This window comes from Struthio camelus, chromosome Z (assembly GCF_040807025.1).
Source record: "Struthio camelus isolate bStrCam1 chromosome Z, bStrCam1.hap1, whole genome shotgun sequence".
NCBI lineage: Eukaryota > Metazoa > Chordata > Aves > Struthioniformes > Struthionidae > Struthio > Struthio camelus.
The window spans coordinates 73608563-73752741 of record NC_090982.1 but is presented as its reverse complement, the minus strand read 5'-3'; positions in this window follow the sequence as shown (position 1 = coordinate 73752741).

Below are 144179 nucleotides of genomic sequence, written 5' to 3'. Positions count from 1 at the left end.
TGTCCTTGCTGCTCCCTGAGAGGCAGTGAAGCTTCTTGGGAATTTGGCAGCTCTGAGTTCTTGGCAGGGCGCCTTGCTGGGTGTGCGCAGACGGGGCAGGTGAGCTGGAAGGAGTCAGGGCATGTTTGAGCCTCTGCCCCCTTAGAAGGAGCCTTTCAGGTTTCCATTTGGGTTCCCCTGGAACATAACTAGAATTAAACTGTTTTTGTGGCATGTTTCAATATCAGAAAAACAATCATGTTCCAATACCAAAAAAATTCATTAGGTTTTTTCAGACCATCTCTATATTTTTCCTTCGTTCGTGTCTCTTCAGATAAAAGTAGCAAGCGTAAGTGGCAAGTATATATAATGAAAAACAGCAACAAATAAGAAATTCCGGTGAATTTCTCAGTTCAACAGGGTTCTCCAAGAACAACCTCCAGAAAGTATTTTAAAATACTTCTGGAGAACTTTAAGCAATTTTTTAAAGCAGTGTTTCCCTAAAATAGTTTAGGCAGTAACGACACATGCTTACTCGACAGATCAGTTTCTGACTTTACTCAATATCTGCTCACTTTGACAACACATTTTACACTGTCAGCCTTTCACAGCCAGTAGGACTAGCATGGAGTGAGATGAGTGCTATTCCTTTGTAGTGCACCCTTAAAGAATCATTTCCTAGTTCCCCTTGGAATGGCAAGCTATTGTAAAGCCAGTGAAGGGAAATAAGTTCCCATAGGAAAAAAATATTCTGGTGATGATGGCTGGGATGTAAAGAATCAAGTGTCATTCTCAGATCTCAGGTTGAAATTAAAAATGCATATATATTCCTTTATGAATTCAGTACATTTGAATTTCACAAGGCACAGTCTGCTAGGAGTGGAACCGCACCTTGCAATATTTCCTAGAGGTGTAAAGGAGTATTTCGTAGAGCTTCCTTCTATGTTCTAGTAAAGGAGAATTGAATTTGGTTTACAAACACACGAGGTTGGGAGAGCATAAGTGTGATGCCATAACATATTGTACATTCCTGTTCAACAGTTTGGATACTGCTTACAGATTTGAAATATCCTTTACACTAACTGCAAAGTTTTATAAGTAGCTTTCCATTAAGCTGGTGCTAACTTAGCCCATTGCTGCCCCTTCAAGCCCATGCTCAAGCCCATGCTAGCCCATGCTCGAGCCCACCTTGAGCTACTGGTCTTATGATAGACTGGACTGAAGAACTGATACAGCTGGGAGAAAAATCACCCCAGGCATTAGAGGGGAACACCGAGGTAGGTTGGTTTTCAGCAGGATCCGCTGAAGTAGTTACACAGATGTTTGTGAGCGACAAAGTGTGAGGCAGCGGAGGTGGGAATTAGAAGCTTGTGGCAAAAGGCACAGAGGGTTAGTGACTGCTTACTTTAAGCAGCACTGCCACCAAATTAACCATGGCCCAAGATTTCTGGCAAATTAAACTCCATACAGACTGGCCGTGAAAATTGGCTTCTAATGTGTGTGTAAATTACTCCCTCAATAAGGCACAGTTTTTTTAAGGCAAAAGTAGAGGCCTTAGCTGGGATAACAATCTCATTTACACTTGTTAAATAGCATCTATATACTTCTAGAGTTAGATTCCTTCTCACCCCTGGAAGTGTCAGAGCGTTTGGTTGAGCAATGTGGTTCAGCGTTCTTCTTGCAGTCACAAGCCCCAGAAGTGCTGGGAGCGCACGTACGCTGGGCCCCTTGTCTTTGCTTGCAGCCCTGAAATGTATTCTTATGTAGGCTTCAAAAACAGGAAGTGACATTTCAAGTAATTACAGATTTACTGTGAGTACATGGCTGATCCCTCTTCATTGTCCCTGCTTTCCTGTTTGAGCCTGAAGGAAGTGGCCAGAGTGATGGGGGAAGGGAAACTTCACTGCATTACTTTTCTGACATTACTTTGGGGAAGAGTGATGAAAACATATCCAAACCCCTGCCAAGGGCTCACAAGAAATATTTGACATCTCACCTACATCAACAAGCAGAAGTTAAAGGTTAAATCACACACAACCGAAGCCTTTGGAAAAAGGATGTGTTTATGTCATCAGCTTCTGTTGGGTTCTGGTATAACAGTGTGTAACAGCAGAACAGGTTCTGAGTTATCAGGAAAATGCACTGTGGCTTAGTCCAACTATTTGTGAACATGAATAGCATCAATTTGTTCTATGTGTTTATATTTTCATATCCAAATGCCCTTTTCAACTCCACGGCCATTCAAATGTTTACACGGGGAGTGGATGGGGTGGACATCACTTGGTACTTTCTTTGCCTACCTGCATGTAAGATGTGAATTTTTATGCAAACGCTGTGATTTTCCATGTAGTATCACTTCTTATGGGACCTACTACTATGGAATTAAAGAATCAGCAATGTCCATTGCTCTCATGTAATTTATGGAAGTATCAGTTACTTTTAAGTATCCCAACTAGCAATGTGTTTTCCAAGATAATGTGTTGGTGTTCTGCAAACTGAATCAAAGAAATATAATCTTTGTTGCTGAGTGCTAAAACACTGCAGAGGCTAGTTCAGTCTATGTAATTCTATTACCTCAACGGTTATACTTCAGGAAAAGTGATTGTGCTGGCCTTTCCTTCTCTCATCTGTAGAAAATCAGCTGACTTTGAAAGGATCTGCCCCATGAACTCACATATTAAGGTTCTTTCTCATTTAATATCTAGTCAGGCTCAGTGGGAATTTATCTGGACAAACACTAGCCTTCAAAAGTGAAAATCAATCCTCTCCCAAGATAATGAATATAATGTTGTATGTTGTTACAGTATTCTTTTTGTATATATTATCCAGCCATCAGTTGGTTGGGGTCTATCATAGCAATCTAGAATAAGTACTCCAAACCATTTGTTTGTGTTTCCTTTACCAAAACTGCAGAGGCATAGGAGCTGCTAGAAGACAATTTACCTTACATGCCTTTTTAGATGGATAGATCATCATGCCTTGTAAAAGAAACCTATGTAAACAGTTTTTACTAGATTTCTAATTTTTATGTGGCTAATGCTTAGTGAGTTGAATCTCACTGTAAGAACTGGAATTCCTATGTTTTGCACATTTAAAATTAAAAAAAACTTTGGGACAAGAATTAAAGGCCAGCATTAATCTTCTGTGAATGTGTCCCATTCATTAAGAAAAAAATGCACCAGTACATAATCATTCATAGCACTCAGTATTATATGCCGACAAGTTGTAGCATGAATATAAACATTGTGCTGGCAGGGAAAGAGTGACTTTTGGAAATATTCCTCTAAGAATAGGCAAAGCTGCCAACAACACCTGCAAAAAACAAAATAAAGTAGAACAATACATCTAATTAATGTTGTAACATAGGCTTGTACTGTGATCTGCTAATCGTGTTTCTGTGTTCTGTGGGGCTAGAGGTTATCAACGTTTATTTAGTTGTGTGCGCTAAACAATATGCGTTGAGATATAGATATTCTGCCCGTAGTCCTCATTTGTAAAATGAAAGAGTCTGGAAGTTATTCTAGGATGCTTGATTATTTTATTTTTAGATAAGTCCTTCCTCATTGGCTGTGTTGGGTTCCTCCATTCAGTGTTAAAAATATTTTGCCTTAATGATTTTCTCTTTCCTGCACTTATTGTGATTCAAGTCACAAAGGTCAGAGGCAAAGACAGAGGTACTACTGAGCAAAAAGACTAGATCCAGATGCTGAAAAGCAGGAATGAAGATGGTTGATCAGAGGTCTATATATCATTCTCTCCTTACATTAATGTCTCCTACTTCTTTATGCCCAGTTACATGTGTTCACATATGTTTAAGTTGCTGCAATGGTGACAACAGAGCCTTCCAGCAGAGCTGAAGAATCTGTCCGAGTTTTTCAGGCTGGTGTTTCCATTTTCTTCTCTCACACCTTTTTTGGGTTTCTCCCTTGCTGCTCCAGTCTCTTATTTCACTGTCCTTCCAACAAGGTATGCTGGGGTAGGCCCTCCACTGCATACCTTACTGTTTAAAATGTAGGACACTCTTCTGACAGGTAAGAGATCAAAATCTTCCTCCAAACTGGATAGAGGAGATGGAAACCTATTGTTCTATGTCCTGGATGCTCCTTTGACCACTGGACTTACGCAATGTGGGAGAGGGAGAAAAAGACACAGGCAGCTGGCAGGAGATTCTGAAAAAAAAAGGATTAGCAATTACGCAAAACAAAACTGAAATTTTCTGGCTGTACCAGCAAATCAGTTGATTCCTTATCAGAAGAGCCCGCTTATGCAGTTTCTTGGTATTACAGTCAAGATCTCCACTTTATTCACTATTCTTTTGGCTAAAACCACAGACTGACCCTTCACCGTCCCTCATTCCAGATGTTAAACGTTGTAGTTGTGTTTTCTTTTTCTCATGTCATCTCTTCGTTAATTCCTTATGCCCACTCAAAGGAAATGGAAACAGGATCAGGGCATATAGCCGAGGACACTGGGGAATGCCCTCAGCAGATATGAGTCTGCAGAGACAGGTAGTTAATGACAATTCAAAAAAAAAAAAAAGCAGCTTAGCAGTGAAATTGTGTATAATGGTTTAAGGCTGAGAGGTGTTGGCAGGCCTTGAACTATTCCTACATGAACCACCTTGCTCCAGTTGTAACCCTAAGTTCCCTTGTGTACTCTGAGGGTCCTTGATGACCATTTTATAGGGTTGAGGAAGGAACTGGAATCAAATACATCAGTTTAGTCTCTAGATTAGGAGGAGTTGGCATCAGGATGGAGTACTAAGAGCAAGCATGAACTGAGCCTCAGTTTTCAAAGGGAGCAATGCTGTGAAAAAATCAGTGCTATGAGACTACAAAAAGAGGCCACACAGCTTCCCTGATGAACAATCTGACATGAAAATGTTGTTTTTCATATCCTTGTGGCCCAACCATTCAGTAACACCTTGTCATTCATTGTGTTATAATTTTAGAATGTCTTGCATGCTCAGTTCAATCATTCAGTTTTGGTGGGATAGTAACTGAATTCTACAGACATTGACTGCTCTTTCCCTTGAACTGTGACCTTAAACAACCAAGCTTTTTCCTTCCCCTTAGGAATCATGTGATTGCACTCTCAGCGGATAATTTTCCCTGGATTCTTTTAGCTGTTTCCTACACAGGAAAACCATCCTGTTATCTCACTTCAAAAGTTTACTAATGAGCATTTGCATGTTTTTTAAAAAATGTATGTGTCTTCTTCCCCTTTATTGCTTATCTGAAAACCCATGCTTTAGAAGAAGTAAGAAAGGAACACAGATGTACTCTTTTCACACAGGGCAGAAAATAAGCAATGATAAGTATGGCAGCACAGCTGGTAATCAAGAAAATCCACTGCAGTATAAAAAACAAAAATACTGAAACAGGAATACTGAAACAGGAATGTACCATTGACATTTTTCACCAAAAGAGAAATAAACTGCAATTAAAAGTCATCACAAAAAATGTTCTATAGTCTCAGATTGTGAATTCCAACAGGGAACAATTTTCAGGATGAAATGTTCTTTTGTTCACTTGGTCCCTCACAGTGGTATAGGTAATATGCTTTCACAGACTGTCATCTTTATCTGCTGCTCAGCTAAATTAATTATTTATAAGTTAAATATAAATGGACTTATGTAGTATGATTAAAAGTAATGAGAATTTTTGTAGACACAAGTGTGGCACAGAAAAGGCTATTGTATAAAGCATAACTTTTAGGAGACTAGTTTGTCTATCATCATCTAGATGGTTACATTTGAACAACTGATCAACACGTGGATTGATCAGTTAACCATTTATTAATATTTTTACCATTCTTTTACAAACTGTTTTAAAATGTGCCTTTATATATCTTGGTTATGTCAAGATTTCTAATAAAAATGGCTGGAGATCTATTATAATTGCATTGACTTTGCAGATGGCCATGTAACATCTCATTCTAAGTGAAATCAGGTATTCTTTAGATTTCTACTATGCCTTCCAGTTGAGAAACTTATTTTACAGTGATTAATGTACATTAGTCTTGATTAATTACAATGATTAATTTTATTTGTCCGGTACTTTAGCAAAATCCATCTTATACTACTTCTTATTCCTCTGCTTCTTGCAGACGGAAACACAAAATAAATACGTTTCTGCAGTTACATTTCCTTAATAAAACACTTCAAGCTGGCTTTCAAAGGTTCATGAGCTACATGAAGTCCTCAGAAGCAGACATATTACACTAAATACTGCCCTCAACTACTTCGATTTTTAACTAGATTAACCATGAATTTTTTTCCATTGTATCTGACACAGGAATTTGACTCTACATTGCTCGCATTTTACCTTCTGCTCCTGTGCTACAGAAAGCTAGCATCGTTATTGCTAAATAAAAATCAGTAGACAGATATTAGTGATATCCATTCAGATTTTGCCTGAAAAATATGGATTTTTTTGGATGCAGAGACTTGGCCTGTTCATCATAAATATTATTACATTAAGATAGCATTGCATTTGCTTATACAGAAGTGCATCTTCCCTGTTTTGAAAAAAATGATCTCTAAGAGTCATATGTTTCTGTATACTAATAACAAGGGGCTCCAATAAACCAAAATTCTAGTTTTAACTAATTTGTAGTTCTAAGAATACATATTTACCACACTTGCATTGATTGCGAAAGTGATTATCTTATGAGTAGCTGCTGACATATTATACACAAGCAAATTCAAACCCTTCAATTCAGATGTTACTTTCAGGTCCCAAGAGTAGGAGATTCATAAAATAAAGCATTTGTTACAAGGTTTTCCTTTGTTCACAAAAGACTGCTTTCTCCTGTTTCCCCCCCCCCCAGGGATTATGATTACTTACATTTCCAGGGATCTGACTGCAAGTCCAGGACACTAGGGCTCTTTTATAAGTTCTTAGCTGAGTGACTTCATATTCTTCTTGCCTGCCTATGCAATTCTTTTGCTGTAGTTACTCTCTAGCTCCAGGGAAAATGAAGTTCTTAAGAACTGTAGCAAATTTACTTCACCAAATCTCAGTGAAGTAATGATATAGGTGGCTTGAGATGGTTTTGCTGTTACCAGAAAGGTAACAAGATACACTTGGTAACATAACATTGTGTTTAAGCAAATGTGCTTTTTTCACCTCCTAATGACCTATCCTCATGATCAGAAGATGAGCACTAGTGACTACTTCTCCTTAAGCTCAGGTAATAAAAAGCTTTGTTTTTTAGGAGTGAAGGTTCTGAATGTGGCATTGATGCGTTATTCCAGCCCAGTATAAAATATATTTGTTAGACACCAACTGTCTACTAAAATGCTCCTCCATTTCTCAAGACATGTAGCAAGAAACTTTTCATATGATAAAAGATTGCTGAAATTTTCTGTGTTTTCAAAATTAGGGCAAAAGATAAAAAAAAATTCATTTTTTATCAAAGCGTACCCTTTTTCCCTGTGCTAAAGAGGCACTGTCTATCAGAAAGATCTTCATCTGCTTAATACTTATACAGAGTAGGAAAAATTTGCCTCCTGACTAGTTCTGGCCAAAATTCAAAAAACAATTCAAAAATTCTGTTGTCACAGCTCCAGAGTTCAAGTCATTTTTCTATGCACTGTAAGCCTGGACAGATTACTTCTTTCGTGATATGCCACTCTTTCTCACACAAAAGTCTCTGATCATATTGGGAAGTTTCTGCCCCACATATCTTGCAACATCTTTTGAACAAACAAAATAAATTGAACTTCTTCAATCTTTCACCGTAGTTCCTTGAATCAATCTTGCAGCTCTATCTGAACAATTTCCAGGTTGTCAGCTTTTTTGTTAAAAAGAAAATGTTGATATCAGATCTGGGAAGATTATTTCAATGGGAAGCTCTATAATTTCTGTAACGTAATTACTTCCCTCCTCCCACTTTCAGGTTTCCTGCTAATGCATCTGAAAAGTGCATTTAGCTTCTTGCACAGGCAGCATATGTTCAAATATGCTTTTCAGTGTTGCTGCTTTCCAGGATTCAACCTTCTACCTTAACAGTGTTCCTTTGCATAGCTAGATTAAATTCATGTTACTGAAATGAATATGTCCTAAGAAGTCATTCAGATGGGCCTACACATAGGCTGTATAAAGATAAATTGACGTCTCAATTACATCTCCAGTGAATTATAATGGTAATTGCAGATATTGCTAGGAGTTTATACATTTTCCTCGAATTTTTAATAAAGGTGTTGATTAACAAGCTGAACAGATCCCTTTAGAAACACCCATTTCCCCTTTACAGCTACTTTTTTGTGATATATCATCTACCGAGATCTTCCATAAGACAACATTGTTTGCATTCATTGTTTTAATACTTTTCTGATGGCATCCCAGTCTTTCCATGATTTTGCCTGTGGTGGATGTTAGCTTGACATTTTTTTAACTACTACTGAATGCAATTTACAAAGTGTTTAACATACTCTCTATCTTTTGAGGGAATAGAAATTATTTAATTTTCACTGGAGGATGAACATAGTCCAAATTCAAATTCTTTCCAAATTCAGTACAAAGATGTTATTATATAAATTATTTTGTCTGTGGCCATCACAAATTAACATGCTCAATAGTTTTACCATATTGATTAAATTGATCCCCAGATCTGGAGTTAAGAAGGGATTTCTCCCCATATAAGATTGGCAGAAGGTTTTTTATGTTTTTGAGGCCTTTCACATATAGTGTAGGCGGAGTAGACATGAAGCATGCTTAACTATTTCAAGACCATGGATGCTCTTGGTGACTTTGAAAGACCACACAATGGTAGAAGTAATTTCCGTCAGTTCTTTGTACTTAAATATCTCTTTCTAGTCTATTTTTGGCTTCAGCTTTGAGAAAGTGGATCTTTTAAAGTACCCAGTATGTACAGTAGTCAGAATTGTGTTCTATTTTCACATGGGGAACACGTCAGTTAAATTATATCTAGCTCCTAAACTGATGTTCTGCAGATTAACACATTTTTTCCTGAATGCTTCAGCAACTAAGAGACTGCTCTTTCTATTTCCTCATCCTATTCAATAGCCTATTACCATGTCTTAGCGCTATCCCATTTTGTGATTTATAATTTAATACATATATTAATATCCAATCAAGATCTTGTCCCTGAATTGTCTGTAACTCTAAACCATATAATCTCACCGCTGTCTTCTTAAAGAATCTGTAACTCCAGAATCTTACAGAATCTGTAACTCCGGTCATGTGAGTCATACCACTGCAGTTGAGTAATGCCAGCTACATCAAATTTCTTTCCCTAAATTTATATTTCTAAGTCTCCTGACTCCTAGAAAGTTTATAGGAACAAAGGTTGTTTTTCTGTCTCCAAGTCTTGATGTTTCAGTCCTTCTATGTTTATTCATGTGTATTTCCAAGTTCTTATGTACAGACTAGAAGTTACCTAGGAGGTACTTTCCATTTTACAAAGGTGGAAGTAGTCCAAAAGCCATCTATTCTACCCTCGTAGGAAAAGTGTCCCACGTATCTGTTTTTCTGGAGCAGTTTCACTGAAATGGACACAGTTCTTCTGGTTTATTTTACAGGTAGAATTGGCCCTGTTGCATGGGCATATCCATCAGAGGATTAAACATAGGTAGGGGGAGCTAAAAGGAGAGAGTAACAAAAATGAGCATCTATCCATATTTTAATTCATGATAGTATTCATCTGGTGCGAAGAACCAGATTCCTTCCTGGATATAGGCAAGTGGTAAGTAAGACTTACAACTTATATCTGGAATATATGAAGTAGTAGTTATAGTAACAAGGAGACAAACATATCTTAAAATAGCCAGACTGATGAGCTGCATTAATAATAGTCTTTTCCCGCCTGATTTGAAGAAAAATACAGTTCAAATGTGTCCAGCAGGCCTGCTCATCCATGTATCAGGCCTCATGGCTGTTTAACTGGTATTTTCAAATGTTGTTCTGAATAAGAACTCAGAAATCACTACTTCTGAATAAATCGGGGCAGAAGTTGACTTCGTCATTGGGAGCAGGTAGAGGTTATTGGTCACACGGCTTCTTTGAGTTTGAAAGACCAGCATTGTAAATTTCTAAAAAAGTAGTAACAAAGTCTAGCTGTGCTTTACAGATCTTACTGATTTAATAAAAATGCCATGTTTTACAGCGCTAAATTATTCCTGCACTGAACAAAGGGCATCGCATATGGGAGATGCTAGATACTGAGGAGGTTTAATGCTTTGCTGAAGGGAACTATCTCTCCTCCTACTTGGTGCACTCAGTGAAAGTTCTTTGACTTCTCAGTTTCCTTTGCAGGCTCATGCCATAGGTGCTAGTGTTGAATTTTGAACACATTCTAGAAGCATTATGAAAATAGCTGTGCTGTAACAGAACTTGTATATCTCATGCAAATCTACTGTGCTAATGAAGGAAATCATCTTTGATTTGATGAATGACAATTATGAATATGTTACAATTGAAGATATATGTGAAGGTGACCTTCAGACATCTACATAGCAGGGATTTTGAAGCTGGTGATCAATGGAGGAAAGAGGTGCTCTGATGATATTACTGCATTCACTCTCTGCAGCCCCAGGGAGGCCAAATGGGGTGTGTGTGAGAGGGAACATGTGCATTTTCTTTTATAGAGCACTGTGCAGGAGTTTTCTAAACACTGCAACTGAAGTAGCTAGCAGCAGCAAAACACAAATGCCTTTATGGTCAGCAACACAAACCACAAGTCGTATCGTTAGCTGCTCCTACATAAATGGAAAGGGGAAGGAACTGGGTGTGAAACACTCATTCTGTAGCAAAAAGGAAGAACACCTTGTGCACACGACACAGCATTTAAGGAAGATATTTATACAGTACAAAAGTACAACACCCTTCTCTGTGTTCACATCACCACTGTATAGAAAGATCTATTATCTTTAGGAAGAAGCTCTTTGGGGCAGATATTAGCTACGACAAGAACTGGAGCTCTAATAGGCCACATACCTAGGAAGATATATCATGATAAATGATAAATCATGATTGGAGCTAGTGCAGAGAGTCAAAACGTCATTGTATTTTGTTCCAGGTGGACCCCAGAGATCTACATAGTTGTCAGGAGAGCCAAAGCCTTCATAGATGTAATTTCTATTTTCTGCTGTCAATTATAAAACCTATTACTTGAAGGAAGAGTTCAAGTGAGAGGATTCTGTGGTATTTCCTTGATTTTTGTTGGCTATTCTTGTACAGAAATGTTTTGAAAGTCATTCCTTCTTTGTTCCCTGTGCACTCATGATGTGCCTTTAAAAGCAGGCTTTTCTGCTTTGCTTCCCAAGGTAATAATATCCCTGCTATATAGATGTAATCTCTGCATATGAACCCACTATTCTTCAACAAGGCCGCTTTCTTGCACTTGGAATGTATCATTTTTAGGAAAATGAATTTGGATCTACCCTTTAATTTAGTTGAGTAATAGCTACATTTGACCAGGGCTTAATTAAACTATGATAACTCTATACAACCGACTGCATTGAATAGTCCTTCCCATGTGAATATTATGAAGATCTTGCATGAAACTTCTCTTCCTTTATTTTATGCTTCATAAAAAATGAGCTAACAAGTTACAATAGGTAATGTTCTTCAATCAAGGATCAGGTTCTGCTTATCCTATTCTTGTTGAGTAATATCTTTACACTATACATTTTCTTGCTAATATTGACGAAACATGAGTAGAAGAAGTGGTCCCAGTAAGAAGGGAGATGCGTAGTATTTTATATGGAGAACTTCAGGAATGACAGAACCTAAGCATAGTAAAGAAGTTATTTCCAAGTATGGAGATTCCAAAACATCTCAGGGTAACCTATTCCAGTGTTTAATTACCCTCGTAATTAAATTTGTTCTCCTAATATTTAATCGGAACTTGTATTATCTTGTGTCCCTTGTCTCTCATCCTATCACTGAGAAGAGTTGGGCTTCATCTTCTCTACATCCTCTCATTAGGGAGCTGCAGGCAGTGATAAGAGCCACAATGAGCTCTCTATTGTTAAGGCTGGACAAAACCTGCTCTCAACTTCTCTTTTTATGTCATTGCTTCAGCCCCCAGGCCAGCTTGATGACTGTCTGCCAGACTTGCTCCAGTATGTCAATGGCTTTCTTGTATTGTCTCCAGTGTGGGTCTCTTCAGTACTGCAGGTGTGGCATGAAAGAGGAAGACAGCCACTTCCTCTGCCTACTGACTGCACTCTTGCTCATGCAGCCTAGTATGCAGTTTGCCTTCTTTTCTGCAAGGGCATACCACTGACTCATATTCAGCTCTTTGCCCACCACAACTCTCAAGTCCTGCTCTGAGAAGCTGCTTTCTATCCAGTCTGTCCCCAGACTGTACTATTGTTTGGGCTATTCCATCCCAGATGCAGGACTTCACATGTGCCTTTTCTGAGCTTCAGGAAGCTTCTGTCAGCTCATCTCTCCAACCTGTCAAGGTCCCTCTGAATAGTAACCCTGTCTTCCAGTATAGAAACTAGTCCTCCTACTATCATGTGGAAATTACTGAGAGGGCACTCTGTCCCACCTCCCACTCATTAATAAAAACGCTAAACAGTATGAACCCCGAGGAACTCGGCCCATAACTGGCCACTAGTTTGTACCACTATTCCCAGCCCTTCCAGCCCAGGCAACATAGCCAATTGCTGACTCACCTTATTGTCCACCTATCCAAGCCATACTTCACCAGTTTGTATAGCATTATACAAAGATATGCAACGACAACACATCTCAGATCTCCATGGCATTCTTTTCTTCTTTACATATAGGAGATGTATGGGTCTCATATAAGGATTTTTTCCAACTTGATCAGTCCCTTTGTGGAAGACTGTTTTAAGCCACAGGATTGTGTTAATGCTCTGGCTCTGCAAGATCATTAGGATAAGTATGAGCTAATTGCTTATGCCCAAATTTTCAGTCAATGCCTTTGATCACTGCCTAAGCTCTGGGGTGTCCAGCCTAAGACATAGCAAAAGCTGAGGTCAAATTTTTTTGGTGGTAGATTGAAACATAGTCTCTGTCAGATGACCCAAATAAAAAAGCCAAAATAGTTTAATTCTCACTGATGCTGAATCTATCCTGAAAAGATGGAGCATTGCCAAGGACTCGATTACACAAAGCAATGAACCCCCAGTCTTTGTTTAGGATTGCAAAAATCATCCTCAGGGTTGTCCTTGTGGGTGCTTTACAAGAGCCTTTAGCTACTTGTAGGAACAGTGGGTTTGCTTTAATTTTAAAGGAATTTATGCTTGAAAAGGATGAAGAATTTCTTTATTAGCTGAACTTTGTCCTGTTAGCTCTGGTGTTAAAACAGCAAAGGATTTAACAGTAAATTAATATACAGTGTTGTGTTTAGGTATAACCAATCCAGCTATTAGTTCTTCAGTATCTAATTAAGCTATTTAACTGATAAAATCATGTTTACAAAGACCTTATTCAAGCTGATAAAGATTGCATGGAATTGAGATATATTTTAGAGATAAATACTAAGAAGCACAAGAACTTGGTGAATATTGTATAGTTATACATGAGCTGAAGTAAGGCTACTATGTCCTGTGTGGATGTAGGAGCTGCTTGAGGCCTTTACCAAGAGCTGCATAATACAATAGCATTTACCTAGACAGAGGCAACTGCAGGAACTGGCATCTCCCCAAAATTTTTTAAAGACAGGTGATCTGGTTATATGATCCAAGTAATTGACTATTACATCAGAAATCAGTGCTGAAATTACAAGAGTTCCTTGCTTTGTTCTACTGTTTTATTTTCAGCCAAGTGTGTGGCTTGCTGAGCTTATCCACTTGAAGCTGACCTTTAAAGGCAAGCACATGTAGGTACACACCTTCCTGTCTACAAGCGACCGCTGGCTCCTCTGCGTGTTTAGTAAACACTTTGAAGCACTTCAGTGAATTACAGAAATCCCAGTTTCTTAGCAGCAGGCACTAGTCACCAGAAGGGCAGTTTCAGCTTCATCTCCATTGTGCTAACTATAGGGTAAACCTAAACTGTTTGGATGTTTGTGCTCAGGTTGAGAGTTTAGGCTTAAGCCTACATTACCCCTTGCCATATGCCAGGTATATCTTTCTTTTTGCAGTACGGAGGTGCTGGTCACAGACATGGTTATGGGGGGTAGCAACTGGGACTAGCAATGTTGTAACAATTGGTAGCTGAATAATCCTATAGCTAACTGTGGCAGACAAGTTGCCCTGAGTAGTGTAGGTATGGCCTCCATCTGCATGTTTACCTCTGTATTTCATTCTGTGAGCAGAGAAAAAAAATCTCATCCCAGTAAGCACCGTGTAGCAACCCAGCACTTCTCTTTCTTCCAGCCCAGGCTGAAGCAGCAGGTGGGAGAAGTCCCGCTGGTTACATCTATCAGTCCTTCTCAGCCCGCACAGGAGTGTTTGAAGGCCAGAGATACTTCACAATGCTCTTTCCCAGCTGTGCATTGGGGGAGGCTGAGTTATGCTACCTCCCTACTTACTCCCTCACTTCTGTAACCTTCAAAGTGCCTGTGAGAGTGGAGTGAGGGGGTGGTCAGATCTTTGAAGATTTTTGAAAAATCCAATAGATCTCTGTATGTCTATCTTTAGACAATTAAAATAGCTGTTACGATTTTAAACGGTGCTTCTCTCTCGGTGCCTAAATGCTCTTACAGGTCTGGCCCACTATGACAACTCTGGAATAATTAGTTTATAGATTCCACATGCCTCGGTTAAGGAATTTTTTTTGTTTTCTGTAGCAAAAATGCAAAAGCCATGCTAAGCTTACTGTTCTCCCGCATCTTGAGTCATTTCAAGAGCATGATCTATATGCAGATTGAGAATCTGATTTTTCAAGGATGCGAAACTTTGAGGTCAGTGCCATGGATATCTGACAAATAACTAGACTATGCTGTGCTCAGGGTAGGATGTTGCTATCTCAAGCAGCTGAATTTCTTTTGAATTATTCTGGAAATAGCTTATTTCCATTTCATGTCTGACATTCATTTATTCATACCAAAATGAGAGTCAAAAATGGGGTTGGAGAAGACAAGACTGAAACAAGGGTTTGTTCTAGGTAGATGAATAAATCAATACACACTATTGTATATAATATGCACAGAGACATTAGTATGTTATTAGCATGTTATTATTTTTGCTAAATATTTACAGTCCATATAAAATGCTGCAGTGAATCTGTATGAAAAGCTAAAGGTGGCAAAATTAACCTATGCACTTGGACGATAGACTGCTTTTACTCACTGTCTGCTGCGTAACAATGTGATGTGTTTCCTCCAACCCCGAGTCTTAGTAAATTGAGACCCTGACCAATCTTTCTCCTGTATGCCATGGTACTTCATAGAAACTGTTGCTCTCACAAGGTTAAAAAGGGGAATCCAGATGGTAATCAGCTACTTTCCTGATGAAGAAAGCAGATAACTCTCTTGTCTTCTTCATGATGGCCATAGCAGCTAAGGGCACTGGACACCACTGGGTATTAATGGCCCATAGCAGCCCCCAGAGGAAGTGTGAAGAAGAGGTAAGGCAAGCATAGAGTGATGCATTCTCAGCAGTCAGTAATTTGTGGTGCTTCCTGAACTGGAGCTGGCATCTTATTCAGGCTGAAAGAATACTCAAACTGGTATACAGATAAACACCTTCCCTCTGGAAGGAGTGCTTTTGTCTGCTGGGGTTTATCACACTGGTGCTGGAGTCCCAGCTGTGCAGGGGTGCCTGCCAGTGGGTGTGCTTATGGAACAGCAGTGTGGTAGGATGAACTGGAAAGTATGGTTGGCCCACTCTTTCCCCAAGCCTGTAAAGCTGTCTGCAGTTTGGAAGCTCAGCTTTTCTTCAGTGAATTCAGCAGGCATGGAGAGGACAGTGGTACTGTTTAAGCCATGTGCGGTTCTGCATAGCAGCCAGTGTGAAAGAATTTGCTGCTGTGATGGGGTTGAGGTCTTCAGCTCCTATGAACTTTGTAACACTTGCTGTGAATTAAATCAGTAAATTTTTGACGGAGGATGTGCCCTATACCACTTCATAGCTTCCTGGAGGAAGTAAGGATTATTCTGGCCAAACCACTGCCTCTTCTGGGCAGAGCTGTTGAGCTGAAAGAACTGGCTTTTTCAGGCTATCTGCATTAAGGCACTTTGGAGGAGCAGAAATTGTTTTGGGAGATGCTTGTAACAAGCTACAGAAAGCTTTCCTTCAGAAACTGAGAAAGAGAACTGACAGCCTGTGGTAGGGGCAGGAGGGGTGTGTGACCGAATAGAGTCTGGTATCCTGGAAGAATTTACTAAGAGCCAAAGGGTTGAGAGCAATGAGATTTTGGTAGGATTAGGATCCAATCTCAAAAGCTTTAGCACTTGGCTCATTTGGAAGAGGAGATGCAGAGTGCTCTACAGAAGGAGCTCCATACCTCCACAAAAGGAACGTGAGCAAGTCTGTGTTCATTCCGTTTTGTGTAGGTAACTTTCTTACACCAGCAACATTTCCAGTACAAATATTTGGGGAATAATGAAAAATTAAAAGTCTTCTGACTAGTACTGTTACGTCTGTTTGATCTATCTCAAAGCGAACTTGCAGAATACAAACCGCAGTTAACATTACTACCGCTACTACAGGTAGCTTGGAAGCAGCACTACAATGGGGGCATTGCTAACTTCTGGGTTATCCAAGAGTACCATCTATGGGTATCGTTAGGTACCTGCAAAAAGAGTAACTGAGCAAACACTACATGTGAAAATAAATTACAAAAGGGTACATCATTCCTGCTGTGACAGAACAAATTGTATACATCATATCCCATAGGTTCAAATGGTGTTCCCAAGGAAAGAGCAGGATGCCACATTTTGATCTGTTATGCCTTCAAGAGAATTTGTAGAACTGTGTATTGTAGAGTAGAGCTCTTCTGTTCACAGCTGGCAGTAGTCAGCATGCTACTGTAAAGAGAGCTCTCACTGCTCTGCTAAAAAACAAGTACATTTTGGGCCTGATTTTCTACAGCAGAAGCTGGAAAAAATGGAAGTACCAATCAGTTTAAATATTTATGTTAAAGAGTTGCTCAAGCTGGGTAAAAAAACAATTAACAGAAATTTCTGTAAGAACACACTTTTGATTTTTCTATCACTTCTGCTTTTAGTTCCTATTAGCAATACAATAATAACTCACCTGAACACTTTTTTTCACTGGGGGAGGTAGGGGTATTTTCATAATCAAGAGCAAAAGATATCTGTAAGGAATAGACTAGCCCTAATCTTGTTGCAACATATTTCTTCAACCTATCTCCTGGAATATGCATGAATGTGACGGTACATGCCACAAAAAACCCAGAAAAAGGGCTATCAAAGCACTCCAGAGCACACTACTTGCACAAAGGGAGGATGAAGAAGAAGGAATAGCACAAAAGAAGGAAGTTACATTTCTTGATTCATGAGTTAAAGATGCTAAGACACCATTTAGTTTTTTTCTCTGTATAGAAGATTAATTATATTTTGTAGAAATGAGTGTTCACCTTAATTCAATAAAATAAAAGGTGTTATAAAGAAAGCTAGTTAGTTCCATCTGATAAAGCTATTTTATAATCAAAAAAACTTGATATATATTCTTTAAAACTCCTAATAAATAAACATTCTTCCAAGAAATACCCATCTAATTATTAGAATAAATTTATGGGTAAATTTTCCAGCTTCAGATAAAAAAAATTAATTTCAATCCCTTTTACTTCAGTGAATTAATGTATACGAAAGAAGAATGTATTCAAACCTGTGTGCCTTTTTTCAAACACTCACTACAAAAACCTATTGTAATGAGAAACGCAAACAATTTGCTTCAATATCTGGGCTGCATAACTGATCTTTCTTTTAATGTTTTTCTTTTTTCTTTTGTGTGAGCCTGTCTTGTTAGAGCTACAGAGGTTGTTGAGTTGCTGTGCTTTTCTTTTTAAGCAGCCTTTCATGATAAAAACTGTATAGTATAAGATCACTTCCTTTACTTTCTGGTCACAACATAAAAGAAAAATCTTATTGCCAATATAGACAAGTAAATTGCATAGATTCATGGTGACCTGTAATTTTCATACAATTAATTTCTACTCTGTATGAGCGTAATATATAATGTTTCAAATGAGAATGATCAAGTTAGTTTATTAAAGCCCATTTCAGTAGGTAAGTGATTATTCATCTGGAAATTCAGCGCCTGAAGAGATATTACACCGCCTTACTGAAAAACAATTTTAGCAGAGGGGGAGTCAAATGCATTACAAAAATCAGTGGCTACCTGCAAGTCAATAAGCAGAAGCAGGGATTTATATCCTTGTTATAGAACCACTCCGCACATAGTCTCTACATGTGGAATTACCCTTCCAAGGCCTTGCTTAAAGATGAACTGCAAACTGAGAACGAAAATGAAGAATGTGGAAATATAACACAGAAAGAGAGGGGACCTCCTGGGTCAGCGTTGCCAATTTCAACCAGTCATAGGCAGTTACATTATACGAGCATTTACAGGTCCATTTTAGCGCTTGCTACGTTGTTTCTCCTTCCACTCATACAATAAGGCCGTCCTGAACCTCAGCCTCCTGAGGGTTTGAATCACTGTCTTTCACAGCTCATACTTCACACATGAGTGGTTTATACCCATTTGATTACTTGCCGTCATGGTCCTTAACTCTTAATAGCTTTTCTTCCTCTCAGATTTTTATGTGTCTGACATATTCATAAAGAGCTAGTGTACCCTATAATGCTATTGTAATTTATACTCTTATTTATTTCTACTCCTATCATTCTACTAGCATCTGTTCCAGATTAAATCAGTGTTTTCTTGAACGTAGGGGTCAGAATCGTACATAGCTTTTCAAATGAGGTTCTACCAGTGCCTTGCATTGTTATGAATATTGTCTCTTATTATCTCTGAAAGCAAATTTCTGCACTACAATGGTGGCTTAGTCATCCTTTGACTTAATGTATTTCCATTTACTTTCTCGCTTGGAAATTCTAGTTGATCATTCTCCTGCTTTTTGCAATTTCTTTTTTTGTTTTGGTAACTCTTAAATGCCACTCTTATTTGAATTCAGCACATTTATAAACTTTGATTTTGGAGATCATGCAAGGGTTCCTTTCTCATATTGCAGTCTTCTTCCACAGTAATGTCTGCAAGTCATCAATTCTGTGAAAACTTGACGTTCTGCATACAATGGTATTATTAGCAAGTTTCTTTAGCATACTCACTCTTTTTGTAAAAATGCTCAATGACTGAACCTAAAAATCATACTTCTCCTTTCAATAGAAATAACTATCTCTTGCTTCTAGATCTGAATCTATTTTATAATTCCTATGTCAATATCTATTTTCTTCAGCAGAAGTATTTTCCTATGTGGTATGTATCACATACTTTACTGAAGACCTGATAGATTAAATCTTTGCATTTGTTTTGTTTCGGAACCCAGTTACCAAATTAATCTGGCACAATCCTCTTCCAACCAAATATTGGGCTGTATTACATTTTCAGATTATCTACAAGTTTCCCTTTCAAAATTTGATATAAAGCTCATAAAACTACCTATGGTGGACTAGCAGAGCAGTTTATCATCTGCTAATATGTTAATATTGTCATTCACCAGCTGTATGTTTGTAGCAGTGTGTTTGAACATCTGAACAAATCTTTTTTTTTTCATCCCCTCTCCCACCCTCAAAACTCCACTGGTACTTAAAACTACTTTAGTGTAGAAATCATCCTTCTTTCAGGTGCCATCAACTGAGTGCTGCAACATGACTGCTGTCAGAAAACCCAGTGCAATGGAGCTTTACAATACGCCTCGGGCTGTGAACATTCCTTTACTGGATGGGTGAAAATAGCACAGCCCTAAATTAAAACTGTTCCTCCACCCTTTAACCTGTAGATTGCTGTCAGCAGATTGCATAGCTCTTGTTATTCCACTAGATGGTATCATAATCCTTTGATTACAGGAACAGCATTTTTGAGATCACTCATCTCACAATTTTGATGTTATTTTTCCTTTTAGTCCTACAAGGCAAGAGCTTTTGGGAAATAACTGAGGAATTTGTAGACTCAAATACTGTGGAGACTGACAGACATGCTAACATTTGTGTATTAGTAATAAAAACATCAGCCTATTGAACTATTTGAGAGTTTTTGCCTTTATATTCTTACTGCTTAGTTTCGTTCACTTCACTGGAATTTTTGTGAGGATGAAATCTTAAGCCAGTTAAGTCACTCAAACACACAAATCTCTGCAAATTCAGCATTTCTAACACATTTTATTTATAACTTAAATAGTTTTATTTAAGGCAACCCCCTGCTCTCCAACACAAAGCAAGCAAACAGTGAAGATCCAAGCTGTGCAAAATAAAAGCACATAGGCTTGCGCTTACAAGAGAAAGGTACATTTTGTTTCACCAGCCCTTGTTGTCAGGGATACTATTATATCTTGCATATTGGCTCTTAATTAGAATACTAGATTAGCTGGTTCTGAGTAATTTTATTTTAAAAAGCATGCAAGGAGAGAGATGCTTTGTTGTGCTGAACCACAAAAGGAAAAGTGAAGTGAATATCCCCTACCTGTCCCCACTCAGATTTTTAAAAATCCTTTTTTTCTTATTAAAGAATCATCACAAATTAGAAGCTCACAGTTACTTGAAAAGGTAAGAGGAATTTCAAGAGGAGAAGGAAGGATTCCTCTCAAGGGGAATCAAGGGTTGCATTTAGACTTACTCTAATGTAGGAGTGATGGGTCAACAGAGAATATAAGAAAGCTTTAAAGTATAAAAAATTTATTTGTAGTTGTTCTTTTTCATGATTAGTCTGAAATAGTACACTATTGTGTAGGCTTTAAACATTTCTGAATTTCTCTTTTCCAAACAAGGCTCCAAACAAGGAATACTTGTTTTTACCTTACTAGGAGCTTAAGTTGTTATGCTCTTATTGTAATTTTGAGAATGCTTTGACTCTGAGGTATAAGAATAGGAATAGAACAAACAGGTATAAAAAAATGTTTGCTCGCATGATTTAAAAATTGCTTATATGACTTTTCATAGCTAGATTAAAAAAAATCAAAAGAGTAAGCAAAAAATAAAAATGTAAGCTATTCCCCATTGTCACTGCACTTAAACAGTGGAAACTTGAGCCCAAAAGTATGTTTTCAGCAAAGTTATGAGAACAACTTAAGTCAGTAATGATCTATTTACATTTTTTCCTCATTTTGTACAATCTGTTCATTCCTCTTGCAGTGTAAATTTCACAGATGTGGCTTTTTAAAATAATGTTTATTGTGCCCTGAATTTTGTAGTACCAACCTGATGAGTAGAATAGTAGTTGTTGATTCCATCTGGACAAGGCAAGTTTTAGAACCTGCAAATTATTGCATGTAAATACTAAGTCCTCTACCCTAGGAATTCAAATATGCAAGTGATTTTATCATTAAGATTTCTCCATTGCCTTGACTGGAAACAGGATCAAGCACTTTTCTGCATAAAGAACTTTTATAAACAACCCCGTAGTCAATACTGGCATCAGCTTTAAGAGTGGTTTTCTTCTCTGGTTATATGTGGAGTGTCAACAATTTGTATTGACCGTAATAAGCAGATGGAAAAATAATACATGTTTCTATGATTATCTTCCCTCTGGGGTCTTGAAATAAAAAGCTGGATGAAGCTGTAGTCCATTATCTTTAGACAGTCCTTATGGCAACAGAGGTCTGATTAGGCTGGGACCTCTGATTATTAGTGGGGCTGGAAAGCTTCTTGAAACAGCAAGGCTATACACAGTTGCACAATAGACTTCCACAGCCGGGAGCCCTGCTGTTTATCCCTCCACAATATAAAAGACCTCATGAGCTAGTTGCTGAATTCAGGAATGGGAACAGCTTTGGGGGATTTAGAGATGTTTGGGTATGTCTGAGCTGCCAGGAACGGGGCGAGTGGGAGTGTGTGTGGGGGTGGTTCTTAGCTCAAACTGACCAGACTTTGCTTACAATAAGCAAGGAAGTTCAACTTCAGCCCAGGTCCCCTCTATTAGCTTGAACCTGGGCCACTAACTGAAATTAAACCTCAAGTTTTCATATCTTCTCTGTTTTTAATCCAGGGACAAAATTACCCCAGATCACTAAAGTGGATCTTAAAAAAAACAAACCAGAACAGAGAAGCTTTCTTCTTTGCAGTGTAGATATACTCTATATTCATGGGCTATGAATATTGATTTCATGATAACTTCGTTCAGAGTATGCATAGCAACAGCCTTTTTTCTTTTTTTTTTGTATGAATACAGTAATTCTGTTTCTGTACTATGTCATGTAACCACCTAGACATTCACTTAGTTCTTTAATTCACTTAAAAGAAATGATATCCTAGAGGAAATAAAATTAGAAGTATTAATAAATCTGGGTTTGTGCTTGACTTTTAGAAAAACATCTGTCATTCTTACCCAGAGATGACGTAGAACTTGTGGTGCATGAGAAATTACTGACAATAGCTTATATCGATATTTCCTTCAAAAACAGTCTGCTTTCTTTGCCCTGAAATTTTCAGGTTAGCCATATTCTTATCACTGGCAGTGATTATATATCCGTATCAAAATGGTCGTAGTTCTGGGATTACTGACCTCTTCAGATGGATCCTGAATCACTGCCAATGTATGATAAACTGCCTGAAAGTGCTCTCTTCATGTGTAACACTACTCTTCTCCGTGGTGCCCAGCGACAGGACAAGAGGCAACGGGCAGAAACTGAAACACAGGAAGTTCCGTCTAAACATGAGGAAAAAATTTCCTGTGAGGGTGACCGAGCACTGGAAGAGGTTGCCCAGAGAGGTTGTGGAGTCTCCTTCCCTGGAGATCTTCAAAACTCGTCTGGACACAATCCTGGGCAACGTGCTCTAGGTGACTCTGCTTGAGCAGGGAGGTTGGACTAGATGATCTCCAGAGCTCCCTTCCAACATTGACCATTCTGTGATTTTTTAATGCTAGCAAAAACATCACTTTTGAAAGCTAACTACACTAATAAATATCTTGTAAAATATGTTCTCTCAACCTGCTCCATTGACATGAACGCCAAATGGGCTCATGCCAAAACCAAGGTTTTGCTTAGATGATCTGGAAAGGCAATAGTGTGAGCAGAAATTTTTCACTACAGAATCTTCTACAAGATGCGATAGCTCTAATCATAGCTACCATAGGCTGTTGCCTAGGGCAGATGACTGCTAGCATTGATAAAACAGCCAAGGACATACTGCCTTCTTTGTCTATACCAGAGCCCTGCTTGGCTAGGCTTGTTGCTGCCACTTCTGATGAGAAGCTTGGAAGATGTGGGGTTTTAGCTGCTTCCAAGGAAGGAAGGAAGCCCCTTCCAGATGTAGTAGTCATTGCCTAAATATATTCTCTTTCCCTGAACAATGCCATGGAGACATCTTTATGCATTTTATCTCCACTTATTCAATTTTCTTACTCTTTTGTCCAACCCAGACAAAAAATGGTAGGGCCACCTGAAGAAGTCAAGGAACCCTGAAGGGCATTTTAAAATTTAGAGGTGGTCCCATGAATACTAGGGACAGCACTGGAAATTATTCTAAGAAGCAGTGGGCACAAGTGTGTTCATGGTGCAGTCCTTGGAATACCCTCACTCATGCTGCCTTCTGTGACAATAGGAAGAGCTTGGTGCACACATACACCAAATGTGCCGGGCTAACCTTGCACTGAGGTTCCTGCTAAGCTTTTTCTCTCACCTTTTTATTTAACCCACCCAGCTTGATGCCCTACCAAGCTATGGGACCTCTTCCTCACCTTGGTCAGCCTAGCCATTCATCCCAGCAGGAAATGGGAACATGATGTGGGGATGCGGGTTCTGACGCATCTGTGGGCAAAGCAGCAGTAGGTGACATTCAGTGGCTCCATGGATGCCTTCAGGAAGTAGTGCATGCTGCTAGAGGTGCTCTGTGCTATCCTTACTGACTCTGTCCACCCTTTCTTTCCCTCTCACTCTTGTGGCAAGGGTAGACCAAACTCTCGTTCTTGGGAGAGAAGAATTCAAATTCATTTTTACCTATAATACTACAAAGTTTTCTTTTGACTTTGAAAGTAAGTCAACAAATCAAACCTGACTGCTGTTCAGATGCTAGTAGGGTAGAGAATAGTCTTTCTCTATGTCATATTTTGGTAGAAAAAATTTATTGGCTCACATTTCCTGTGTATAATTTGTAACCCATAGGTTTTTTAAACCACGCAATTGCCAGGCCTATATCCTCAGACTTGTGCTATCTTCTGCAAGACACAGCTAAGCAGGAAGCCGTGAAGATGCAAATCCTCCAAAGTGGGTGAAAGTCTGGCAGCAGAAAACTGGTTTTCTTCTCAGCTGTGGTATCTACAGACTGTTAGTGCTCCCTAGAGTGAGTGATACTAAGCAGGAAGGAAACACAGTCAGTGCAAGTTAGTGCATTCAGATTCAACCCATCACTGGTAGTTGTCATCTGCAAAAGGAGAGCTGCCCTTTGCAGTGCACTCAGTTTCTTCTCTGAATAAATGTCTGTCCTAGCATACGTCTATGCTTTCCAGAAAAGGGTTCAAAATAAACTGGAACACCTGCAGAAGTGTAGTAGATGTTGTGATATACTAATCTGGCCTGGCAAATTTAGGCTGTCTCTTGGGCTTGCTAATACACTTATACTGATGCTGCCACAGTAGTATGGACAAGCTTTCTGTGTTCTTTGTAGTGGCTGGATTCTAGTCCCATTTTTCCCACCGCAAATCAATTCTTTCTCACAATTAGGTTGCTTAGCTGTCGATCTTTCAGAATTCAGTTTTGAAACTGCTTTGTCTGAAGTATCTGTCTTTGTTCATCAGAACTGGTGATCATTGTGCTTAGGGATCCTTGTGGTGTTAGAGTACTAATTCATTAAAAAAATAAAATTATTCTTCAGCTGTAGAAAAGGAGATAAAGAATAAAACTCTTATCTCAAAATTGCAAAGGAAATACAGAGGAACAGAATTTATTAGCTTATTTGGAACCTGGTCATAAAGTTGGGACAAAATCTCTTATCCTTACACACAAATGACGCTTTTTACTCTGCATCCGTAGCGTGTCTGTTTTATAGATAAAAAAGGGTTTTACATCAGCAGTTAGACATGGATGAAGAAATTCAGAATGTTTGTGAAGATCTAAAACTCAGCTTATTTTTTAGTCTGAAGTAGTTTTTATAGCAATTGTTGGGAGTGTCATTGAAATAAGAACACCAAACTCTCTGTGTCAAATGGCTAATAAGGAGAATCTTCTTTTTATAGGCTTTTTTGTTATGGCAGTTACCTCTTTATTATAAGCTCTTCAGAGAGGCTGACTGTATGTTCATGTAATTAGCAAGGAAAGAGGTGCTTAGCATCAACGGCTCATTCTAAATTTAATCAAAGATGAGGGATTACGGTTCAGAAATTTGGTTTGTTCTAATGTTAGCTAATTTGTCAAAGATAACGTTAACTATCCTCTGCTCACTTCCTTGATTGGTTTAAGTGATGGTGTTGTAATTTACTCTGGTACCTTATGTCAGTTTAACTCTTCTAAATATGTTTGATAATTATGGAGGTCTTCACTATCAGTTAGCTTAAGAATTTTTTCTCCAGTCGTCCCAAAAGATAAAGCTTGAGAGAAATTCTAATGAGTTCCAATGATTTATTTCTGTATAGTTAGTACTTCTGCTTTCTTAACCTTCAAACAGGCTCTGAGAATAAAATACTTTCCCTACTAGTTCATGTTTTTTCCACTATGAATAAGGAAAAATATTTAAATTTAGTTAATTTTCCTCTTCAAGGTCAAGTCTCTTTTGTCTCATCATTTCCCATCTAGAATTGACTTTATATGATTGTGACAAAGGGAAAATTGTATTAATTTATATGTACGTAATCATGAGATATTGTCAGGTTGCTTGCAGTATATGTTTGTGTATAATACAAACTCTATTACTAATTACTGTTATAGCTAGTAGGAAACCTTTATTTTAGGGCTAGTGCACTCCTTACCATTGCGTTGCCAAAATTTAACTATGTTGACAGAAACTTTCCATGTCCTTCTCTGCTCCAGCTTGGTTTTATTTTGAAAGCTAACGACAAACTCTCCGCTGGCTCATGCCCTGTCCTCTTGTTTTGCCTGAGTGAAATAAGGAGACCCTTTTATTTACCTTTCTTTTCTGTGTCAGTCCATTTCTCTATGAAATTTTTAGCAACAGAATTCTGTCATCTTAGAGATACCAAGAAAACTGGATAGTGCTCTTAATAGCTAGAAGATATCAGGAGGAAGACTTATCGGGCTAGCAGATGGTTACATATGTCTATTATTTTTTTCCAGCATTCTATCTACGGTTGTTCATACCTCAGACACTACTCAAATGAGCAACAGTTTGTCTTACGTGATAGCAGCTTGTTTTGAACCATTAATTCAACCTTAGTTAAGATGCATGTTGGAAAATATTAGTTGCTTATGAAAACATGTATCATTTTCATTACAAATAAAATACATCGAAACATACAAATGTAAAAGATGAGGAACTGGGGAAGCTCAAGCCACTTGGCTTCTGTCTCTTCAATTCTTTAATGACAGAATACATTTTTCATATGAATTGTCTCTTGTTTCATATTAGAAATGGGAGTTTATCAAGGTGCTGCAGTATGTTGAAGTTGAGGGGGTTTGGATACCAGTTGTGGTGCTATTAGATTTGGTTAACAGTGAGGAAAGCAGAAATCAAGAATCCTAGTGCAATGTTGAAGCCACAGGCTGTGAAAATGGACAACTGGATCCTTTCTCCTGTGGATTTTTCAAGAGTTCTCTTCAATGCAGCCTGTTAATTAATCACCTACCTGTTGCACCTTAATTGCACGAAGAAGCGTCTGTCATACGTGGCCTGTTCCTGCTGTTATCCTCTGGGGAGAAGGTTTTATTATTAATTTTTATTACACAATTTTGTTTTGGAACATTGCAATATACATATTGCTTTATCTTAGGGAAGGCAGGTCAAAAATGCTTGTCCTCTACTCTGTGTTGAAGTTGAGCTTTACAGTAATTTTAGTCCTGTGGGAACAACCCTAATTTTTGTTCTGTATCTACCAAGTATCTAACTTTACACTTCAGGCTCGATGCCATCTGCTCTTAATATAGTAAAGAAACAGGTGAAGTTACAAAGTAAAGCATGGTTCATTGAAGTAGAACTTAGGGTTGAGTTTAGCAGGCAAAATGGCCAAGATACTATGAGCCGCAGAAAAGTGCTATGCTGACCACACTAAATCCACTGGACATTCCCAGCAGTCCAGTGTACCCTGCTCTCCAACTTTTTATTTCAACTAATTCTTTTGCATAATTTGAACCTTCCCTGTTCTTCCTTTTTAAACAGATCTAAATAATGTAGTGAATATTGTCTTTCTGTGAAATCTGATCAAAAAATGAGTTTCAAATTCAATTCTGCCTGAGTGAATCTCAACAGAGAGTGAATTCTTTCCAGTGACCAATTTTAAGGCAAAAAATTTTGTAGGGGAGCAAATTCTGTAATTTAGCTCCTATGAAACTTACTAGCCCCTCTAGGAGGGGAAATAATAGATTGTGTCGTGGTCAACAAGGCAGAGAAACAGCCAGAGCTACTTCAATGGAGGCTTTAAAATACTGAGGCATATGTCCGAGTTTGGACATGGTGTGCAGTGGCAGTTAAAGCATGAAGAAGATGTGCTTACAGCAGCAGAATGAATGATTAAGACAGCATTTTCTTCTGTTCATATCAAAACAGTATTGTCATTTTAATGGTGCAATATTTAATCAGGGCTATATAATAATTGTCCCTGTTTTTTATGTGTATATATGTGTTTATGGTTTATATCTATAGGCATATAATGTTGGTCTTTATTCTCTGTATCTACTAATTTGCTTCTGGGCACAGTTCTATGCAATTTGTCAGGGCCCTGAACAAGCCAGCAGCTCCCTGGGGCCGAGGACTGGTGGCAGTGGGACATCCTGGTGGCAGCAGGGCCAGGCCTCACAGCCAGGGCTGGTCCCACCACCCTGCAAGGAAGCAGAGCAGCTGGGGACAGTAGTGGACAGCCCCAGCCCCAGGCATCAGGCAACTCCACAGGGATGAGGATGGGGCTGGACCAAGGCTGGGCCAGGAAGTTTGCCTGTGGGTTGAGGTTGGCACATCCCTTAGCTGGGCAGGGGTAGGACCATGGTGTGGCTGGAGCCCAGCACAGCTGCAGTTGCATGGCAGGGACTGATGGCTCCAGCCAGGGAGGAAATGGCAGCCCGGGCCAGGGCAGGGTGGGGGGAGTTTCCAGGCGGGCTGGGCAGGGACAGTGAGGGCTGGAGGTGCCTCAGGGCCCTGATACAATTCACAGAAATATCTGCCATTAAAGCTGAAGAGAGAAAGAGAGAGAGGAAGAGATCGGACTTTTCTGCTTTGAATGACTCTGTGACAGGAGAAACCCCAGGAAGCTGGAAGGGGTCTGGGCCCTGAGGTGAGCCCTGTCATTCATGCTTTCTGCTTGCATAATTCAGATCTTCAGCCTAATCAAAAGAGATTAAAATGGACAATGCTTGATTTTTAGTGGGGAGGAAAGGGAGCTTTAGCTGTATAGTCCACAGCTGTGGAGCAGGACAACAGACAGTCTGAGCTCTATACCATTTCTGTCAATCTAGGGTCTGAATCATGGAACAACTTAGGCTGGAAGGAACCTCTGGAGGTCATCTGCTCCAAACCTCTGCTCAGAGCAGGTCTAATAAGATCATATTGCTCAGGACTGTGTCCAGTTAAGTCTTGACCATCTCTGATGATGAAGGTTGCATTGCCTTTCTGGGCCATGTTCCAGTATTTGACCACCCCATGGCAGAAAACAAATGTCCTTGTATTTAACTGGAATTTCTCATGTTCCAGCTTGAGTCTGCTGTTTCTCCACCTATCACTGTGTACCTCTGAGAAGAGTCCGGCTCCATCTGCTCTGTATCTTCCAATCAGGTAGTTGTAGACAGCAATAAGGTCTCCCCTTAACCTTCACTTCTTCAGACTGATTAGACCCATTTCTATCAGCCTCTCTTCATTGCTTGATGTGCCCTAGCCCTTGACCGTTTTGGTGGTCTTCTGCTAGACTCAGTCCTTTATGCCAATATGTAGGTGAAAGTCCAGAGTAAAATCTCTTTCCTTCCCACTTTCTTCCAGAGCTACCAGATTTCTGTAGATACATGCCCTCATCAACATGCTATTGAATTAATCTTTCTTCAGTGGATACCTGTGAACTGTATTTGATATGGAGAAGCATGAATGGGAGAGGTTGACCTGCATCTGAACACTTTACAGCCCAGAGTCTAGATCACTCTTCCTCTGTGTGGCAAAACTATGTTCAAATGCCTGTTCTCTTTACAAAGAGGAGGAGAAATTTGAACGTGGGTCTTTCTTGCATAGATGATCCCTGGAGCAACTGTGCTTTTGAGTAAAAGATGGATTGAACCCATTTTCTCGTACTGCTAAATCAGTATGTGTAAGCAACATAGATCAGTATCTTGCTAGATACTCTATAGCTTGGTGACATGAGGATTTGATATCATTACCTGAACCCATATGTTTACATATGGATGTTTCTGTGATACGTGAATAGATGCCTAGGGAATATAGGTTCTTTCCAGACTGGATGTCAACTAAATGGTAACTCTGACGACTGAAATTTTATACATGGGGTCTAAAAATGAGGTTTAGGCCACCATTATGCACATGCCCTAATTTGATGTCTGTTTCACAGCACAAACATTCACTGTTTAGAACAACAGAGCCTGGAGGCCACAGATGAATTGACTGCTAGGGTATGTACCATTATGGCAAACCTCAATATATTTATAATGATATATGAGCTTTTTGCTGGCATGACTACTTGTTATGAAGGTGTCCAGGACACCAAGGTGTAATCGCCAACTGGATATGGTGTATTTTCCATGTCTCAGCCCTGAAAAACTGGACAAGAAATGACTAGTCCAGAACAGGTGCTGAGATTAACGCATAGTTAAGTGTTCTTATGCCAAAAAGCAGTTGGAGCCATAACATTTTTAATGTCAGGCAAGTTTAAGGAAAGAAAGACGGCAGCATCCACTTCCATAAACAAGCACAGAATTTACTTTGGATTTAGGCATACATGTTTAGAGCTCCGTACCTGGATTGATCAGAATCTTATTTCACTCTTAAGAAAATGCAGATTTCTAATCATTATGGTTTGGGGTTAAACAAAACAAGCCTCGTGTAAGCAAATGCTACCAGCCTGAGTCTGTAAATAGCTCTGCAGAAGTTCAATGGTCTCTCATCTCAATAGGGTATTAGTATCTAGACCCACAGTACAAAGCGAGTTCTGCCAATGCCCTCCTATAGATGACCCATGTATGCTGGAAACAGAGTGCAGTAGACTTTATATGTTGTAGTACCTTGTATATTATTCTCTTTAAAAGTGAAATAGATTTCTCCTGTCGTTCTCATTGGGAACCCATGCCATTGCTGCTTCATGTGAAGAACAGATAATTCTGCTTTGCGAAGCAGTGCTCTAGATCATGGACTGGCCTTGGCCAGTATTACTTGTACCAAGGCAGGATCAAGTGATAGGGTCTCTTTTTCAAGCTCAGAGCTGACTCGAGACTTTTCGGCCGACAAAATCAATCCTGTGCTGGTGGCACAAATGCCCCAGCAGATCTCTGGGGATTTGAGGATGCTGGGAGAGAAAACAGAACAAGTTTGGGGGTAGAAAAGATCAATAGGAATCACAGAGATTCCATGATGGAGCTTGCCTGGGAGAAGGGACTGTAAATGCAGAGAACTGGAACTTACTGGATTGTTTCAGAGACCCTTGAAAGGATGGATGTGTTATTCTCTCTCTCTCTCTCTCTCTCTTCCTCTCTTCTATGCGAATCTATTTATTCTGCAAGTGCTCCATCCACCTTCTTATTCACCTTGTTTTTGGTGATATTTTCAAGTTAGCTTTTGACTAATTTTAATCAGAGAAACTGCTGGGGTTGTATAGGAGGATTTGTAAAAAAACACTCCATGATATAGTTGAAAAGTTAAAAAGCAGAATTCCAGAGGACTTGGAAAAATTCTTCTTAAATAAGAAGAGGGAACTGAGATGAATAATATTTGTATAAAAGGAGGAAATGCTGTGTGAAGCTAATAGGAACCAGATTAAACATAAATTAATACCTTTGCCAAAATATTAAAGGGATCTAGTTTTTATTGCTAGTACAGAGTAACCTCATTTCTGTAATGCTAACTTTATTTGGAAAGAGAAACCTTCCTTTCTCTCAATATCTTCATGCTTCATGTACTGATTTTGTACCATCTCCATTCTGTGAAAAACAGACCTCCCAATGAGGAAAGCCACACATTCTTTAAGGATTTATCTCTTAATTCCAACCAAAATGGGGATGATTTAGGCAAGAAAGATACTGAAATGCAGAATGTGGTTTATCTGGCTGGATGGCATGTTGAAGGGGACTACAGAGACATTTGCTGGGACAGGCAGGATTTTTGCGAGAATTGTTTATTTATAGAAAAACACAGTTTTACTTCACCAAAAGTATTCACATGCTCGGATTGACCTTGGGTAGTAATTTTGCCCAAATGCCTCCCCCTGCCCAAGCTTCAACATTCCTGAAATATTTTTCTTTTGTGTTTTTAAATTATTGAGACTGGGTTAATAAAGTGGATTTATTGTTGTTGACAAAATTGGCAAAGAGGAGATGGTTCTTCTACCATCCTTGTGAGTTAGAACGCTGTGGTTAAGCAGTGTCCTGAGAGGTCTTTTGCAGACGAGTCATTCAAATCCTCTGAATCAGAGAGGGCTTGAAAATGATATATCCCATTTCTCAGAAAGTGTGGTAACCTCTAGGTTATATGGCATGAACAGGGTACAGCCAGTATGTCCTCCAGGGACCCGCTGGGAAACTGAGCTTTCACATAGAAAGATCCTGAAGTGAGACTACTCATTTCAAATATTTGATTCCATCCAAAATAAACTTTTTCACTTTTTTTTCTCTCACAGTTTTTGGCAATAACTCATTTTAGGCTGAATAAGATCATTTTAATAATTAATTTAATTTCCACCACCAAATGAAAAGCAATAAATTGTTCAAAAGGCTCCAGACACTTATTAATGGAAGTGAGAGATGTAATCAAGTTTGAAGCAGCTTCAGTTCCAACTCTGTCTCTGCTTTTGTTAATCACAAAACATTCCCTTATAGGTGCTTGATATTATACATACACGGAGAATAAATAATATTTTCCATATAAATACAATTTTACAGCAATACATTCACTAAACAAATTGAAAAGTAAACATATGAGAAAGCACTACCTGACCCTAACTATCCTTTGGTTACCACTAATAGATGTGATTTTAGACTTGGTTGCAGAAAATTAATGACGTAAAATAGGAGACAGGTATTGTTCAATCTCTTCAGCAGAAAGCATGTCATTCTCCTGGATAATTTCAAGACCAAGGAAACAGATCATTTAACCGAGTCAGACAGATAAATCATCAGGTCAGTTATCTTATTGGACTATGTCTTGTAAGACCAGAAAGAAAATATACAGTTTATGTCAAACGTAGCTAACGAGCTCAATAAATACGTGTGAAATCTGCTAGAAAATTTAAATTGAGTAAACCAAATTGGTAGGTGAGAAAAAGGTTAATAAGATGGAGGAAACGTAGAATGGTCAGGTAAAAACAATCCATTTGGAAATACCAGCACATGTGAACATGATTACAGGCTAGTAAGCATTCAGAGAATCTTTTAAAATAGTTATTATTTTTTGAGTCTTATCAGAAGTCAAATTCTGCTTCCTTTTGTAGTATTTGTTGGGTTTAATTAGCAAGAGGAAGAAAAGAATTTAGCCATAGGTTGAGTATTATAAATATAATCCTTCAAGCTTTGAATGTCAGTTTGTAATCCAGGTTACTAAGAGAGATTTGATCAACTCGATATTCTCACATTTATTGTGTCCCACTGAAAGAACAGTGAGTTAAAAGCACCTTTACTTCCTCTAAAAATAGAAGATCTCAGTTATCAAAAATGAACTTCTCGGCCAGATTTTCAGAGATCCTTGTGACCAACTTAGCCTTGTTATATATATTCAGCTGAGGTGTTCTCAGATAACTTAATCACATTCACTGCTTCAATATACAGACTTTGTCCCTTTGAAATAGGTCCTGATCATTTCCTAAATACAATAGTAAATATGTAAAAGGTTACTTCCCTATCTATCAAGAACGGTGGAAAGATGCTTGGCTGAGGAAGGAAGCTTAGACTGATGTTTCACTCTGTTGTCTGAATTACAGTAAAGGAAGTGGGCACATCTGGGTGGGGTTTATTTGGATCAGGGTGGCATTCTGCCTGGTCACAAGATCTGTTTCTATGAAAGATGCTGGGTTCATCTAATTCATTTCAGAGGAGTCTTTCATAATTGTCTGACTCATACACTAACACTATCCAATCCAGATGAGGGTAGGGGAAATGGTGAAATAGCTTGCAGGGCTACAGCTTCCCTCTCTGATTTCTTTATTAACTCTTTAAAGTACTTTATTCATGATGTCTCTAAGAATGAATGAAGAAGCTAATCCTGTTTATCTTTAAATTTCTAGTGCTGTAGTTTGGGAAGGATTATAACTAGTTGCTATTAGTTCATTGGTCTTACAAGAAATGTTTTGCAGCCAAGTAATGAGATGACATCACAGCAGTAGCTATTGGGAGTGTGATTACTTTAGTTTACTAAAAAGTTGTTATGTAAAGTTGTGGGATAAAACATGTTGTGTCCCTGCATTTTATCTTCATTTTTTTACTTTAATCAAACTTCACTGAAACTGAAATTGCACCCTTCAATACGAAATATCTCTTAAAACTCATCCAATTTATCAGAATGACCAGTGAGATGTCAGATGAACAACCCGTCTCACTGGATATCCCCTTCTTCTGCTTCATCTTCCATATGGCGTGGTCCCATTAGTACAAAGACGATCTAGATGCCTCTCACCTGGCATTTCTACCTTCAAAGGCATGGCTCAAACAGAGCGAAATTTGCAAAAATGTCGTGTAAGTTTTGATGGGTTCACTCTGTTCAGTATTAGTAGAAAGAGAAGGTAAGGTCAGGTAGGTCTGTGGACCACAGCTCATTCCCACTCACTGACAGATCTCCGGGCTGGTTTAGAAAGTCTTGTTCTTCAAAGACAGGAGCAGTGCCTCAATGGAAAATATCTGCATAATCTCTTGTATGAGCAGAGGTAATCTCTTTGAATCACCTGCATTTATCCAGTAGTCCAGGAGTAAGAGTCTCCTGGAAGAAAGAAGAAATGTTTCACACAAAGAGAAATGAGAAACTGTGGTAACTGCTGGGTCTAATAGTTGCAGTCCAAATGACACCTGAATAGAAAAAATATTTTCAGAAGATTCCTGAGATGACAGCCCTGATATCTGCCCTTGAGCATCATTTAGTCCATGTTACCTACTGTACGCATGATACTGCCAGCTGAGAAAAGACTATGCTGCATCTGCTGGTTTAATAGGACATCTGGCTATCCAGAAAGGAAATAGGAGATGAAGAAATCTAAGCAGCTGGAATATAGCTGAGAGAGGAATTGTAGGAAGCAGCAGTGTTTAGGGAAAAAAGAATGAGATAAGTTCTCTAATGTTAGTAATGACATATTTGTAAATAAAACAGTTTGCAGCCTTTAGCAGAAAAGATACTAGCCTGTACTGGACTGAATGGCTACTCCATACTTTCTTGTTGCTGGTTAAAAAAGAGGCTGCGGACTTGAAAAGGTGGAACAAATTGGAATGTTGCCCACTACGGTCTTATTTTCAGCCTTGCAGAATTTTATAAAGGTTTTGTTCCTTGGGCAGTCCAGACCCAGTGGCTTAGGGCGAAGAAAGGGTATGAGTAACATAGTCATTTCACTTAAAAACAAAAAACAAAAGCTACATCCCACCCATTCCTCTCCCCCCCCCCCCCAATCTCAAGGCCTGTGGAAGAAAACTAAAAAATATAGTTCCTAAACGCTCAAATCCAGAAGACAGATACTCAGTCTGGGATCTGATCAACCAGATTAAAAGAAATTATATACATATATATACTCAGTTGAAAGGAAGTAAGGAAAAGGGCAGCTTTAGAGCCTGAAGGTTTGCATTAACTGCTTTTAGTAAGTAATCCTTAATTTTTCCCACGCACAAATTTATCTACCGTTCTATCCAGTTCTACAGCCTATCCTTATCTTCCCCATGTACCCCACGTTCTCTTCTACAAGCTATTTCTAAGGTGAACTATTCTGCTCATTGTGAAGAATTGCAAAGCACCATGTCAGAATTGAGTCAGTTTGATATTTGTCTAGAATAGTCTTCTTTAGGCAACAGCCTGTGAATGACTGTCAAATGTACATACTTTTCAAGTAAACAGAAGAGCAGGACAGCTGTCAAACAGATGTGGAACTGCCATCTTAAAATAACATTCAAGTGTTTCCATTCTGTGTGTCCTAATCATTTGTATGTTTGGTCCTTTGTCGTCTTAACAGCTAATATTAAAAAAGGCTAATGTTTACAGAATGTCCAAGAACAGAGAACTGCCTAAAATAAGGGACAGTAAATCTCATATAATCAGGCATTGTTTAAAACATTTGCTTCCATTTAGGCTTTGGAGTATCCTACATCTGTTTTACACACAATATTTCTGTAATTGTTTTCCCCACCTAATCTTCAAGTAAAAGTTCTGGTTTGTGCCTAACTGTGCTGCTTAATGGGAAATTCACCTCAGTACTAATGGGAATCTTAAAGTTGCAGAAATCTTGAGCCAGAAGCCTTGTGGTCTTGAAACTTAGCAAATAATATGGTCATAAAATTTACCAAAATTTTATTTTGTATTTGTTTTGCTTCTTCCAAGGTTCTTGAGTCAGGAAAGTGAATTTTAATCACTTTCTCAACCTGCTCTGTCTGATTATCAGCATTAGAACAGGACTGAAAATGAAAGCAGAGTTTTGTACAACCACATGATCCCAGCTCCTGGGTTTTTAAGAAAACCATCAGTTAAAACAATATTTTCACAAAATCTCAGAACCATTTTGGTTGGAAGGGACCTCTGGAGATCACCTAGTCCAACCCCCGTACTCAAAGCAAGGTCAACAAGAGCAGGTTGCTTAGGATTGCTTCTAGTCGAATTTTGAATGACTCCAAGGATGGAGACTCCAAAACCTCACTGCCATGCTCTTCCAGTGTTTGATCACTGTTACCATAAAAAAGTTTTTTCGTTTATGTTCAGATGGAATTCCCTGTATTTCAATTTCTGCCTGTTGTCTCTTGTCCTTTCACTGGGTACCACTGAGAAAAGTCTGGCTTTGTCTTCTTTACTCTCTCTCTCCAGGTATTTATACACCAAGATCCCCACCAAGCCTTCTCTTCTCCAGACTGAACAGTCCCAGCTCTCTCAGCCTTTCCTCATGTGTTGGATGCTCCAATTCCTTAATCATTTTTGTGGCACTTTACTGGACTCATTTCAGTATGTCCATGTCTTTCTTGCATGCTGGAGCCCAGACTGGACACAGCACTCCAAATTTTAACACACATGTTCTATTCAGGATTCCCTGTTACCCTCAAACCTTGCTTTTATTCTTTACATAGGCTATATTTCTTGACGACTATGTTACCTAGTGTAAGTAAAGTAATAAAGTTTCAGTGTGGGAGCCAATGCTTAGCTCTGTGGCTCTTGCACCAGGTAGTCTTTATTTGGTAGCTAGGCCTGATTCAAGAAAAGCAAGCCAGGACCCAGTATTTTAGCACTGCTAAATTTGTTCAGTTACACCTTTCTGCTAACGTATTTGGGTGATGAGTTCTGTTTCCTCTGATCTGAGCTTTACAGTTCTGGCAGCTTCTTTTGGTTTCTTCATAGCTCTTCACAATCCTGCTGTCCCCGCAATAATACAGAGAACACAACAGGATCACAAAACAAATGTCCTCAAAGAATCAAAGAGCGGGCTAAACGGAATAGACTGAACTCACAAGATACTGTCTAGAATAATGGGGCGTAGTATTTCTGGAGATAGTTGAGTATAGGTCATTAAGATTAGTTTAGGTGTAGCATCATGCATAAATAAATTAGTAAGTTAGTTATGAAAAGGAACCAAGACCATCTGTAGAAGGTTGGGGTTTTTTTCCCCTCAATAAGGACTGAGAAGTTACTCTTTAAAAATCTCAGCATCACTTGCTGTTTTTGAAGACATGGTCAGAGAACTACCTTTCTTTCTGTGTTTGCTGGAAATATACCCCAAAAGTATCAAAAAACTCTCAGCTTTCTGAGGAAAGTTGCAGAAATCAGTAGTCCTATGTCAAGGAATCCTTTCATGGAGCATTTCCTAGAACACTGCAGCACACTCCGTGGCACATGCATGGGGAGGAGTGCTGGTGCCAAATTCAGCTTTTTCTTTTTAGTTTGCAAAAACCCAGTTAGGCTCTGTGCATAGTTTTGCAAATTGAACAGAACACTGAAACACTCCTCAAATTGCTATGAAAATATCCACAATTAGAATACAAAGAGCAGATATCCTAAGAAACTTTTCAACGTTTTACAAGTTTGAGTTGCTTGTAAAAAATAGAACAACAAAAACCTTATGGAGTCTGCCAGGGTTTGGAATTTTGCTAGGCTGTTCCTATTGCACCTACATGATGTTTCGGGGAGCATGTGTGACATTGCAGGATCTGGGAGCATGTGTGACACTGTAGGGTTTTCAAGCATGGGTTGGGTGGGAGTGGTCATTGCCTATGAATTATTTGTGCTTTTTAAGAAGAAATTAGAAAAAGTATTGTTAAAAAGTTTGTTAGAAAGAGAAAGAAGTCAGCATTTACTTTATTATATCTTTCAAATTAGAGGTCTAGTACTCATTTTGCATTCCTAAATGCCCCTCAAACACAGCTGCGTACACTGCAAACACAGTGGAGCAGAAATGGACATATCTGGGCTAATGTTAATCTAGCAGTACTGTGAAACTATGAAGCCTCAATGAGAAAATCTTTACCCGCTTCTGAGCAGGCTTGAAACCCAAGCTCAGTGACTAGTGTTGCTGAAGTTTAGCTGATACTTATTTTCTCTAGCTAGGAAAGGTGCTGTTTCAGTGTGTCTGCATGTATTGCAAAGGTGCCTCCTAGCAGCAGTCTGGAAGTAGCCAAATGCTCTCGTGGCAGGGAACGACTGTACAACTTGCTTCTGTTGTTTAAAATATCCTTTTTTGTAGATGGCGAATATTGTGGATATACTGAGTGCTTGGATACACTCTGCTCACTGGTTTTCGTGTCTAACAGTATTGTGCTTACAGGTTTTGAGTTCCTGATAGGATACATTTGAAATGGCTTCCCAGAGTGACATGTGAAACTTCTGTCTGCTCTCAACTGTCTATAAGCTGAAAACACATTAAAACGAGAGCTAACAAGTGTAATACATTTCAGGGATGTAGTTAATGTCAAAGGAGCTCTATGGCACAGAGAAAATTTTTTGGCAGGGAAGACATCTTCTGGAGGCTGGTGCAGGCATCCTTTCTAACCTGGCACTGGCTAGAGCAATGCCACTGTGATTAGTAAGTCACTGAATGCAGTACTGTTCTGCTATTGATTCAAACTGTTCCCCTGAAGAAGTATTTTCAAGATTTGACCCATAATTATTGTGTCTAATCTTAGTTTATGCTTTCAGTTTTACAGCTAGTTTCCAATATCACATCGAATGCCTTTCAGATATCGTGGAAGAAAGTGTTGTAGAAAGGCTGAGAAACAGCTTGTGGAAATATTGCTTCAGAACGGATGTGCTGTAAAATTCTACTTGTCACAGCCCCTCTTGTGGCAGCAGCAGCAGCAGCAGCCACCAAGCTGCCTCCCCAAGGCATAAGTGCAGTTGTGCAGTAAGGCACTGGTGTGGTGCTGCTGTCAGGAGCTGGCACCTGTAACTGTGTCTTGAGCTGGCACTGCTTTTTGGCTGTGCAGTGTGGGGAGATGGGCAAAAATCGTTTTGCAACCCCACCTCCAAACTACCTTATGTCGAGTTTGTCCATGCAAAGAGCCTGAGAGAATATAAAGAGAAACTGTAACTTGCTGCTATCCTGGTAAATGATGGGTGCAGATGAGATATATACAGAACCTGGGGTCCATTTCATCACAGCACTCAGCAAAGGCAGCTGGCTACACTGTTTCTGGAGTATGCTATATCAAACTAAGGAAATGCACGTTCCCAAGCTGATCTGCTGTGGAGTCACATGTTCTTAGTGGAGCTACTCAAGGAGAAGTGCAGCTGTGCAATAAATATGTGGAAAAATGCATTAGGCACTTTACCTTTATATCACACAGCTTTTAGCTTGCAGATATAAGATGCTTTGGAAAATAGATCTGGAGAAGCACTTATCTCCAAATACTGGCCCAAAACCCACTCATTTTTTGAGCAAATATTGCAAGTATACTCCAATTAGATTGTTGTCCCACTCTGTCAAGTCTGTCCTTGATGGGATTTGAATATTCACATGGTTCTATGAGGCTCTTCAGATCTGATTTCTTTATGTGGAAAATGCTACCTGGCATTCTTTCCCTCTCATATAGCAAGATGTGAGATATTCATGGTAAAGTGTATAATCTGTCATACATCCCTCCTTCGAGCCTTATCTGTTTAAAACAGTAACAGACAATACTTACACATCAGCATTACGTATTGCTGAATAAATATCTTGAAGTATATATGAATTACACCTGCCTGCTATATGAATTAGCCTAATGCACACCATTCTATTTCGTAGCTTTTCCTTGCAATTAAAGTAGCCAGAAACATGTGTTTTAAATGATAGCTGAGTTTCTGAGAGGAGGAGGTAACTGGCTGAGTGAGATGCTGGTATGGGATATTGTCAGTGCTAGCCCTGTCTGAACACATTGTGTGGGATGTGGCGTGTTTTATAAGTGTCCACAGTGATGTGGTCTTAGAGAGTTATTGTGGATGCAGAGAGAAGCCTAACAGCTCTCAGGATTTAGTTTTTTGATTAGTTTGCAAATTATTCTGGCAGGTCATTTTTCCTAGTATAAAGTATTTAAAAAGGTGCCCTGCAGTGAGACAGTGTCCAAAATCATATATCATATAATTTCTCTGTGTTTTGAGGAATTGTATTACACTATATAAAGTTTATTAAATTAAATTTATTAATTAAAAAGGTTAGATGTAATGGCCATGACTCCAGTCCAAATATACCAGTAGCGTGGGTGGATAGAATTCTATTGCAGTTAATGAAATTGTATTTGCTTCCAGATTTTGCTTAGTTTCTATGTCAATAATAAATAAGAATACTTAGCTACTAGACAGAAAAAACACAATATGTTTATTACAGAACAGAAAAGCAGTAGCTCATATTGCTCACATTTATCGTGCTGTGCCCCTAATATGAATGTTTTCTAAGAGACGAAAACTGTATTTCTCTAATGATCAAATTTCAGGTTGTTATGGGGCAATTTGTGCTTCAAGATACTGCATGCTCTGTAAGGATATTTATGACTCTGACATGGAACAGTTTGTGTCCGTGTTTTTTATCTATGCTACAAGTGGACTATAGCCAAACTGCATGTTTTGGCATGGTCTCTTACCCCTGCTATCTGCTGAACAGTACCTAGAAATTATACGGAGAAGAGCTAACTGGCACAGGCCAAAACCATGCCACATGTTCAGGAGGTCCAGCTATCCAAGCAGACACACAGTATGGGAACCTCTCCCTCTGGAGCTTCCAGAAGGCAGAGAAGGAGCAGGCATCTAAGTGCAGGCAGCAGTGAGATTTCACATACAGGGCCTGAAATACAGAAGTGGAGCCCATAAATCTTCAGAGAAGCTTGGCACTTGTTGAGAGGGGATCAGGAATGAGTATCTGTCCTGCACAGCAGTGATGGCATATGCTTGAGTGTGCATGACAACTGGGGTAACAATATGGCAGCGTGGGCTTCTGTACAAAGCAATCTCCCTTCTAATTGCCATGTACCCTCAGATGCACACTCACAAAAGGACCTCAGTTTGCTTGGTAAATCAGCTCTGCTTTATTTGCCATTCAAAGAAATCTCATCCAAAGATGATTTACCCATTCATATGGGTAAATTCAGCTAGAATAAAAGGGGATAAGGGTACATCTATATCCTAACAGATAAAGGTGCTCTTTGGTCACCTCTCATATGTGGTGCCAGAGCGTTAAGATAGCTCTGCGAGAACAACGGAACATATAGATCTGTTAACGCAGATAAAGAACTAGCATTTCTAAACTCATTAACAGAGGCAGAAGGATTGAATCAGACTTCTGTTATGTTAAAAGAAAACAAACATGCCAGTTGGTACACATGTGAATAAATATTGTTTTCATTATTCCTATGACTTACAAAAGTAAAAACTGCTGAAAGAGAGAGATTTGAATGAGCTTCAATTTTACTGAAACTCATATTTCAGTAACATTTTAAGTCCCTTGTTGTTCACATCCTCTTTTATAAGCTTCAGAGGTAAATTGCTTTTCCTCAATTGTTTACTTAAATGCTCATTCACAGTTTGGCACTAGTCAATTTGTGTTTGCATTTTTCCAAGTCAGACTTCAAAAAGTCTTTTCATGAAACCAGTCTATAAATTTTAAAGCACTTGAGCAAAACCCTATGAGAGGAGGCCAGGAAACAGTTTGATGATGGCAGTCCTAAACAGCTGGACTATGTTAGTTGTCCTATTGAGTATGTGCTAACGATGCCTGGTTATTGCATATTTTTCATCCTTCTTGTTGTCGGCAAGAGAAAATGAAATTACATCTGTTCAGTATTGCTGTCTGCCCTGCTAGATAGAAAGCACCCCTTGTATATTATTATATATTATTATATTATTACGATTGATGCACAGCACCAACAGTATTGGTTTTCTTTTGCTTGTGTTGCAGAAGAATATACTAAACAGTTACATGGGTGCTATCCCTTAAGAGAGGGAGACAGGTTTTCTCTGCTGCTTGCACATGCCACCTCCCCACCTTAGGTCTGTGTGTTTGGCTGTCCACTGAGCTACACAGAGACTTCAAGCTCTTTGTCTGGCATTCAAGGCTTTATCTCATACAAGCTGTCTTACATCCTGGGTGAGTACATTAGAAAATAAGAACTGTTGTACTTGCATTGACCTTAATGAGATTATACAAATTTTCACTAGCTAAAGAGCTGGTCCTTTATCTTTTTTTGTCTCCCATGCCATCCTATATCACCTATGAACTCAACCACGGACCATGGTGTGCTCACTGACCCTGGCTTTTACTTCCATGCCTTCTTTCATGTGTTTCCTATTGTCTCCTTCAGGATGATGCTGTGGTGAAATGCTATTTGACTGTCTCTCCTATCATGCATTGCTATCCATAACACATCATGCCTCTTCTGTATTTTTCATCCTTGAAAAGAAAGTTTCTGTTCCAAAATGCTGCTGTGGTACTCATGGAAATTGTAGTAGTTACAGTTTTCAATATCTAATTGACACAAAATGCTTGATGCACCACTGTTCTTTGTGCATAAATACTTCAGTAGCTTTGCTCAGTGGGGCAGAAATCACATTCAGCAGAAATACTGGGTGAAACCATTTCCAGTTCTTTTTTATGCCATTCCCTCATTATCGCTTTTCTCATTTTCCCCTTAATAGGACATAAAAATGCCACTGACACCTTAGTTTTTTGAAGTCATTTCAACAGTAAACATATGTGTGTGGCAAATATCAGAAGTATACTATTCAACACCTACGGATGCAGACTGATCTGGTTTTTTTTACATCCCAAAACCAGGCAGAAGGGATGGGAAATATTTTGGTTCCACTAAGAACAATTTGTCTTTCCCCAAGGGTAAGAAGGAAAGCATTCTTTTCCCTTTAAAATTTTTATTCTAACCGCCAAGCCTTTCAGATGCTACAGTTGTTTTCACAGCACTGGACATCCAGAAAAAAAGTGGTTTACTCAAGACAGTGTTTTTTACCCATCCTGCCAATCCCTGCCTTGAGATTATTGCTGCACAAAGGAAGCACATTTGGCAAAAGAGTAGCCAGTGCTGAAGATATGATATCCCCTCTTCAATAATTCTTGAAAGGATGCAGTATATTAAAGAATAATTGCACAGGAATGAGTAGCATGTGGTGGTATGAAAAGACTGCAGATGTTTGTCCAGAGAGTGGTGCTCTGATCTCAGCTAAAGCAGCAAACCCCTGTTTCACCAACACCGCTGCCTTGGGGCTCTGGCAAATTCCTGTCTTAATCTTCAGCCTCACCTGGAGACACACCTCAGTTTGTGGAGATTTGCAGGCAGGGAGCGGAATTTACTCGTGTGGAAACAACTTGAAATGTCCCTTCTTACGGTGAATGCAGAAAGAGTCCAAAGAGGATGGGATCTGCCTTGTTATCAAAACCAAAAATCAGATGACTGATATTAAGTTGCAGAGATAAGCTTACTGGCTCTATAAGAGCGGGAGTATAGTTATGAATGAGCCTTGAGTCGCTCCTGCTTTTGCTGAATAGTGTAATGAGAGGTTTGGCAAGTGTAAGCTAATATGTATGAAATTGCCTTAATTTAGCCATCTTTCTTGGGAAAACTTTGGGGATAATTTTGAGGTTTGTGTAGTCCACCTCAAAAAATGCAGTGTTTTAAAGGTAAAAATTAAATCAGCAAGTTATTTCACTTTGTCAAGAGTAATATGTGTCTTATTTGAGATTCATAGCCTTTTAATTTTTTCCTTTATGTTGTCCCCTTGTGTGCAGTCCTTTCTCCCCTGCTTATTACTTGTGGTTGTTGTTGCCTCAGATTTTCACTGCAAGCTCTTTACAAAAGGCCTATTTCTTTGTCCTGCTTTTCAAACAGAGTGTGCTGGTAAATTTATGGATATACTAAAATATCCTAAAATATTAGAAATAGCTGTATTAAACTTGATGTGTAACTTGATGGTACAGCAAGAACTGTGATCAGAATCCCATGCAAGCTCTTAAACACAAAGGTCACATTTTCAAAGATGCTGAGCTCTAAAGCTCTTTTCCTGACTTGGAGCACTCCTGTAAATTAGGCCTTGTTCAGGCCTTGCAATACCTGAAAAGAGTCTAATCTGTACTTCAAAATTAGCTGTTGTTAACCCTCAATTATTTTACCTGTTGCAGTCTGCTGGGCACAGGCTACATGTCAGTGATATGGTGTTTTGTACCAGTTTTGCGCTCGGAATCCTCTTATTTCCTCTTTTCCCATTTTTCCAGAGGATTTGTCTGAGTCAACTAATGGAAGCACTCCCTTTGATTTTGGTAGGAACTGCCCTTTTCTTTTTGACCCAATGTCCTGTTTCTGCCTCATAGCTCTGAAACAGGTGTTTTTTCACATGAGAGAGAAGAGTTTAACCAAACTGTGATACTTAGGTGTGTCACAAAGCTGGGTATCACATAGCTCTGGCATTTTTCCTTTTTTGGAACAAATATCCTTGGGAGTTACGTTAGTCTCCTTGTCTAACCATCCTGCCCTATTCCCCAGCTACATCAGTCTGCTGCATTACATGACAATGCTGGAACATGACTTTAGATCTGAAACAATTGGTGATCTGACTCATAACACTAATCATTTTAGGTCTGAAGTCATGTTCCGTTGTGCTATAATGAAGATGAGTCAACACAGTTTCTCCATGGAGAACATTTAAGAGGATAAACTTTTACCCTTAAGAAAGTTTTCTGTACTTCATTCTTATTTCTTAGTGTAAGTTCCATGAAACAAAAGACAAGGAATTTCACTGAGTGTTGCTGTTTGTGGTTTTTTCTTTCTACCCAACTATTTATAAGGCAGAAGGAAAGAAAAGAAAACAAAAAGGCCAAGCAAGACACTAGAAATGCTGGTCCTAAGTCCTAGGAGTAACTTGCATTTTCATAGTGGGAAATCATATTAAGCCACTCAGATTGCCAGCGTCCTTAGAGTTCTAATCAGATCTGCAGCAAAATGTTATTATCTCATATAAATACGTAGCCATATCCAACCCTCATCCTGTTACCCCCTCAGTGAATCAGAGATCCTTCTCAACTGCAGGCCTTTCTTTCTCATCTATAAAGGAGGAGATAAGGAAAGCAACTTTAAGTTACAGAGAGGTTTTGTGTGTAATATTTCTTGTATTCACTTTGATTTTTATTGCTGGGAGGTTTTGTCTGTGTCAGTTGATACGTAGTACTCAATTTCCAAGAAGCGCACCAGCTCTCGCAAGTCTTGGCTTGCAGAATCCTCTCCAAGGCACAGACTTGCTAACTACGACTTGTGTAAGGTGAGGGGGACCTGGGCAGCTAGCACTGCTCTTCCTAGGACAATAGATTCAGGTTCAGAATACGGGTTGTGCCTAGCCCCTTTGAAATTCGTAGGAGCTGTGCCATTAGCCTCACTGAAATCAACTCTTTGGCCTCCCTTCTGCCTCTTGCTCATTCTGTGCACTGTACTCCCTCCTGGGGGGTTCGAGTTCTCTTACACAGATTGGGACCACTTGTGAATCTTTACATGATAATACAATGATCCTTTAAACCAAACTCTTTATCTAGATGAGAGAAATATTAAAAAAGAATAGACAAAACCAGGTGATAGACCCTAGAGGCTCTGGTTTTCAGAAGTTTCCTTCCACAACTTTTACTGGAAATATTCTTTAATAAAATAATACAGCAAAAGATAGTGTGCTGAGCCCTTGTACCGTTCTCTCCAGGTGCCTCCTAAAAGCGCTTGCAGACACAGAATTTTGTAGGCAGCCATCACTGTAACAAATAAACACGTCAAAAAAAAAGTTTGTAGCAAAAAAACAAGGCTGTGATGGTATAGCCCTGATGCTATGAGATGGAGGAGACTGAAAAGCACAAAAAGTCTGTGGTAATTGCAAACTTAGGTGAGTAAAAAGGAGAAGAGATGGGAGGATACAGACAGCTGTTAGAGCTGCATTCCTAGGGAGCTCCCATGGTTAGTATGGTGTCTGATGTAGACACATCCATGTGACATGGGGTAGCTAGATATTATTGACTGAAGATTGCTGAAGAGCCTTGCAGTGGAAAAGCTATTTCTTAATATCAAATCATTTCCTAGTATTGTGATTTATTTTTCCTAGTTGTCTTGTCTCCCACTGAGGTAAATTCTATGCTTTAAGCACAACATTGCCCACATTATTTCTCAGACAGAGATAGCAGCAGGGATTTGTTATAACACAAAGTATATGTTTTACTTGAACACAATGATTAATATGGGATTGTGGGCAATCCTATTCTGTTTATTTTTCTCTAATGTCAAAACCTCCAGCTCATGCGTCAGCTCTTTTATTCATTTGCTTAGTTTTTATAGCATCGACGCTACACTTCTGGTGTTGCATAACATTTAAAACATGTTCACTACAAAAGTGCAGAACAAGTTTTATTTTGGTTTAGCCTGGTTTCATTTTAAGTGATGCAGTTCCCCACATGGCTCACTTGACGTAGGGTGCCTGCTGCTACATTATAGGCCCATTTCTTTTCACTCTTAATACCTGAACCACAACCCTGGTGAAGTGCAGTTTCTTGCCAATTTTAGAGCATTTTCCTACAAGAAGTAGAATAGTAATAGAGTTATTTCATGGTTACCGAGGAACCCCAAGGCAGCAGCCTGGCTGGCTCGGTTCTCCACAGCAGCAGTGGTGTAATGGCTTACCTGCCTCTAATCTCCATTTTCTGGTGTACACTTCCCTACATCTACATCTTCTAGATCCCAAGAAGCAGATGATTGTGAGCCACATGTGCCCTTTCTTTTCTTCTGGTCCCTTTGCAATAAAATTGTAGTTACTTTCCTAAAGCGGACCCGGAAAAATCCAGGAAGAAGGAACAAACATTGATTTCAGTTCACTGTGGCGGAATCTCCTATCTGTTTTTGACCATGCAAATACTTTTCTTATTATGTCCTTGAGTTTATAGAGTGCTTTGTGCTTTATAAATAGAACAGGTTCCTGCTTCAAGGAACTTATTATCTTAAGTCAGATAGATGTGATATGAGCAATAAAAAAAAAAAAAAGCAGCACAATATGGAGCCAAAAGGAAGAGCCTTGCAGAGACATGCTTAGCGCAATCTCCCCAGTATTGCTCCACATGCTGAATTTCTGATTGTTTGATGTTCAGACCTGTTCTTCTCTGACAAAAACAACATGAACTGGTGCCAGCTGTGGCTCTGTGATGTGTAGAACTTGCTTTGCACAGGCCATGAAAGAGCCCACAGATGATGAAAAATTTGGGTCACTACCAATCCATTTTTGACATTCATAATATTGCTAATCTCTTGGCCTATCCAGTTCTTCTTTGTTATGTTTTAAAAGTATTTACCACTTGCCCTAGGTAGATTAAAATGCAGATGTAAGAAAGTGTGAAAACACCAAATAGCTGCTCTACCAGAACCATTTGCTTAAAGATAATAGCACTAAATTAACAAAAATGAACGCTATCCACATTCAGCCTTCAAACAGTCTGACTCAGCTGCTTAATTCGATGTCCTCTGCCCTTTGCAGCTTGGAGGAGAGAAACTTTGCAACATACCCACAAGGTTTATGAATTCCATTTCTGGTGGATTGAGGTAAGGAGTGAATTTCAGAAACCAAGATACCGTAAGAGTGATGACACTTGCATCTTTACAAAGTAACATGTCATGTCCAGCAAAAGCTACACTACTCAACTCTGAGACTACAACTATAGAATTTAGAATTTCTGTAAATAATAATAATAATAATAATAATAATAATAATAATAATGATGATGATGATGATGATGATGATGATGATGTGCTTAATGATGCATTTAATAATTTAAAACATTTAATATTTGAAAATATTGCAAAGCCTGAATGTGTCAGTAGCATTCTAAATTTAATCCCACCAAAGCAGGTGTTTCAAGACTGCAACATCTAAAATTAGGGGTAAATGTGATGAGTTTCTGCAGCGAATCTAGGACACACCATCCAGCAACTGTGCACCTTTATTTTTGAAGCTATTTATCAAGCTGGTAAGTAATACGTTTAGACTGATGAGATCTGCTCCCCAAAGATGAATAAAAAGATTGTCATAAAGTGCTCTTTAACATTTTGTTGGAGTGCAGAGGGAAAAAATAATAATTATTCCAGCTCTTTCTAATGCTTCATATTTAACGCCAAAGAGGCATAAGCTTATCTGGAACTTTTAGGCGCATTCAATGTTGACCTTTTCCTATAAACCAATAGTCCAGTTCTGCTGCCCTGAAAATATCAGAGCAAAACATGAGAGTTTCTGGCTGCAAGTACTCCAAAAAGTCAAGATAATTCAATTGGCTAAATATATATTTCAATATAGTAAGTCCTACTCTGAAATTATGGGGCAATAACTTTTAAAGCTCAAGAGGGAAGAGGCTCTGAGAATGCTATTGGTATTGTCTGAGTACCAAATGGCAAAGAAACATGATGCAAAATATAATTCTGTGGCAGAAGAGAAAACTGCTGCCTCATTTAAACAGTAAGGCCACAATGACCTAATAAATACTTTATTTCGAGCAAGTTTCTTCTGAAGGATGAGTAGAACTTGACTCAGACTTTTCTAGTTATGGTATTTGTTAATCATCTAAAAGAGTACATTTTTACAGCTGGGATTCACCAGGCACTGCATCCTTATCAAGTGGAAACACTAATCATATAACAGACAGCAAAGAGTCTGCATAATTGCTATCCTAAGGTATAGAGGACCAAGCCTATCAGTGAGATTTATTTTATATAATATCTCACACCTTTTCATGTGACAGCACTGCTGTTTTCTCAGATAAAGTAGAAGAGCAGCCAACTTAGCAGAGGTTTATAATCTGCGGAAAGTAATTGATTTTCTATCTAAACAGACTCAGCAATAGAAATGCCTTGTGAATGTTTTAGTATCTCATTCAAAAAGCCAGTCTGCTAAAGAAAAGATTGATTGAAGACCACACAAAAGAAGAGGAAATAGGACAGTAACTTAGATGTTGCAATATATTTTCACACTATCTTCAGCACTTTATTAAAGAGTTTCCAGAGCACAAGACACCCTGTTGACACAACAATTTAGTTCGGCAGAGAATAGCCGTTTCTTGAAGAACAAATGCACAATATTACCATATGGGCCCTCTACTACATTGGCAAATGGAGTACTAACCCTCTGCTAAATTCATCTTGTTCGTTAAGCTTTTCATAGAGAAAGTCAGGTGTGCTGGTAGATTACAGATTCCTAGCAGTACTGCATCTGAAAAAGTATACTGTAAAATATACTTGTTTCCATATGCCAGAAAGTGCATGATTTTAGTTCTCCATAATGTGTAATTCCAGGCACTTGTAAATTATTTTGTTAGGTTTCACCTGCAAAGATGGAAGATTTCAAAAGTGAGTGAATGTAGCTAATAAATGATCCGGGAATGTGGGAAAGAGGTAACCTCAAGCACCAAGACTGTTAAAAAAGATGATGTATCTTTTCCCTTTGCGATTTCTTAATGGCCAGATCAATTTCTTAGGAATAGGATGACTATTTTACAAAATCAGAGATATAATCGTGATTTAGCTTGCTATTTATGTGTATCCATAGAGTTCTTCAGTAAAACGAAAAAGGGCAATAGCATATCTTTAGTTAACTTTTGCCAACGGACAAATGGAAAGACTTTTATTTAATGGGCAAGACAGAGAACTGAGGTGAAACTTCAAAGATATTCTCACTTAAAATGGCAAAAAATGTTCACCAAGGTAAATCAAGGTCATTTTCATTCACCGAGTCACGCAGAAGCTGTTCTGTGTGCAATAACCTAAACAGCTATTCAATAATCGAACAGTCTTCAATAATTTCTTTATAGATAGTGTTCTAACTGTAAGTGTGGAGTATGTAGGTTGCATAATATCAGATTTTCCATGGTTATATCTATGTTAAATACTTCCTTAATAGTGTTCTGAAGTAAGAAATTGCTGCTTTGAGGTACCATTTGGAAATAACTGATATATGATCAAAGACAGGGAAGGCTGGGAACCAGAGCAGGCCTTGTCTTCACTGAGAGGTATACTCTTATGATAGACCTATCACAGAGTTATGCTGGAAGGCACTAATAGGTTATCTGTTCTTCTACATACCAGATGCTAATATATTCCAGCCAGTTCTAATAATGTGTGTTCACCAAAGCTGATCCACTGGAAGTGTATGCAGTCCTGATTAGGACTCTACCGAAAACGCAGAACAAATGCACCAACAACTGATTGCTTGCAATGGTAAAAAGCTTTGTGGGTTACAATTTCAATATGCCTGGCTACAGCTGCGTTAGCTTTCTCTACCTTTCTCTGTTTGGTTTATATTATTACTACCCAGTAATTGTCACTACTGAAGCTGTTTCTATGCTGTAATCAGGACACTTTTCAGTATTTATTTTGTTAGGTGGAACAGATAATTTTTTTCAATTTCTCATTTTAAGGAAATGTTTTCACTTCAAATAGTTTTTTCTGGCTCTCTTCCAGAGTTTTTTCATAGCTTCAACATTGTTCCTGAAATATGGACCTGAGGCTGTGTCATATTCCAGCATGAGCCTTTTGGTAGAAACAGAGACATGATTTTCTCTTTACTCTTGTACATTACCTCCTGACATATGTATCTGAGTGTACATATGTGGACTTATTACATGCTAATGAAGTTGTGTGAATATTTGTATACATAGCAGATACATTGAAAATCTCCAACAGTAAGTACTTTTTAGAATTACTATAATAGCCCTATGCTAAAAATATAGCTTCTACAGCTGTTTATCTAACTTTTTATAAGCCTTCTTTTCTGATTTCTGTAAAGATCTGAACTTTTAAAGAGTTTTGAGAAGATAGTATGGGAAAATTTAATTATTTTCAAATGTTTTTTACACTGCCTTTCCATGCCAATCTGCAAAATACATATGTGTGTTTGTCTATATCTGCAGATGTGTATTCTGGGAGACTGATTGTTCCACTGAAGTCTTTCTTTTGCTTTCGATTTTATGATGAACAACCACTGACAATTGTGAAACTGAAGTTACTTGATTTTGGACTGAGAATTCCAATACAGTGGAATCCATAAACTTCCCTGGTAAATTCTTCCACTGTTTAATTACTCTGACAATTAGCAGACTGCATTTCATTTCACAGTCAAACTTATCTAACCCCACTGCTGGTCTTTAGGTTTTTATATGTTTTCGTTAGCAAGTCTCCATGTCTAACTAGCCATATAGGTTAATGAATTGTTCATTACCGTTGTTTATTCTGTAACAGTATATGTTTATTAACATATGTATGAATTCAGAAAAGGAACTGTAATATCAAATATCAGTTCCATTTTCTTCTCCCTAGTGTGTTTTGCCTCATCTGCACTACACTAATCACTGTGAGATTTGAGCACAGAGCAAATATTTTAAAAAATCATTTGAAATCAGTCTTTTTTAAGCTCATTTGATCTTTTTCCTCACACATGCATAGAGTAATGTGATTCTTTCCATCAGTGCCTTTCTCCCTCCCTTCTGTAACTTAGTGATCGTTATGAGCACCAGTGTTACATTTTTAGCATCAAGTAATTGTGAGGGAAGGAGCCAGAGAACAGCGGAAGAGGGAAGAAATTACTCTCTTCAGCCTGGAGGCCATTTTCTTGCCAGCAGCAGCGTGGTTTAGTGCTCCATGGTGCAAACCCGTACAATTCATAAAAGAATGTCCTTTATCCTTGGGAGGATGAACTCTTTCATTCTGCATGGGTTTTTTACTGGAGTATGTTGACTGTAAACTCCTTGCTCTATCTAGAAGATCTTGTCCAAAATACAACACTGACTTTCCTGCTGACTAGCCCACACACAGTCAGTGACCACAAAACCGCACAGATCCTGTTGTAATGAGCAGTTTGAATCTTACGTTCCAGAACCCATTACTCACACTCTCTAGCATCTTTGCCTATCTTCTTCATGAGGGTTAGAAAAATCTAATACATCGTGAAAAAAACCGGCAAGCAGGAGGTGCAAGCTTGATTCTATAGCTAAGCCTTTGTGATCGAAATGTCACTGGCTATTTATTTCAATGAACTTATATGTTATCATAAGGCAGTGTGATTATGATAAAAGCAGGATGTAACATTGGGAGTTGCATCATGGATATGAGTAATACTAGCATCAGTAGCTGCTTCCTTGCAGAATAAGGCAGAAATATCATATTTATATCTTGCATGAAGACTGATAGCAACAAGGTGCCTAGTGAATTTCTTCCCCATGGTGATCAGAACTTACTCTGCAGCGTGATAGGAATATATATCCTCCCATAATACCGTATGTAGAAATATTCTTGGAAAGTTTGAAAGCTTAATAAAAATGGTACAGGTATAGGAGGAGGGAAAATTGTGTATTTCCTTTTCCTCCCCCTGATATGAATGCTGAATTTTTACTTCAAAATTTGTGATTGTCTCTAGTTAGCAAGTCTTACTATTATAGTGTGATAGGCAGGAGGGGTGAAGCACAGAAAGGGGCTTCCTAGAGCTGTTCTCTCACTTGCTAGAACTTTTCTCTCTCTTTTTAATATTATCCTGCTGTTGAAAGGCAGTTAAATGAATTTTTACACCCGAGTTTCTTCACAGAGAGGAGGCAGAATATACAAAATCTGTGATACTTGAAATTTCGTTGTTATGACTCATTTGAATATTTGCTGATTGAAACCAGCTGTGGTATTTACTTTCTAAAGTAGATTTAAAAGATCTGTAATTTAATGCTATGAGAATCTGCAGAAAAGTGTTGTTAAAGATTGTTGAAGGTTTAGGCCGTTGCATATAAAGGAAACCAATTAGCCACTGAAAAGTTCAGGTAGGCATTTCCTGTCGTGAGGGCATTGATTTACTTTGCCTCTATTTTTCAGTTTTATCCTTTGCTGCCTTTATGTCATTTAAAAGAAACAGACTCCTGAGGCAGCATTTTCACATACAGTTGTCCAGTCCTCCCATAATACCCGTTAGTGGTATTAGCGAAATGGATAAACACTCGGTACTGTAAAATACAATTAATCTAGCTTCAGACTGAGACAGGGAGATTAACTCAAAGGAAATATAAGTTTTTCACCTATTCAAATTACATTTCAGATTGTAAATAACAAGTAAGGTAATAAGACATCCACACACAGACCAAACTGTAGAACACAGAGGCAGGGATCATGGCTTTTTCTGAAATATGTTTGAAAGAACAAAGCTATCGTTCTCATTAGCTCATTTGAGCCTTTGCGTCTTTTAAAAGGGTCTGCAGTTAGAAAGGTTTGTTTTAAGGACAGCTGGCCAAGATGCACACCAAAATCTATTCATAAAACAAAGTCCAAAACCCTTGTTTGTGATGAGGACACATTGCCCCTGGGAGAGGATGTAAACTGGATTGTCACCATGTGGCCCCTGATCAGAAGAGGTGCCTAACAGCAAAGTCTGGAAAAGCATGTGTGCCTTTACTTGTACTGTTGTCTTGGAACATGAAATGTGTCTTGTTTTCTTCCCCCCACCATGTCTTTTCCCCTCTAGACATGAAAGGTACAGTTCCCCATCTCAGGGGGACATCTACCAGAAATGCTAGCAGGGGGCAAAATACTGGGCCCTCAAGGTCTAACACAGCGTAAGTAAGACCTTAAGATCTTCTCAATTCCACAGTAGTTACAGATGCAAATCTTGAAGTCCAGACTGTAGCTCTAAGCAGATGGATAGTTGATGTGTGGTAGCTTGTTACTCTTTGAGAGGATTTGTCTGTGTGTTCAACCTCCGGATTTTCAAAACAGTCTGGGAATTTCAATGGAAATGATACATGAAATTCCTGAGACTGATTTGAAATGGGATAATAGAATTTGGGGTATTTTTCCCAGATGTGAGAGTCTGAAAATGCAAACTTACTTACAGTTCCCCTGCTTCTCCTCTCGTAAAAAGTGAAGCTGCAGCAACCAGGACACGTGTCATGACACATCTCCCAGTGGCTGTGGGGAATAGTTGGCAGGGTGACATCCTGGTGTCAGGGCAAACTCTTGGAGCCACAAAATGCAGCCTTCTGACTGATACCCTGTTAATCTCATTTCCGAGACTCCTTATGCTTGTGGTCTCAGTGTGACATAGTGGTTTGCACTTTGGCAAGTAGAGTTAAAACATTACTGGGCTGTAGCTCAACATTATTATTAGTGTACCCATCTTTCAGAGAACATGTGCAGTTCTGCCAACAGCAAGTTTATAGGCAGAAACTTCTATATTTACACCCGGATTATTAATAAAAAGTCTGATTATGGTTGAAGAACCGCAGTTCTTATAGTCAACCCCATTCCATGTTTATTTCTCCATGGCATCTACTTTGATGTCTATCAGTCAGCTTTCTTAAACAGCTTATTTGGCAAGTTAATGATATTGCACAGTGTTATTTTTATCCAGAATGTCATGCAGTACCAAGTCAAACACCTTATCATTAGTCCAGTCATGCTGCCTCTACATTATACCTCAACCAAACCTGTACTCTAATTGGAGAAAGCAGTTTCGTTTGACAAGATCTGTTTTCTATAACACGATGTTAACAAGCAATAATTATATTCCCATCCTTTCATCTTTTATCATTTGAATTTCATATTAGCTCATCTCATGCTTCACGTGGATTAATCAGGTGATATGTATTTAGGTCATTTTGCTACTGTTGTGAATAATGGCAAATTATCCTTCAACCTGTCTTTAGGATGTCCCACGTTTTATAAGATATATTTAAAACTCACATTAGTGAGATATTCTTAGACAGGATTTTAGTATTACTGAGTACAAGTCCTCCTGATTTTAGCAAATTTATCTCCAAAGATGATGTTGAACATAGCATCCTCCTAAAAAATCTTCAGGGCTGGACAGGACTTTGCTATACTCTGCTGAACTTCTAATATGGGCCTCCTGGAGACCCATACAATCCCAGACCAGTTTGTCCATCATGACTCATGTTCCTTTCCCCAGCATAGAAGTGCTGCTGTTTTTGGAGCAGAGACTCTCTGAATGGAAAAGGAGACCTGGATTATTCCTTCTGTTTTGCTACTTAGATGTAGCCCTCTGGCTCTTGGTAAACTGCCAGTGGTAGATGTTTGGATTGTCTTGCCTTAGCAGGTACTGAGACTTTTTCATGTAGGTGGCGAGATCTTACAGTCCTTCTGTCTGAGTCAGGGCCATGCAGCCAGACATAAACTCAGCAGGAGCCACATGTTCAACAGTGAATATTGTCTCTCCAAGATTTCAGATTTATTCATGGAGACTTTTTAATTCAGCTTCAGCCGAAGCAAAAACAAACGAGCAGAGTCTACCAGTCCCACCTTCCCCTCCAGCAGCTTCCACAGTCCGTAAACAACAAAACAAATCTTTGGACCACAAGCTGTCTTCCTTTCTTTCGGTAGACCTCAAGATCTACTTTCTAGTTAACAAAGTCCTGCCTGTTCCCTGATTCCAAAGCTCTGGCCAGATGAGATAGGCCAAGATATATCACCTGAAGGAAAAAAGAGAGGAACAAAGTCTCCTAAATCTCCTCCAGTCATTACTTTCTCGGGGAGATGTTTCCAAATGTGGCGGTAAAAGCCAGTTCAGATCCCCAGCTGAAACCTGCCATGAAGGCCTGCTTCTGTGTCTGATTTTCCTGTTTCACCTAATCTCTTAGCTTATAGACAGTGCCTAGTAATGGTTTATCCCAAGCATTTGACTGCTGTGAGTTAAAGCCCTCCAGATCCTGAGACCAACCTCAATTCTCTGCAGTGCTTAAAAATAGTAATTTATGTACCTTAGTTTTTTTAACCTGAGGGTACTCTTGAATCATATTTTAAAGCTTTTTTCCTGAAATCAGACAAGCTGGAAATTTATCCTTAGGCAAACAGCAGCTGGGATCACCTAATCATCCACTTAAAAATCCTTCAAAATGCCAGTGACAGGGAATTTTGCTAACTGCTTCCTCCTTAGTCTTGAATGGGAATTAGAATGAGGCTCCTAGGCTTTACAAAAATGTTTTCAGGCAAAACTATGTTATTTCTTTAGAGATACACTAGAAAGTTTCAGTATCAACTATACTTTGACATGTTCACACGCTCCTGACTGACCTAAGAATCATGAAAAATTGCCAGGGATTTCTGCAGCCTTGATTTGTCTTTTCTCCGCTCCTATTTAGCTTCCTCTTGTCATTGTGAGCTCTGTCTACAGTATTAACATCTTGGCCCACGCCAGGGGCACCATCATATTAAAAAGAATTGCATAGACTGAAGATGTGTCTGTTTGTAGCCATAACTACTATTTTTCTGCATCAGCAATAGTAAGCATCAAGGGTCTGACATAGCTCTTAGTGTAGCATGAATTTCTTTATTAAAACCTCTTTCATGCTATCTTAACATTTACTCATAATTTCCATTGCTTTAGAAATTCCTGTGTGTCTTCTTGTGGCTTGTGTCAGAACTCTTACTCTTGCAATTAGACCCAGTCACCCCCTTGCAACAATGTGAACAGAAGTTATTTATCCCATTAACCATAAAGAGTTCTTTCTCCGGTGATGTGGATTAGCCTTTCTGTATCTGTCATACCTGGTAAGTGGTGACTTAACGAAATGACCAGAAAGTTCAATCTTGTTTAATTTCTTTGTAGTTTTATTGTATTTTAATTTTAGTGCTTCTATTTTAAGTGAAAATTTACTGTTCTTTTATCATGAGAAATTGGATGAATGAATTCATTTTTATATGTACTGTGTGCACATCCTCAGAATATGCATAAAAAGAACACTGAGAATGTCGCTAGCACCAGTAAATGGTTGTGCAGCTTTAACTGCTCTCACTTATGCATTATGATGGCCTTGAATTCCATGATTTCATATTATTTTTCCGGTGATCCTTGCTGGTTTTAGTGCAAATAAGGCATGTGTGCTATTAATCTGCTTTCTTCTCTTATGGATGAGTCCCCAGGTCTCATTTACTTCTCTTCTGGATTACACAAACTCTACTCTGAAGAAAAGTGTTCAGGTTTCTTTTTCTGTTTTCACAAGTATGACTCTCATCACTTTGGAAGTACTGATATTTAATAATAAATCTTTAGATAACCAGAGGCATAGAAAGGCTGCAAGTGGGAATTATTCGGAGAGAGAAAGCTGTTTATGAGAAAACAAAGTAGCAAAGTGCTAAAAGCTCAGAGGTAAACTTCCCCTTTTATCATCCACATGTGTAAAGCCAGCACTAAAGCTGAATTTCATGGCCATGGACAACTCTGGACTACAGGGCTACAATCTGGACAACCCATTTTGGCCAAGCCTGAAATATTGCATATAAATTGCAAATATAAAAACCTATGAAAGTGGTAGACTTACAGCAATTACTCCGTATCTAAGGGATACGTTAGGTTATGCTTTGATTTCTGCAATAAATTCAATTTCATGACATCCTAATCCCTTTAGAACTAACAGCCCTTCCTACTCTTCTGACATAGGCATAAGTGAAAGAAAAAATTATACTGGCTTCAAAATTAGTGGTTTAGATATTAAAGAAAACAGAATTTGCCTGCAGATTCTAAAATTAATTGGAGTAGGAATTCTTATGTTTCCTTTCTATTTTAAGGAATTAATTGCTAGTTATCTTTCAAAGTAAAAATTCAGGTTTCTGCTTCTCTGATACTCTAATCAAAAGACAATATCTTTAATGAATAGCTTCATAAGGAGCCCTCCTCTTCTGCAGACCCACTAGAATTGCTAGAAATGTACTTTCTACTGCTTCTTCTTCCAGAAGTCAATGAGACAGGCACTGCTGGGGCCGCTGAAGATCTGTGCTAAGAAGAAAGAGTAGAAAGGAAGCCTGGAGAACTGAAATCTGCCTACACAAATCCTGAAATCAGAACACTTTTGAGAGTAAATTCGGTGTGGCACCAAATCGTACACTGCACCTGGAATCACCTTTAGCATGGAAACATGCAGAACCGGTGCCTTCTGGTAAGTATTTTCAATATGGGTCATACAAGGAAGGGAAGAGGTTTACAAAGGCAGGAATATGGTCTTGCGCACAGCCTGTCTGAGATGGTCAGCTTTAATCCTGCACTTCTAAATGTCTCATGATTAAAAGAGGGCTTGAAATTCATCTTCTGGAAACACTGTATCCACGGAGACATCCTTGAAATAGTCACATGAACAGTGTGCTAAAACCATGTTGTATATTCTGTTTTAACAATGGCTAAAAATCCCAAGAAAATAAAGTCTCTTGAAAATGACATTCCACATTGGCAAAAATATTTACTATGGCGATATTAAAGAAACCCACAAGAAAATAAACAGAAAAGTATTCAACCAAATAGTTGAATATGGATTTATGTGAGTTTCTGTAGCTTTGCAATTTCCTTATGATCAAAGTGTGCCCATCCCTGTGGGAAATAACACTCCAGAAATGGGTTTAATTGGTAGTTCAAGGTAAAAAAGACTAAAGGGCATGGAAAATACAGTACGCTATTGTCCTAGCAGGTTGAGAGTTGTTTTTTAATCCTAGAACAAAATCTCCTTTCTGCCTTCCCAAGAATATATAATAGTCAAAGACATAAGTCAAATATTGGTGTGTTAAACAGTTTACACTTCTGATCACAAGTACATTTTTTGCAGAGCTGAACAAAACATTCAAATAAACCTTAACTTAGAGGGCTCTAGAAGTGCTGCTTTTCTAGGAAATGCATATGCTGTAAAAGCATTAAATATGTCTAGTATTTTGTTTTTCATCCCTGCTATTTTTCTTCATCTCTCTGTCATTTGGGTTTTTATTTTAGGATAAAAAATTTTCTCTAACAACTTAGTTTTGACTAATTTTGACTACATGAGGAAATAACTGAGAATAGGTATGCTATCCCTATTTGCTCAGAGGACAGGGTTGGAGTTTGAGCTTTTCAACACATGAAAAAGTCGGGGTCTGACTGAAAATGGGGCATCTTTTAGAATGGAATCTCCTCCCTTCTCATCTGCTCATCTTTAAAGCTATACCTTTAATTACTATGGTGTCTGGCTATGTTTGTGCTTCATGAGGGCTTTTATTTAGTCTAGTTTCAAAAGGCAGAAATTCTTAAAATAAATAAATTCTCCATTTAATACCTCCTTATCTTCCAGTTCAGCTTTTATTTAGTAGAAAATATGCTGATGAAGTAAATTTTTTCTGGCCTTCATGAAATCACTTGGATATGTGTACACCTTCCAGAAACCCAGCACCATGAACAAAATTAGACCATCCGGATCAAGAACTCATTATATTGTATACAAGCATATATAAAGCATTCTATACTGTCAGGGTGCACACACTCTTCTTCAGCAGGGTAATGTTTGCACCACCTTTCAGTTTGACTTTTCTTGATTACAGACAGCCATAATTATGCTAATGAAATGTACCTGAGGCAATGTGCTATTTCAAACAGAAGACCTAGTTAAGATATCTTTGTAATCTTGTTGTTGTTCTGGGTCAGTGGTTTTTAGAACTTGTCTTATAGCTAGATTATCTGCAGGTTTCAACACATTCCTTAGCTCAAGATCAAGAATGTTAATTGAACTAATAAAGTGCTTATTACATATTTCATACTTTTTTAATGTTTAAAATACAGGATGCTATTAACTCACTTTCAAAATAGACCTAAATCTATTTTTTTCTGCCTAGTAGGGCCTAATTCTGAGCTGCTTGCCACTATAGTCTCTTGCCAGTCTTTTTGTTGTTTTCAGCATGTGCATAATGAAACTACAGCCAGAATTCACAAATATGATCTTGATACGGGAACACTGGATTCAGACTGATTTGACTGGAAAAGATCTAAATCTGCATCCATCTCAAACTGTGCAAAGTGTCTAACCTCAAGGGTACTGTACAGGGGAGTTAATTATTCTCTTCGTCTTGGGAACTCAGCACGATGAATCCCAAGTGGATAGAGGTGCTTTGGTGCAGTCCTGAGTCCATGATACATTTCATATCTGGTATTTCCTAGTGCGGATCTCTAGGCTTCTCCTTGTAAGACAGTAGAATCACTCTACAGAATCACTCTACAAAGCTACCTAGCTCCTTATATAATCAAAGAAATAGTGCCTTTACCCTGCACGCCATAGCAATCTTCATTGTGCAAATGCAGAGCCTAGTATCCTAACTGAAATGCTTTCAATCAGGTCAACCTACATTAGACTTAAATTGTCCAAGATGGGAGCTTAAACCAGGCTCCACTATAATCATAACAGTAGTTTCATTCCATCACCGAATAAGGGCAAATGCCCTTTAAAAATCTTTTAAACTGATGTTCATTCATGGACTTCACATTCTGAATTAGAAGTCTATTTGCTACTAGCACATCAGGGTGCTCATTCACCCAGCAATGCCACTGCTAGGTACATGCAGTTATAGGCATCGCATCAGTACTACTGCAGCCATGTGTTGCTGTGAATGCAGTTTGTCATTTAATGATACAAGAAATGTTTGTATTACTCCAAGAAAAACTCTTAGCATGTTATTTTTCTTCATTACCCCAAAAAAAGGAAATTCAAATACCCTTACTACTGTATTTACACATGGCACATATTCCATACTAGTGCCATCGTTAGCTAGAAAACAGAAAAGTTAATCTCTGGCAGCAGCAATCACTGTAATGCTGTCTGTATCACATTCTCCTTCAGCTTTTAAAAAATGCATAATGAAATAAAAATGGACTGAATGCTGCTTGTTATAAAATAGATTGGTCATATTCTCAGCTGTCATAAATTCACACTAGCACCAATGCCAAAGATTCACTGCACGGGTAGGAAGCCCCTTAGACTGGCTTGGTCAAGACATATACAGCCACGTGCCCGTAACGTGGGCACGTGCCCGTAACGTGGGCATTTCTAATTGCCTGTAAAGGACTGGAATGCATCAGGTCACCTGTAACTCTAATATATAGGTAATAATAGTATATTAGCACTAAGTTTCCATGTAGTGTAAAAATACATTGTTATAAGGAAAGAGGATTTTGCTGTGAAAGTGTTTTCCTGTGCAGTTATTATATCGATCTGTACAGAGTAATCACTTCAGTGTGGATTGCACACCAATTATGCATTTGAATGTAAAGGTAAAATACTCCTTTTGGTATAATACAAATGATTGCCACTAAATCTGATATTTTGAGTCATGTTCTGGCAGTTTTCATAAGCTCTGCTTGTTTCATCTGATGAACACAAGAAAACATTTGAAAAAATTAGAGAAGATGATTTGAGAGAATGAAGGACTTTTGTCTGTAACATTTATATTAAGAGTAGATCTTGATCTCATTTTCAATATTTCAGATACCGAGTAAATTAATCAAAACTAATGGACTAAATGCAGCACCATCAGCTGAAGATCTCCTGGCAGCAAGTTCATTCCAACTTTATACCATTTCAGCTTCTATCTGAATTGGGCCATTTTCCCTTTGTTATGATATTCATGCTAATTTTTATAGCACGGCAAAAATCAGACAAAGAAATCACATACTTGATAGTTCTCCAGTGATATCAGAGCCCAAACCTGGTTAACACATTTTCTCTATTCTGCAGTCTTCCTGCAGCTTCTCCACACACAGGGGTGGGAGCACATAGGCATGGGGAGGAGGGACTGGCTGTGTGCGTAAACTGATGATGCACACATCATCAGTTTCCTTGCAACCCTCCAGTATCTTCTGGTTCCAATTTCTTTGCATTTTATCTGGTTTATATATAACGTACCCCTCCGTTTATTAAAAGAAAATTAGCTCAGCTCCAAGCCCTAAAGACACATTTTTCTATGAACACATTACAGGAATGGGGTATACTTTTTTATTTCATCTGAAATGTGTCCACTAATTTTCAAAATAACATGCCTATTAACGACAAGCTGCCAGTCCTACTGCACAGCCAGATGCAGTGCATCCAAAAGGGACTGGAGGTCAAAACAGTTTATACTTGATGAAAGAAAGGAGGAAGTGCTAAAAATGGTCAGATAGCAGCACTGTCTTGTTTTTGGAAAACCAAGCTCTTGCAGCCCCCAGGAATATTCACAGCATTTGTGGGAATTTGTTCTCAAACAAAATTTTCATCTGCCCTAGTCTTGAGGACTGCAGAAAAACATTTCTTTTTCAAACAGAATTTGAGACAATTTTGATTAGTTCAGGAGCCCATGCCAAGAGACTGGACCCGCTTTTTTGGTTGTTTGTATAAATGAGGACATTTATCTACTTTAAAGATTTGAAAGAGGATTTTTATGCTGACTGATTGATGGAATTACTCAAGCTTGCCTCTGATAAATGTAATATTTGCCTTTATTTCGTTGTGGGGCACCTTTATTCTGCTGCCACTGAGACCTATATGAGTTCTGTGACCATAATGCTGAGGATCTGCTGGTCACTGTTATCAACAACAAGATTTCTGTTGTCTTCCATGTGTTTTGGATCAGATCCAAAGCCATCCTGCTGGACTAAGTAGACACAGTGTAGCCTACTGGATAGATTGCAGGTTTCAAACTGAAGAGATTGAATTTAAGTTTTGATCACAACAGGACTGCTTGGATATCTGGGTCAAATAAATTCAGCATTGTGAGTGTTAACTTCCTCAGCCGCGGAATTATTAGAGGAGATAAAGTTAATTTAGAGTTATTAGAGGAGATAAAGTTAATTTAGAGTTACTAAGGGAGATAAAGTTAATGCAGAGTTTCCCTTCCCTTCCCTACTCTAGCACTGACAACGCTAGAGTTTAAGCATTTTTTCGGATGGTGGATCTTTGGATTTGAACTGTTTTGACGTCTCTTTGGATCACATGGACAGAAGGAGAATATGCTGTCTTTTTTTTTTTTGTTTGGTTGTTTAGCTACATTTTGTCCTGTTTTCTGAATTGCTTGTCCTAAGCTCAGTGATGTGTTTTGAGAATGTGCTGCTAATAACTAACTCCCATGATTGATTTTTATGCAGTGATTTACCTGGTGTTAAATATGGATTTGACCACTTGTTCTGCAGTGAGGATATGGACTTCTGTTCTTACACAGGGAACCTATTCTGTTATACACCAACAAACACACCATGGAAGGACAGTCAGTACATCATAAGAAGACGTACTGGGGGAATCAGACTGATAGATGGTGGGAAATAGGACAGGTCACCAAGACAGACCACAGTCACTTGTGCTAAATAGAAAAGGTGTGTTTCTAGGATGAGTTTGGAAAAGGAGTTCAGGGAATTCAACAGAAAACTAAAAGTAAGATGAAAAGAATGAAGTGTGTTTCTTCTTTGGGAAAAAAACCTGTTTTCTTCCTCGTTTTAGGTGACCATCCTGCCAGAATGTGATGATACTCAATAGTTTTACTTAATATTAGTTCTGTTGCATTCAATAGGATCACTGTAAGAGTGAGCATAGACTAAAAGTGGGTACATGATGTCTATTCAAGTTTGGGCAATACAGAGTATATACACTTTTCAAATGCAGCAACAGGATTGAGCTTATTTCTGACTGCCATTGCAGTGTGAATGTACATGATAACAATGATAATATTATCTTTATTTGACAGCACGTTTAAGACGCTGCTTAATAATAAATAGTAGTACCTATCTCCCATAAAATGTTCTTCCTCATGTGAGTGAAGTTGCTCATGTGTGCAAATAAATCAGGCTCTTAATTGATAGAGAATCGCTTACAAAAACAGAAAGTCCATGTGTACCCTAAAGATAACAGCTTGCAAGTTGTGAATAAACAAGTTCTGCTAATCTGAAGCTGACAACCACTTTCCCAGCTGTCAGTGCTCTTAATAGAGTGTTAAAATAAGGAACTGTCATCTTGTCAGTGGTGATAAAGGCAGAATTTAGAAATGGATGAGAAAATTTTCAAACTTCGTTCTTGGGAAAGTATTCAAGGGAAGTATTACTATGTGTTTATTCTGTTATTGTATGTCCTGTAATTATCTACTTTTGGCCACTGTCAGCATCTTTTGGTTTGACCCACTAGAGTTGTTTATTGCTTTTCATGTATGAAAATGGGAGTGACAATGCATCTGTTTCAGTTTGGAAATACATTGCCAGTTCTTCCAATCTGATGGTGCTAAATGAATGTGAAACATGACTTTCAGTGACTTCCTATAGTAGCTGTGTGTTTGAGAACTGGCCAGGGACTCTCCTATCCTCATTAAGGAGAATCATGGAAACACAAGGCCGTGAGAAAATGATCCTGTATCTGCAAACATTTGGGATAATTTACTGAGTCAAAACTCCCTCAAGTACCCCTTACAGCTGTATTAGCATGCCAGCTGAAGATAAAATATATGGTGCCCATGAGTTCAGTGAGATATTGCTGAAATGGGTCGTATTGGCAAAGCAGATGAGTCTGTACTTACCACTGTTTGATTTTTTATCATGTTCTCATGCTTGACTCCAAAGTTGCTCTTCATCTGCAATAACAGTCAACAAGATTGAGCCAGAAAAGGGGCGCGGCACAGAGGAGAAGCTGGGTTGTGCCTGAAATATTGGTATCTACAAAGTTCACTTTGGTTCAGACTGTGCTGCTAGTGACTAACCAATCCCTCTTCTCTTTCTCAGCCCCTTTATTTCTGTTGCACAACTATCAGATCTTGTCTCTTATCTTAGCTATTTCCTTTTTGTCTTCTTCCCACTTTCCTGTGATTTCTTTTGTCTTCTCTTTTTAATAGTCTTCCTTACTGGATAGTTTTCACCATTCCCAGAGGAGAATCAAGGGTAAATTATATAGAGCTAGCTAGGCATGTAGGTGAAGTAGGTGACAGCCGCTTAGGTCCTCATATGGTCTGGAATGGTATTGCATAATCAAGGAATTTGACAGTAACTTAAATGGAATGAAAACGTATTACTATTTGATATTAAATGAAACTGAGAATGAATTTACACAGTATCAAACCTACAGAACAACATTTTCTCAGTATTAGATTGGAATGAAATCTTAAAATTAAATTAGACGAAAGTAAAAATAGTCCATCCTTACTGACACATTCAAGGAGATCTCAGGCTTTTTGGGTCTAATACCCAGATAAAGAGTTGGGCCAAAGCTAGTTTAATCAATGACTTGTAATTGGTAAAGCCAGGATTAATTCTGAATCAGGAGGGTCCCAGAATGGCATACCTATGGATTGGAACATATGGATAGATTAGTATTTTGGCACATATTCTGTCATCTCTTTCACTATAAAATTAGCTGTTGATTTATAAAATCAAAATAATATATTATCCAAAATCTAAACCACAAGTTATAGCCTTCTTACAAACTTCCTTCTTACATTCTAATTATTCTGTTACGGTGACTTTTCGCCTTCTATTGTGCTGATGATCTAGTACAGACTTTTCTGATAAGAGGTCTTCTCCAAAGTACTGGAGATGGCTTCAAGTCTCAGTATTTGGAAGCCTAGAACATGAATGTGTTTACGAGATGATATTTTGGCATGATTTTCCTGGTATATTCCCCAGCTAGATTTCCAGACAGTATTAGCATCCCAAACACAATGAGCTTCATGTTCACATTCTTAATTAAAGAATGTAAACAAGCACAGACGTCTCACAGAAGTGGATCGGAGAAGGCTATGTAACGTTGTGAGAAGTTTAGTTATTCCCAGACTTCTACTCAGGCAATACAATGTAGCTCTGAAATGCAATTCCTATAATGCAATGTTTGCATTCTTTTTATTTCTTACAAACAACTCTACAACTTTTATGTTTCATTGTGGTGGACTCTGGATTATTACTTCAGCTCCAAAACTGATGGCTAGCGTCTGTTTTGCTGTCTTTCATTAGTATGAAATTTTGTTAATCATTAGTAAAATTTCGAGTAGTTTTCACATGTGTAGCAGTTACAAAGCTCATGCTCTCAGTGTACAGTCTCTCTCTCTCTCCTGTAGCTGAACTGCTTCGTGCTTTCATCTTTATCAGTATAAATAATTTTCATATGCCTTTAATGCTCTTAAAATGCATATAAAGATCCATAGGTGAACTATCTATCTATCTGTCCTATTTTTCTTATCTACCATTTTCCATCATGTGTATTAGTCAATAAAATCTGTCTTGAACAACGGATTTTGCTTGCAAAACATGAGTGCATCATTACACTCTTTTAATTCTACTGCAGGGGCATGAGTTCTCCTTGGCAAGCCAATTTTTATCCCCATTTTATCCCTGAAATGAAAAATAAAAATGGAAATATTTTTTATATATTATACATGAGAATGTGTGTGTATATATGGATGAACGAATTAGATTTAGAAATATTAGCACATGGAACACAGTGGTAACATAAAACACATATGAAAGAGTATTTGAAGATTACCAAAATTCTATTTCTGGGCAAAGAAAAAAACCCATTCCTTTCTAGATTTATGAGCTGTTGGCCTTCACCTGACGTAGCGCTCCTCTAAAATAATGAAAAGCAAACACTGTAATGGCCATTGAAGTTGAAACATACTTCCCCCCTGTGATTAACTGCCATCATTAAAAATCATGCCCTTTAGTAAATTCATGTTGCCAACAGAAACGTATGATCCAGTCATTTTGTGCTGGGATTTGGCATTGCCTGTTTGTGTCTGCTGATACCAGTGTCTCTAAGAATAGATTGAATCATGTCAAGTTAGGATAAAGAGAGACATCTGGGTAATATATGCACTGAAATAATGAATTTGAGCAATAGACTTATGGAAAGGAATAGCCACTTGTTTTGTTTAGACTCATGCATTCAGTGCAGATGGATTTTGTTTCTGAAACCAAAGAATTCTTGTGGCTTTCAGATTTAGCTTTGTTTTCCTTTCAGTCTAGAAAGACTAAGTAATATGTTTGAGTATAGTAGAGGGATTATATGACATGATTGCCTTCAGTTACAAGGAACTGGACTTGGTATCCCACGATGTCCCTTCTAGGCCTACGTTCCTCATTTAACCAGCCTACTCTCTTCCTAGCCTCTGTACTTCTGATGTGAAGCTGTGCCCTCCACAGCATCCACAACTGAAGTTGGGTAACGAATGGTTAGTACTGACCAACAAGATCCAGAGGAGGGAAGGAATGCAAGAAGAGCTAGAATTGCATTAGCATAGGTGTTAAGCTGTCAAGACTATTTGTGTCCAGTCTAAAAGTCTCACATCCCTTTCAACCAAAATGTTCCTCCATCCTTAACATTGCAGGGAAATCTTAAAGGGTTTAGTAGAAGCATATTACCTAGATTCTTCCTACAGCTTATATCTGGATACATATCTAAACAGCAGAATACTGGAGACCACGTGTGCTGGGATGCTATTCTGGAAGCATAGGAACTACTGGTGTGGGTGAGTAGTTTACCTTACTGGTGGTAGGAAGAGGATTCCACTCACATTTTCTTTACATGTCACCATGTGAACATTTTACTGGGAAAAGGAGGTGAAGATGAACAAGGAGGAACAATCAATCTATGGTAGCGGGAGAAGATATTACTCAGTGAAAACAATTCTGAATAGTGCAGACAAATAAAAGAGACTAACTTCTTTTCTGGAGATCTGGTTTTGTCTGAGAGAAATGGCTGTGCTCAGTGCAGGAATAACTGAATGAAAATCTGCAACCTATTCTAGACAGAAGAGGAAAAGAAACTATCTAGTACCTGTTAACATCTATCCTATTAAATGGGAGTGAGTGGAAAAGCAAAGTTCAAAAGGCTTACTGGAAAAATCATCTGATAATGTCAACATCCCCCACTGAATTAGTCACCTTAGGTTTCCTTTATACACAGTGGAGGGAACAACAGCACTTCTGGGGCTTAAGTCTTTTTACACTAAAGTGGATGTCTAGAAATAAGTCAGATGACCCACAAGGGAGCTAAGGACAACTATCTCAGATATCAAAATCTATGCTGTAGACTTCTCAGAGAAGTGAGACAAATCCCAGCCTTAAGGTCTTCATTCCAGGTCAGTGTCTTGCACAAACAGATATCTGCTCAGGCAGTTTCAGTTGTGCATCTGATTTGGCAGGACATGAAACAAGTAGCTTGAGACATAAAATGGCCTACAAAACAGTGCATTGGGAAGCTCTGCCATGTGAACAGACTGTAAATGAATGCACAGTAGCCTTACTTGGACTGCTGAAAGCAAGCTTCAGCATTACTGCTGTTCACAACATGGTAAATTTAGGCTGTCACTGCAAGGGCTAAATAAATTTTTAGAAGTTTATTATTGATGAGAGATGGATTCTTATCAATAAGTTCTGCTGGCCTTTCATTAGCTCCGTGACAGGTCCAGTTATGACTCTGGGACACCTGAGCAGGTTCTCCTATGCGTAGCTGGGTCTATCCAGGCAGGCAGTGGCAGCTTCAGGGCTGAGACTGGGTAAGCAACTGGACCAAGGGAGAGTATTGCCAAGTATCTCAGGTGAGCACAGACTTCTTAGAGAAGAAACTTCTGCTTCAACATACCCAAGTCCAAACCATGCAGGGACATGCGGTGACTATGCTTTGAAACATATGGAGAACTCTCTGAATATAGGTATAATGTACTTATGCCAACTCACTCTCCTAAAGAAGCTAGAATGGTCTATAGCTGTGCCTGCTTTGCTGAGACAACTCTCAAAGCAGTGTAAAGCAGAAAACCAAATTGATAGTGCTGGACACATTCAGCTATGATAGCAGATTCAGTCCCCGAATTGTTGCTGCCTATTGTGTGACGCACCACTGAAGTGAACTTTTCCATACTAGTATAGAAAGCATTATTATGAGGCAGAGGGCTAGAAGACATCAGACTGTTATGGCTTTTAAAGGCTGAAGTCAGCATAATCCACGTGGAATTAGTCATGTTAAATATGTGACAGTGGGAATGACAAATCTGTTTACCTAAACTAGGAAATAGAAATAGTATGTGGAAGCTCTTTTAGTGGAGTGGCTGAGCAAGCACTCTCTGCTTATGTAAGCACAGATGGTGGGAGTAAGTGAACTGCAGGAAGATGAATATTTGATGAGATGGAAAAGAGTATTTCAGCACACTGTGCTACTAATCCCCAGGCTTGAGCAATACGTGATGAATGTCATACCTGGGAAACTTCTTCCAATAACTTTAGGATTTTAATCAGCATATTCAGTGTGACATGACCAGTAACTGATTCAGCTCTGTTTATTCCCTGATGTGCCCACTCTTTTCTGCTTCACAGAAGTGTCGTAATTGCCCCAGAGGAAAGTGTTTCACATTTTCTGTTCCTTGTTCCTTTTTTAAAACTCATCTGAAGTGTAAGCTTCGGTTCAAGTGGATTATATGGCTTTTAGTTTCATTAAGTAATGTCTGAGTTATAGTGTTTTCCCTTTCTCTAGGTACTTCCTATTATTGTTAAACCCATTTACCATTTACTCATTTACCTAGTATCTTTGAGTTTATATTGTTCTGTCTAGGAGCTAAAGAACAATGCAAACAAAAAAAGACAGCGTCTAATAAGCCTGAGATAGATTGTATTTAATCTCTGTTTAAGGTTTATTTTGATAAATGTTAGTCTAAGTACAATCTGGATGGCTGTTTAATGTTTGCCTTGCAAGTGGAGTGCAAACTGAATGTATTTCCAGCCCATTAGGCACATAACATAATGTTACTTTGGTTAATTTAATCGTCAAACTACTGTTTTGTTGGTGTCAGATGGGATGATTTGTCACTAACTGACAATATAAATCCTCTTGGAATAGGGTTCAGGAAAGAGATTTCAGTTATTTGAGTGGAAACACTGAAACACCCACCAAGAACCATCTAGACCATAGTGCTCAGTGCTTGTATTTTTCCGTACAAGAAAAGCAGCTTGAGCCTGGCCCTGAGCGATTAGAAACAGGTGGCACTTCATTGGTTTAACTGACTGTAAATGGATGATCACCATCAAAGTGGGGTCCTTTATCCTTATTGGCTTAGGCCATAATGATGCTTTATTCAGGTGTATATACACCTATCCTGCCAGGGACTCAGGGTGGAGAGGATTCAGAGGAAATTCCTTCTGGTCACTATGCATAGCCACAACATGGTCTTCCCAACATCCCATTTCGATGGTTTTTTTTTTTTGCTTTTCTAAAGATTTCAAATTCAGAAGAGCCTCACCGAGAGCACGGTACATAGCAGCGAAAGAATTCCATCGTATGGATAGAGACAGTAACTCAGAAGGAGATGAAGTCTTGAAATCGCATGTTTTGGGACGGAAATTTTTGTCAAAAGTTTAATAGTTCTATGTAAATTTCCAGTGGAATCTAAATTATCACTTTAAGCTATCACCTTGTACAATTTTACTGCAAGTCTTACACTACACAGTGCATTTTAAAGCCAAAGCTCTTTTCCTTAATCTTTGCTTTAAGGAGGAGGTCATTTTTTAAAGAAAATTGATTTTGAGCTGTTATGCTTGCAAAATAAGAGTTGGAAAACGTGATCAATCAATTGACACCACAAACACTCTAAAAGGGATGAACCTCCATTTAAAAAAAAAAAAAAACAAAAACATATATCATGATTTTAGAATGTCTGACTTGAGATTTGGGGATAATTGCAATGGATGATATAGGTAGAAAGAAGTATTTTATCCAACACTCAGAAGTTTTCATATAACTAATGCTTAGAATAGAAATATTCTTTGGCTAATGTAATTGTATTACAGATTCTAGTAAAGTTACCAGCAAAGCAAAATAAATACTTTTAGCTGTAAGGAAAGGTCTGAGATCTCCTGTGTAAGGTGACGATTTGCCTTGATAACTTGCATCGTCACTTTATTTTTCTTTTCCACAAATTGCTCTGTTGTCTCATTTATTGTGGTATTCACTAGAATTCAAAGAAATTGTGATTTAGTCTGAGCAGTACTTTCCACTTATTTCTGCGTAATGTCACACTTAGGGGGAGGAAGGATTGTAGTGTTTGTGTGCATGCTCATTTTTCATTCTATAACACTTCCCACAGTCTTGCAATATTATGATAGTTAAAATGAAATTTCTGCTCTGGAGAGCAAATTTATTTTAGAGAGGGCTATTTTTCCTGTCAGATAGATACATAACTGGATGTCTATTTTGAAAGTAAGGATTACTATTTTAATGTATTTCAGTGTCTTTTGGTTCTACCCAGTATAAGAGGGCTGAGTGTTCTTCCTTTGCCTGAACAAATCTTTAGCTGCTCAGTACAAGAGACAGGCATTCTGACTGCAGCATAACTACTTTGAGATTTTTATGATAGGAGTGATGCACAATATACATGCTTATTTACTGCTTTGTTATCAATATTCCTTATCAGCTTTAATTACCGCAGGTCTTGCAGCACTAAGGTATAACTTTGTAATCAATGGGACTACTCCCATTCAGAAAAAAGCAGATTCAAGAGCAGATTATTTGAGTACAAGCCAAAAAACCCCCAATAATATTTTGTAGTGTTCATCACCAGATGTGTTTTAAAACTACCCTAACAATTGAAGACAGTAAATCAACGTGCAAGAGCTGCACAGACAAGAAGCATGGGTATAGGTGTGGATGTTTGTATAAAAGCATTTTATAATATGAGAAGAGGAGAGACAAACTGTCCAATGTATTTTTAGCATGTGCTTTCTAAACAGATGGTGAAACAAAGGCGATCTTAATGTTGCTTTTGAGTTAGAAGCAAAACATGACTATGGTAACATACTGCTGTCATTGTAATAATACTAAAATAATCCCTTGTCTTTGAGTACCACTAAGTATCGCTCTGAGTTCTGAACAAGAAAACCATAAATATTTTACAGGAATATTTGGACCAAAGGCCTAATTTCAGTTTTGCCTCTGTTAAGTAGTTACAGAACTAAAAATAAACTGTGACTGTTAAAAGTGTACCAAGAAATAATGCTGTTCTGTTTGTTAACTCTTTGTGTCTTTTCAGAAATGTGACCCACAGCTAAAACAAGATGGGGTATAGAACAACTGGATCACAGCATGGATACTGAAGTGAGTAGACTTGGCAACATTTCCCACAGAATCAAATTAAACAAAATTTGTTCTATCATGGCTATTCCCTCAGTATTTACTTTATTTGGTTTTTTCTGATGTGAGTATATGTAACCACAGTAAGACCACTGACTTCACTTTTATTCATCTTTCACCACTGTTTGACTTTTGTTCACAATATTAGAAAAGTTTTGTTTAAAATGGCTTTGCAAAGTGTGAAATTTGCTTAGAAATGCATAAACAGCTTGAAATACGTAGCTGACATTCACCTTTTATACCCATTTTTCTATTAGTCGGTCTAACACAATTTATAGCATCACGGCCAGCAACACAGTAATAGCAGTGCAGTGGAAAGTTTCCTATTGTCTTTACTGTTGTTCAAGGAAAGATTAAATCCTTATTGCCTTTTCCAGTTACACAAGTGATGTTTATGTATATTATTTCCAATCAAGTTAGTGACTCCTCATTGCTTTGAGAGCTGAAGTTTTGGATAATAAGAATACATTACGTGTTTTGCCCCAACTGTCTGGGAGATGTTTGTTACAAAGTAAAAAAATGCTTTATTCAATAACATTTGCTTAAAAGTGAGAAATATAAACACTCTATTAAAATCTTTTCTCATCGTGATTCCTTTGTAATAATAATGATTATAATGCCCTCTTGTCTAAACCTCTAGGGCCGGGGAAGGAAAATTTCTTATTTGCTTTTCTAAAGACTTGCACAAACCCCTTCCCATATTGTATGGGACAAATCTGAAATTAAGATGAATATCCCTTTGCTCTGTGTTGCATAGTTCTGTAAAATGATGTAATAAAAATAATATTCCAGAATTGCAAAGTGTGCAAAAAACACCCTCATTAATTGTTTTTATAAATTGAAATGTAAAACATTGATCTTCCTTTGGCTTCATTAAGAATAGGAATGCTTAAGGGTGGAAAGAACTCAAGGAACTTCCAGGAAAAATATCTTTTCATAGATACATGTGTGATTCTGATTGCCTGTGATATACCTTAGAGTGGACATACAGATGTTATGAAAATAAGCACTGGCAAGTCTGTGCTTCATTTTTTTATTGTATTTCACATTTTTGGATATTGCCTGCTGCAAAAGTTTATCACACAAATAAACAGAAGCAGATTATTTTACAAATATTCCTCACAATTGCTGTTCTGCAAATTACTCTAGAACAACGATGGAAGTCAAATGGGAAGTGGCCATTGAGAAAAAAACAATATGCCTAAACCACTCACCATCACTTTGATATGTATTGCTGATGCAAAGCTGAAATGAAAACTTTAACTAAAAGTAAAACATAACTGTGATCATCTCTTGGAGAGCAATTAAAGCATTTCAGTGCTAGCAAGGACCTTCCTAATCACGTCTGCTTGGGCATCATAAGCATTTGTCTTAGCCTGTCAATTTTTTTACCTCTGCTGAATTCACATTTTTAATCACTACCCTTATCTGTTGCTCTCATTCCTATATTGTAGTCTTACAGATGCTGTATTTGCTAAGTGCAAAGATTACAGAAACTCGAACCCAGGCCAGTCCAGCAGGCAGGATCCCATCAGTCCTGTTCTGAGTTCCTGGAGGTCTCTAAACTGAGCTTCAGGACTCAGCATTGGTTTTCTTCCATATCTCTCTCACCTCTTGGCAGTCTGCTCCTTGTTTTATACCTCTCCACTGGCTTCATTCATCATGGGTTCCAGCTACTCCTTCACTTCTGCTCTCCATTTTTCTGTAATTTGCTTGGCACTTTCTAAATCCCAAGACACATTTTCTTTTTAAATGACACTCAGCAGCTTCTTTGCTCTTCATCTCTTTTGTCTTTACAATGTTTTAATAGTGTTCTATTTGAAGACATTCTCTAGAGAAAGCAGAGAAAACTTCTTGGGTTACATACAAACTTGGAAACTCTTGTTTTTTCTCCCTTTTCCTAATCCAGTTGCTTCACAAGTTTGATTGGGGATGTTTAAGGGTTTTTGGGCCCATTCAATTCCCAGAACACTTTTCAGAAAATTTCAGATCAGCTTTTTATACGCATGGGAAAACAGGAAAATATTTCAACAGAGATTTGTAGCACTTAATTGGTCATACAGTTAACAACTGGCATAGTTTTTGTCAACAATAAATTAAACTTAACAAACATGCCATAACCTTTGTGCAGAGGTCAAGACTGGTAATACTATGTACTTCTGATAGTTATGTCTTAAAAGACTGCCAAAAGCCTGATGTGATTGTTTGTGTTCCCCTCTGCTTACTGAAAGACCAATAGAAGAAAATGGCAAAGACAGGATTTTAAAGGATTCTCTCTTTCTTTATTAAAAGGAAATGAGCCAAAGATAATAACTTTCCTATTGTTGTTTAACGAGGCATGGTGAATTGTAATAGTAATAATGAAAAATTATTGGGGAACGATGAAGAAATAATAGGAAATGCCGGAATTAAGGTTTCCCATGGAACTTTAATTTTTCCTCTTGTGCATGCATTAGGATACAGACTGTAATTGCACGTTGTTATATTGTTTTTTCCATAGCAGACCTCTCCATTCAATGTAAAAAATAGTGTTCACTTAACAGTTGTTAATTAGTTAACTAGTTATTAACTAGCTAGTATTAATTATTTCACTGAATAGTTAGTTATTCAGTGTTTTCTTTCCAGTGGGAGGGCCATACTTTACTGTTTGCATGCAAATCAGTAACCTAAAGATAAAATTACTCCTGTTATCTTATCTTATTTTCTATGGCCACGGCAATCCTGAAGTCGAAAAGTTGATATGAGACTCAACTGAAAAGCAATTAAATGATTGGAATATAGCTGAGATCTCTGAGCTGGTATCAGTGTGGATACCTAACCTAGTCAAAGCAGAGAGCGCTCTGTCTGGCTTGATGAAGATCCTGTCCAATTCAACATTTCAACCAATGAACTAGAAGTAAACATAAAACCACTATTCAAAACTTTTGCAGATAGCATGTAAGCTTAGCAGAATAATATGTAACAGCAAGGATAAAACTGTTACATGAAGCAATCTGGGTCAATTGATAATCAAGGTCTATTGAAAAAAACCAACCTTTTTTAATACTACCAAATACAAAATTAGTCATCCCCAATCAAGGATTACATGTCATGCCTTTCTGGGCTTTACCTAAACTGAGCATTTCTTATTCCCTCTGTGACCTGAGTCCATACCGTGATCTCTTTTAAAAAAGAGATCCTGGTAAAAGATCAAGACGATTTCTTTGAACAGTCTAGTTCTCTGGCGTTTCAGCACCCATTTTTCACTGATGCTTCTACCTTTGAATTAGCTTCTTCATCTGCCTTGCCAGAAAAGAGAACTTGGTGTGCACAGAAGAAATCTACTGTTTTCGATATTAGCAATCTGCCCAAAGAAACTGGGAGAAGCTTTATGGGCCTTTTGCCGTGTATTTCTGGCCTTTTGAAGATGGTGAATGCACAGTCTGGTGAGCCTAGAGACTACAAGAGAGCAGGGCACAAGGAGAAATCTTTTAATAACTACTCGATGTATGTGAATTGAGATTCTTCAGAGGGTTATAGTTTGTTCAAATACGGGTGTATTTTCACAGAAGCAACAAAAAGTTTGTCTTGGAAGAAGGCTGACCACTTCCTTAGCAGTCTTCATATGGTCTCTCTAAGTATAAGGGGTAGCAGGGCTTTTTCATAGAACAGTTGCCTATATTTTTAACAATAGCAAAACATTTTTTTCCTTGTCTCATTCAAAGATAAAGGAGCGAAATTCTGCCAAAATATTCATCATAGATATGGGAAATTTCAGCCTCCACCCCCCCCCCCCCCCCAGAAAATGTTTGGCAAGTATATAAGGAAGTGAAAACAAGATTTTATTAAGAATAGGAAGTTTCAGGCAGTCTTAATCCTAGAAAAGATTAGCACTATATGAAGAACAGCTGCCTGAAGCTTTATTTGAGCCAGTAAGATGAGGCTGGTAGATAGAAGAAGCTATTTTGAAGCGCTTGCAGCCAACGCGCAGGTTCTTTCCACTGAACATACACTATATATAATACTTCTGAATCACTTGTTCAGCTTAGTCCATCATTTGGGAAAGTTCAGCATGTAGTACCCTCGTATACTGCTTCTTTCTTTCTCCCTCTGAGTGGAAAAAAGTGCTTCAATTTGCCATATCCTGTTTTTGAGCCTTTTCCTTCTCTCATCCCATATGACCTTGACATGTGTAAAGTGTCTGTGTGTGAAACCATTAATTTTTAGGCATCTTCAGCAAACACAGAACATAGTAGCCCTCTCCCCAGCAACACATATTATCATGACCCCATTAGATGTAGCCTTTACTCTCTGAACTGACTCACTGTCAAATCCTGAATGAGGTTCAAGATCCTGGTGTTCACATTCAAGGCTTTCCTAAGCCTGAGCTAAAGAAATCTAGGAGGAATACCATGTCCAGCTGTGCTCTTGTGATATAAAGAAAGAAGCGCTCTCTTACCTGGGGGTCTGAGGAACTCCTGCTATTTCTGAGGACCATTACAATCGTTACACCTTCCACTCTGACTCCACGAAGCATTTCTCTGACATTGTGTTTTCTCTTGTGAACACATGGCAACATGCGCGCTAAACAAACAAACAAACAAATGGAAAACACTCTACCGATACCAGACTCTCCCTTACTTCTTCCCAGGGGAGAGGGAAGAAAACAAACAGTATGTGACAGATGTTAGTCATGTTGCTTAATGCGTGAGTAAAGACACTCGGATGCCATAGAAATGACCATGACAGAAAGACAGAGAACCGAGGAATAACCCAGGTTGCAAGAGATCTTAGGAGTTCTTTAGTCCAACCATCTGGTGAGCACAGTTGTGCTGGCAGCTATACCTATGCAAACAACCGTTCTTACTGTGCAATTTGTTCCTCTTGGGGAACTAATTCGGGTAACTCTTTCCCTGGTGGGGTGGGGGGGGGGGAGGGGGATGCCAACATCAATCTTCCACCAAAGCCAGGACAACAAACCACCTTCAGTGATGACTCCTGTGAAGGACTTGCTGTCGTTTCTTAAATACTTTATTTTTTTCTTAATTCTTCTAATTGGAAACATTCCATTTTGAGAGACTAGAAGCTTAACTGGTCACTTAATCCCCTCCTCCTCCCACCCTCCTGTCACTGCAGACACCAAAAATCTGGCTGTAGCCTGGAGAGGGGTGCATCTGTCTGTGCTACTTAAGTTCAGTTTGAATTGGTTTAATGCACTGCTGTTTGCATGTACTTGCAGCGATGAGTAAACATTTGCAGTTGACTCCTGCTGCTGCATGATCTGCGAAAGGCCTGGCAGCGAGGGGCGGGGGTGGCCGGCTCTGCAGGGGCCCAACCCCGCGGGTCTGCAGCAGGGCGGCAGCTGCCCTCGGCCGATCGGCCAAGCCCCCATCCCCACGAGGGCTGGCTGGGAAGGGGCCGGGGGGGGGGGCCAGGATTAGGAAGCGTAGCTGCCTCCCTCTGGCTTCTCCAAAGGAAAATACCTCGGGTGGGGGATACTCCAAGGGTTAGCGCCCCGCGGGAGCAGGGCAAGGGGCAGAAAGCTGAGCCTGGTGGGGCAGAAGCCCCTTTTCGTTTTAATTTTCTTCTGAGAAGCGCCTGTTTCTGTTTATTTCTTAGCGCCCGGATTTAGTGCTGAAGGACGCCGTCGCGCCTGAATGCCTCCCTGGAGGGAAGGTAGGCCGAGGCGGAGGAGCGCAGGGCTGTCCCCGCTCGCCTCGCGGCCAACAGCTGGCGCTGTCCAGGGTGGGGGCAGCCAGGCGGGGTGGGTGGAGAAGGAGGCTCGCAGATCCAAAAAAAGAACTCTTTGTCAGGAAGCGTTTGTTTTGTAACCCTTTTGATCAAGAGGGAGCGGAAGAGTAAATGCAGTGAAGCTTTGTGGCGTGCGGGAGGCCGGTGCAGAGCCTGTGCGGCCGGAGGAGCGGAGCCGGGCTGGGCGCCTGGGGGTCAGGCCGTGCAGCCCTGCTGGGGCAGCTCCTCCACATGGACAGGCCGCCCCAGCCGGCACAAGGAAAGCCAGGTCCCCGGCCATGTCGTGAGTGAGGTTTCACCACCCTCCCTCGGCGTGGTTGGATGGACAGCGCAGGAAAGGCGTGAGCGCTGAGTGTGACTGCAGTGCTTGCTCTGCCTGGGGTCTGTGGTGACGCTGGGTGCCAGCCTGCCTGTGGCACAGCGTTGAGGAAGGCCGGGGCTGGCCGGCCCTCAGCAGTTGTGTGTTTGCACTATAAGAAGGCAGGAGATGTCAGAAATCTCTTCCACACCTTGAGCTTGGGCTGCAAGAAAGAATACTGTGTCCCTTGGGAAGGATGGCAGCGCTGCAGGGCTGGGGACTCCGCCTGTAAGTAGTCTCATCTGCTCTGTAGATCTGGAAAAACAGGGGCCACTAGTTAATTACCTGTAGCCTGCACAAACATTATGGGTGGTGAAATATTAAAAAGGTGGTAAACCTGGTGATATATGGAAAGGGCAGCAACAAGGATGAGATTTTTATCTATTGTATTTCCTACATGGTTTCCATATTTGCATATACTTTCAATCTTAGAACTGCCCAACTTGCAAAGCTCAATTAATTGAATCTCCTGCTTTGACAAATCTAGGGTTTGTGTGGTTTTAAGGTCTCCAGTTTGAAAACTGACCTCTCTTTCTGAGCACCTTCACCTGTTCTATCCAAATAGATACTACACACCCATGCTACACACCTATGCTATCAGAGGCACTGAACCTTTCAGTCCAGTAAAGGCTTTTACCTTCTCTTAAGGAAACTTAAATTGGCTTCTGAAGCTTGGCTTGTCCTGGGCTAACCCGGAGTAACCCAGGCTGACATCCAAATGTTGCAAACAGCATTTATGTCTTCAATACTTTAGGCTCTTTCCCACTTTGCTCAATGGGAAGGACTATCAGCTGTTCTTCTACTTTTCTCCCAACACAGTTGCTGGGGCAATTTATAAAGATCTAATCACTCAAAAAATATCACTAACCAGTGTGAAGATCCATGCAAAGCATGAAGTCTTTGCCAACTCATGCTTTAACTACAGTAAATTAATCCAAAAAATTGTATCTAATTTTTTGTGAAGTTTTTCATTTTAGTGTTAGAGCACCTAGGCTAAAAAACAGTGTAATTCTTCTTAAAAATCAAAGTCCTAAAACTCTGTTAAATTCTATTTTAGAGCTACCAGTATGAACATACTGTGCAAGGCTGTCTATTTCCCTGTCAGTTCAGAGAATGCCTTGCCAAGTACTGAAGTGTTTAGTTAAGCCCTGATGTTCCAATAATTGTTCTTTACTTCTTGATGCTGAATCCTGTGGTTAGGAATTGCAACATCATAATAGAGAGTAATTTGCTTCCCTTAATTCTTTGTGAATAAATTTCCATGCTAGAAGAGGAAAATAATCTGTCAAGTAGTATGGGCATGAAGGAAAGAGAAAAATAGAAAGGCATGAAAGATATCTGAGATAATTGCTAGTAATAATATCTTTTGGCCTGAATCAATGCTCATTGAAATGACTTCTATTGATACACCTGTGATAGGAAAGAGGACTGTAAGCCTCCTGTCTCTTCTGCAGTGCCTGTGAGGTGAGCACAGCACTACACCATTATCATACGGGACTGTGGGAGTGAAAACTCATTACCTGGCTCTGCCCTCACTCCTGGTGCTGGGGAGGTCAACACTGGATTGTGGTGTCCTGTTTTGAGCCTTCATTTCCAGAGGAAAGGAAAGACTCTGGAAAGAGTCTGGCAGAGAGGTAGTAAGTCGGCCAGTGGTCTAGAGTACTTTCTTGTGAAGACAGTTTGAGGGAACTGGGTTTGCTTAATCTGGTGAGAAGACGAACAGGTGATCTAATAACAACCCTGTCAGGTAGTAGTACAGATAACAGAACTAAACCTGGTAGTGCCAGATGATACAGCAAGGGGCAAGCACTGCAAATTCCAGCTTGGCAGGCTCTGCCGGGACATTAGGAAAAATATTGTCACTAAGAAGGTAGTGCAGTTCTGGAGTAGGTCACTCACCCAGAGAGATTCTGGATCTCCATCCTTGCAGGTCTTCAGGCCATGGCTGATCTGATCCGTTGCTGGTAATGCTTTTTGAGCAGCAGGTTGGACTAGAGAACTCCAGAGGTCCCTCCCAACAACTGTTTCCGTGATTCTTTGTAAGTGTTTTCTAGCTCTCCGTGCAAGCATGTATGTCAGGTATTTGGAGAGACCAAACTGCTGTGCTAGAAGTCCATGGATTTTTAGGCTATTGTAGATAGGAACATGGATGGCTTAGTGAGGCACATCTGTAGTGGTATCTTTCCATTCAGCTCTATAAGCATTCTATCCAGTCTTCATGTTTCACTCCACTTTCCTTCTGTTCCTAATTGTAAGGGATGTACTGGTGAATTATGCTTCTTTACTATGACTTTGGTAAAGAACACTGAAATGAGGGATAGTGGCATAAAGGATTATGCTCAGAGAGTCAAGTGGTGTTGTCAATAGTGAGCAGAATTCAGGGTAATCAAATGAATTTTGGATGAGAAGTGGGTAATATCCTAGAAGAAATAATCCTTATGCTGAGGAAAAGTTTCTCTCTTTTGAAGGAGAACGCTTTCAAATACTATCAGAAATAGCAACTTTCTCTATTCATACTGAGAAAGAAGGGAAATTCTGGTCTGACAAACTTGCTTCTGTCACCTGCTTCAGGTTAGATTCTTCAGCATTTCTAGCTGAACTATACTGAGGGTAAAAAAGGCTGTCCTGCAGGAGTACGGAAGTGCTGCTAGCAGAAGACATCCTTACAGGCCAGTGTAGGCAAGGGTGTGCGTGTGTGACAAATTAACTCCTACTTCTGCTTGGAGAATGGGAAGAAAGCACGGAACATGTGTTGGCTTTCTAACTAACACTGTGAGGTCTGGGGCTATGAGGGTTTGGGAAATGTGGTTTTTGCTTCCTTCTCACTTCCAATCCTAACTTCCAACAAATGCACGTCCCCAGACTAACTCCACAGTTCAGCACATCTGGCAGGATCTACTTAAGCACTGCAAATGGAGAAATTTGGCAGAAATTTTGCCAAAGCCTAGGTAATGAGGGGTTTGCGTGGTTCCAACCTGCTTTGCTGGCTGAAGCTGTTGCTGCAGTAACTGTTCCTACAAAGATTTGACCTCGAAGTTTTTAGCAAAGTGAAGTGAGATCATGCAGTGTTTTCTCAATACAATTTGATGTTATGAGAACCTCAAGAGTTATAGTCCAGAGTGTTACATTGTAATGCTAATGACTACTTTTATTCCTGAGCAGATCAGAAGAAAGAGAGGGTGCCAAATTTGATGGGGTGGGGTAAAAAGGGGCTGATAGACATTTTTGTGGTAACAGGATTGACATGCAGAGCTTTTCATGCAGTAGAAATAATCTGTTTTTCTGGGGAAAAGGAATCGAGTGCAGACAGGTATGATTAACGTGCATCCTGTTCATGTTCATGTGCAGCAGTCTTTGGTTTCTTCATACAGAATGCTTGAGAAATTGGCTCAAAGGCAAACAAGTAGTACATAAAGATGAAAACCAGTTGGAGCCATTGGATATGATTCAGTATGTATCGGTGAGTCAGCTGGCTTGGGAACTGGGAATGATTTGTAGTGTAAAATAGCAGACTTCAAGTCACTGGAGCAAAATACTTTAATATGAATAAACTGTAAGAATTCCTGTAATTTGAAGTTTCTGTGGTTTGCTGTCCAGCAGTATGAAATAACCAAGGGAAAGAATTTCAGCATGGGGCACAGGGAGTACTATTGACAGCTAGAGCATAATCCATGCTTACTTGCATTGTTAGAAAATGACAGGGAAAACTATAGCCTCTTCCAGCAATCTAAGTTGGAAAGGAAATGTTTCACGTGACCTACAAAGGCGTGCATCAGACATGCTTAGTAAATTTCCATTTGAAAAAATACAGTACATTTCACCCAAGATCATACTTGTGATGGTAATCAGATGACTTTAAAATTAAAAACCTTTTATCTCAGGTAAATTAAATTATTTTACATGGCCTTTAAATACTAGGTAAATAATGTAACACACACTTCGTAATCTTAATGTTACCCTTAATTATGGCAAACAATTCTATTTACTATTTGGCCCTTTAATGTTAGTTGATAACTTCTGGACTAGGATGATTCTTAAAGAGAACAAAAGTACCAGAGAACAATGAGTGTTCAAGCACTTCCACCTTCCGGATTGTCTTTTGTGGAAAAGGCAGGCATGATTCTAAAGGCAATTATTGCTGTTTGCTTGGTGTACAGTTGAAACTTGGGTAGTTACTTAATGGTCAGTTCTGTTTAAAAGTGCAAATCTGAGTAACTCTAACATGTTTGGAAGAGTTCCTGAAAGTTCTTGCTACATTGCATGCCTTCAAAGGGCAGTGAAGGATGATGCAAGGTCTTCAACAGATCACACAGCAACAAGGTGATTAAATCAGCAGGGTAGCTTTCACAGATGTTTGAGCTGATGGCAGTGCAAATTGAAATGCTGCATTAATGCTTTTAGTCCATTTACTGGATTCAATGAGAATAAACTAATTGAGTCATATACCACTAAAATATTAGAGCTAGGAGATCCCAAGGATCATTGTCTTCTTCATGCCTATTTTGTCTTTAGGTCACTGTCTAGTTACTATTTAATGACTGAATTACAAATCTAAGTGGACAGCTAACTAACAGCCAAAGAAATAGCACTCAGGTTAATCTTTGGAGTGGCAAAGTATCTGTTGTCTGATAGCTTCTGCTTTCTTGTGTGACTGACTAAGGAGTCCGTGAAGTGAGGGAGCAATTAGATGCACATGCAAGGTTTCACTCAGAAAAGAAAGCAGAGGACCCAATGCACAGGTGAAAGCAGAGGTGAAGGTGCCTAATGGAATCAGTGAATAAGAAGCATGCAACTGTTAAGCAAGTCTGAGCGAGACTGCAGATGCAAGCAGGATGAAGGAAGTCACAGTATACTATAGCGAGGGAAATAGCAAATAATCATTCTTTGAATTTGGTGCTCAGATGAAAAAGCTGAAGAAGCAAGAATCTGCTAAAGTAGATTATTTGTTGGTTAATCCTTTAAAAATTCCTTTGTCTGCTATTCCTTGAAACAAGTGAATTTTGAAACTAGAAGTGCTACTTCAAAAGGAAAGTTTGTAATATATTCTTGTAAACTCCAATGTAGAGATATTTGGCCAGATTTATTTGACTAAATTAACATAGATTATGAGTAACATTCTTTGAGGGCTGACCCTGAACCTAACTCCCTCTTATTAGGGTGAGATTTTAATTTGGTGACTGACAGCGATGTATTTTTTTACAGTAAGTTTGCTGAATTGTGTTGGCCAGTCTCTGGTGACACACCAAGTAGCATAATAGGCACTCATCCAAACCTTACTCTAAGTGCTAGTAAGCTTAAAAATTATGTGTGTGTATATATATATATATATATATATATATGTATGTGTGTGTGTGTGTGTATACATATGTATATATATATTTATTTTAATATAGCTCTTTCTTCATTAGCTTAATAAATAGGATTCTTCATTTAACAGTGGTAGAGAATGGTCCTGCTGGGTGAAATGGCCCTGTTGTGAATGACACATGTGATGTAATTGGTGTAGTTAATCAATCGGATGAATGTGAACTAACTGGGAACAAGGTAGGGAGAGACCAGCAGAGCACCTATTCCCACGGTAAGTGATGTTGTAGCCAGGCACGTAGTACCTCTTCTCTCTTCTCCACTAGAGTTAGGTTTATGTTTGACTCACCTTTCATTGATTCATTGATAAATGACAAAGCCAAATAAGACTGTTGTGCAGTGTGACCTGTAAAACCTTTACGGAGAACTTCCCTTACTGCTTGTTTATGTATAACTTTTTTAAAATAATTTTTAAAAAGTAAACTCAATTTTTGATTTTTGGATAGCTTTATCTTTAAAACTTAATCAATTGTAGAGCATTTTTATGTTTTGTTTTTTTAAGCAGACAAAGTGTATGTATGTTATGTTTGTTAGGACTCCCAAATAGCAGGGACTAACCCTTGTTAGGAAAGCCTGGGAAAGTTGACCTGGCAGTATGCCCTGGTGCTCAAGTAATAACAAGCTCTGTCGGGCTAGTAGGGTGGGGAGCAAATTCCAGTAAGAAACACCAAAAATACCTCTTCTTATGGGGAAATGGGTTGTTTCAATGGCTAAATCCCACTATGCTTATCTGGCTTGTGCTGGCTTCAGACCTCGTGTGCCACATGTCCATGATACTTTCACCTTCAAGTCTCTCTTCTACAAAATACTTAACTTCCTTGGTATTGTCCATGGGTTCTTTCTTTTCTGCTTGCTCATAGCCATTTTTGCAGTCCTGCTATTCTCCTTGTAGCTTCTCTGAGATAATAATTTAAAAAAAGATCTGTCGTAAATCATAGCCATATTAACTACCCAGCTCTGCCTCATGTACTTTGTAACCCAATTAGATATCAAGCCTCATCCCAAAAACTGGGGCTATTCAGGCTTGCAAAAGTTCTCAGATATTGCTCACCTTAGAAATGGCTAAAAAAAAATCCCCGTTTCCTCTGTGAACTGTCTTGGCTTTTAAAGGAAAATCACTATAAAAAGGTACCATTGCTTGTTTTGCCTGCTTTTCCCCGAAGAAACCATCATTGCAGAAACTTTTTTTTTTTTTTTTTTAAATCTTTAACGATATTTTGGAAGTTTGACCATCAAGACAGAGTAGGCAAAGGGAATGTGGGAGGAACGTTATCTATAAAAAGCAGAAAAGATCAGTGCTTGGGAACAGAACAGTTGCTTTCCCAGACCAGGATTTTTTACCCATCAAGCCTGCTCTGCTGTTAATAGTGGGCAGTAATGGATGTTTGCAAACATTCCTCTGATGAGCAGCTTTGAATAAACTGCATGGAAAAGCTTCTCCCTAACCACAAAGAAAACTCTTGCTTTTTAGGCACAAATATAGTACCTGTGGCTCAGGCAATCCCTGAGCCACAAGGTGCTGGAGGCTGAGAATACTTTACAAAAGAATTGGACAAATACGGTGGTTCTTAGCCCTTCCTTAGGCATCACTTGTTGCTCACAGTAAAATGAGCCAAGTGGTACTCCTGGTCTGAGTTAAGGCCATTGTGCGAGTTAACATCCCATATGTTTTTATAAGAGAGTTCTAGCACTTTTCAGACTTGAGGAAGCCTTATAAATGCAATTCAGTAAGAGAAGCATTAGACATCTGCTCTGAATCCGGAGGATTAAAGATAAGCATAAAAAAATAAGGAAACTTAAGATTAGGGGGGGAGGGATGGGGGAAGGTGAGTGCCATTCCCTGAGATACATATTATCCTTAGTTTTGTATGATGCTAGCACTAATTACGTAATTTTCATTCAATGTGAAGTGTGTTTGCAGGGGAATGTAGACAGTCTGAAGGAGAAGTTATTTTGAATTGTCCTGACATATGTCCTTAGCCCCCAAAACAGACTGCAGTCCATGACAAACTTATCAAGTTCTATGTTGAAACCTAATGATTTGATGGCCAAATTTCCCATCTAGTTTCTGACTCAAGTTTATTCATGGTCATTGTAAATTTTCTGTGCTATCTTGTAGCTTTAAAAACTTCTCTGTTTGTTTTATTCTTATTTCCTTTAGCCAAGAAGTATGTCTGAGAGGAGATAGAGCTCTCAAATGCATCAGTTCAATTTGAAGCCACCTCCTCTGAACACAGATGACCAGCCATGTATGTGGCATTCAGTGAACCCCACTAGTTATTTCCTAATTCCTATATTTGCTTCTATCTTTTTCATCATTCTTTACTTCAATACTTATTCTGCAGAGAACGTTTTCTCTAAGGCTGCTACTAAGGTCAGAGTGCTCTGATAACTTTTCCCTCCTACTTTCTTTTTCTCTACATATTGTACTACCTAAGCATATAGGAAGAATTTTTTTAATATGTCCATATTGTAATATGCTTCTACTCTGAGAAGTTGCCTGGCCACCCTGAAGTTAAAAGTTCTGCTTCTCAAATTGGGAACTTCCATAGGCTCTGTTCTGATAGACCGTCTCTTTGCTTTTAACTGAACCTCTCCACCCTTGTTAAGAAGAGGAATGAATCATTTTGATTATGCAGTGAGGACATGATAAAAATTTGAGAGAGATCCTACTTCCCCCCGCTTTGTTTCTTTAAAGCTGAAGAACTATTTTCTGTTTAACACTCTGAAAAACTTACTGTAATTTAATTCTTCCCAGTTCTTATACCATCCATTTGTTTCCAAGATGTAGCCTTCTTTGCTGAGAATTTCCTTTTCCCTTTAGTAAGAGGCAACTGAACTTAAATTTAAGATGTTCCCTCCTGTCCCAAGATGTGGAAAGTCAGAGACACATTTTGAAAGAATCTGAGTCTTGTAAAGAAAAGGCAAAAGTAATATTCCAAATCACTGCATATGCTGTTCCTACTGAAGCAGTTAAGAAACAGGAGGAGGAAAGGGGGAGTTACCTATTCATGGTTCCAGTGGACATTTTCTTCAGTGTTCCTAGAATGCTAGATATCAAAGCAGGTGCACATTAAACGCGTTGTGGGCATTTGAGACCTTGACTTTAGAGCTTGAGCAGGTGCTGTCATACCAGGTTTGTACCTTAAAGGTGTTTGCTTTAATCAAAGGGGCTGGAGACTTACTTTTCTAATGAATGACTTGAAAGAAGGGAGAAGGAGCTCTCTTCAGCCTTGTTCTTCTTTGCAATAGTGGCATCACCAGCATCATCTTGCACTTTTCATGGGTATAATTGTTACCCATCTGTCTCCTTCTAGACTCTAAAAAGGTAGGAAGCTGGTGGGCCAAAGGTAAGTTAAGAGGTTCACAGAATGGTTGAGGTTAGAAGGGACCTTGGGAGATCATCTAGTCCAACCCCCCTGCTCAAGTGGGGTTCTCTAGAGCACATTGCACAGGATGGCGTCCAGGCAGGTTTTAAGTATCTCCAAGATGGAGAGTCCACAGCCTCTCTGGGCAGCCATTTCCAGTGCTCAGTCACCCTCACAGGAAAGAAGTTTGGAACATTCCATCATGTTCAGATGGGATTTTCTGTGGTTCAATTTCTGCCCATTGCCTCCCGTCCTATCGCTGGGCACCACGGAGAAGGGACTGGCCTCATCCTCTCAACACCCTCCCTTCAGATACTTGTAGACATTGATGAGATCCCCTCTCAGTCTTCTCTTCTCCAGACTGAACAGGTCCAGCTCTCTCAGCCTTTCCTCATAGGAGAGATGCTCCAGTCCCTTAATCATCCCTTTGCTGGACTCTCTCCAGTAGCGCCATGTCTCTCTTGTCCTGGGGAGCCCAGAACTGGACACATTACTCCAGATGTGGCCTCACCAGGGCTGAGTAGAGGGGGAGGATCATCTCCCTTGACCTGCTAGCAACACTTTTCCTAAGGCAACTAAGGATGCCATTGGCCTTCTTGGCCACAGGGGCACATTGCTGGCTCATGGTCACCTTGTTGTCCACCAGCACTCCCAGGTCCTTCTCTGCAGAGCTGCTTTCCAGCAGGTCAGCCCTCAGCCTGTACTGGTGCATGGGGTTCTTCCTCCCCAGGTGGAGGACCCTGCACTTGCCTTTGTTGAACTTCATGAGATTTCCCTCTGCTCATCTCTCCAGCCTGTCCAGGTCCCTCTGAATGGCAAGAAAGCCCTCTGGTGTATTTTGCCTCTGAAGGAAGTGTTACTGTTTCCACCTTACATAAACTCTAAAGCTTGTGCTGCTGAGGGCCGAGTTGTTTTTCAGTTACATCAATAAATTGAAAAATAGCCATAAAAATAGTTATTGGTTGGATGAATGAACTAATCTGACTCTCTACTCAGTGTGTGAGTGTGAAAATTCACACAGGCAGAAGACAGGGATGCATGGCAGGGGCAGTGTGCAAGTAGGCCTCTCACCGAAACTGCAAAGACAGTGTCTGATGAGTACTAGAAGGCAGAATGACACCCTGTGAATTAATTTTTCTCCCTTTGATGTCAATAGAAGAACTCATTTTGACTTACTGTGTGAAGCCCTAGTGCTAGTGTGTGGTGTTCAGAACCATTCTTTCTTGAAACTTCTGTGTTGCAGCTCAAAGTATCTGCCTGTATTGCACCAGGTGGAGAAACGGGCTTGGAAAAAATAGCCTTCTGCTGCCAGAATTTGCTGCTTACCTGCTATAGAATGACTTTTTCCTTAAAAATGCTGTGTATAAGTGAACATATGTGAGCTGCCTTCAATTTCTCTTCTCAACTCTCTTGGGTACATTTAAGTGACTTTCTTCCCATCTTTGTGGTCACATCCTTTATGTAGTCATAAGCAGCCTTTCCAACTTCTATTCGTTATACCGTCCTTGACATTGCGGACAAGCCTTTCATTGTGGAATAAAGATATATTTCTCCCTAGGCATATCAGTATACAAATCTTCCTCTTTACCTTGTCAAGCATCCTCATTCAGCCTTTTTTTCCTGACGTCTGTAAACAGTAATGTCTCCAATTGACTCTGAAGACTTGACACCACACAAAAATAATCTATACTGTATTCTTTGTTTTGGTGGTGTGTGGGAAGGACATGCTTTGACCTCAGTTACATCAGTGTAAACAAGGACCAGCACTATTTGCAATAAATGGCATTTATGCCAATATGCTTATGATAGCAGAGAGAGAAATGTCAAGGAAGTGGCATTTGACAAGAGATGTGGTTGATGAATGGTGAGCATATGGCTCAGTTCTGTTTAAAAGTTGAGTCAGGCGGAAGACTTGTTTGAATTCTCCGCCACTTGTTAGAGGATGATCGGGACTGAATGTGCTGTAGTCGTAGCTACCCTTTGGCTATCAGTCGATGTGTTGAAGCTGTGGGAGCAGAGGACAATGCCGTTGCCCTTATTAGAGGTGCGGACTGCACGTGGCAGGGTTTTGCTGCTTTAGGCTCCAGGGTAGCAGGCCTCTGAGAAGGCTTCTAGCAATAAGTGTCCAAGTGAAAATACAGTCCAACGAAGGCTATATTGTGTCTGCAGTTTGGAGTCGCAGTATCCTGTCGTGGCTTATGCTAAAGGGCCAGGATGTGTTGCTGGAAGACCCCTCACCACCTCCTGTTGCTCTTGCGCAGGAAGCTGTGCCTGCTCGGGTACACTTCTCTGGCGTAGCTCTTCCTTAACCCCCTCACTTGCTTGCACTGCCCTGATGTCTGTCAGGGTCTAATGAGACGGGAGGTTATGAAGGTGAAAATTTAGGCTTTGAAAACAATTAGTCAAATTAATGATAGGAAGCTACATTTGCACAAAGGTATAGCATGCTCTTGACCATAAATTGCTGGAAACCTCTGTGCTGGTACACAGAGGAAAACAGCACTTGTTCTTTTACTTTTTCTTCAAGCATTTGCTCCTACTAGCCTCTATTTTGCTAGGTGGAAAGCAGATAGCCAAGTCATTTGCATAGTCTCATAATGTGGAAGATCCCCAAAGCATAGTGCTTTAAATAAAAGTAACTTGTGATGAACTGGCAAAGAAATAAACACTGAGAAACAAAAAGGAGAAGCTGTGCACTTTGCCAAGGGAAATTTTTAGCCATACATTCCACAACTGGGAGTTTTCACCTCTAGAGAGTCTATCTTGCAGTGCAAGAGACATTGGTATACAATAGCAATGTGCTAACGTTACTCAGTTTTTGATACTAGAAGTTTATTGTGTGTCAGAGATTTGCATCTGAACAGCTTTATGATTCAGGCCCATATTTTCTACTCTATAGCATGTGTAACTGTTGCTGGATGAGAGGAAGCAAACATCCTTAGTCTGGTAATGGCATTCACTTACGTTAATAGGGAGCACCTCAAAGATGGAGAAAATAAGGGTGTACAGTAAAAATCACATCCTGGTCTTACTGTCCGCTTATTCCAAAAAGAGGAAAATTAGTAGAACAGTAACAAGGATAGAAATAAAGCTTTTAAAGGTATAGTTACTGGGAGTGCTAAACATTTATTATATCACCTAAATTAAAACGGTGTTCTTGTATGTTAATCAGAAAGTCTTTCCCCACTTTTTAGACACTTGAACGTAGACTGGAGAACATCTGTTGATTTTTTTTTTCTTTTTTTTTCTCCACACTCTGATGCATGATCTTGTCTTTTTAATAGCACATCCAGTTGCTGGAAAAATTACTGTTTTGCCTCATACCAGGGATTACTAATGTAGCCTGAGACATCAGAGAGAGATTAGATGAACTCATTAAAGAAAAAGTCTTGTTTTCATCCTGATACCCTCCTTGGTAGAAAATAAGTGAATGAAGGGAAGTTAAAAATAATTTAAAAGCGCATTTATATTAACTGGGAGAGCTTCCTCATATTCTTTTCAGATGTTAGCTGCTCTTTCTGGCTCTGATTCAGAAAAGCATTTCTGTTCAAGGAAGTACTTAAGAATACCCTTATCTCCTCTTGAACTTGACGTTGCTGAAGTCTACAGAGGTTTCTACCCACCCTTAAAATGGAGGGTTGTGCACAGGAATGGAGGAGACATCTCTGAGCTGGCTGAATCTCTGCAAGTTTAGTTGAACATCAAAGTGAAGCTTAGTCCAAGCAGACCCATAAAACATTTAGTACCTGCACTGCTTACTACAGCCTGCCTGTTAGTACATTACTGCATTCTTGAGTGAAGACGCAAAGCTGGAATGATGAAGTTCAAACATTTGTGAAGACTGTATTTGAGGAACATTGTTTCCTCTTTCAAGCAGCATATTCATTTTTAGTGCTAAATCACTTCCAGAATGGAGTAGATGTGACAGTGATTTCCCTTCAAGTACATTTATACTTCATAAAGATCCCTAGTCACATCCCAGTTTGGATCAGGTTCAAGTGTCATCCACGTAATTTGAAAGTGGCAAGCTGGAAGACATTACTCATCATCTGTCCTTCTCCAAGTAATGCTCTCACTCATAGGCTTAAATCAAAATTCCCAGCAATTTAGTTAATAAGTAACTTGTAAACAGCCCTACAACCCCATGGACTTTTCCTTCCATGCAACAGGCCAGTCATACAAATAGTGCTGTGCAAATAATGGATTTCTTTCATGTGGCTGATGAGCTAAAATATAAACTGGAAGGAGTGTGCATTTCTGTTACACTCCTTACTGATACTATTTGTCATATTCGTAGATCTAAACACTTAAACGGTTTGGATAGAACATAATATAACACTTTGTTTTGGGTAACTATCACTGTTTTGGAGAGCTATCACCCTTCATGAAAGGAAAAGACTAGATTTACAAAACCGCTTCTCTGGATTTTGTACTGCTAAGCCAGCTTTTGACAAGGGTTGCTCTATATCTACAGATATCTAAGTGTTTTAGAAGAAATCAACAAGTTCAAAACAAGTGAGATGTTTATTGTAATATACTTCTTCAGAAAAAATATTTCCAAAATGAAAGAGTATAGTTGTGGAATAGTAAGTCTTGTTTTTCTTATTTTTTCTTTATTTCCCTGTTTCTCCTACCTTACCACTTTCCTCATGCCTCCTGTTTAATGTGGTCTACCCTTCTGTCTCATCTGCTCAAAGTGAGTAAGCAGGACACTTATTTTACCTCCTCTGGAAGGTCTGGTTTGGTATAAAGGAGCATTTCACACAGCATGCTTTATACCTTTCTGAACTCAGTTGAACTTGTTGACCTCATGTGAACAGGAACACAGGATTTTTAGTAAAAAATCTTTGAGTTGGTTGCTTGAAACGGGTAGCATATTGTCATAAACCAAGACAAAAATCAATTTTTAAAAAAATGAATGTTAAGGTTAAGAGCATTCTGGATCCTTGGATAAACCATAGCCAAAGTTTTTCCAAGCTCATATTCATCAGTAAGGTTTGTATTAATGATGGCCATCATATCACAAATGGGTCTGTTGTGATCTTTTCTGAGCGGCAGTGTCCTATACAACGATCAGCTATCATTGCAGGTTTGAAAGCAAACCAATATTAAACTTGGGTAAATAAAGTTGTATGTAAATCTGCATATTGAGGAAGAAGAAAGGACACAAGCCAAAGCAGACATGCCTCTGATACCACGTGTGCCTCTAACACTGACATTCTCGGACACGAGGACACTAACACCACCAGGAAAAAAGCAGAAAATTTTTATTTTATAAAAATAAAAGCTAAAGCAGTAGAAAGTAGCAATGTCTTAGTGGAAAATAGGAATGAAAATTATTTTAAGAGTTCAGCTAACCAACCCTGTGTTCTGCTGTGGGAAGGGACAGGGGAAATAAACTAGTAACACTGAAGCAGAACGTCACATTTGTGACTTTACTTCCATTGCAACAGCGTGTTAGTAGGGAAGTTTGTCAGTTGAAGGACTGTTGAGGATAAATAAGGAAATTATTCTACAGCTATGAGAAGCCTGAAATATAAAACTTGCGATTCAAGTTCAGTTTGTTATCATATACAATGTTTTGGCCTTAATAATACTAAGAGTAATGTTTTCAGGTGATTTAGCATCTCCATTATGCAAGTCATTGCAGATTTCCATAAGACACTCTTGAAATCAGTAAAGCTCAATGTCATCTGATAAAGGACTTTGATAGCATATCTTCTCCTTTTCCAATAAGTGTTATAGTAGTATTCAGTCATGAACCGCCTGCTCAAAATCATACATTAAACTGTGCTCAAGAAACTGTGACATATAACTAGAGAGCAGGCAAGGGAGAGAATATGATGCTCAGTGCTGGTCTGCATTCTGATGTCTTCAGAAGTTAGAATCATCAGGAGCAGAGGGGAGAAGGATCTAATTAATATTTCTGTTCTGTGTTTTGAGGAGAAGAGAAGAAAGTATATATGCATTTAATATAGCTGAGGATATCATTTTTATTTAAGAGGATATCATTTTTATTTAAAGCATTGATTATGTGAACTGCTACAGTATAGCTACTGCTGGGATTTCCCCCGCCCCCACTTAAAAACTGGAAGATACAATTAACCTGTTTGCAAGGATTTAAAAAAAGCTAGCCAAAACGGTCTCTCAGCCATTAACTGACTTTCACTGCATCTTAGAACACCATGGAATTTCCAAATAAAAACTTAGTTTTGTGTCAAGTGCTAGAAAAGATAAACAGGGTGGCAGGATTAGGCCAGGATAGAGCCTAGACTGTAACAAGAAGATTAATGAAGCTCCAAGACACAAACGTATAATGTAACTCCATTAGTCAACATAGCTTTGTGAAGAATAGATGCTGCAAAACAGATGTGCTTTCTTCTGTCTCAGTGACAGCTTTGGTCAATAACTGGTATTGTATGATATAACATCGATCTTCTGAAAAACATATGATGTAATATCACACAACATTTAAACTGAGAAACTAGAAAAATGCAAACTTAAATAGGTGGATGAAGAACTGGATTATAGATTGACTTCAACGCTTGGCCATAACTTGCTGGAGATTCACACTCGCGTTTTGTATTTTCTTCCTGGTATGATATTAAAATAGTACCGTATTAAAAACATAAAACTTGCTGATAAAAGTGGCTGATGGCCCAAAGACTGGGGCAGAAGTCTCACTTATGATATATAAGAGGAGGGATGATGTAGCATAGTCTAAACTGATTTATATCTGATTGCAAAGAGATGCCATGTATTTTAATACAATCAAGTTTAAAATCCTACTTTAGAGAACAAAGAACCATATCAGTGAGGATAAAAATCATACTTTTAAAAATGGGGATTCTCTCTTGGGGAAAATGGCAGCCTGAAACAAAGACTTGAGAATCATGGTAGGTAGTCTCACAGCAGGGAGTTCACAGCACAGCTTTGCATCCCAAGTGGTTGCTGCTGTCTTTAGCATACCAACAGAATTGGGGAAGTTTATATTACTTCTGTATGTAGGACTAGCCACAAGTGTGATTGGAATGCTGTGACTAGTCTTGGTGTCAACAGCCTCTTAAGTTGCTGGCAATGTAGAGCAATTTCCTACAAAAGCTGCAGAAACTGGTGAAAACACCTTCTAATGTGCAAAAAAGAGGTAGGGGGAAAGGGTCTTTCCTCAGTTCAGAATGGAGTTGGGGTCTAGCCTTTAACCAGTACCTACAAGCTAGAAAGAAAACAGATAATCATATCAACATCTCACAAATATTTTGATGTATTTAGTGTTTGCTTCAGCTTTTGAGTTTTCATAGTATTGTAACATCCAGGAAATGAGATCTCTCCAGTTATCAATATCTTGCAGTCAGTGTATGTTTTCTTTCCTAGGTAAGTGAAGTTTACTGATCACCTCTCTTGTAAGACCTGAAGAAAAAATGTGAAACTTAGCTTCACTTCCATGACACTCCAAAAAACATGAGTAATTATAGATCACCTAAAAATGTAGTAGAACAATTTATGTCACTGTATTTAATCACCAATAATTCATATGCAATGAACAGTTCCTATCTGGGTTTACTTTAGCCAATGGATGTCACTGTTGTTCCATTACATGTCTGAAACAGAGTTCCGCTGGTACTGAAAAACATATCCCTGCTTAAATGAAACAAAGCTTCAGGTAGGATGTTCCGTTGATGGAGACAATCGGGTAGTTTAACACAATGGCTTAGAACATTCTGCTTCATTAGACAGGAAATTTTGTGCTATTTGCTCTGAAAAGCTCTTTGACTATTATCCAAGGGTATTTGGACTGTTACTCAATTGATGCAATCTGATATAAAGTTGTAAGACTGATCTAGGTGAGAAAGATCAGCAGGGGACCACAGAAGGCCTTGAATCTCAGGAATGTTTGTATTTGCTTTGAAGCCCAGTAAGAAGCAAGAGAGGTAAGAAGGAAGAGAAAAATGACCTCTACGTGGGTTGCAGTTGAATTTACCCCTACCAGATTAGCAGGAAAGAATGATGAGGGTTTTTAATAAGTAACAGTAGTATGGAAAGGACCTGTTGGTGATGGATGGCTGACTGTCTGGAAAGCAGTGCCAGGACACAACCCAGCTGGAAAGAGTTTTTTTTTACTTTTACTTTTCAATGAAAGTGGAAGAAAGTATTGAAGTGGATTACTTTGGATTTGATCCTGTTAGGGAGAAGTTAACTGAAAAATCTGAAAGTGGAAGAAAATTTCAGGTGCAAGAACAGAATGATGGAATTTGGGGAGTCAAGGAAAAGAGAGGGCAGGGCAGCAGAGTGAAGACAAGTCACACTGCTTCATTTCATTAGTTATATCCTTGGCAGTAAATTAAAATGGTCAGGGTTCTCTCCTGGGTATACGATTATGTGTCTATGCAGCTCTGTCTACTCATATCCCACCAAAAAATCCTCAGTGGCCGTGTATGTGCTGCCTATTGGCATGAGACAAGGATTGCTCCTCCCATTCCCTGAAGTGTTGGGGCAAATACTGGCTGGCACAGGCCAAAATTATGTCAGAAGCTGTGTTAACAGCTACGCTGTAGGGATGGTTGCATGTCAGGGCTTAAGTCTTAAACCCTGGCCTAGTTTAATTTATTAGGATAGACTCATCTATTAGGGCACATGAGTAAGGCTTGCCAATCTCTGTAGTTGAGTATATTGAAAAGGAGTCAGGCCAGCCCTGACCAGTATCCATTCTGGTCCAAACAAAGTCCAAGCAACTTCTACTTTAAGAGCCCTACTGGGAATATATCTAAACTACTGGGTCATCCAGATGCACAGAAAGACCCCAGCAAACTTGAGTACCTGGTTAGTCTGATCTTCTGGGAAAAGTTCTAAAGGAAAAGTACAGGGTTTCGGTCCGTCCTGAAGAAGCCTAGATCAAAGACACACTGACAAGTCACTGTGTGCTTGTCTGGAATAGCCTTCTGCTAAGGTTGCTGAAGAGGTCAGCCTTCTCTAGCATGTATGAGGGGACATTTTTGGACTGCTTCTCTCCCCTCACTCTTACTGGTGCTGAGTGCTCTGCCAGAGTCAGTGAATTCCTTCTACAGCACCATGACGGCCACCTCCATGGGGACTTGCTGTGTGAGCTGAAGTACCAGGTGGGAGAATAGTAAACACACCTCCTTGTTAACAGGCTCTAGAAATACACTCTCTGCCCATAGCATTGACCCACAGTGCCTTGCCTACTCTGCAGCCATATGTGCCTAATGGGTTGACAGGTTGCAGCAGTCTCCTGACTGCGTGCATCTAGTTGAGAGAAAAGCAGAGAGGCTGTTACAGCTGACAATGCTGCAGGGGTACAGGGGATGCAGACCTGGCTTCCAAGGTGTGTAAAGAAAGCTTACAGAAAGCTTATTCCCAGTCTGACGCTCAGCATGTGGAATGTGATCAGCCTGCTGTGACCAAGGATCTAGCCCTTCCTTCTCTGATATTGCTTTTCTTGCTTTCTGCTTCCTCTCCCGCATGAGTGAGATAACAACATCATCCCTGTCTGATTAATGTTGCAAAGCTCCTAAGCATGGAATCTGTGGTAGTATTTCCTGTCTCCAGGTACCAGTTGCTCTGGTCTGGGTTTGACAAGGTTTGTTGCAGAACAGTGGTTTGCTGCTGTTCCTTGAGAGGTACTGTCCAGATGGAGAGAGACACATGCTTGCACATATATGCCTATGCTTCAAAAAAAAGTGTTAGAAAGAAAACGCTGCTTGATAGTGGAAGCTTCATTGCTGTTCTTGATGGAAATGTACCATTGTGTTTGAAGGCTGGGGTTGGGGTGGAAGGGAGGGTCATTTTTTTGTTTTTTTTTGTTTTTGTTTTTTTCCCTTTCACGGAAGCTGTAGTTTTTATTTCTCATCTGAGCATCTGCATTAGCACAGCACCCTTTTTGGGCTGTCCTGTGGAAGGATGCCAGTACTAACCCTGAGCGAGGTAGCCACCCAATTACCACCATCTCTTACAGAGGCCCCATTTCCTCTAGAGAGCCATTGCCAAGTGCTGTTTTGGCCAGAACCTGCTGAGCTGAGGTGAACTTTAATGGCTGTACTGTGGTTTGAAGTGGTTATGCGCAATACTGAGAAGTCATAAACAGCTCTTATGTAAATGGTTTATGAGGGAGTGGGGAACCTTTAGCCATGTTAGATTTCTGCAAAACAGATCTGTGCTGATAAATTCATACCACACTGTTCTCACAGATTATTTTCTTTCGTGAAACAACAACAAAAACACAACCCTTCCCCTCCCTTCCCAAAGCTGGGTACAAAGGTGGTATGTTCCTCTTACCTCCAGGGATAAGGATGATAGTCACACACAGCAGAAATTTTGAATTCAGCAGGCTGAACAGGGAGTAATCTGGACAAACACCCAACGTTGCAAAGCAAATCGCTGCAAACTCTGGCTTGTAGATCTTGCATTTGATGTAGATGTGCTAGTGGCTAAAACTGACTCATCATTTCGGAGAGACTTCAATCAATTATTTGTAGTCTCCAACTGACAGCAAAAGCAGAAAGATGTTCGCTTAAAAAATTATTGCAAATAATGCAAGGTAAACAAGAAAGCAATCGCACTTTTTCTCAAGAGGAAAAGGGAATGAATTCCTCTGAATGAACTGGGAATGCTGCAGTAGCGAGATAGAAGGCTAGTATGGTGTACAGATACTTGAGACTGTCATTCTTCCCTGGAGTTATTTTAGACATCTTAGATCATTTTTGCTTTATGATCCTCATTTCTAACATGTCTTACTTGTATTATAAGCAAAGGAATGTGATTCATACAAGACTGAATTTTCACAGAGACATGGCTGTGGGAACAAAAATAGCTTTTTAAAAGCTAATTTTAGAAAAGTTGAATTGTTTGTGTGTGAAAAGTCTTTTGGCCAAAAGTTTAGGGAGGTAAGAAACTCAGTGACTTTCCACTGGGAGCCACAACTTGGAAAATCTTAAGTTTAGGCTAGTTTCTTTATGGAAATTTGAAAATAATGTTATTCTATTGATATAGTCACAAAAACACATGTTTTGTTAGGAAAGTCAGAGTGATATCACATTGCTAATTTGTCTCTAGATACAGTGATAGTAATGAGTAAAACAACTCAAATGTAATGACTTTGGACGTCCTCCTTTCCTCCTTCCCTCCCTGTTTTTATTCAAAAGCACACGTAAACCTGGTAATTGGTCCAGGCAGAAGAACTCTGTAGGACCTTGAATAGCAAAGAGTTCTTGTTCCACTTCAAAAAGTTATCCCAAGAGCAAGGAACAACTGTAAACGTCTCTGCTGAACCCTGGCACATTGAGGTGACTGAAGGAAACTTAAACTGTAAAGCTAAAAATCCCACTAATGGATAAAGTTAACAATGAAGTCTCAGATAAGTGTTGCTAACAACATGAAAATTGAATGCAATTGGTTAAGTCTCTTGGTTGGTTCACTGAACTTTGTTTTTACTATGCATGTAGCCTCCTTGCCGTGTCTCTATAATTATTTTTGTTTTTCCTCTCTCCTTTTTTCCTAAATCTTTTTATTTTTCAAATTGGATACAGTCTGCTTTCTTTTCTGCCAGATGCTTTCTGTTGTCCCTTCTTTCTCCTGCAGAATTACAGATGACAATTAGTTCTGTTGTTTCATCAGAAAGATCAGGAATCTGATCTGTTCACTTTTTCCTGAAAATGATCTCACTAGAACAGTTAATTTAGTACATTAGCAGATGCGGGCACCTTGGCCCGGTAAACTAGCACAGATGATCCTTGCACTGCCTCTGTTCCAAAAGACTACACATACCAGCTGAGTGCATTTATCCTTTACTAAAAATAAAGCAACCCCCCAAAAAACAACCAAAACCAGAAAAATCCTCGGAGCCCGTTAACTGGGCTTGATCACAGCAGCCAAATAAATCTACGGGCTCAGTTTGTTTGCTTCAAAGATCAATTTAGCTAAAAGGATCTGCCATTCTAGAAAATGGTGATCGCCTAGGTTAAAACTGGGGCTCTAGTAAATAAAAATTTTTGAAGTAGCTTCCTATCTGACAAACTCGGAGGCCTGCTTTACTGGTGTGACTGTCTGTTCCACTGGAAACGCTTGGAACTCACTACCGAGCTATTGAAAACCCAGGCAGAAAAGCCATCTTCCAAGTATTTGGAACAATTTCTTCCTAAAACTACTGTTTCTGGATGAACACGTTCAGGGTGTTGGACTTTAGTCCAGAAATGGAAATTCATCTGCCTCCAAGTCAAACCATAAATCACGATGTATTAAGGCTCAGACCCAAGTGCCTACAAGATCATCCTGGCAACTTATTTTGAGTTCCTGATATAGGCAGCTGTGGATTTGTCCAGGGCTTTAACTGCCTGTCTGTCTGTAGCAACAGGCATTGCAATGCACAGTGGGGTGCACTGGCACTTGCAGCGGTGCACTCGTGGCTGTGCAATACTCCTCTCACATTTAGATCAGAGCTGCACCCCCTCCCAAGCCATTTAAAGGTTAATATCCCCATTATATTTACTCCATTCTAATTGCTATGGAGACAGAGCATTTAATAAATGCTTAAGGCTAGTGCAATTTACCAGTTTTCTTGTTCCTGTGGAGTGTGGAAACTTTTCTTCTTTTTTTCCCCCTTGTCTCTCACCCTGTTCTATTAACGTAGATATTTCTTTTTCCATGTCTTTTGTCATGCCAAAATGGCTGCCAAATTCACTGTCAGTTGCCTCTTGGTGGGAGATTTTCTGTTGACCGGCCCAAATGCAGAAATGATTCTCTTTTATGCTATCATGAGACATGCTATTGTCATTGACGGTTTTATTACTCATGATGAATGAAGTTACCATTGGCAGCTTCTTGTCCTGGCTAGAGACATGGAGAGGACATATAAAAGAAAGACTTAGTTCATCTGTTACATCTCCTGCTACCTGAGGAGCCCACAGGGTGAACTTTCTCGTGTTTGTCTACAGCACAGGGAAAGGGTTTAGCTCTTAAGATCTTCATGTTGAATAGGGAGTTACCTAAATGAGACAGCAGCAAATGCTGAAGTAGCTCAGTACTGGATTTCAGGCTTCAAGGTAACTTGCACCTCTACTTAGGTGTGCGGGAAACATATTAACGCCTTCTCAGCCAGCATCCCCCTTTATTCGATGGCCGAGCAGGTGGAATGCCTCTGTGCCTCATTCTCTCTGGAATGCCTCCTTTCGCCTGAGCATCCCACCAAGGAGTTCTGAGCACTGACTTATTGAATATTTTGGCATTTTCTTAGACCACCTTGTGGAAGCTCTATCATTTTGCACAGAATAATTGTCATCAGTCCAGAGGAATGAGAGAACTTACAGCTACAGCCAGCTGTGTAGGGCACTGCGGAGACCAGGCAGATATTTTCAGGCCCTGCTCCATATCCTATCGTGTAGTATATAGACACTCAGAATACACTTAGACTCTTCAGAATATGAGACAGAGGCTGAGAAGCTATTTAAATTTGAGTCTCCTGAAACCTGGATGAGTTCTATAAACACAGTACTATTAGATTTAAAAATAATAGAGGGTGGGGAGAGAAAGGAAAGCATCAGTACTACCCTCTCCTTAATGAGGCCAGGTTTTATGCAATGTGAATCCAGCAAAGCACCTTTCCTGTGCTTAGCTGAAAATCTGAGAATGAGATAGGGAGTTCCAGAAATGCCTTTTGCATACTGAGGAAAGTTTACTGGTGGCTTCTGGTAGCTCCCTAGTTAGGAATAGCATAAACAAGTAATAGTGTTTTTCACATCAGTTGCGTCACTATTGTTAGCAACAGCACTAGGTATTTAGTATACACTGTAGAGACCAACCTAATGACTGTAGGTTTTAGAAGCCCTTGTATTACTATCCCCAACACGTTACTGTAACATGATATCCATACGTAACTATTGCTATAGCCTTGACAGGCCTGCGTTTTGCAGCTGAGCGAAGAACGGAGATGCAAACAGTTTAAAGGGACTCCCCTCCTCTGCTTACAAATAACTGGGAGGTCTAGGTTAGCTTAAGAAAACTTCCACAAGTGTCTGCTGACTTCAACAGAGGTTGCAAGTGCTCAGCAGGTGTGGAAGCCCTCCTCTACCACTGTCGAGCAGTTATGACAAGAGCCAGACGTAATGTCAAAGGGCATGTAATGCTGCCATAAATATGTCATCTTCTTTTGTTTGGATTAGATTCTGTAGGAGGAAGTGGTGTGCAGCTGAACTTTCAGGATGTTTCCTGAGTAGCCTACACAAAGTTAAACACTTGAGAAAAGTCTTCCTTCTCCTTGTCTTTACCCGTCCCTTTCTATATTCTAATATATACTTTATGTCTCTTTCCTTGATCCGTCTTTGCTTGCTTAATTTTAACTTTTTGTTTCAGTTATTTTCCTTTGAGACAAACAAAAGCAATGGCAGAAGATACAGGCTTTTCTATATTGCTGTGAATAGAGCCTTTCACAGAAAGGCTATATTGATCAGATTTTAGTTTAGTCAAAGTTAGTGTCAAGACTCTGGTCAGAATTAAAAAGAAAAAAGTAAATAATGTAAATAGGAGGTTCAGAAATATTTTACTGTTGTTTCCTCGTTTAGTTGATCTCCTTATGCATTTGATAAGCAAAAGATTTTAAAGAACTAATTTCTACTTTGCTTTTTTTGCTTACCTCAAGTAGTTGCTTTCTTTTCAAAGTAATTGTTAAATATTTCTTCACGTTTAAATTGGATTATCTGTGTCTCGAAAGACACAACCTGGAGCCATCTCCCAAAGCTATCCCCCACTTTTTTTCCCCTAAGAACTAAAGAAATGATAGGGCTTGATTTTTTTTTTTTTTTTTTTTTTGTTCTTTCTTTCCCGCACAAAAAGTCAGGGTCAGATATGGTGTCCTTAAATCAGCAGATCAGTGGCAAGCATAATCACTTTGAGTATGGGACACTTATATTCTAAACTTTCAAGCCTGAGGGTGGAGAGGTAGGATTTTTTAACCTCTCTTACCTCCCAGGAAGTGCTGGTGGAGGCTTCTCACTGTTCCTTGTTGAAATTGTTCCACTTTACTTGAAACAATTACACCTTTGTTTGAGCAGACAAAGTGGGAGTGATTATAGAGACTAGCGATCAGAGATTACCTAGCGTGAGCCCTTTGTTTCATTTTCTATTTCATCAAAATCTAATTTAAGACGAATCATTTAAGGCTTGTCCCCGCCATAAACTCCTAGCCTGGAGTAGTCAAGAGGTGAAGCACTTTCCTTGGAGATGCGCGAGTTCAAAACCCCTTATACATGTCAGAGAGACAAACCAGAGTTTCTATAATGTGTATGTGTGAGTCAGCTAACCACCAGGTTATGATATCCGCAAGTTGGGGAATTCCTTTTTATCCAGATGTTTTATGTTGTGCTGCATCAAATAAATCTGCCAGATCAACTCTACCAGAGCAAGATAAGCAGATGAGTGCTTGTTTTCTCTAATTCTAGCAAAATCTGAGTTTGAGCTAGATACCTATCTGCTCAGGACTGCCTGGAACTTCAACAAGTGTGTATGTGTGTGTGCGCCAGGCAGCTGTGTGCCTTTACAGCAACAAAGACAAACTGTGTACTGGACTATGTTAGCAGGAGCATAGCCAGGATGTTGGGGGAAGTGGTTATTCCCTTCTGTTCAGGTGTCCTGAGGCCAGACCTGCAGTACTGTGCCCGGTTTTGGGCCTCTTAGTACAAGAAAGCAGTTGACAAACTGGAGAAGGTTCAGCAGACGGTTACTCTCTCCCCCTTGATTCAGTGAAGGAATAGATCCTGTGGCCAGAAAAGACCTTTAAGTCTAGTAGTCTGGCCTTCTGTATGTATTTCCATCCAGGAACTCTCTCAGACCTTAAGTAAGTTACGAAATTTAAAGCGCAGACTTTAGGGGAAAAAAAAAAAAAAAAAAAGATACTCAGATGATGATGGCTGAGACCCTAAACAAAACATTAACTTACCTAGGATTTTCATAAAACAAATTGCAAGGGACTAATGATTAATTCTTGATTTATGATAATACATTAGCTCTATTTAAATTCATGTTAGTATCTTATTCACCATGAGTTGAGGTATGATTGCCTAAGAAGCCCGTACCACTGTAACCCATAAAATTCTCTAGTCCAGGTTTTCACAGTTTAGTATTCCCAAAAAGCTATTTTGTGGTTTTCTCTTTAAAATAAAACACGTGTTTTTCTTTGCTGTGATTTCACTCCAACTTTGCAGAGTTAACAACCTGATGCACCAAAGCTTACATTTGTATGGTGCCTTTTTTGTTTATTTGTTTCTTTTCAAATAGGAACCTATATGATCATAAAGGTATTTAAATATATTACGTGTTGGCCTAGTGCCATATGACCTCTGGCAAAATTTTTTGTGTATTGCTGTTGAATAATCCTCTATAATTATAAAGACAAACACCAGAAACATTTCTGCTATGTTAAGTCATATCTCGTGATTGCTGAATCTGGACTTTTTCTTAATTGAGCTTGATTTAGTGGTTGGTGCATCAGTACTGAAATACCTTTATTTGCTGGAAAAAAGTATCAACTGAGAACTTCATGTGTGTATCTGTATGTATACACAGTAGGGCAGATAGACTGAGCATAATACTGCACAGTGTAAGGACAACAAAGATGCTTAGAACTGACCAGTTTTCTGAGCTGTTTCAAATTTAAGGCTCACTGTCAATTTCCATTACTGCCGAATTTGGTGTTTTGGCTTGGAGCTCCCCAGTGTTATTGCTGATCATTAATTCCCTGGCCTTTATATGAACTGTATTTTGCTGGTGTTGGCAGCATTGCCCATTATTAAGATTACTAAACCTGCTCGTAACAATACCTCCATCTTAACTTAATGCCAGCTTGGCCAAATACTAGGCTTTTAGGTTAAAATTTACCATTAGATGATATTGAGTTAATTTTTTTTTTCTAGAAAATTTCAGCCAAAACAGTTTAGCCATTTCCAAGAAAAGGCTAGAGAAAATGCATTGTGTTGCAATGTTAGAACAACCTGGTAACATTTTCTTTAACTGAGAGTATACTGTCCACACTTCGGAGCAAGCAGTTGAAACTTGGTTAGAGTGCTGTGGCCTTTCTATCAAGAAAGTGATCAGAAATTGTTCCTTCTTGAATCTATGAACATTTTTGACAGGGTCTGGAAAGTCTGAATCTGCAATGTGCAGAAATTATTCTTCGTGTAATTGGCCAGCTGAAATAAGCTTAAATGATAGTCTTTCTCGTAGCTTCTTCTTCTGACTGGTCTGGTCGTGCAGCACCTCACAAACTAAGTGAACCTGCACCCCTGCTGTGCATACCTAGAAAATATATGCCCGTATAGCCAGATTTCACCTCTGCTATTTCTTGTATGTGATGGCTGGTACAAAGTGAGAAAAGGTATAGAGATGTACTCAGGAGGAACAAAGCCTGGGAAGACGTTTTGTTGAGGCAGGATGGACAAGACCAAAATGGGAATGGATAAAAAAAGAAAAAACTATGCCCTGAGGCCTAGGAGAGAATGAAAAGGAAGAACACTTCAAAAACTTTCTGATGAAATGCTCTTCTCAGAAATTGCAAGTCTGAGTACAAGAGGGATTCATTTGAAACATCTTCCATTCATGCTTTTGACAACTTTAAGACAGGTTTTCACCTTAACCATCACTTCTGAGTATGTGCACCATTTCTGGGAGGGCCCTAATTCAGTCAGGACTGTATATTTTCACCGCACAGTACAGATCTCTGTGTTATTTGCGGTACGCTGCTCAAAGGTCAGTTCAGTACATGATGAAGTAAACTGAACGTTTTGATAGTTTACAAGACCTTTTACTTCTGCCACTTGAAGTCTTGAGTGCTTGGCTCTGCAACCTTAATTTTCTTTAACCACTATATGAAATTAATTTAGAAAATGCTTAGAAATTGAAGCTGCTGTATATAATTAAAAGTTAAAAGGAAGAAGGATTGATGTATTACTTAATGGATGATTTAGTGTGCTGGGAAGAGAGAAAAGACTTTATACTCTACAGCTCCATATATATAGCAGACTGATGTTAACGTGTTTTGGTGGCTATTGCCTAAAACTTCCTACTACGCTCTTAAGGTCCACTTGGTTTTATGTTTTTAAAGAATCCTTAGGGAAGTGTCTGTTCTGCTCAAATATAGCAATGTCTCATCATTATGGCTATTCTGTAGTGCTGTTATGTGGTGGAACTAATAGGATTACTGAAGAACTTTCTCGGGCTCAAGGCAGACTTTTGATGCCCCTCTCCCCTTACCTCTTGCTGACACTGACAACCCCAGTCAGTGGTGAGCATCAGAAACTGATTCAACTTTTAATTTCTCCTGTTTATTCAGGTCTCTTTTACTGTCAAGCTACAGAGAAATCTGGAAAACACGTTTACTTTTTTCTCTAACAAAACCTTCCAAAAGATCAACTGAGGTAAATACCATCTGAATGCTGATGGTGAATATTCAGATGTGAGTTTAATGTGCATGCACAAAGTGTCTGAAAATACAAATAAGAAACGGAATCATCATATTCTTGATTGCAGAAATGGCTCCTTTTTGTAGATTCCAACTGGGATGAGAAACTTTTCCAAAGTTCAAAGGCTTTTGGTAGGTGGCCTAGAGCACCTGACTTACGGGAAGAGTTTGAGGGAACTAGGCTGATTTTTTATTTGGCAAAGAGTAGACTAAGGGGCCGTCTAACAGCAGCCAACAAGTACTTGAAGAGGTGTTATAAAGAAAATGGAGCCAAACTATTCCCAGAAGTGGCAGACAGGACAACAAGGGACAATGGCCACAAATTGCTGGTTGGGAGGCTCTAGTTGGACGTTAGGAAAATCTTGTTCCCCTGGAGGTGGTTGAACATTGGAAGGGGCTGCCAGGAAGGTCGTGGAAATTCTGTTGTTGGGTATGCCGTGGATTTGTCTAGGCACGTATTGAACATCTTCAGTCTAGTTTTGTTCATGGACTAGCTTCAAGAAGCTTGGCCTGGATGGCTTCCAACCAACGTTTCAGTGATTCTGTGTGTATATCTGTGAGCTTCTGCTGTGTCTTCTAGTTTTTTTAGCATGTGCAAGGCCAAAATTCCAGAGTTATTTAGAACCGTAACTTCTGTTGAACGGAGGTGGTAGAGTGTGCTCAAGGAGTGCACAAAATTTTCTCAACCTTTAAAAACAATCAGAAACGTTGGCTTGATTGTGAAGTTTCCCTGTCCCTTAAAATGAAGACCGTTAGTAACCAAAGCCTGTGATATTCAGCAAGATACTGAAATACTGAAAAGCTCAGGCTCTCAAAGTTTACTTGCATTTGTGTGTGTGTGTGTGCGTGTGTGTGCATGCATTTTATTATTTCACAAACACGACTTTCTCTAAATTGATTGGCAAGGTTTTCTTCAGCAAGCCTATTTTAGGGGACTTATCCTGTCAATTTTGAATGGCCTCTGTCTGTTCTAGAGTCAAATGACGTGTCCAGGCTTGAATTTTCGTGGATGTCTTCACTGGAAGACATACAATGTGTGCAGAATGAGTTATTTAACAAATATTTTAACTTTTTAGATTTTTCATAACTACTTATTCATGGTACAAAAACTCGTTTTTAGTCTTGTTGCTCCTCTATTTCAGCAGGACGTGGGCCCACTGCTGAGATTCTGGGCCAGGGCAGCAAAATTGAAACTGTGATCAAGTCTGTTAACATGACTGTTTACATGTTAACATTCCCTGCTTACAGGGAATGAGTTCTTTCTTATTTTAAATAGTGAGAAAATAGGTTTGTTGTTAAGCAGTGGTAATAAGCTTGCGATTAAAGCATCATAAATGTGGATGGGAACCGCACACAAGTTGAAGTGTATCCCAAGGTCAGATTTATGTTCATGCTGAGGAAAAATACCAGTTGAGATGAAATAAAGAAACTTCAGTAAATGCGTGACTATTATTCATTCCTTGGCAGAAGATACAACTGCCTGTTGCTCAAAAACTCGGGTCAAAACAAGAACCTTGATCCCTAGAGAACAGTTTACTTGTGGTTAGTTCCCAGGATAGTTTTGCCAGGTTTCCCACTCTCAGAAATTGGCACAAAGCATTAGCAACATCCTCAAAGCTACTGAATTAAAAACTAGGTAGATACTTGTGGATAGAATTCAATAGGATTATACGTGATAGCTTATTCGTACGCTCACTCTAAAGTCCAGGGAGAAAAGCTGGTTTTAGTTAAATAATATTTCATAATTAATTATTTTCGTGCTGCTCTTTTCCTAACTCTGCAAGGGTTTTAGAATTTTCATGTGATTAACTTCTGGAAATTGTTTGTTTATTAGCTTAAAGTGGTAAAAATAGCCTTTAGGGTGTTTGATAAATTTGCATTGCATCTCAGCATCCTGTGTGGGAGAGTTCAGAAATTAGTTAATAGAGCTTGATTTTGATTGCCATTCATCACATTTACTGGACTGATGAAATTGCTTTCATAATATTGACAGGAACCAATTCCTACCAGTCTTGTGCTTTACTGATTTGAAGAAACTGAAAAAAAGACTATGATTAAAAGAAAAAAATAGAAAACTGGCCTGCAACATGCTCTCCGAGGTGACATTTTCCTCAAAGTGGAGGTTATTAAAGCAGATCAAAGTAATATTATGGATCTAATAAATAACTGATTAGATTATAATACCTAAAGAAGAAATTCTGATAAGCCTCAAGGGCAATCTTTAGTTTTGTTAAAAAACAGTCTTATTGCAACTCAAAACTATACCGTTAGGAGCCCTACCTTGGCAAAGTAAATTTAAACTTATGTGAAGAGCTGAGAGGAAATCACTTTGAAAAAGTAGCTTTTTGTGTGTTGGGGGAAGGGGAGTGTTTAAATCAGCCTATTTGCCTGTAAGAAAGGTTAAAAGTTTATACAAGAATGAACTTAACTTCTGTGACCTGGGTATCGTAAACTGAATTGTTGACAAAGACCCTTTTGAAAAATCTGTATGGAAGAGACATGCTGTAAAATGTGTTCACCAGATAGCGTCGCACAAACACGTTGTCCCTAAAATGGGAAGTAGTGCGAGAAAACTGCTAATGATAGGCAATAGGAGTGGGGGGATCTCAGGATCTCATCTAATTATCCCTCTGCCATGAAGCGGGATCAACTGTACTCAAACCATTATCGAGAGATGTCCTTAAAGACCTCTAAAGACGGATTCCGAAAGCTGCCACACAATCTGTTCCGAAGCTTCATTCTCCTTGCCCTAAGAAAGTTTCTCAGACTTTCGTATTTCTTTCTGCAATTTGTTTCACTACTGCTTTTATTTTCACACTGGACATAGGCAATATCAGATTTTTCTCTTCTTCTTTTTCTTTATTTTTAGAGGTAATCATAGTAAATTCAGATCTGCAACTGTGTCATTTTATTTGTGTCAAGATACCAAATGTGTGGTATTGATTCCAGAGGTGGAAAAACTCTACTTCACTGGCTGATATAAAGTAAAGGTTGCAGAATTATCATTTAGTTGTACTGCTTTATAAACTGAGAAAATGCAATCAGCAAGTCAGTGGGAGAGGCTTTTTTTTTTTTTTTTAAATTTAACATCATTTTCCAGCCTCATATTGGAGCTAGTTTTATTCTTGTCTAAGTTGATGAAGTTTTTCCCATGGACTTTCTTCAAACAAGATCTAAGTACACAAGGATTTTCTTATATGCGTTCTGGGAAGACAGTCTGTGTGGCGTATTTGTGTAGCAAGATTAAATTAATGAATGTTGTACAAGCCAGCAATGCAAGCTTTCAGATTTAAGGCTGAATTCAGTTGATAAGATAGTGTATGGCTCTTGGAAGCTGTGTAATTGTTAAACTTGCTAAGAGTGACAGAGCATCAGCTGCAGTGCAGCGTTAGCATGCCTGAACAAAAAAAATCGCCAACAAAACCAACAGATTATTTGACATGTGAGCATGATATATAGCTTTAGAAAGCTTTGCACATACCCTTCCAGGTCAGTTTTCTGATCGTTGCAATTTAGTTGAAGGATGTGAAAATTTTTTTGTATTTCCAAGGTGACACAAATGTTTGTGTCATTTCATAATTGTCTTGACTTCTTTGACCTTTGGTTTGTTAATAGAATGATAGACTTTTGTATACTCTTTTAATGTAATTTTGGATTTTCTTACTTTTTTACTACTTAATGTCGGAAGAATGTTACAGTTTGTCCTTGGTCAGGCTACAGGCAGTGTCCAGCACATTAGCTCATCTAAGGTATGATTTACAGAGGTACTTTGCAGAAACTGAACTTTAATTCTGTTGACACCAGTTATAAAATTTTATGAGTAAGTTCACTGTAAGTAATATAAATGACAACCACAGTAAAGTTACTGGCTAGTAAATATATAGGTTATCTAAACAGTGGTGATGAGTGGACATCCAAAGGGATTTTGTGGTCCTTTGGAGACAAACAAGCATCTAAATAATGGACATCTAATCTCTTCCTTCTGCTACAGGGAACTGGCTGATTTGGAAAAGTAATACTTATGGTACTTCCTGTTTAGTAGACACGCAAAGTATATCCTATGAATACTATTTTCCTCATTCCCAAAAGTGGACTCAGAAAGAACAAGGTTTGAGGTTCAATTTGTAGTCTGAATAAAAATTTAAATGATTTATCTTCTCAACCAGTTCGTTGCTCTCAATACTTAGTTTATTAACTAAGATGCTTTTTAAACATACAATTTAAATAGTATTTAAATAGTAATATCAGAAAAGGTAGTCAGAAACAGAATCAGAAAACAGCAATATCAGAAAACACTATCAAAAATCCTTAGGCAGCACATTTTCGAATGAAGTTTTACCAAGGATAATGACTGTCAGCCAGAGGAAGTGGTTTTACCTCAGAGGAACAAGAGCTCAAAAGATGAAGTAATAAAAATATCACATGATACATAGTGTAAACCGAAACCAAGGCTCCTCAGGTAAATGTAAATAGCCAGCAGGTTGTCTCTTAAAACAAACAACTTTATCAAAACAAGGCTAGTACCTTCCTTTGTATTGTTTTTGCTGTCTTTGTTATTTTTGGGAAAACATGAGTTCAGTTGTAGAAGCTTTAGACTGTCTAAACTTGCTGCAAGTGTAGTTACTGTAAAGAACTGCATTCCAAGTTTTCAGTCATGCAAAAAAAAAAATTTCCAGTAAATGTCTGTTTCGAGGTCAGCTTGCGTTCATCAGAGAGACCAGATAGCGAGAAGCACATAACGCTGAAAGCTTTTAATATGACTAAAAGCCTTGGACAATTAACATGTGAGTCCTGGGGGCCCCGACATCCCAAGTCCAGGTCTTCAAAACTACTCTCAGCTTGCATCTAACCCAGGAGTCATCTAGAGTCCTAAGGTCCTTGCATTTTTTTTCCTGTTGAAAGTTCTATCATAGCCTGGAGGTCTGCTTCTGGGCAGGCCCAGAACTGCTTAAATCTTGACAGCACCTAACTCATGTCCAGTCCCACTGCATTTCATGGTGAAGGTACCTCAACTTTGGATAACAGCATAACCCAATGGCTGACCTTAATGCAATACCTGGGTGGCACCTCCAGCAGTACGTCTCTACCAGCAGTTCCTCCTTTTCACACACCAGTTCGTTGGTTGGAGTTTTTGCCAAAAGGCTTGTGGAGTGAACGTGGCTCAGTTGCCTGGATGAAGGAGCTGATAGGGAGGCTGTGAAAGTATACACAGGGTATAACTGGGAATCTGTATCTTGTGTAGATTCCTTTTATTATGGAGAGTGCTGATTAGTGGTTTAAAACCATGGCCTGCGACTGCGAAAACTGCATTACAAGTGCTCGTACATGTTGTATTTTGGCTCTTTTGTGAATCCTGATTTGGGAGAAAGTTCTGCTTAGGAACCTGGAGCTGCCTGTGAATATATTTTCTCAGTAGATGTCTAACCCTAAAAAGTACAGAGAATCCTGGAAGAAAACCATTCAGTTATCACTGGTGAACTGGTGTTAGTGGTGAAAGGGCTTGAGGGTAGAAATTGCGTACTCTTCTGTGTGCTACAGTTATCCTCCAAAAAACACACAAGAAAAAGGAAAGTAGAGAAATAGTCATCCTTTCAGCAATGTGATACTATCATGAAGAGCCACTTAATAGCGCTTTTTGAAGTAGCTTCCTAATGGGCAAAGAAAGAGCACGCCTGGGAGAGAAGGCAGAAAAAAAACAAGGAATTCCTGTGGGAGATTCCTGCGTTTTGACCTGTCAGTGCAAATCAGAACCCTGATAAATGGCTCAAATTCTTACTTTATCTGTACGCAGAACTACATTTTCAACCAAATGTCATTACCTCAGGTCATCTTCTACTGATTGCTATTTTGTCTAAGTTCTCAAGTGAACAGTAAGGTTTTCATATGTTCTTTTTTTAAACTATATCTGTCATGTCAAGGTTAAAAAGCTGTGGGTAAATAAACATACTGTTAGTATCGAGGCAGAACAGATAATCTAGAGTAAGGCTGATTTATATGTTCTGAGTTATAAAAAAGAGAAAAAAACTGGAAATTCTCAAGTAGAGATCAAGGCTGAGATAAACACAGTTGGACTTATGTTGCATAAGATTAAAGCTTTTTAAGGTAATGTAAATAGGAATTTTCCTATCGGTCTGTTAATAATCAACATTTCATCAAATCTAAAGAGCCAAGCCCATCCTGAAGATAGTGTACCCATAAACTCTGGAATTGCAGGAGGTATGAGCCTGTCCCAGCACACTTCTAGAACTCTGGCAAACAGTTCACTCTGTTTCAATTTAACTTTAAAGATAAGGGGGAAAGGGAAGTTTTGAAACACTTAGAGCATCGTGTGAAAGTGACTGCAAAATTTAAAGTTAGACTGATCCTTCGGCATTAGTGAAAATTTTTCTTAGGAGTCTAGTTGCAATTTGGATCAAGCTTTTTTACTTTTAAGAAAAATTATAACTTTAATCACATTGTTTTGTAGCAGAGGGAGAAGGCACAGACCAATATGCTGGGTAGGAACGCTTCCATTTAAATGATATGTTTGCAGTACTATGTTGCATTGTATTTATTCCTTGTTTCATTATAGTTATTTTTAAATGTAGGCACCCTATACTGTGGTGATGCTTTTATAACCGGTTTCATCATCTTAATATTTTATGTGAAAAATCACGTTTATACACGTGTATAATTGCAGCTCCAAGGACAGAACTTGCATTGTTTTATATCCATCAACAAAACTGAAGAAATTGCTCAGCTGATTCACTTTCTGAATGTAGGATGCTGTGTTTAAAGAAGGAAAAAAATAGATAAAGGAAGCATAATGCTGAAGACAAAAAGGGGCATTTCTCTCATTCTGTGACCACGTTCATCCGGAAAGATATTGGAGCACTTGCAGTCAGTGACACTTGTGCCTGGATCATATGATGAGGATGGATGGCACACAGGTGAGCCTAAGTATTAGACGGCTCTTCAAAAGCCCGCTCTCACTTGCAGAGCTCGGCTGTCTAAGTCAGTTGGGCTGAACTGATAGGGCCCTAGTTTTAATTCTTTGTTTTTCTTCTTGATATGTTGGAGGTCCTTCAGTCAACGCCTTCCTCGTGCTCTCTCTGGTCTGCTCAGCCTATTTAGCTATATGTTTGGGTGGAAGCTGTCTCTTAACTCTGATGTGTGTTGGCACAGCGGGTTATCAAGAAGGACTGTGGGCTTTACGTACTGCTTAGCATCATCAGGATTTGAATTCTGATCTGTAAATTGTGCTCAGTGCAATATCCCTATGTAAGGTAATTTCCATTTTCTTTTATGCAAAGTGGCAATTATAAATGTGCAGAGAAAGTTGCAAGAAGAAAAGAGTAATCTCAGTATATCCTTGACAGTCCAGAGTTCTCATTCAGTTTTCTTGTCTGGTAAGAGTACCTCTCCTTTTTGGTGACTGAACACAAAAACTAGCTGTAGCATTCCTCTCCCAGCAACACGGCTTGACTGAAGTTTGATTTGAAAACAATGGTACAAGCGGAGCTGCTAAATTACTAGAACAGAAAGCTATAATAATCTAAAGGTTTTGGGGTGGGATTTTCAGTGTGCTAGGAATTAGGCCTCAGAAAATACAGCTACAGAAAGCAGCTAAGAAAGACTTATTTCATAGCTAGTTTCAAGCTGCTTTCACAGACTGTCTCATACAGTTATCTGGAGTTGCGGCATTCTTTGTCTAGTACTTGTTTAATTGACCCCTTCTTGTAGCTTGTAGTAAATAGGCTTGGATTTACATGTGCACAAATCTGAAGACTGCTAGGTTGTTTCTTTCTCGTGGTATATTTAAACTGGTTGAAGATAAGTTGTTTTTTTTTTTTCCTAGAGGAGAATAAAGAGTAAATGCAATTTAAAAATAATATTTTAAAGCACCCAGAGAACAGACTGAGCAAAGAGAAGCTGTGATCACTGCCCTCACCCCTCGTGCAAGGGACATGAATGTGACAAACGCACAGGTTTGTCCTTTTATTCCTCTAGGAGAGGAAATAGTTTGTTGTCATGTCATACTGACAAATGACATCTGGAGTAGTAATGCTGCCCAGCATGGCATCCAGGGATAAAGTATAGACCATTTACTGGAAGATGTGTTTTTTCATCTAATTTACAAAGAGAGGCTTTATTAAGCTTTTTGTAACTGCTAAATTACAAGTTATTGCAGCTACAGCTATTATGGCTGAATTTCCTTCTCATCTTTTGTTATAATGAGGCATCAGGCCTAAACCGGAGAAAGAAACGTGTAACACAGCCATAATATAGTTACGAGGTTTTTGTCTCAATTGCTGTGTAACAGCCACCCTAGTTCTGTGTTTTGCCCATACTAAGACTCTGTTATTACCAATTTGATATTGTTGATTGCTGTTATTGGTATGTAAAATCCGTGGTATCAATCTCATATCCCCATATCTCTTTAGGTGACTAAATTCTCTAACTAATACCTTGTGAGGACCACAGCTCTAAAAAAAAAAAAAAAAAAAAAAAAAAACAGGCAACGAAACAAAATATTTACTTAGAAGCCATCCCAGCTCTGCTATTTTAAGCTACAGCATGATCTATCAGACTACGCAGCTCCCTCCCCTTACGTGCCAGAGTAACTCAGCTCTGCTGCTAAACTTCACTTCCTGTTCAACAGTTTTTTTTTTTTTCCTGTGCAGACCTTTTTCCCACCTGAAATACTGTTTTGATTTGCTCTGCTTGTGCTTAGACAGTGATCAAGAAGCTAAGTTATTTTCATCTCCCTTTTGAACTATAAAGCATGGTTGCCGTTGCTATCGACAGACTGTTTTCTCTGTCTCTGCTCGTCAGAATATTGAACAAATTAGGTATCTGTATTGGGTTGAAGCGCATCTTTGAGGCGTAGAATTAAGATTGTCTGTCAGTCTGTGCTATGTTATTGTAGATGTCTATATGGAAGACGGTCTGTGGTCTTCTATGGCAATGATAGACATGAACCGGCTGTAAATGGAGACACTTGTTGTTCTGAACCCTGCATGTTCTAGCTGAGGATAACCATGCATCTGTGATTAGGTACGTAGAAGGAAGGAGAAACTGCAGAATAAAACTTTGACAAACAAGCGCTCCAACACGTTGGAAACAAATAATCCAAAACTAAAGATAAAACTTACAGGAGATCAGGGGAATTTTGTTAGAGGTATATAGCATGTGACCATGCATTTCAGCTGAAATCAAAATATTTGCTAAAATGGTTCATCATTCTATTGCATGTATGTTGGGGTGAGGAGGTGAAGAAAAAGTTTTCAGAATAGAAGTATTTTTTTCTGTGACCCTTTTGATAGATTTTTAAAATCCTGTGTCATAGTACCGGCCTTCAAAAATCTGCCAGATTGTTTTCTTTACTGGCCTGAATCAATTTTTTATGTTCTTTGAATATTTTTAAATTTAAAATTTTCATTTCAAATAAAAAGTTAGTTAAATATCTAAATCTCAAACACCTACGAAATAATATTTCCTTCATCAAAATAATTCTAAGAGTGTTTTGTTGACCACATTTGTAGCAGGTTCCCTTTTTTATGAGGCATGCTTAGTATTGAAATAGCATGATAGAACGGAAGTTATGTGGTGTTGCATAGAGGTCACAGGCTGTTATTTGCTGTTCTTGTAGTTTATAGAGCCATCTTGCCCTAATGTAATTAGGAGTTTGCAGCAGAAGTGCAAAATGCTTTAATATTCCTTGGATTTTTGGTTGCTGTATTTATAGAATATGTTTGTAGTACCCAACCCCAATCAAACAAACAGTTTTTGTGAACCTTATGTGCTTTGACTAAGAAAAAGAAAGATTGCATTGACTCCTGAGGCTGTGGTTTAGAAGATGATTTCTGTCAGTTCCCAAAACTAAACAAACAACCTATTTTTCTGGAACAGACGCACTTTTAACGGGCATCTAAATTGTATGTATTGTGCTTGTCATTGAAATACTTCTGTAGAAAAAAAATACTTGTTTTCAATATGATTTAAGAATGCTTGGTTCCAGAATCATTATTTTTAAATATCCCAGCTTGTGATTTTCTAAAGTACAGAGGAAGATAGGTCTTCTACAAAAGGCCCTTTGGAGTTGAGTCTAAGGTTCATCCAAGGTTCAGATGCATCATTACCATCAGGCAGGAAATGAGCAAGTTAGACTTCGGACTAATATCGTCCTGCAAATAGCAGGAGAATTTGCTGACTAACATCTGATCTCTGATTCATCATTTATAATTAACACTGTTGTTATTCCAGACTTCTGGAAGCATTGTAAACACCAGCAGTAAACATTTAATTTATATATTGGATATCTACGATCAGCTATTGAGGCATGGGCAGAACTAGATAAAGAGAAAAGATGAAGAAAAATGAGCAAAAAGGCTAGAAAGGAGATCTAGAAAATACGTAATAGCTATGCCATTACAATGTTATTCATTATTTAATTAAGATATGGCAGTTCTTTGACATCTGATCAGGATTGTGACATCTTTGTGTTTTGTGCTATAGAAGCGCAAACATTCCCATGATTCTGCTTCAAAGAGCTTGCTCACGTTTTCTGTACCGTATGCGCAGGTACTCTGCTTACAAATAACACTTATTTCCTGAATCTGCATCTTTACTTTTTCTGGGTTCTAACCAAGACGACTTTATAGCCTTTGCTCCTAGAACAACTAACCTCCTCAAAAACAGGAGGTGGAGGCATAAATCTCAAAGGACATGTAGCAAGCAAGATAAGCATAGCAGAAACAAATTCCTGTGAGAACAAAGTAAGTTTGACCAAACTGTTGTTTTCTTCTTTACTCTGTAAAATGATTCATCTGACTTGCGTTCTTACAAAGCTGCTTACACAGTTATGCACAAGAATAATTCTGAATAGTAGAACACTTTGTAAGAACCTAATGAGTTCATAAACAGCAATTGTGGCAATATGAAGTATTACAATTTACCAAATAAGGGGAGCAGAAACTTATTTCTTATTCCTATGGTTTTCCTTGCACAGATACTTTGATAATTAATGCTCACTTGATCAAATTCTGCATTTATCTGAAATTAATTTTGATGCAATGTTAAAATGTTTTCCATCTTTCAAGGTACTTTGCTTTTATTCACGTCCTGCAATTAGCTGCTGCTGGTTGTTTGGAGTGAACTCACTGTTCAGTATAGCTGCCTAATGGTGTCTGATTGAATGGAAATCAGTGAGACGGTGTGTGGGTGGAAGGACCACCACTGAGAGACCCACTGGTGTGCAAGCAGGACAGCAGAACTGAAACTCTGGTCAGGTGCTTGTGGTTGTATTCAGGGACTTGCCTGTGTTCACATCCTCCATGAGGAAGAGTTCCGTATTGCAGTCTAGAGGGAGAAAGTGGAATAGACGTATCTATGGAATAATTATTCTCATTTTTATGATCTGGTATAGTGAACTAGAATAATACATGAAATTAATGCTAATAAAAACTGGGGAATCAGTAAGTATTAGTAACTGCTCTGTATCAGTTAACTGCAACCTAGTTTGCTTTGGGCCAGTTTACTACACCTATATGTCTTTAATTCAAATTGCAGAATTATGTTGAAAGGATGTAGGCCATACATAAAAGATAAGGAGTCTTATTTTGGAAATGTGTGATGCACGAAAAGAAGTTTGAGGGTTGTAATGGCTAGTCAGCTGAATGTGAGCGTCCAAAAAAAGCTGTGACCAAATGGGATAACATGATCGAAATGTATGAACAAGTACTTTGAATATGTCATTATATATTCCCTCTGTATTAGACATTAATAACACTCAGTTTTGGAAGACTGTGCCCAACATTAGTATCACAGACTAGGATGGTTATCAAAGCATGGAGAAAAGCCATCCTAATAATGACAGAATTAGAAAACGTTTCTCCTAATAAAAGGCTCAGAAGGCTGTACCCTTTACCTTTTAAAAGGGGTTGAATAATAAAGAACTTAATTGGTATATATTAATAAGTAGTTGCTTCTGGAACAGAAGTTTGATAATAAAAGACTCTTCAGTCTGCTAGAAACAAAACTCAAGAGCTGGAAATTGAAGCTTTACGTTTACAGAGGAAAAGAAATATATATATATATATATCTTTATCTCACAGGATAAATAATGACTGAAAGAACTTGCTAATGGTGGTAGTAGATCTTTGACAATCAAGAGTGGATGCCATCTTGAAATAAGTAAATAAAAAGGTACCCTATAAAATAGGATTAAATTGAAGATTTGCACTATGCAAGAGCTCAGAGTGAGTCAGTGGTCTCTTCTAGACTGTATTTCCTAGGAATATCATATATCATGCAAGAATAATCTATGTAATTACTTTGCTGTGCAGAGCACTAAGTTGGACTCACATTACCTTTCAGTTACAGATTGTAAATGCAACTGTAAAGCTATACTACTGTAGACCTGTCTTTCAAAAAATTCATTCCATTCAAAACACCGTTTCCTATATACGTAGCACTGGTGAGCCCTTAAACTCAAGGGAAGCCACAGTGAAGGCAGTAGATTTATCTAGGTATGTCGATTCCTATGATGTAACTTAGAGAAATAAGGTCCAAAGGAAGAAGTAAAACAGATCGTTTCCTGAATTAGTAGAAATACTCTCCTCTAAATGGAAGCTTTTGTGGTCATTTTGAAAACATTGAACATAGCTGCTTTTCTGTAGCTTGCTAAATATTTCCTGTATATATGATTTCCTTGACAGTCAACTAGTGAAGTTTTCTTGTAACTAAGTGAAAAACAGGACATAATAGGAACCTAATTTTTCCAATGCAAACTCTAGAAAATATTTTAATTGCTTGTATTTTTTTTAGTTACTATAAAAGACCACATGAAAGTGAACAATAATGAAAAGAAATGTGCTATTTGTTATTTTAGTACTATACTACTCAGCGTCAGAAATGAATACTTGATGGGAAGTGAGAAGGATCTGAAAAATACTGCCAAAATTCACTCTGCCGTAAGCCTTAGATTTTAGATTTTAGTCAGCTGGGGTCTTATTGTGACTAGCAGTAACACTATCTCTTCTTTCATCAGTCTTACAGCACTCCTGGGAACAGTGCGTGTTCTGGCAATAGTTCAAGGAAAAAAAAAAAGTTAGGCTACTCAAACCTGATAGAAAAGTTTTCTAACTTCTCTCTGCAGAGAAGTTAGAAAACTTGCCTATTCCCAGGCTGAGCAGAATGCTCAAGAAAAAGTAATTGCACTGAACATAGGAACTTGAAGGGGGAATAGAAGCATCAGCATTGCATCTCAGGCTCTCTAGCATTAAAATTCATATCCTCTCCACTGTTGATTTCAAAACAATGGTTGCAATGCCTTTGTGTCAGCAAATCTTGCCACCATCACCCTGGACATGCAGTCTGTGGCAAGTCTTGAAAGAATGGAAACTGGTCCATGGGCATGTGATTTGTCTAGCTGAAGTTAAAAATCTCTAGTGATACTTTAGAGATCCTCGTATTTTGCAAAGATTCATCTTGATTATCTTGGCCTCTTAGTTTTTGAACATGTGTGGTGTTCACATGTCCTCAGCTGTTGTATTCAGAGACTCTGAAAGCTGTCTGCATCAGTACTTCTATATATGTGCCACATATGCAGTACCCATAGCCTAAGGTCCTTCAGATGGCAAAAAGAGGAGGCAAAAAAAACCCCAGAAACTCATCTTCCACATTTAATAGGTACAAGGTGATGTCATAGATGGTTTATTCACCTAGCAGAGGAATTCTGGTAAAATGATCTTATTATTAATAGTTAAGTTATTAAAGTAGGATAGTCAGGTAAGCAAACATGTGTGTACTTTCTGACAGGCACATCTACTTGTATAAGAGTAAGTCAGAGAAACAACAATAACTATATCATTTTGTGGGATAGACACTGGCAGCCACAAGAGATGCCCCCCTCTTCTACTCAGCCCTGGTTAGGCCACATCTGAAGTACTGTGTCCAGTTCTGGGCTTCCCAATACAAGAGAGATATGGAGCTACTGGAGCGAGACCAGCAAAGGGCTATTAAGATGATTAAGGGACTGGAGCATCTCTCATATGAGGAAAGACTGAGAGAGCTCGGACTCTTCAGCCTGGAGAAGGGGGGACTGATGGGAGATTTTATCAATCTGTATACATATCTGAAGGGAGGGTACCAAGAGGATGGGGCCAGGCTCTCCTCACCAGTGACCAGCAATAGTATGAGAGGCGACAGACACAAACTGAAATGCAGGAAGTTCCATCTGAACATGAGGAAAAACTTCTTTCCTGTGAGGGTGACTGAGCACTGGCACAGGTTGCGCAGAGAGGGTGTGGAGTCTCCTTCCCTGGAGATATTCAAAAGCCGTTTGGATAGGGTCCTGGGTAACGTGGTGTAGGTGACCGTGCTGAGGCTGGACTAGATGATCTACAGAGGTCCCTTCTAACCTCAACCATTCTGTGATTCTGTGATACTTATTTCAACCTTGAGTGTCCCCTGCATTAGAAAACCAGACAGACCTGCTCTCTTGGGCTTATTGGGCTAGGACAGTTTAATTCAAGTTATGAGCCTAAATGGTTGCTTGGATTTCATAAAACTGTCTGTACTGCTACTATACAAAAGTTTGTTTTGTTATAGGTATAATTAAAAAATTTACAGGAAATAAAAACATGGGTGGTGTTATTTCCATCTTATTTAAGGGAGAGGGAAGAGTCTGAACCCTTTTAAGTCAGCGGTTATAGACTATGTGAAAATACTTTTTGCCATCCTGGGGCAGCCATGTTTCAGCCCCGTCAGGCCATCTTATGGCTTTCCCAAGATGTCATTTGTCATGCTCTTTTTCATTCTTTTGAGTGGGTTAGAGCATTTGGCCTTTCCTGATTCCCCTTGCCCTATCTGAACAATAGCCCTGCAATTAATCCTCCTTAAATGCTGTCCCACCTTGGAATTTCCTAAAATATTTTCCCCTGGCATTTTGTAATTTCCTTCCCTGGAGGAGGGGGATGTCTGTATACTGCTTAGAAGGCTTTGTTTCAAATGTTTGAGTTCCTGCAGTTGTCTCCCTCATGCTGTTCAAGTGACACAGAAAAGCTATGCCTTTCCTTGGAAGGTCTATGACGGGGAAGGGGCTTGTTTCCAGGATGTACTCTGCTGTGGAACTCAGGTTCACACAGAGCCGGGTGTGCAGCAGAGCTCTGAATCAGTGCATGCAAATATGAGTAGGCCAGGCTGATGACCACCATATACATGCTTAAACAGTTCAGGAGAGCAAATGGAACAGTATGGGACAGGTTGAAATAGTAAGTAAAAATCAAGATATCTGTTCAGTTTGACAGATATATGTCATTAATGGCTTAATAATAACAGCGTTAAGCCGCAGTCAACATGATAGGGAAAGAGCTAAAAGTTGTAGAAAACATTTTGCAGTACCCAGCACAGAGGGAAACATCAGGTAGCCAAAAGCAGAACTCATGTACGCATTGAACAGCAGAGATTAATTTTCAGCACCCCTAAAATGGGGAAGTTAAGCTGTAGAGGGAAAAAGTTTCCCATGTTACCCAGGTGGAAAACCTTTCATACTTCAAAACTGAAGAGAAAGTGAAATAATTGACATGTGAGTTAAAATAATTGACAAAAGCATTTAACAATATATCCTGCATCATTGAATGACTCTCATGACAGTTCAAGCAGATCAGTAGATTACTTTTCTGAAGTCATTTTGTGCTTTTCTAGCAAATTCCCTTCAAGGAGTTCAGAGGCAACTTTATTGCCCCTGAAGTCTCCCTTTTTTTTGTTTGAAGATTAGTATGAGCAAGAACCAACATCTTAAAAAAAAAAAAAAATAGTTTGATCGTAAGAAGGATGTCTTGATATATGAAACAGAAAGACATGATAAAGCCTTTATTTGGGTAATGAAACAAGAAAGAGTTGTTCCTTACAAAAGTTTGCTCTAATGTAACTGAACTGCCTGAAATATAATTAAAAGACAGGGAGAAACTTGAGAAAATGTACCCATTTGATTTGATGAATCTTGGTTATAGAATGATCTGCTGCTTACAAGCTATCCAAACTAATAACAAATATAATATTCTAGACGTTAACCCATGAAAGGTTTATGTCATGCATACTTTAGTATTAAGCAGAATAGGTATTCAACACTTCATAGCAGATGTCTGCTGGAATTTCTATTCCAAATGTCAGAAAGCTAAGCATTTTAAAGAATGAAATAATTGAAAGAATAATTGAAAGAATGGATAATTTGTATTATTTAGAGGGGTACTGGCCACATAACAGCTCAGGCAAAAAGGCCAAGACAAAAGTCTAACCTCTTCTTTTGGAGTACCACAAACCACGTGTTGAAAAGCAATTTTCCTCACAAAATAACCAACAGGAATGCTCTGCAGCTATGTTTGGATAATAGATGTCCTTGTTTTTCCTATGATTTTGTTACACTTCACAATCCCATCTCCTCCCTGATATCATTAATAACTAGGTTCAGACTTGCCTGCCTTTTCCTGGACTATTTTCAAGAAGTAATTTTGTTTTATATTATTCCTTCCTGACCTATTTCTCCTGCATTATAAACTCTTCGGTGTTTTTAATTAAACTTGCTTGGGGCTAATGATTTTTGTTTTTAAATATGAGTGTGATGAGTCTGTGGTTTTCCTAGGCTGTTGCTGATTTAGTCAAAAAACAAGGCAGTGGGGTTTTCAGGGAGTTTTTATTTGTTTTTAGAAGGTTACAAAAATGAGTCATCTTAGGCACCTGAAATCCAAATGCATACATATATCTAACTCTCCAAAAAGCATTTCTGAAACTCCCTGCCACAAATTATGTTTTAATGAACTAATTAAAAAAAAAAAACTATGTTAACCACTTTCCCTAAAGTAGCAAGTTTGAACACCACCAAAATGTTTAATTTAGGAATCTGAAAGTGTTATGAGGTTTATGGCTTTGAAAGATATCAGCATACTGCAGAACAATGGCTGTATCCATAAGGCCAATGCTAGCAAACTTTTCTGGAGGCTGCTAACTTATGTTTTTCTTTAATGATTTAGCAGTGAAGCATGCGATTAAAAGTTAGCTGGGAGACACAGCATGGCAAAGAATCAAGGTGCCACTCATCACAGTATCCATGATACTTTGCCCTTTGCAAACAGGGGCTTGAAACTCCCACTGAATTTGGGAGTTAGGAGCCGTTGTTTCTCCTGGATGCCTCCCTTGGAAAGCTGTTGCTCTCAACCTTGCTTCATGGCACTCAAAATCTGGTGACTTAAAGTGAGTAGTATTGTCCCCACTTTGCCTGCTCTTGGAGCAAGTTTAACTCATCTGTGGTGCAAGCCTCTGGATACTCTTCCTCCTCTCAGTGTTCGTAGAAGAGCACCAGTTGCAGATTTTAGGAAAGGCATGTAAACAAACTTTATGCAGCTGGTCCCAGCTAAAAGTAATTTCAGGAAAAAACATAAACCTTTAAACTTCACACTCCTCTAGCAGTTATAAAATCCAAACTAGCTCAGCAAAGAGGACTTTTTTGCAGAAGAGAAAAGGATTTCATCAATGTTAGCAGAGGGCAGAATTCACCCAGTTGGTTCCATTTGATATTCAGCTAAGCCTGGATAATATGTCATTTTCAGCAGCTTTTTTCTATGGGCTTGTCTACATGCTTGGGACTGACATCAAAGTGGGAATCGTCAGTGTAAGTGCTCTCTGGTAATTGGTATGAAGGAGCATGTCCAAACAGCTCGATTGGCGGCTGTTGCCTTCACACCAGAAGGTATTTCCTCAGCATGGTGAGTGAGCTTCCTCGTACTTCTTTGGGCTGCTCCTGAGCCCTGTGTATTGTGGAAGTGTTTCCATGGTGTGAGACAGAATATCAAGCTGAAGCTATGGAGAAACTAGCCTGGTCCACTGCTGGGAAACCAACTGTGCAAACCCCTGGATTCCTTTTTTCCCATTCCAGGAACTGCTTCCTATAAGGTTGCTGTCTCTGCTTTCAGATTCCTGTCAGGCCACTGAGGATGCTGCTGCTCTTTGTGCTGTGATGCTGGAAACTGGCTAAATGCTATAGCTTGCTTGGATATGTCAAATGCGCCACCACTGAACAGAAGCTCTTTTGCAAGCCAGTAGCCATACTACTGAGCAGCTTTGGCTCCTGTATTTGAATCAGTAGCTACAGATAGGTAGTAAAGTGTACATGACAAAGTTTCTTAGAGGACCCTTTTTAACTCTATTAGAATGCTGTGTGGGGGATGTATTCCTCTATATACCCAAAGAAGGGAAGCGTGGCATGTCAACAGATCTTCAGACCTGAAAAAGCTGTATAGGCAATGTGCCTGAAACACAGGGACCAATTGCTTGTGTATTAAGTCGATATGTTTAAGATCAATAGCCAAATTCATGTGCGAATTCACACGCATGAAGTGGAGTAAGTTTCAAAATGTGTTATGGGGAAACAAAGTCAAGTCAGCTTCTAAACTCAGCATACTTGCTCCATCATTCCCCATGTGTCCTAATGCAAATTTTGGACTGCAGCCTGGGACTGATGTAATGAATGGGTATTCCAGTATAGGACAGGCAATGTTACCTAAGTGTCCTAGAGATCAAAGGAAGATCTGTATGCACATGTAAAGTGCTGATAGATTTTTGCTGTATTGTTTCTGGATTTGTAGGTCTAGCAACATTTCTTACTGTTTACTGAAGATGGGTTGTGTGTTCAGCAGTGCTTGCTCATGTTCATCTCAGATAAAAAAAAGAAGAAATGGAAAGATAGCACCAATTTCCCTGTTACACACTGGAGATCATAAACTGTAGCTCAACAGTCGCTATCTCAAGTGCATAACAAAGATTAGTTATATTTCAATCTCCATACCTGCTTTTGTTTAAAGAAAGATTAATGAAATACCTTCTTCAGTATATCCCTCCCTCTTTGGACTGAGTAAAGCATTAGCCACTGAACTGGGACAATAAAAAGAAGTAAAATGCATACAGACCGTAAGATAGAATCAACAGGAACTGGATGACATGTAGTTATTTAGTGTTACAAAGCAATAAAATGTGGGTTCTTTGCCCCATCTTTGTTACTAAGTGGCAATGGTAATAAAAAAAAAATAGTGCTATCACATAAATCTGACATTTTGCCACATGCATGTATCATTTCAAAGCCATGAAATACAGTACAGGACATTACCAATAACTTACACTATTATTTACATAACTATAACCTTTAAATTCCTCAGGCTTTTTTTCAATTCTTACCCATTGACAGGTAACAATTAAGGAAGGCCCAGAAGATTTGACTTACAGTCATGGAATTTTACATTATTTTCTATCATGAGAAAAATACTTCCAACTAATAGCAAAAACATGTCAAACATGGAGATATTATCATTCCAATTAAACTAGACGTTTGGCTAACTGAAAGATTTTCATTGAGTCAGAAGTACTTGTCTAAAATGAAATATTTGCTAAGGTTTGTCATCTTTTAATGATCTGAGATTAGAACATTGAAATGTGTGTCAAAGGTGAGGATGAATCAGAGAAATAGGTAGAATTACCGACACGTTTCATTGAAGAAAGCTGAATTGCATATTACTCCCTGGCAAAGCTGAAAACCTCTGCCATAGTTATGTTCATTTGTCCCAATAAATGAAAGAAAAATACTCAGTTCAGTCCTTGTGTCATTGAATTAGTAGTAAAACCTCATTAAAGTTAAGCAGAAGGAGCCTAAAAAATACATAGAAACTCTGTATACTTACTGTTAGTGCGACTGTAGAACAACCTTTGTGTAAACACTGATAGTACTTTCTGGCTTCTGCACAAAAAGTACATGGACCTCAATGAGGTGACATAGCCAACATATTATATTTCCTTTTCTATAGGAAAATCACAGATTGCTTAGGGCTTTTTCCAGTCCTCGTGTCATTTTCAGCAGGGCTGCTACTCAGCCAGTCACTTCCCAGTCTGAACTGATGCCATTTGTACTTCTGCCCCCACTGCAGAACTTTGCACTTATTTAACTTATTTAATTGACTTACCCAATTTTAAGTTTTTGATGCTCTCTCTGTATTGTTGCTTTGCCATATCAAGTCAATTAATTGGGGTTGGGGGAGAAAAAAGCTTAAGTGGTTTTTTTGGTCAGCTTGATTTGGGGTGACACATTAACTAAAAAAAAAATCAATGAACGATACAGATGCATGACTCCATTTATTTTTTATGATGATGATATGCCTGTATGAATACTATTCCTCTATGAAACAGCAAAACGTTTTGTTAGCCAAAAAAAATATGCAAGTGGACTTAATTAACTTCAGTGAATTTAATTAAACAGAGCATGCTTACAAGGAGCAAGCATTTCCAGTAAAGGTCTTATTTGAATTTCTCTGAATACATAAAATCATAGCCATGAAAGTGAGAATTTTCTTTATATATTTAATAAAGTCATACTGTCTTGCTCAGGATTGCACAAATGCCAGATACTTGATATCATAGATAAAAAAATCAATATGTCGTACCATTCTATACACTTTAAATAGGTCTGTCTTGACAATCACATCTTTCCAATGGCCCTGTTCTGCCAAAGAGGTGTGTTCTATACAGTGTAAACAACATATGGATTTCCCCGCTGTGAAGTGTTTATTTTGGCAAAAATGAAAGGGTGGAATGATCTTGAAATACCTAATTGCCTTTCAGCTACAAGATGGATTTTGCTGTTAATGAGTTGAGCTGCATATTCATTGTCTCTGGGTACAGGAATTAGATTGTGTTATACGGCAAATATTTAAACAGAGATGCATTTGAAAGCCTGCTATACAACAGCAGAGTTAAAACATTCTGTGCCCTACCTAATCTGTATCTGGCACACCTGGGTTGGGTAAATGTACCTTTGGCATATCTTTGTAACCTCTGGGCTACAAAGATGGGCTAGGAATGATACCAGTTTCCAATTCAAAATAGATTCTCTCGAATAGCATTCAAACTTCACCGCAGTAACAAAGCTCTAAAGATTTATTCCAGTAGCCAGGAGTAATGGGTTTAAATAAGAGGTTTGTTATTCCCCTAGCCACGCCGCGGTGATTCCTCTTCTCCACATACCCATGCTCCCCACTAATGATCCCCTCCATAATCAGTCACTAGCTGTCGACTCACGGGCTGTCGACTCCTTTTACGTAAGTGCCTGAGCAAGCGCTCTGATTTGTGCAATCAGTAGAGGGACCAAAATATTTGTGTGCTGAGAAAACAGGAAAAAAAAAGAATCACATTCATATAGACGGAAGCTGATTTAGTGGGTCCGCAGAGAGGGTCCGTGACATTTATTATATAAAGGATTTCACTAGAAATGCGGAACGGGTGGGAAATCATCTTTCACCCGTATTGTGAAGATATTCAGAACATGAGCTAAAAATTGAATGTACACTCAGATCCACAGATAGTCTGAAATAACAATAAGGAAAAGAGCAAATAGTTCCTGTTGTGTTAATAAAGTAGTGTTGACACTAAGGTCGAATCGTGGTTGAAATCTCCTTATTTTCATTCTGATCAAAGGAAGAATAGGAATGATCACATCATATAGATCTGCATTGTCCAGTGAAATTGTATTATGACTGTATGGAATTTAAATTGTGGACAAAAACATTTTTCAACTTTGACTGTTGCTGCAGGACTTTTTTCTATTTTTTTTTAGTTAAGTTCAAATCAAGAAACCTTCTGTAGTCTTACAAAGGGAGAAGACATCTAATAATCCAAGTCTTATATGTACCTTTAAAGAAAAGGTACACACCTAATTCCATACCTAAACTAAGCTGGGATTTTTCACAACATTGTAATCTTTTCCCTTCTGTACAGCAGTTTACTATTCAGTTCTGTATCTCCACAGTTGCTTTACTCCAACTGACCAAGATTTCTCCAGGAATTTGTTCTCTAATGCAAAACTCCTGGCATATGGTAGAGATTTAAGGAGTCAAAGAAAAATAGTGCCCAGAAACTAGTCGTCTTGGACTGAGTCCGGGGACACCACATAAGGATAGCTTTGAAAGAAATGGTGGAAGCAAATGGATTGCTTCTGTAATCCTTGCTTATGGCATTACAATACGGGAAGTGAAGTCTGAGTAAAGGAAGAATTGGCATGAGATAGAGGAATACTGAGTAACAGCAGAACGCACAGTAAAGAAAAAGAAGTGCTACTATTGCATGTCTTGGAAAAATGATGCGGTTGGAGAAATATTCCTACAGAATTGGAACAGAAAGTTGGGTGTAAGAATCAAAATGTTTGTTTAATACAAGGAACTTGATTCAACTAGGCAGGACTCTGAAAAGACACCAAAGGTATGACAGCCTAGTGGTAACAGTAATCATAGCTGGAGTGTGAGCATTGAATAGTACTGACCAGGAGAGAAAGAAAGAACAATTGATATGATGGAGTAATATTGGAGAGAAAAAAAATAGAAATTGTGATATTTGTTCCTCAGCAAGGATATTTACAGCTATGTTCTTGTTCTTCTCTGAAGCCTCTGGCAGCCTCATCATTAAAGCAATGTATTTATATTAAATAGTGATAGTTGAATAGTAATAGACTAGAACAGCGACCCATAGAGTCTAGTCTTGGATCATAAGTTGATTCATGGAAAGATAAACAAAAATAGATCTGTAATAAAAGTTCTTAATTTCAAAGGAATCTAATCTGCGCCGATGACACTGAGGACTTCTGTGATGTGAATGTAAAAGAAGCCACTTGACAGCTCTCCTGGTACAATACTTTAACAGGAGAGCACTCTGTAGTGCCAGGGGGACTGCTGTGATTTCCTAAGCAACAACCTTCATTTTACATGGATTTCTGCCTGCTGCTTCTGTGCTGTTCCTATTAATAATACATTTTACTAACTGGACATGTTGCTCTGTTTAGAGTTTGTTTTGTCTTCTCTGGTAACTGAAGCCTGTGCTTTGGCAAACCTATGCGTAAGAAACTACCCGTCTCACTGGCATGCGATGCCCTTTTTCAAAATATTACAATTTTCTTTTCTTTCCTTTGGTTAATCTTATGCAGTTAAGCCAACAATTTAACAAAAATATAGGAGGTGGTCCAGGAAGGAGTTTCTCTCTTAGTTTTTGAAAAATAAAATTATATGCTTATGTTACAATATATCCAGAGAGGAATTTTGTTGAGTTTTTTAAATTTGCTTTTTAATGATGGAAAAGAGAGTTTGATATGTAACAGCTAGAAGTGCTTGTCAGCAACATTACAAAAAAAAAAAAAAAAAAAAAGAAAAACCAGTCTGGATGGAAAGAGAAACAAATGTATCCCTGATGTTAGCTGACTATAAACAATTCAGGAAGAATTAGACCCTTGGTTGCATATGGGATATTTCCCTGTCTTCTCAGCTTTCTTTTCCCGTTGAAGCAGAACTAGGGGCCTTTCCACAGCTCAGCAGAGATGTCTAAGATGGTGGAAATAGCCTAAACTGGGCAATGGGAGGCAGTTTAGTGGGGTAGTATGGCTCCACTGCTGAGCTAATTTGCCCAGCTGAGAAACAGAGATGAGTGGCTCAGATGCAAGGCTGTTTTTACTCTTTTTGTACTGCTCCTGAGTTGCCACTTCACTGCCATGGCTTTGGGTCATAGGCTGCACCAGCTCAGGTTGTCACAGCTGCAGAGCTTGCTCAGTGTCACTGTGGTTCTGTTTAAACCTGCCTGATACCGTTTGCAGTTCTCAGTGGCACAGTCTCCATTCTTGTGATTTCATAAAAGTTTTTATAAAAGGTATAGAACTTCACATTTTAAAAGCAGGTCCTGATATTAGTGCAAGGCCAGATTGTACCTGCCCAGAAAAAAAAGGCCCCAAGACAGAGACTAAGGAAGGAGAAACCAAGTTACCCTTTTTGCCTTTTTGCAGAGTGTTCCAAGGAGAGCGGATGATTACAGTGTGAAGGATGTGGCATGAACCTTTTCAGATTTGATGGTTTCTATTTGTTCCAAGAGTTTCTTGTAATTTGAAATACAGTAGATGTATTTTTAAACTATCAGTTGTATCAAAATCTTAAGAGAAATCCAGCAGGGAGTATATAGCTTTATCCCTATCTGGGGACAGGAGGTGGTCATCTGTATCTTTTAATATTGGTAATGATTTAGTTGAAGTACAATTATTGTACTTTCCAAGCTGTTCATTGGCTCCAAAAGCAAAAATAAGAAATATACCAATGTTAACATTAATACTGGCTTAATGTATAATGTGAGACAGAAGAAGCTTAAAGACATGCGGGGAGCTGGGAAACCTTATTTTCTCTGCACAACACTATAATAAAATTTTCAAGGCACTTTTCCTCCAGCAATGGCTTTTATGATCTTGTTGCATGTTATGACCTATCCAGGTAAGAAACTCTGAAACGCATCAGTAAGGTTCGCCTTAGTCCCATGTCCTGGCATAAAAGCCTGAGAAGCAGAGATCTAGGGGAGATGTTAGAAGCTGACTCATCGTCTTGTGAATGATTTTGGCATGAACTCAAGTTTTGTTTTGTTTTGTTTTGTTTTTTTGCAGTGGGGGGAGAGGGTCAGAGTAAATTGTAGTAGTATTTAAAGTAGTAATTAAATTATTATGGACCCTAGTTTGGGAATGTTTATTCTAAGACAGCAGATAAACAATTACAAAATGTAGCACAATATGATGGGTTTGGTGGGTGTTCCTTTCTCTCTTTGAGAATTTATGTTGCAAACCCATCCAAGTCCTATCTCTACTTTTCCCCAAGTCAGCTCCTGTGTGAGATCAAAGCAATATGAATGTGCGTGGATGTGGGGAAGGAAGAGGGACAGAGTGGTAGACTGAAGAAGGATCTTTGGTGCTATTAGGAGCATAATTTCCCAGGCTTATCTAAAGGTAAATCTGCTTTAGCTGTATTTTCCATTCTCCTTCTGTTGTGGATTACTGCAGTGAGCTTTCATGAAACCAATGCACAGCTGACCTACCAATATTGAGAGATATAATACAGACGGAGCTCTCAAATGGACAGGGAAATAGATGTACTGATAAAATGAGTGAACATATATTGTTTACAATGAAGAGTAGTGAAAAAAGAAAAGCAAAGCAAATACCCTGAGTGTATTTCCTCATTATAGGGAACTGCCATTGAATAAATAAAGCCCTGTTCAATCAACAGCCTGTTTGAACATCTATACAAAGATACCTAATCTACCAGGAAGAGCATGTACCAGGCAGGTACTGCAGTGATGAGCACAATAGAAGGAGATGTTCTAAACCTGACAAACACATCATCATTTGCAACGCTTAATTAAACGTAACTGAGTCAGATTGCACCTTCTAGTGTGGAGGCATGTTGGAGATGATACTCATTCTACTAGAGAGACCATGTAGATCTTCACATAGAATTGTTTTCTTATTGAAAGTATTTGTCATATTTAAATACTTTTCTTGAGGTGTACTAGTTTTAAATCTAAGCATCAGTAAAGATACTGGCTATGTCTGTGTTTCTCTCTAAGGCCAGTCTTCAAAGAATCCAGAAGCACAGCTGTGCCTATCATCAGTTATCCGACTGTCCAGGGGACAGCCCAAAGGCTACCTGAGGATGGCCTGCCCAGGTGTGGTTGGCAGCATACCAGCCTCCAGAGGGTATATTCTGGCTGCACATAAGTTTGCTCTGCCAGACCCACCCTTTGCATGGCCTGGGTGAGTGATCCTTTTTGAGGATAACCTCTGTGGCTGCCCAACTTTTGCAGTGTAGGCCAGCCTGGTGAGTTGCCTCCTTCCTAGTTGTCCAAGCAGAACAGCTACTGGAAGCAGAACTAGCTAAACTTCTTGAGACAGTTGAAAGCTTTGTAGTAAAATGGCTTGTTTTCGGAAGATGAGAAAGCATTGAAATGGACAAATCTTTACTGCCAGTTCCCACTGAACCTTCTCAGAAAACTCTCTGCTCTAGGGAGGCATTTCTGGTCAAAATTGCAGTGCCCCTTGCCTTGAGCAGACAGACCAGCACTTACAACATTACTTTAGGCTGTGACTAATAGAAGTAAAAGTCTGTCTTTTATCTGGCACAGAAACATCAAATTTCATCTTTCCTGTTGGGAGGTTAATGCACTAAGCTATGAAAATGTGACAGCATTTTTACTTTGCTCTCTGCTGCATTAAGGTAACTAGGCATTTCTTAGAACAGAAATCTTGTTCCCCGATATTGCAGGAAAATTCACATTGACATATCAAATCATTGTTTCTCTGGGTTAGTGAATAGTTAACTGTCCAATGGAAGAGCTCCAGTAGACACAGCTCGTCTATTGTGGCCTATTTGGGGAGTTTCTCCTGAAATTTGACACATGGGATCAGACAAAGCCATGGCCTGAGTTCATTCTCTGCATCTGAGTTGAGGGCACTCATGGCTAGATTATGGTCCAAAAGAACTGTTGCCTCCTTTGGCCTGATGTGCTGCTTCTCTGTCATGTTCACGAAAATCCAAAGATGTCAGTTGCACCGTGCAGAGCAAAAGAAGGGGAAGGCCATACATTATGGAAATTCAAAATGTTTTTCAGGACAGGAAAACTTATTTCCATCCACTCTGAGTAAAAAAGGCTCTGATACTACAGAAGTGCAACATTGTTTTCCAGAAACAGCATCATTTATTTCAAAATAGGCAAGCTTTTTTCAATAAAATGCTAGCTTGCTGCTACATTCTTATGGTATTTACAGTATCTTTTTTTTTTTTTTTTGACATTATATTGGAATTGGTTAATTATAAGCCAGATAAAAAGCTTTGATTCTTGGCTGAAGTAGTGTAAATCCTGTAACAACTGATTTTTGAGTTTTCTATCAAACAATGGCATAGGCTCTGAATAAAAAAATGTTTGAAGAATGATAGGGCTTGTCAGTAGTTAAGTATGCAAACTGTCAATTCATTGCTCATGATAGCTACACTAGACAGTAAGTGTTATAAAGAGAGATCAGGATATATGTCTAGTGTTTAAGTATCCTTTTCATTCGATTCAAAGCCACCCAATAAAAGGTAGCTCAATCAAATAAATATATTTTTAAGTTATGGTTTGACAATTTTCGGCAATAGATGTGGTTATTTCCATCATAGCGAACATTGATGGGTAATGGCCACACTGAACAAGCTAGAGGTATGTATGTGATCAGGAGATTGGATAGAAAATAATTTGTTCCATTGCTAGCTTTACCAAGTGGTGAAGGTCTTAATATATATCCTTACATTCTTGAAATTATTATAGAAATTTTATACTGATACAAGCTTATTGTGAAAAATATTGTGGAGAATTGTGCTCTGCACATGATGAGCTCTGTTCTCCCGTTTGAGAATAAAAAAAGGACAGGAAAAAGTAGAAATCATGAAAAAAATAGTAATTCCTTGAGAGTCACTGTGGAAATTAGCTGTTACAAGATGGTAAATATTTAAAAGAAACCTCCTAACTCATTCCTCCGAAAAGTTCCCCCTTACAGAAGTTAGGGGAGGAGGTAGAAACTTTCTGTAGGTGCTATGTGGAACACCAGATTATATGTGCTAATAACAGGCTCTAAGAGCAATGGATCAGAGTGTTTTGAGGTGAGGAGATATGCAAAGCTCCCTGTACAGAACATGAAATATGGCCAGAAGACCTGAAAAAGTCCAAACGAATAGAAACCTTTTAAACCTGACTTTTCCCTGAAGTAGATGAGCAATCACACAATCTTTTTTACTGGCTTGGCTGACGAGTAATAGTTTTTCTCTGACAGGGCAAATATTGTCATATTTGTTTCTGAATACAGCCTTAATGAGGGATTCACTTCTGGTCAGTTTATTCAGCTTGACATTCTCCATTTGTTTATGTTATCATGCATTTTTGCGAGGACATAAGTTTTTGTGCATCCCTGTTATTTTTAATGAAGCGAGGTCTATGAGGCTGAATGAAGTATCTTTGAAAGATATTATTCTATTAGGCCACTTACAGTATTGCACTTTCAGCAAATTTGGATGATGATGATCTATATAAATTGTTCAACAACGTGTGCTTATGCAATTGCTAAGTGAAGGGTATTCACAAAGCACACATGGAAGGAATAAACCCAGCAAGGGTATTCAGCTAGAGCCAACAGGTCATCAAGAGATAATCCAACACAGATGATAGACATTTCCATAGCAAATTCAGTCCTAATGCAAACAGATCCAAATACTACTGAGACTAATAGGAGTTGCATTCATAAAAAGGTGGAATCTGCCCATCTGCTTTTAAGAGAAGAAAAGCAAATAACCAAATCAGTAGCACAATTGCTCAGGCCGACTGTCTTCCTACATCTGTACTGTCCATCAGTCTATGAGTCTCAAGCTCAGCTGACGAAAGATGTGGAGAAAACTTGTAGGAAGGACATGATGAAGCATTGTCACTAGTTGTATTGAAGATGACGGATGTTCTGGAGAAAAAAAAGAACTCATGAATAACTTCATCACTTGAAATAAATTATTGTTAAAGGTTATGCAATATTCAGTTAAGAGCTTATCTACATCACAGCTAAAGGTGCCCAAATACCAAAATCAAATTGCTATTTACCTCCTTTGCAATTCGGCACAAAGCAGATCAACAAGGAAGCTTTCCATTGCTCAGTTCACAGCAATGCTCCCTGGAGCACAGCGGGGACTGTAGGACTAGGACTGGGGAACTGTGCAAGAACAAGAGAAACTTGTTTCATTCTTGTCCGTACCATCTATTGAAAGTGATCCCCTATGAATGCTGTTCTCCATACCTTTCCTGTGTATTTTCTCAATGAGGGCTAGTAGGCATGGCCCCAAAATTTGGCCAACAGCTATGATAACCCAAAGGATGGACCGTAAGGAGTACAGTACTCCAGCTTGTTCCTTGGTCCTCTCTCATTTATCAGTGTTATACCTAGCCTGGTTTTTGGGGAACCCTAAATGAACCTTCCCAGCTACTCAAAAGGAAAGACTAGAAAAACATCTTTCTGCTATTGTCATCTTTTCTCACATGTTTTCTCTTGCACCCTGTGATGTGTAAAAGTGGCCTGGAGCCCACTGTAATCTCCATGAATTTGGATGTCATGGCTCATGTAAAGGATGGAAAAGGGTGCAGCAGAACTGTTAACCCATCAAACTTGGGAGAGCATTGAACATGCCAGTAAAAGAGAGCCTTTAATCTTGCTCTCACTCCAGAATTCAGATTTAAATGGCAAAATTAAATAACCCTAAATAAGCAAGCAGTTAGACCTGCCTCACCAGCAATTTTGAAAAATTTGGACTTGAAAGCTGAGACTAAAGGTGTTTCTAAATGTTAATGAGTGAAATGACCACTGGGTCTGGCTGCAGATCTGTATGACCTGAGACTTTCTATTCTTTCTTAATGGGGACCTGTAGAAAATTCCCATTTTTCCTTATACCTCAGTTTAGCCCCTTCAATAAGGGACGCTAGAGTCCTGAGAAGGGACAGGGAACATTATTTTCTGGTTAACATTTAACATGAGATTTTCTCTTTTTTAAATAGTAGATCACAACTCTTAAATAATTGTAAAGGAAGGAGTCAGTAGGGAGTGACCTTTAAAAGTCACATTCAAAGCCAGAGTAATGTAATTAAAAGAACGGCTCAGAAACATGTGTTTTAAAATCTCATTAACCACATTTATATTTGTCACAGGAAAATTTATCCAGATACCAGTAAGAAACATGCTGAAGTAAGGTCAAAGTCTTTTTACCAGTACATGCAAAAGCATATTGTAATTTTTTTATGTGACACTGGGGAACAAAATGATCTCAGAGTTATTCTAGTTTAGTCTGTATGAACAAAAAATTCTTACCTTTTTGTTTCATATAAAAACGCAGTAGAATGGAGCAATTGTCTTCTATCCCCATTTCACCTCATCACAGTCATGGTATCTATGGGGTATCTATGTCTACAGGGTTAGCTGCAAACACTCCAACTCGTTACACATCTTCCTGGCTGAAGCTGGAGAGTGAGGTACCCAGTGAGGCCTGGAACAGGACTAAGCATTTTTGCTGTGTTTTAAATTATTTTTAATAATCCTGCTTCATGTACCATGCATCTTCCTTAACTAATTCCTTTATAGATTATTAAAAAAAACATGCTACTGTATGGTTCCTGCTTTGTACCTGGTGTATTCAAGTTTACTGAGTTCTCTGTATGTTGATGGACTGTTTCGTCCTGCATCTCAGTTAGATTGCAAGTCCACTGTAGCAGGTTTCATGGCCTTTGATTTCTCTAGGATGTGCCAAGTGCATTGCTGACATTTTGCATTCTCTGCAGTTGTTTTCATCAAAGTCTCAGAATATCTTTTCCGTATTACTGTCAGAAAAACTGAAGGAGAAAGAAGTGTATTGTAGCTTGCCAGGAGGAAGCCAGGATGAGAGCTGTGACTTTCCCCAGCAATATTTCTCTGGAGAGTCACTTTAGCTGCGTGGCCCACACACAAAATTTTATTGAAGGTCGGTGTGAATTTTCTTAAAGCTCCATCTCTTTCCAGAGTCATGAGTTTTTTTGTGAGGAACCCCACATTTATTTGTAGTAATGGCAGTCGTTCACCTTTATGATTATCAAGCAAAACTTGAATTCGCATTTGCATGGCACAAACAGATGGCAAATAAAATGTTTCCAGAGTGTACTATTTTTGATACATAGCTTTGAAGCTGACCTTATGATTCTTTGTGATGTCAATTATTATTTTTCAGTGTCTGGCACAGACATACTGGTACAGACATAGGTACCAGAAAGTAACTTTGAAATTTGTTAGAGATGTACTATTTGAAAGTAAAATTCTCGAGCTTTCTAGTGACAGCTCCAATCATTTTTGTTGCGTTCACATGAAGGAGTGCTGTGTACTGCTTAGGGGGTCTCCCTGGAGAATAGCAGAGGGATTAGGGCCAGGTTTCCTGTCCTGGAGCGAGCAGAAGCAGGGCTACAAGCAGCAGTATGTGAAAGGGTTGCCTCACTCGGTCACTGGCACCAAGTAATGCTGGTGAGCTGCTGTCTTTGCTTTATATTGCTTCATATCTGTAACCCTGAGCAGACTTACTGCTACTGTGTATTTATCCCACCAGAATTCTCACCAGCTTGCAGGTATGAGAAAGAGGAAATACCTAATCAGACAAAACAGTTCACATAAGTTAAAAGATAATGGAGTTTAGTTTTTAGGGCAGCTTAAAGTTGACATTTGGAATAGATGTGTATTATAAAGTCATTCTGGAAGGTGGAGTTCCATTGCCCAAATGGCAGTTTCTATAATTAGATGATTTATGACCTTTGAAAAAGGGAAATTCCATTTCTACCTCCTCTTCATTTCCTTAAGTCTACAGAGAGTCTCTGAAAAGCAAGGTCGTCAGTAGAGCTGGACAGACTGAGCAGTGTCAGTACATAAGAAATGCAAAAAAAAATTTTTTTCTTAAATTAGTATGCTTTTTGCTTGCTTTTCACTTACATACCATCATGTAAAGGTCTACAGCCCTGCTTGTCAGCTTGCTTCCTCCTCTCGAAGACATAGTGCGCAGAAAGGAAAGAGAGATGCAGCCCTAGAGCCTCCCTGAAGAGCAAGTGCTGGGAACTGATGGCCCTCTCAATGCCCTTCAGAGCAAGGGAAGGGAAGCAAGGAAATCAAATGCCTATCATGACTTTAAGCCCTGGTTGATTAGCATGTCAGGAACACTTCAAAGAATGGATTTTTCTTCCTCCCCAAGCAGTTAGGCAGTGCAGAAAGAAATCTGATGTTAAAAAAGGGGGTCCTTAACTCAATTCCTGGGGAAAAAGGAAGAACGATAGTCCCCGGAATCTCTATCGTGCCGGCACGTGCAATGCCCTGGGAGTGTATGCCGCAGGGCTGATAAGATCATTTGTGCCTGTGTGTATATGGCAAGGTCAAGAGAGCCAATTAATCACTCTTGGAGTAGGGAGTGATATATTACTTCCAGTTCATTATGATAAACAAATTCTAAATCTTCTCTCTTCCCATCTATTCTGAAACAGAAGACAGTTGTCTTCTGGGAGAAGCTTGGCCTTAATCCAATCAGAGTGAATGCCGGTTCCCTGAGCTGGGTACAGTGCCTTGTCTACACTGCAGAAGCAAACAAATACGCCATGTAAACTAATTAAGGGAGAGGATGCCTACAACCCCCTTTACACTACCCAAATCCTCTCCTGCTCCCGCTGACATTCAAAAGGATTCCAATGACGTTTTCTGTTTCAGACCTCCCTCTATATATGCAGAGTTTAAAATAAACCTAGAAAAGTTTTCATAACTTTATTTTTCTACAAGATAGTTAATTTCCTAGCCTTTAATTTGAAGAGGTTCACCTAATAACTAAGATCAGTGTCATTCAGTCATTCCTAAAATTAGAATTAAAGGCAAATAAAATTCATGACTCATAGGATTCTTACAGCAAAATCTCTTCCTCAGATCCACCACACCAATTCCCCTGCTTGTGTTCCTACCCTGTATCTGCTCTGTCTATTGGTTCTTTAATAGTATATGTTTTCGTTAAGGACTAATTCTGGCCCTTTAAGCTTTTGCCTTTAGTGCTATTGAAATTTGCTTTACCTGCTTGTGTATCTTCACCTCTTATGAAACAGAACTGGGAGAAGAGGTCTAATAAGCAATCTTAAACCGTATGACCTGACTTATGAACTGGCTATGAATAAATGTGGCCAGGAAATAAAAGTGATTTTAAACATCACATCTAGAATAGCCTTCTACTCAAGAAGTGCAGATAAATTATTAACCAATTTTGAAGTGGAGCTTTAGCAACTATAGCAAATCTATGAATTTGAAAAGCATTTTAAAGAGTACACTTTGCATGCAAAATATCATAAAAATACCATGGAACTCAGAACAACCTTCAGTTTCACTAACTGACTTGGTGTCTACACAAAATGTAATCTATAAAATCCAAGTTTATTAAGCTCTTAGCTCTAAAATATGTTTTCTTTTTAATAATTTGCAACACCAAATGCATTGTATTCCACGGTAAAGTTTCTTAACTGCTAGTACCAAAGGTTCATTTAGGGTAAAGTCACTGATAAAACACACTTGAATTGTGCTTGATATCTCACTAATTGAAGAGGAAAGTGTGCTGTGAGAGGCTGCTGCTGCTCTATCTCTTCTCAGACCATCTCTGTCACTGAGCTAATGGAGCAATTCTGCGTTTCAGTCTAGAAGCAGACATTCTTATAATTGTCTGCAGTCTCATACTAAATGCTTCATCCACTAAATAATTTTTCGCTTTAACTCATTTCCTCCATTTCAATACGCTGTGTGTTCAAAGATGTAATTAAAAAGTACCACTGTTGTCTAACATCAGTTGAGCCTAGCAAACAATTGTTCACCATCTGGAGGTTAGGTTATAAAAATGCTAATCTAAAAAGAAAGGCATATTGATTTCCCTAAAATGTATAGTCTTTGTTTTCATTTGTTTGATATAAATCAAGAACAATTCTACTGTATGCTCATCACAGTTATATACTAATATATACTTCTATACTAATGTGACTTGTATGAGGCTAGCTGGAGCAGCAGAGGAGAGGAAAAACGAAAAGCAGGACATAGGAAAAAAAAAAAAAAACAGCTCATATCCCTGCCCTTATAAGCTGCTTTTTCCAGAAGATTCTGGTCTGGCCAAATGAGAATCCAAGGTAGAGCTTTCTTCAGCCCTGTATGACTGGGTAAAGCCAGCACCAAAAAATCATTTAGCTTGCCTCATCTGATGGAAAACAATGTACAGTGGAAAGAGCATTCTCGTAAACTGTGCATCTTATCATAGATCTCATTATATTTAGCTTGATCTTTAAGAAAAAACCACTCAAATCTCTGGTTTCTCAAGGCATGTGAAAATCTTGCCTTTGTTTTGTTTTGTTTTGAGTTTTTATTAGCTCATTTCTGATAGTGGTAGAAAAACAACAACTGGTAGAATGAAAAGCACATTCTCAGAAGGCCAATAAAAGAACTCATGATTTTAAAATCTCCTTATTTTTTAGACTAGATTGTGATTTTAGGTCACGGTAGAGGAAGTGATATATGACTTTTGTATGCTTCAGTTGGCTTTACTGAAATATGCAGGATTGGCCAGGCTGCAATAGGCAACTCCAAATTAAAACCTCTGGGGAGGTGATTAGGTGTTACAGCTGCGGTAATCTCATGGCTCACTGCTGCCAAAAGGCAAAAGTCCTTCCCTGTTTCCCTTTCCCCTCTCTCCTGCTGTGCTGTCCTGTCCCTTTCTTTGCAGTGATTTTGACACTTGCTTGGCTTGCTCACGCTGGAGCAAACTATCCACTCTTTTTGTACTGAACTAGTTTTCTGACGCATTACTGAGCTGAACTGGCTCTGACAAGTGCAAGAGTGGATGCAAGGGTCAGAGTAGGAACATTTGGCTTGAACTGGAGGGACAAAGTAGGAAGGAATGGAGCTTTCCATTTCTGGTGGCGATAAGCCATTAGATTCAGCTGTAACAGCTAACTTCACCTTGAGAAGCACAAGTCGTCTGGCTTGAACAAAGTGGAAAGTTTAATAAACCCTTAAAGCCTTCTGGTAATAAGGGATTTGGTAATTCAGGACTCTGGGAATCTTCTGAATGTTCTCCTTTTTTATGAGTCTTCTCAGGCTTTTTCTGTCAGTTCACGTACCTTCGCTCAGTGAATCTTCTTGTAGATCTCCTGACCAATTTCTCTGTGGTGTGGCTTTCTCTTTGGTGTCTTTTCTGTACACAGCTTTCTTAGTAGTCATATAGGTGTAAAACTATTGCAAGAGAAACTTGCTTCTGGTTTTTGATGTTTGTTGCTGCTAAGAGATAGCTCTGCTGGACAAGACAAAAAAAAAAAGATTTGTGGGTGCTAACTAAGGAAGTCAAAGGACAAGTATTATTATGCCAAGACATCCCTTCGTTTTGAAATAAGATTATTCATACAAAGTAAGAGAAAATTAGCAATAGATTTAACATGCTCACAGGCAAAAATTCTGTCAGATATAAAAACTGTACTTCTCTCTTAGCTCACCGCTTAGTGTTTTCTTTCCTCTTTATATTTGCTTTATAGGGAATCCTCTGAATATAGAGGATAGGTTTGGAGATGGACTTTTCACTTCAAGAAAGAATTAAAACATACTTGCAAACATTTGAGTGACCTTGAAAATGTGTTGATAAAAGGAGAGCCTGGACTAATCACTCCTCTTTGAGGGTTTATTTTCAGCTGCCTCGTCAAGTTGGGAATTGCAGCCGCTAAGGCAGCACAATTTCAGATCTCATTTCAAAGACATTCAAATGAAGAACTGCCAGTTGTGACACATGCCCTTTTATTATCCTAAAAGTGATTGATATCTTGCTAGAGGCAACAGTACCTGTGCAATGTTATGTACCTTTTAAACAACTTCTGCAGTCTCTGCTTTAAATAGTATAGTACTAACAATTAAAGGGGGCCAAAAAAAGACTTGTTTTTCCAATGTCTTTCCTAGCTGTACAGGTACTACAGAGATTTCTTCAGCATATACTGCATATACATATACATTTATAAGGTTGTCTCAAGGAAGCTCTGTAAATGGCGCACACCTTAGAAATGTCCATAAAGAGGTCCAACAAAATCATGGACAGCAGGTCCAAAACAGGTAGTAAACAAGTGGTCTCTTTAACGTTTCTAATCATACTAGCAGAGAAGCATGAGAGAATGTATCACTAGCGGTGTCATACAGTGCATATATGTTCTTCCTATATAGCATCTTCTGTTATCACTGTCAGAGAGAGAACACTGGACTTAAACGGACCATTGATTTGGCACAATAAGCAAAATAAGCAAAAATTGTGATGGCAATTGAACCAAGCCTGCAGCTCGCTGTATGGGATAAGAACTTAAAAATCAGGCTGAGTTGCAATTGTTTTAAAGGAGGCACACATCTTGATTTGATGTCTCAGTTTCCCTCTTTTGGTAAGGCATTCTGAAAATGTTAACCTGTTTCCTTCTTTTAATAAGATATTTTGAAAAGGTTTACCTATAAGGAAAGACTTCCTGTACTGAAAAAGATCAAAAAGGATTTGAAAAATTAATATTCTTATAATTTGGTCTACATGAAATTCTGGGTGCGGGGGGGTCTTCCAGCAAAGTTGGCCATGTTGAGGCTGGGACAAATTTGCAGTATGTCCTTGCCCATACAAGAAACTCAGATTTCAGAGATAAAAGTTTTAAAATTATCACCCAAAGATTACTTCAGTTATTATTCTTTTATAAAAATGATTGACCAACATACTATATTGGTTCATGTGGCTCTGCCATCTGTTTTGCTTGGATCCATGTTTATCTGCTGTAGTGGCCGTCCTACTTTTTTGAGTCCTTTTCACCATCACAACAATCTGTCAAATATTCTGGAGATAATTCTAATTCTATAGTCAGAAAGCTACAAAAATTGTGAAACTGGCAGACAACATATCTCCTTTAAAAAATAATTAAGAAAACAACTTTGGTTTTAGAGATAAAACTTCCAATAAGAACGTGAAGAAAGTCAAGAGCTTATTTAATTTTGTCCAGAATTGCTGACACTGGAACTCCCTACCCTGTTCTATCCTCAGTCTAGGCATATAAACCTACATCTCTTTCCCCCCAGGAGAATGGCTTGTAGGAAAAGAGCAGGAAAGTGAGCGAGAAAGCCTATTCTTCTTGTTGAAGCTGTTCCATTTCTCTGGATCAAGAATTATTATACCTCTTATAACACAAACTAGCAAGTCAACAGGACCAAACTGCTACCCTCTCACTGGGTCAAAACTTTTGGTACTTTACACAGAGCAATGGCACAAATGCCATTGGCACAAAGGCTGTGTACAGAGGTACTTACTTCCCCTTTTCTTACCTGGCATCTTGTTACTTTTCAGTGTGAGAGACTTGCTTTAGTTTCTGCATAATCATTACTCTCTTTTTTTGTTTATTTATTCCTTAGTTCGCTTTACCCACAAAAATACTTCGCAAATTTACAAACAGTTCCAAGATGGTTGAAATCACGTTTTCCCAGGTATATGATTCCTCAGTATTTTTTCATTTATCATGGATAGTATATCCATAAATGTCTCCTTAAAATTAAGTCCTTCAATGAAGTCTGACTATGAATGTATACTTGATTCTGAAACCAAGCTTAATTAGTAAACATAGGATTAGTTCAGTTCTGAGTAATACCATTGCTTTTTTGCCAGAGAATTAATACAAGAAAAATGTTTGGTAGGCTGAACTGTTTAATGGTGTTGGCCTTTAGCATCCCTGCCAAATTAAAGGCCATTTTATAGTCTGTGCTTCTAACCCAGACACACTTGGTGGCCTAAACTGTCTTGAGCCAAGAAAATGCCTTCAGGATGATTTGGTATGATTTTAAGAGCAAAAGTGAATGCTTAATGTTTACCACATGATAATTTCTTAAACAACTGCAAGCAAAACTGATGGGAAGCTGGCCTGGTTTGAGCACCACTCTTTGTTGAAGCATGTTTTATGGAATGGGAAAGTGCCTGGAGATCTTCCACCAGAAAATAGAGGTCTCCTAATGTAGGGCTCTTGAAAGGAGAAAATTACTGTGCTAGAAAGTATCAGTGTCTATCCATTTACCCCAGTGAAAACATTTCTTGCTTTCATTCTGTGTCAGTGCTGAAAATGGAGGTATGAGAAGGACGGACGGACACAGGAAAAAATCATGGTCGTTTGAAAATTGTTTATATTAAAAAATCTCAGCTAATTGCACCGTATTGTAGTTAAGATGTTCTATAACAGATAATTGTAAACCAAGTAATCTCACTGCAATATGGAGTTCAGTGCTCCAGTGGAATCTGTTGTTGAAATTAGGCTGCTTTTGCTATCTGTGTTATCATTTTTAATGCTGACTTTGATGACTCCATACTATGTTATTGTCAATAGTTAAGATGAACCCTAAGTTTCCAGAGAGAATAATAGTTGAAGAGTTGAGCTGAAAGTTATGTGAGCTTTTATATTACAAGCTGCTCTCTTCGGTTTCTAATGTCATTGTAAAGCTTCACCTACAGGATCAAGATCTTGTAGATTAGGTCTATTCACAAAGGCATTTTCTTTGTTATGAAGCATCTAAGAATCAGTACAAAATAGGCCCCAAATGAACTAGCATCGGAGAGGTAACTTGAGTGACTTCCACTGGGTAAAGAAGAGCAAAAAATTAATTTTTCTGCATGTGAAGACTTAAGGGTAGGGCTAAAGCAATCAATTTTGCTTTTAAAAACTGTCTTTGGTAACTATTTTTAGTTCTAGCCCATAGGCAAAATGGATAGAAGCACATTTAGAATAGGAATAATTCCTGCAGGTATAAAGCAAGTACTAGTCCTGTGAAAACCTGTTCTGAGTTGGCTGGTAAGTTTATATATACTGTGCCTGTGCAATTACTTTTTTACTACATTTTGAAGGATTAGCTGAAAAAGAAACTTCAACAAAAACACATATGGAATTTTCCATTTCTTTTTCTCCATTTTTCTAGTCAAATTTATTGAGAGGTGCTCTCAAAAACTATTCACTTCACTATTCCAGAACAACTGATGCATGAGTATCTGCACCACTTAGGACTAGGATGTGTATGCTAGTAGCTTATATGAGACATTACAGCTGAAGATGGAATCTACTTGCCCAAACAAAGATGAAAATCATCCCTTCTGTCTTGGTGGCCAGATATGTTTTTCGTAGGAATGGAAGCCAGGAAGTATTTCTCTTTGGAGTAGTGAAAAGGCTTAAGAAAGCTATCAGTTTGCTTATGATCCCTACACATAACTATCCTGGAGCCACTGGGAGGCCTGAAGCATGGCAGCAATAACATAAGGATCCCGGGTGTGTGATGCTCACTCTCAAGTTGAAGCTTCTTCTAAGGTAGCCAAACTAACCTTTTTCCATATGAAGGTTTTGGTTAAGGGTTTAAAAATAGAATGGTTAGATACTTTGTCCTGACTAGCTGAACAAAATATAGGCTGAATGTCTGACCAAAATTTTTCCCAGAGCTTCTGGTTTGTGTTCAGCTTTGGAAAGCACAGTCCTAGTTTTAGACCTTTTTCCAGATTCTTTAATGTTAAGATTACAGATTGCCGTTGCCTA